This window comes from Mixophyes fleayi, chromosome 5, assembly GCF_038048845.1.
Source record: "Mixophyes fleayi isolate aMixFle1 chromosome 5, aMixFle1.hap1, whole genome shotgun sequence".
NCBI lineage: Eukaryota > Metazoa > Chordata > Amphibia > Anura > Limnodynastidae > Mixophyes > Mixophyes fleayi.
Window position 1 is genome coordinate 112,280,156 of NC_134406.1, and position 144,179 is coordinate 112,424,334.

Below are 144,179 nucleotides of genomic sequence, written 5' to 3' on the forward strand. Positions count from 1 at the left end.
AATGCTAAAAAAAAAAAATTATACAAAAATAATAAAAAAAAATTATACAAGAATTATAGAAAAACGATAAAAAAAATTCTACTGCAATATATAAATACGTTCACTGTTCCTGCAGTCCAGAAATATTAGTACTGCAATATTAAACTACGGTCACTGTTCCTGCAGTCCAGAAATATTATTACTGCAATATTTAACTACGTTCACTGTTCCTGCAGTCCAGAAATATTATTACTGCAATATATAAATACGTTCACTGTTCCTGCAGTCCAGAAATATTATTACTGCAATATTTAACTACGTTCACTGTTCCTGCAGTCCAGAAATATTATTACTGCAATATATAAATATGTTCACTGTTCCTGCAGTCCAGAAATATTAGTACTGCAAAATTAAACTACGTTCACTGTTCCTGCAGTCCAGAAATATTAGTACCAGAGATTAAACTACGTTCACTGTTCCTGCAGTCCAGAAATATTAGTACCAGAGTTTAAACTACATTCACTGTTCCTGCAGTCCAGAAATATTAGTACCAGAGATTAAACTATAATGGAGTACAAAAATTTGGAGGATAAAGTAGGGAAAGATCAAGAACCACTTTCTCCTAATGCTGAAGCTGCTGCCACTAGTCATGACATAGACGATGAAATGCCATCAACGTCGTCTGCCAAGGCCGATGCCCAATCTCCTAGTAGAGGGCATGTAAAATCCAAAAAGCCAAAGTTCACTAAAATTAGCAAAAAAAGAAAATTAAAATCATCTGAGGAGAAACGTAAACTTGCCAATATGCCATTTACGACACGGAGTGGCAAGGAACGGCTTAGGCCCTGGCCCGTGTTCATGACTAGTGGTTCAGCTTCACCCAAAGATCTAAGCCCTCCTCCTCCCCCCCCTCTAAAAAATTTAAGAGAGTTAAGCTGTCATCAACAACACAGCAAACAACTCTGCCTTCTAAAGAGATGGCATCACAAATCCGCAAGGCGAGTCCAAGGGTGTTGGTGGTTGCGAAGCCTGACCTTCCCATCACTGTACGGGAAGAGGTGGCTCCTTCCACCATTTGCAGCACGCCCTCTGCATATGCTGGAAGGATCACCCACAGTCCAGTTACAGATTTGGCTAATGAAGGTGTGAATGTTGTACACCGGTAGGAGGATATTGATGTAGCTGGTGCTGAGGAGGAACTTGACGAGGAGGTTGCTGATGTGGTTATCTTAAATAAGGCACCAGGGGAGGAAACAGTTGTTGTCCATGGGATGAAAAGGCCCATCGTCATGCCTGGGCAGAAGACCAAAAAATCCACCTCTTCGGTCTGGAGTTATTTCTATCCCAATCCGGACAACAAATGTATGGCCATATGTACCTTATGTAAAGCTAAAATAAGCAGGGGTAAGGATCTTGGCCACCTAGAGACATCCTCCCTTATACGTCACCTGAATAATCTTCATAATTCAGTGTTTAGTTCAGGAACTGTGTCAGCAGTCCAGGGACACCTAAATCCCTTGGTCCTGTTGTATACACACCAGCAACACCCTCCTCGTCAATTTCCTCCACGATCTCAATCAGAGATAGTCCTGCAGGCCATGTCACCGGCATGACTGAGTCCTCTTCAAACCGGGATTCTTCCGGAGGATCCTGCAGCGGTACGCCTACTACTGCCGCTGCTGCTGTTGCTGCTGGTAGTCGGTCATCTTCCCAGAGGGGAAGTCATACGAACGCTACCTCTTTCACTAAACAGTTGACCGTACAACAGTCGTTTTCCATGAGCACCAAGTACGACAGTAATCATCCTATGGCAAAGCGGATAACTGCGGCCGTAACAGCTATGTTGGTGTTAGACGTGCATCCGGTGTCCACCATCAGTGAAGTGGGATTTAGACGGTTGATGGAGGTATTGTCTTTCCGGTACCAAATCTCGTCGAGATTCCACGTCACTAGGCAGGCGATACCCAGGATGTACAGAGAAGTACGAAAAAGTGTCCTCAGTGCTCTGAAAATTGCGGTTGTACCCACTGTCCACTTAACCACGGACATGTGGACAAGTGGTTCAGGGCAAACTAAGGACTATATGACTGTGACAGCCCACTGGGTAGATGCATCACCTTCCGCAGCAATAGCAGCAGCAGCATCAGTAGCAGCATCTCCAAAACGCCTGCTCGTTCCAAGGCAGGCAACGTTGTGTATCACCGGTTTTAGTAAGAGGCACAACGCTGCCAACCTCTTAGAGAAACTGAGGGAAATAATCTTGCAGTGGCTTACCCCACTTACACTCTCCTGGGGATTTGTGGTGTCAGACAACGCCAGTAACATTGTACGGGCATTACATATGGGCAATTTCCAGCAGGGATGAGCGGACTCGGATTCTGGCAATCCGAACCCCCCCGAACAGTGCGGATCCGAGTCAGATCCGAGCACTGTCCAGGTATTCCCGCCGATTCCGAAACTTAAAGCGAGGCTCTGACTCATAATCCGGCTGTCGGATCTCGCGATACTCGGATCCTTTAAATTCCCTGCTAGCCGCCGCCATCTTCACTCGGGCATTGATCAGGGAAGAGGGAGGCTGTGTTAGGTGGTCCTCTGTCCTGCTATTTCTTGTGCTGTGCTGTGCTGTGCTGTGCTGTGCTGTGCTGTGCTGTGTTCTGCTCAGTCCAGTGGTGCTGTGTCCTGTGCTCTGTCCTGCTGAGTCCAGTGGTGCTTTGTCCAGTGCTGTGTCCTGCTGATTCCAGTGGTGCTGTGTCCTGTGCTCTGCTCTGCTAAGGGCATTGTTATTTCTAAATTATTCCAAAGTTATAAAAGATTTTAAACAAAATTATAAAAAAGTTATAAAAAAATAATTATAAAAAAAATAAAAAAATTCTAAAAAAAATTATCCAAAAACAATTTAAAAAAAAAAAAAAAAAAATTAGGTTGAAAAAAATAGGTAGTACTATTTCAATTCAAAGTCACATTACGTTCACTCTTGCAGCTGTCACAAAAAATAGGTAGTACTATTTCAATTCAAAGTCACACTATGTTCACTCTTGCAGCTGTCACTAAAAATAGGTAATGTTAGGGTCTCTCCATATTAACACACTCCGCTTGCTCACATCACCCAGTCAAGCAAGCGCTATATAAGTGCCAACTTTTAGACACATTAGGCAGCGTCTTTAATGAGAATACAGTCTCTATATAATTGTGAGTGCTTTAAGTTCTTACATGACCTTTAATCAGGCCACTTTAATCGCTGCTCTATTACAGATCTCTGTCCAATGATCATCATGCATATTTTTGCAGAACCAAGTTAAATATATAAACAGGGTCTCCTAGAATACGTACTATTTTATTTAAAGGAGTTTTAAGGGGCATTACACTCTAATAGAGAGACTCATCATTTCTGAATAAACAAAATTATATAATTCTTGTTAAGTTCCAAAAAAGAGGAACTGCCATTTCTATTACTACGTTCTTTGTTTTTGTAGTTCCAAAAAGGAGTAAATGCCGATTCTATTAATACTTTCTTACTTTCAGTAGTTCCAAAAAATAGTAACTTCCATTTATATTACTACGTTCTTTGTTTTTGTAGTTACAAAAAAGAGGAACTGACATTTTTATTACTACGTTCTTTCTTTCTGTAGTTCCAAAAAAGAGTAACTGTCATTTTTACTACTTCGTTCTTTCTTTCTGTAGTTCAAAAAAATAGTAACTTCCATTTATATTACTATGTTAATTGTTTGTGCAGTCCCAAAAAATAGGAACTGCAGTCTTAACATCTATGTTGGTTTTAGACGTCCATCCGGTGTCCGCCATCTGTGCAGTGGAATTCAGACCTGTTGAGGGTGATATATTGTGGCCCCGGTACCAAATTGGGTACCGGGGCCACTCCACTACGCAGTCCAGATAGATGCATATCAGATATTTAACTACATTCAGTGTTGGGGGCAAATCCAAAAATAATTAAAATGCACTGTCATGATCGAAAACAAGAGGTATTGACACGCTAGAACTCCACCCTCTATATGCTGCAGAGGATGGAGGAGCAGCCATATGTGCAGTGGAATTGAGACCAGTTGGAGGAGGTATTGTGGCCCCAGTACCAAATTGGGTACCGGGGCCACTCCACTACGCAGTCCAGAAAGCTACCGCGGTGCAACGTTTTGGACTAAAAAGAATATTGTGAGGTGTGAGGTGTTCAGAATAGACTGGAAATTAGTGGAAATGATTGTTATTGAATGTTATTGAGGTTAATAATCGCGTAGGAGTGTAAAAAAAACCAAAATAATGTATTTTAGCGCTTTTTATGCTTTTTTAAAAATAAATCAGAACCCAAAACCCTAAATCAGAACCAAAACCTTTCGTCAGGTGTTTTGGCAAAACAAATCAGAACCCAAAACCTCAAGCTAATCAGAACCCAAAACCCAAAACACTAAAAGTGCCCGTTGCACACCACTACTAACAACCAGTATTTTCTTGACCAACTTCTATGTTTTCCTCATTGTTTAGTAAAGACGGGTTAAAACGTGGGCATGTATTCATTCATACATGTAATTACAATTACATTTAAAACATCAGTACGTATATATAATATGTGGTACCCCATTTGAGGATGGTCTGCATGATTGTTTAAATCATTTCAAATTAAAATATCCTCCCTCCTCTGATTTCAATTAATTTCATTACAACAATCTAAAAAATGAAGCGTCTTGGCAGACGATGGCAGTGTAGAGCTACTGTGCTACTGTACAGTATATCAGTTCCTCAGCTGGAACACAGACTGTACGATAAAGGGAAAGACACACACAGCTACACACGCGGGGAAGGACGGAGGTAGGAGGGGGACGGTGACGTAAGCCTCCCTTGTTGTCACTATTGACGTCTCGCATTCCAGCCACTCCACGGGGAGACTACTAGGGTTCCTCTCTCATAAATGATGCTCACACAGAGTGAGGGGACACTACTAGGGAACTGTCCTTAGCTCAGCCTCAGCTGAACATTTATTATTTATACACAAATGCACATTACAGCAACTCCCACCTTCTGTTTCTCGAATACACTAAAAATATACTTCAACGTCTTATATGTGGAAATAATTTATGAACTAATTATGACTTGTTCTTCATAAACGAAGCAGGATTTTCGCTAGACAAAAGAAGAGACAACATCACATTTTTTTAAGAAGACTTTCCATATAGTATTGTAAAGACGGAATCTTCACAGCAACCAAGTAGGTATTGTGGAATTCCTTATTAACCAAGACAAAGATGTTCATCGCTAGCGTTTTGTTATCTCTTTAGTTCCTCGGAGTGATAGAAGCATGTGATGAACTTGACATTTGTATCTGTTCTACTTTTAAGCGAGACTTTTAATTCAGCGGAGAAGATGTAAGTGAAGGCAATAGCAAGTTATTCGCTGCCGTTGCTATGGTAATGATGCTGCTAGCGAGGGCTGTACAGCTCTGGTGATGGCAGTAATTTGTCTCCTCATTTAAGTATACTTGAGAACTAGAGTTTTTGTTCTTTAAGAAAATCTTCCAAAGTAAACTGATATTGTTTGCGAAATGACAGCATGCCTTGTGAGTATATTGGATCGCTGCAATGATACCTGTAGCTCCCTTCCCTTGTAGCAAAGAGAAACGTGTGCACTATGTGTGCTGCTTGTGGATGATGATCCCCAGTCATTAGGTAGAGTAACTGTGTTAAGTTTTAATTTTATTAAACTACTGTATAAATAAATATATTGGTAGTACACTGTAAGGATAACCAGCATGCTAAATGTGTAGGACAATCAACAAATGTTTCTTTTCATAATACGCAAGTGAAAGAATGAGCATCATCAATGCAAGGCGAGAAAATATACATGTTATTTTTTTCCTGTACATTGATTAATCGTCGAATACTCAAAAATAGTTTTTTTTATTATTATTTGTATGTCGTTTCAACGCACCGTTATTTTATTTTTTTTACCATTCATTATATATCTCTGTTTAAAAAGTTGTATACGCGTGAAAGTCATGGCTAAAGGCAGTTACTTTTTGCTAATTTACCACACTTGACGATCTTTTCAGCCATCTGAAGAATGCACAGCCTGGCAGACATGGGTTTAGCATGGTGGGGGTAGAATGGGGCTGTTGTTGCAGTAATTAGGTGCATGTTTGAAGTCCCAATGACTGTTCCTTTGGTAACCAAAGGATTTGATTGCTGCTTCTATGGAAGAAAAACAAGCAATAGCTTTGGTTCAGTGTGTAAGAATCAGCCTTGGAAGGGACAAGCTGGAAAGGTAAATTCACAAATCACATGAAATACAGGTTATTTGCAGCATAGAATATAATTTAATGGTATATGATTTGGCATACACCTTAAAATACAGCTTAAAATGCAAATAATTTATTCAGGTGTTTGTTTGCTTTTTTAAAACATTATTTACAATGTAGCAGCATTATACATTTTTCTATTTATGATTTTACATACAAGGTACAAAATTCCTTTAACTTGCATATTACATACTTATTACTTGTTATTGTAAAAATAACTGCTTTTAGTAAGCTTTATGAAAGTACAAATATATGTTTGTCTCTAGATATCTGTATGTATGTAAAATATGAGGATCTGTTTAACCTATATGAATACAAAAGTCCTGAAAAATAATAGAAGTGAAAACTTTAAAAAAGTGGCTATTTTATTGCAATACTATTGTTTCTGACACTACTGTTTTTCCCTTTCAGATTGCAGGTCGAAGGAACGGCCATCACAAAGCACTACCATATCCATTTCTGATCCAGATCCGGATTTAGTTTCTCCTCCAGATCATTTTCTAACCAGCCAGCCAACTATTTCCACCATTCAGCAAGAAAGATATCATCCAGGTAATAATCATTTTTGTATAATGTTCACTACTATGTGGATGCTGTATTTCATATTAATAAAATGTTTATAAAGTGTATATAAAGTATTGCTTCGGAAATTTTCAAATCAACATAGACAATGAGCCCCATGTAGCCACAGATATAAGTGGGTGTTCGTAAGCAAACATAACCAGCAAGATAAACAGTTTTAGTGATGATTTCAATCACCTTTTGTGAAGTATGACATGCAATATTGTGGTAATATCACATACATTTTGTGTTATATTTTTGAGTTAGGGTAGGTAGTCGTGATTCTGCTCAAAAAGAACTGGTGTACACCTATAAAGTTTTTACCATTTCATCAAGTGAAATATGTAGTAGACCTTGTGACCTAATTATATGAGCCATAAATGGTTTTTTTCTCATTTCTTTTTTTTTTTTTTACATTAAACATATATAGTGTTTATTCATGTATTTATTTTTCATCCCAATATGGGGAGCATAAGCCCTAGTAAATTTGGAATATACCTCTAATCTCTTGTCAAAACATTAATATTTAACACCAGCTTACATTGTAAATAACAGCTAAAGTAATATTCGATTATTTTTTAGTTAATTTAATAATGGTTGCATACTGGGAGGGCTTAAGCTAACTATTTTAGAATTAAGGCAATATTACCTGACCAGTGCAATGCTACCGTTGGCTGTTAGTTGTCCTGGACAGTAAAGCATGGCAATAGCATGTAGTGAAATCCAGGGCACATATTAACTCAATGTTACACCTCCTGGTAGAGGGACTGATGGTGTTTCCTTTTCTTTTACTGATATGAGTGCTCAACCACACTGTTTTATTGTGATCCTTTGTTCTGGCTAATTAACCTAACAAGGATCCAGACCTTGATCACATTGAAGGGTCCATAGTACTATTAAGTATATTTGTACCCCCACATTTCTAAGTATTAACTTACAACTTAAGTTTTGTATTCCATTATGCAGTGTACATTAAAGGACTATGCTGTTTTTCTATATTTTTCGCCCACCAAATGATCCCTTCAGCTTGACAGTTGCTTCAACTTTGGCTAAAGGTGAAACTCTAAGATTGAACTTATTGCTATTTCAGAGTCAGTCCCTTTTGTATTTCCACATACATAAATTATTATTATACATAGATTGTACGTTCAGTTTAAATAATAAACATAATAGGTCTTGCTATGGAAAAGTCTACACACTATACCGTGCCATGTAGAACCAGTACATGCAATTGTGCAGTGATAGAAATGGCTATCCCAACAGCTGTTCTTATTTTATTTTTTGTTCATTATGTAAGATAAGTCCACCCATACTGACTTTGCAGTGGGTGTATCTTATCATTTGATCATTAAGACAATAATGATAACAGATCCTAGAAGGGATGAATAATGAGATAATCAGAAGCTTAACACATAATATTTAAAGCAAGCCTTTTAAATTGGCTTTCTTTTGCAATAGCAGTTTCTTTCTGTCTTCACCTCTCTATTACTTGCTATGTTGCTTGGTATATTTTGGGACGGGCTTCACAACATAGTTTTAAAAGTAAAGTAGAGATTAATGAATTTTTAAAACTCATTTGCTTCATTCTGCATTTGGCCATAACATTTTGTATGCTTCTCTCGTGGAATTTAGCCTTAGATTTTCCCAGTTGTGCCACAACCACACTTCACAGCCTAATGTATTGGCCATCGTTATCCCAGCTATATTTTTAAGCTATATAATCCTACAAAATGCAAGTCTACAAATACATACAGAATTGTGAAGGAAAGACATGGAAATGGCCCATTACATTGCAAAACTGAAATATCTGTTTTACTCTTTTTGTCTTGCCTATATACAAGTCCACAGGGCCATTTGGTAATGTGGCACAAGTAGACAACTAAAAAGGACCTCACAGCAGGGATGAGCGCATACTTACTGACTCCATTAACTCTAACACTTTTTTAAATCTATACAAACCAAATTTGCAATGCCTTTGCCAATTTAACCCCTTTAGCTTCTTAATATTAATAAGGTTGGCTGACTCAGAACTATCCAGAGTTTTCCTATCTTTTCTAATAAACAGGTGCCCAAAACTTTACTCAGTCATACCTTTCAACTTTTTCATTTCTGGAATAGAGACAGCACACACACGGGATTGGGTTGTGGAAACACAAGATTGGTGCACGCCTTATCCCCCCGAAGGCATGTTCCCAGCTTAAGAAGTGCTAGGCTGCCCCCAGCCCTCTTTCCCTCCCCAAAAGTCCTGATCCAGGGTACAGCGGGACAGTCCTTCCAAATCAGGACTGTCCTGGCTAAAGTGGGACAGTGCTCAGTATTCAAGATGTGGTTAAAACATTAATTTGATATATCCCGTTTATTATGTATGTCTGTATTTAATGACCCTTGATGCAGCTGATTACCACTGAGTGCTGTCACCTAGACGGTCTGAGAGTATTCCTAAATCTTTTTCATCTCTGATTTTCCAATCATTTCCAGTTCAAGTTATAACATAATTATTACCATGGGCCTGGTAGCTTTCCTCAAATTTTTCGAAATTAAACCTCATCTGCCATTCACTGCCCAACTTGCATTTGGTCAAGGTGCTTTTGTAGTGTGAAAATGTTCTGCTTTGTGATACTAATAACAATTATAACCTGAAAAATTAATATAATTACTATTCACTAATAACCTGAATGGTGTAATCTGCCAACAGAGACCCATTTGGAAGCTTATTACCATAAGGATTGAATGGATCCATTACGAAACCCCCACTACCAACTTTTTCCCAATCTGAGCATGTTCCATTTATAATAACCATTTGCTATTTATCCATAAATCAGTGCTCTACGATTGTTCATATGTTTCCCCTTAATTTTACATACCAATATGTTATGGGGAACAGTACAAATGCTTTATTATGTATAATGGGAGACTTATTGCTGTGTAATCTTCTGTCTGCCTTTTACTAATTGGCACCACATCTGCATTCCACTAGCTTTGTTGTACATACCTGATTATTAAACAGTGCCATAAACATACAACATACAGCACACATGGATGGATGCCATCTATAGCTGTTTTTTTGTAATTTTAACCTTTTTTAGCTGCACTTAATTTTTCTCGGGCTATTGATTTACAACAAATGGAATATTTGTTTTCTCGTTTTAAACACAGATTCCAAGAATGTATTTAAAACATCAGTGATCTCAGGATCTTCATTTATCAATGTTCATAGTGTATCTTTAGTGGACCCAATGCTTATTTTCCTATTTATGTACCTGAAATACTTTTTGGTTTTAGACCACTGTATTCAGAAATATGTTGTTCGCTGTTTTTGTATCTGCTATCCTGATTGATTTTTATGTATATTTTAGGTTTCCTTGTGAAATCTTTAATAACTGGGAGTACTTTATAACTTTATGACCAGGCATTGGTTACAATTTATTTTAAATACATATTTCTTTTGGAAGCACTTTTAAAAAGAGACATCATGGTTAGGTAACTTGAGACAAAAATTGCATTTTCCACGCTTCTGTCCATGAATATTTTAACACAAATTGTGCAGTTTGAAAATCTTTGCCTAAAATAAGTTTTAATGATAAAAAATATCTGTAGCTTATTTACAGTTTGCATATAGAGGCTAGAAAAAAGGGTATGTTTTTTCAACTTTTTGTTTACATTGTAAAAGTTTTCTGAATGTTTTCTGAAATTAAATTTATGTATGTAGTGTTCAATGTATTATGCTGCTAGGAATTTAATAAGGATATTACTTGTCTTGTTCTCAGGGAATAACATTTAACATTTGTGATGTGGCTCCTATAAATTACACATGCTGTATGGGTGCACTGCATTTAGTTCACATGCATGCTGCATTTTTGCATGGTAAAAACTTGTGGCGTGAAGTATGCTTGCTAACTAATGCAGCAAGTTAACCTTCATTTAAAATCCCTTACTAATCAATGAGACTATAGCGTGCACATGCTCTTTCTACTTTCAGACTGGGAAAAAGCATGCATATACAACATTTGTCACAAAGGAGAACTGTATAGAAATTTATAGTAACAGAGATTCTTCAATGCCATTGGTCAGAGATACACTGAAGTTTCAATATGGTCAGCAACTATGTTAGTGTGCCAGAAGAAAAAAACAACATATTGCTATAATTTAGCAGTGGACGAACAAAACTCAACCTAGAAAATTCTTAGCAAAAACCAGCATTGCTCTGTTTGTCATATACATTGCTTCTAATACATTCTTATTTTGCACATTGGTTTGTTTCTGCTTGTAAAATGTTAGTTGATGTTACTATATGTATATGAATGTATGGAAAGGTGTTCTCAGTTAGTTATGATATTGAAAACGTATTTTATATTTTTGGGAAAGTTCCCCTGTGAAGTTTTTATTTTCCTTTACAATATTATTTTTTTATTACTGCATTCTGAAATACGTCAAAATAGACCTTTCTGGATAATTTAATTTAGATAGCACCATTTTGTTCTAACATGAGTTGGCATATCAGATCCCAGTAGAATGAATTCAAACAGAGCTGCACTCCTTTTTTTTTACTAGTGAAATCAAATCCTGCTCTTACCAGACCTGGTAACCTTCACTCCTACAGAGGATGATCTCAGTAGCATCATCACTGGGATTAAATCAGAAGCAGGAAGCCAGACACTGCACAGTCTGCACAACATTATACTGAACACACAGTGCAATGATTAGGGAGCCAGAAACCATTAGCAACAATACCTGGCTGTGTCTCTTGAGTTCCAGTCTATCAATGACAGCCCAGTTTGAAGTGGGTGGGAACGTGCAGCGATCATATTGAGCTACCGTAAATATACAGCAGGTCAGAATAAAACCCAGTCACAACAACAGTAAATAAATTCAGGGTGGGCATTCATGGGTCAAACGTTTCCCGTTTTACTGATATCACTTTTGATAGATTCTTATTTAGCACATTGGTTTCTTCTGTTTGTAAGATGTTAGTTGCTACTACTGTATGCCTTTTAACAAAAAAAAGTGCAGTTTGTTGGTTTAATGTGAAAAATCAGCCCTTTTTATCAATCTTGCACATTTGGCCCCTACAAAAGTCCACCAAGATAGAGTTATTCTGTAAAGGATTATTAGTGTGCTTTTGTGCATTTTATGTCTTATATACTTGTTTGTATGTTAGTGACCCAAAAGGATATTTTTTGTCAGTTATGTCACTTGGCACTTTTTTAATTTGTTACAGCAGATTCCATTTCTAACACTGCGTTTGTAACATTGCCTTAACAAAAATGCTATATCTTCTGGGAGAAAACATATGTGTTTTCCCATCCCTACTGCCCTGTCATCTTCCAATATAAGTCTTTTTCTATTCTACAGTCCAAAAGGCTATTCTATGGAATTCAACCCCCCTGATGTCAAGCAGACACATTCAATGTGCATACACTCCGGAAGAGAGTGTATGTAAGAAATTAAAAAAGATAGTCATGTGGTATAATTGTAAAAGATGTCCTTATGGATCATTAAATGTGTCCATTTAATTTGTTTGCTTTTATTTAAGAGGATTCTAACCTAGGTTTCACTAGCTTTCACTTCTCCAAGATTATTAAATGTAGCCTTTTTAAAATGTGCGTTTTTGTCACTGACTTAAAAATCTTTGATTAAAAGGCAGCCCACATATGCTTATGTTGCCCACTGCCCACGCATGATTTTATTTTCAGCAACATGCACTCCATTACCTATAAATAAATGTATAAGCACTACCCTGTGCACCTTACATTATTATTTAACCAACGGATTGTGCCCCATTTCCATCAGATAATATTTATTTAGTTCAGCAGCCCTAGGCCCTCACAAGATCACAAGATTCATTCAATGTTTCCTAGTGGTGAGTGAGTGTGGGCAACCCCAGAGGTCATGCTGTGTATTGTTGTCTCTCCCTGGAACTTGAGTGAGGAGGAGGCTGTTGCCTGCCTAAGCAAGTGGTGACCTTTGACATTGGCACAACACAAGCTTTTGCAAAGGATGTGCAAACGCAATGTCATTTCCAGCAGCTGGATCCATGACCAGAAGCTTAGCCACATTCATGGAAGGAGTCTGAACAATTAACAGGAAGTAAAATTTAGCATACAGCCTATAGAGTAAACTTGCTTTTCTTTCTGTCCTCCAGTGAATACAGTGTGTATGGTAAATCCCAGCCGTAGCTGTTTTACTTTTGTGCAGCCCAGTCCTTACACCAGCCTGGATCATGAGGACGGCACCCCTTCTTAATGAGGATCCCACTTTACATTTATGTCCTTTCTATTTCTACTTAATAATTATCAGGCAATGATTTATAACTAGCCACAATCAGTACTTAACTGTAGCATTTCTATTTGTTTATGTATATCTATTTGGACTCTACACTTTTACACATCTCTTCCTGCAAGAAAGTCTTTAAATTGGATATACAGGACCAGATGTACATCACTTGACCCTGTAGGCAAAGAATGTTTTGTTCCCTAAGCCCGACACCATTCACTATATACACTCATGTTATCCAGAACATCACTGTAGCCACATCTTTCCCCACCCTTTGTCCCTCCTGGAAATTAATATACAAATTACTTTTTTGGTTCATATTATTCTCCCTTTTCCTTTCATTGCATAATGGAAGGAAAAGTCATCTAAGCCTTAAAATCAACATAAACACAGTAGACATGCATTATTTCCCCAGACACCCCAACTTATTAAAAGCTCAGTATAAGTTGCACACAGCACCCAAAACAATAAAGTAACTTGCTGAATACATTAATACTATAGAAACATCTAGTGCATCAATGCTAAACTGACCCTCACTGATATTTGTATTAAATTGTTCTTGAGTCACAGATGTATTATTTTCTTTATATTTTTATCATTTTAAAATATCTGGATTTTGATATACCTGGGACAGTGCATTACTTTTTTGCCAAATTCACTTCCAGCCAGTTATCTTGTGATGCAGTGTAATAGCAGCACTGATCACCCCTGGCTGGAGTTGTAGCCATTTAGATTAGTGGAAGCACTGAAGGTGCACACCTAGGTGCACTCTGAAGAATGTAATACATGTAACAAAAATATTCAGAAACACAAAAGTTGATCTATGTAATAAAATCAGTTCTGCTGTCTCCTCACTCTTATAATTTATACAATCTATAAGTATTATAGGTTATATACAGGAAACTAAAACATGTAGTCAAGGTTATTCAGACCAAGTAGAGGGTAGCAAAAGCTTTAGGATTCCTGCAACCAGAAAAAGACCAACTAAGTGTAAGTGCCCTGTCCTGGCTTTAACAATGATCCAACTCCTGAAACACGTCACCTACAGTGGCAGAAATCAATTCAGCAGAACAGGGTATCAACCGCATTGGGTGAATTTTCCTGCACCCATAAGGTTGTGAATGAAGAGTAAATGACCTGTTCTGAATTCAGGAATGGAATACACTGTCCACAACCCTTGAACACTGTGCATACACAGAACAAGAAATCAACAGTGTAAGGTTGCCAGTTCCTGCATTCAGAACAAGGCAAACACAGTAAATTTATTTACAAAGTGCACTGGGTGCACATCAGAAAAAGTTTGATTTTGCACCTGTGCACCAAGATGGTCCACCAAGTGCACTTCAATGTGCCTTCTTACCCCTCTCAAGATGACCACAACTTAGAGGTATGTCTAAGCTTGCAAAGATGGTAAACATTTGTGCCAAAATGTTAACATAATATTAGAGTACAATCTTCATCCACTTTAGAATCACCTCTTTCATTCAATAAATGTTTCATTTTTTTACCTAAAATACTGTTCGGATTTATGGCCTAATCATGAGTAAGTGGAGATTGATACTTTTTTTTTGTTACATTGGACAAAGTTCGACAAGAATGTGGCTTCTCAGTGGCCAACTGCAGTTAGAAGGTGCAAAATTAGCCAATTAAATATAAAAAATGAGACACCATCTTCACCATTTCTGAGCCAAGTCTTTTTACAGAGTGGAACTAGTTGTGCATTCATCTGCACAACAAGAAACGTCTCTAAAAATTCTCACTCTCTACCCCTTTACCGCAATTTATTATTCTTGTTCCACAACATGAAAGCTCACCAGTGTGCTCACTCCGTATTTAACAAGGAACGCCTTTTACTTCACCCAACTCCTCCCATCAGCTGGTGCAAACTTCTGCTTCTCTCCAATTGCTGTCATCTTGCAAAAGCCATGCAAACTGAGGAGCCGTGTGCCACCAAACATGATTTTGCGCTGTTCCATGTGGATTGCCTGTCCTGACTAAAGGAATGGTACACAATGTGTTAGGGCTGTCTGGTATTGTCCTGAGAACTCCTGAAAAAGGTCACCAACAGTGCTCAGACTCTGTTCTGGCACCAAGAGCTGGAAAGCTCCAGTGTTAGGTTCCCATTCTTGCAACAAGGACAGGGCAAACACAGTTCTGTTCTTGTTCTCCCAATAATAGTTAAAATAAGTATTACACCCTTTAGTGCTCCAAATATGTGCACAAGGCATTGTTTCAAAGACAGCTTATGCTCACCTATGATAAGCTGTTTTGTATAGATTTTTTTTGCAAAAGAAAATTACAGTATGCTCATGCCTAGGTCTGTGCATGTATTCTCTGCCATCCTGATAAGGGTGAATTTGCATGTATAAATTAATATTAATATGTACCATATAAATATAGCCACAATTTGACTAATCCTTTTTTATACCAAGGACTACACAGTTGTGAATAGTAGAAAGAACGATTTACCATCTGTGTAATTCCTTGCTGCACGAGGTGGTGATGTCAAAGTCACTAATACAATTTAAAAACATGATGGGGTTTTTTATTTTTTTTTCCAAGAAGTGGTATATGTAGTTGTAATTAGTAAAGGAAATGATGGGGTGATTGATCCAAGGAATCGATCAAACTGGCTTTTTGGGGTCAGGAAGAATTTTTTTCCATCTGTGAGATTTAGTTGGCAAATCAATTGTTACACTAGGAGATTTGTTTTGCCTTTCTCTTGATCAATACAAATAGGATTTCTAAAAGGTTATACCTGTGTCTTTTTTAACCTTTTTAGCTATGTAACAATATAAATGTAACTGATATTGATGTTCACCATATTGGACATCACTACTATTATTCATATAACTAGCAATTCTTCCTACTGGGCATTTTATTTTGCCACTGATGGGCATCTTACTGTGCACCACTACTACTGACCACAATTAATAGCGAGCATCTTTTAGGGTATTAGTGCAGCTGATTAGCGGCTTACTCTGCTTATGACATAGAAGATTGCTATACTCTACAACATTCAGTTGCCTAATCATCAGTCTTATCCAGCCATGTTTCAGTTATCTCTCCTTTGACATTATATTTTCTAGAGCATCATGCAGTTTGGAAGACTCATAACCAAACATTTGTTATTGTTACTTTTTTATATTTAAACATCTCATTTTTGCCAACCACCACTACCACCACTAAAAATTAGGGATGAGCGCGCTCGGATTTCTGAAATCCGAGCCCACCCGAACGTTGCGGATCCGAGTCGGATCCGAGACAGATCCGGGTATTGGCGCCAAATTCAAAAGTGAAACTGAGGCTCTGACTCATAATCCCGTTGTCGGATCTCGCGATACTCGGATCCTATAAATTCCCCGCTAGTCGCCGCCATCTTCACTCGGGCATTGATCAGGGTAGAGGGAGGGTGTGTTAGGTGGTCCTCTGTGCTGTTTAGTTCTGTGCTGTTTAGTTCTGTGCTGTTTAGTTCTGTGCTGTGCTGTGCTGTTTAGTGCTGTGCTGTTTAGTGCTGTGCTGTGCTGTGCTGTGCTGTGCTGTGCTGTGCTGTGTTCTGCAGTATCAGTCCAGTGGTGCTGTGTGCTGTGCTCTGTCCTTCTGAGGTCAGTGGTGCTGCTGGGTCCTGTGCTGTGTCCTGTTCAGTCCAGTGGTGCTGTGTCCTGTGCTCTGTGCTTCTAAGGGCATAGTTATTTCCCCAATATTCCCCTGTGTTTAAAAAAATAAAAAAAAGTTTTTTTAAAAAATACCAAAAACTACTTTAATATTTTTTAATTACCACAAAATTTTCACAACCAATCCTGCAGTATAAGCCCATTGGTACTGCAATATTACCAAGTTCACACATTCAGCAGTAAAAGTCCAGTGGTACTGCAATATTACAAAGTTTACACATTCTGCAGTATCAGTCCAGTGGTGCTGTGTCCTGTGCTCTGTCCTGCTGAGTTCCGTAGTGCTGCTGGGTCCTGTGCCGTGTCCTGTTCAGTCCAGTGGTGCTGTGTCCTGTGCTCTGTGCTTCTAAGGGCATAGTTATTTCCCCATTATTCCCAAGTTTTTAAAAAATAAAAAAAAAGTAAAAAATAATAAAAAATTTAAAAAAAAAAATATATATAATAATTATAACCAAATTTGCAAAACCAATCCAGCATTATAAGTCCATTGGTACTGCAATATTACCAAGTTCACACATTCTGCAGTATCAGTCCAGTGGTGCTGTGTCCTGTGCTCTGTCCTGCTGAGTTCCGTAGTGCTGCTGGGTCCTGTGCCGTGTCCTGTTCAGTCCAGTGGTGCTGTGTCCTGTGCTCTGTGCTTCTAAGGGCATAGTTATTTCCCCACTATTCCCAAGTTTTTTAAAAATAAAAAAAAAGTAAAAAAAAATAAAAAAAAATAAAAATATATAATAATTATAACCAAATTTGCAAAACCAATCCAGCAGTATAAGTCCATTGGTACTGCAATATTACCAAGTTCACACATTCTGCAGTATCTTGTGCTACATATAATGGAGACCAAAAATTTGGAGGATAAAGTAGGGAAAGATCAAGACCCACTTCCTCCTAATGCTGAAGCTGCTGCCACTAGTCATGACATAGACGATGAAATGCCATCAACGTCGTCTTCCAAGCCCGATGCCCAATCTCGTAGTACCGGGCATGTAAAATCCAAAAAGCCCAAGTTAAGAAAAAGTAGCAAAAAGAGAAACTTAAAATCATCTGAGGAGAAACGTAAAGTTGCCAATATGCCATTTACGACACGGAGTGGCAAGGAACGGCTTAGGCCCTGGCCCGTGTTCATGACTAGTGGTTCAGCTTCACCCACGGATCTTAGCCCTCCTCCTCCTCCCCCCCCCTACAAAAAATTGAAGAGAGTTATGCTGTCAGCAACAAAACAGCAAACAACTCTGCCTTCTAAAGAGAAATTATCACAAATCCCCAAGGCGAGTCCAAGGGTGTTGGTGGTTGTCAAGCCTGACCTTCCCATCACTGTACGGGAAGAGGTGGCTCGGGAGGAGGCTATTGATGATGTAGCTGGCGCTGTGGAGGAACTTGATGATGAGGATGGTGATGTGGTTATTGTAAATGAGGCACCAGGGGGGGAAACAGCTGATGTCCATGGGATGAAAAAGCCCATCGTCATGCCTGGTCAGAAGACCAAAAAATGCACCTCTTCGGTCTGGAGTTATTTTTATCCAAATCCAGACAACCAATGTATGGCCATATGTAGCTTATGTAAAGCTCAAATAAGCAGGGGTAAGGATCTTGCCCACCTAGGAACATCCTCCCTTATACGTCACCTGAATAACCTTCATAGTTCAGTGGTTAGTTCAGGAACTGGGGCTAGGACCCTCATCGGTACAGGGACACCTAAATCCCGTGGTCCAGTTGGATACACACCAGCAACACCCTCCTCGTCAACTTCCTCCACAATCTCCATCAGATTCAGTCCTGCAGCCCAAGTCACCAGCCAGACTGAGTCCTCCTCAATACGGGATTCATCCGAGGAATCCTGCAGCGGTACGCCTACTACTGCCACTGCTGCTGTTGCTGCTGTTAGTCGGTCATCTTCCCAGAGGGGAAGTCGTAAGACCGCTAAGTCTTTCACCAAACAATTGACCGTCCAACAGTCGTTTGCCATGACCACCAAATACGATAGTAGTCACCCTATTGCAAAGCGTATAACTGCGGCTGTAACTGCAATGTTGGTGTTAGACGTGCGCCCGGTGTCCGCCATCAGTGGAGTGGGATTTAGAGGGTTGATGGAGGTATTGTGTCCCCGGTACCAAATCCCCTCGAGATTCCACTTCACTAGGCAGGCGATACCAAAAATGTACAGAGAAGTACGATCAAGTGTCCTCAGTGCTCTTAAAAATGCGGTTGTACCCACTGTCCACTTAACCACGGACATGTGGACAAGTGGTTCTGGGCAAACGAAGGACTATATGACTGTGACAGCCCACTGGGTAGATGCATCCCCTTCCGCAGCAACAGCAACAGCTGCATCAGTAGCAGCATCTACAAAATGGCTGCTCATGCAAAGGCAGGCAACATTGTGCATTACAGGCTTTAATAAGAGGCACAACGCTGACAACATATTAGAGAAAATGAGGGAAATTATCTCCCAGTGGCTTACCCCACTTAGACTCTCATGGGGATTTGTGGTGTCAGACAATGCCAGTAACATTGTGCGGGCATTAAATATGGGCAATTTCCAGCACGTCCCATGTTTTGCCCACACCATTAATTTGGTGGTGCAGCATTACCTCAAGAGTGACAGGGGTGTGCAGGAGATGCTTGCGGTGGCCCGCAAAATTGCTGGACACTTTCGGCATTCAGCCAGTGCCTACCGCAGACTAGAGGCACATCAAAAAAGCTTGAACCTGCCCTGCCATCACCTCAAACAAGAGGTTGTGACGCGCTGGAACTCCACCCTCTATATGCTGCAGAGGATGGAGGAGCAGCAAAAGGCCATTCAGGCCTACACAGCCACCTACGACATAGGCAAAGGAGTGGGGATGCGCCTGAGTCAAGCGCAGTGGAGACTGATTTCCGTGTTGTGCAAGGTTCTGCAGCCATTTGAACTTGCCACACGAGAAGTCAGTTCCGACACTGCCAGCTTGAGTCAGGTCATTCCCCTGATCAGGCTGTTGCAGAAGCAGCTGGAGAAAGTGAGGGAGGAGCTGGTAAGCCATTGCGATTACAGCAAGCATGTAGCTCTTGTGGATGTAGCCCTTCGTACGCTTTGCCAGGATCCGAGGGTGGTCACTCTTTTAAAGTCAGAGGAATACATTCTGGCCACCGTGCTTGATCCTCGGTTTAAAGCGTATGTTGTGTCTCTGTTTCCGGCGGACACAAATCTACAGCGGTGCAAAGACCTGCTGGTCAGGAGATTGTCCTCTGAAGAGGACCGTGACATGCCAACAGCTCCACCCTCATTTTCTTCCACATCTATGGCTGCGAGGAAAAAGCTCAGTTTTCCCAAAAGAGGCACTGGCGGGGATGCTGATAACATCTGGTCCGGACTGAAGGACCTGCCAACCATTGCAGACATGTCTACTCTCGCTGCATTGGATGCTGTGACCATAGAAAAAATTGTGGATGATTACTTTGCTGACACCATCCAAGTAGACATGTCAGACAGTCCATATTGTTACTGGCAGGAAAAAAAGGCAGTTTGGAAGCCCCTGTACAAACTGGCTCTATTTTACCTGAGTTGTCCCCCCTCCAGTGTGTACTCGGAAAGAGTTTTTAGTGCAGCGGGGAACCTGGTCAGTGAGCGGCGAAGGAGGTTGCTTCCTCACAACGTTGAAAAAATGATGTTTATAAAAATGAATAATCAATTCCTCAATGAAGTACAGCACTGCCCTCCAGATACTACAGAGGGACCTGTGGTTGTGGAGTCCAGCGGGGACGAATTGATGATGTGTGATGAGGAGGAAGTACACACTGTAGGGGGAGAGGAATCAGAGGTTGAGGATGAGGACGACATCTTGCCTCAGTAGAGCCTGTTTAGTCTGTACAGGGAGAGATGAATAGCTTTTTTGGTGTGGGGGCCCAAACAAACCAATCATTTCAGTCAAAGTTGTTTGGTAGGCCCTGTCGCTGAAATGATTGGTTTGTTAAAGTGTGCATGTCCTATTTCAACAACAGACCTCTCAACTGCAGCTCATCCCTCCTCTGCGGGGATAATGTCTCCTGTGCTCTGACACGTCACTCTGTGTACTCTCAGCCTCAGGATCTGACACTACAGCTACCATGCCTCTTGTAGCAGCCCTCACTCCAGGGCCTCTTCCATGTGCAGTGTCCCCCTCTCTCTTGGGTTCACTATAGTGGCATGGAGTTCTCCCCCTCATCCAGGGCACACATTCCTTGCCCTGGCTCAGTCACCACGCTCAGACTTCCAGGCAATGCTGGGGGAGCCTGGGAGCTTCCACCCCAGGTCCCCAGCTACAACTCTCCTCTCCTGTGTCTTCTCTCTCTTTCTGACACTTTAAAGATCGTGCCTTTAAATGAAAAAGTCAGTCTTCATTGCACGACTATGTGCAAGTGCAACAGGGACATTTTTTTGGGTTTACAAAGTCAAACAATAACACTACGACCCTGTCTGTCTGGGGTCTGTCAATGACGAATTGTCTGGAGCATGTTTTGAGGAGGTATTGTGGCCCCGGTATCAAATTGGGTACCGGGGCCACCCCACTATGCAGTCCAGATACTTGTTTGGTGGAATTCCGACACGTGGAGGGTTTTTTAATTATATTGTGGCCTCGGTACCAAATTGTGTACCGGGGCCACCACACTACGCAGTCAAGATACTTGTTTGGTGGAATTCAGACCAGTTGAGGGTTTTATTATTATATTGTGTGGACCACTCTATCTATACCACACTACAACTCTATACCACTCTATTTCCTACTTTAATTCTATTTAATTCTATTTCCTACTTTAATTCTATTACTAATTAATTACCATAAAGAGGAACAAAAAAAACCAATTTTACCAAAAGTATAATATGACTTAGACTTACAAACACTACACTTGAAAGATCGTGCCTTTAAATGAAAAAGTAAGTCTTCATTGCACGACTATGTGCAACAGGGACAGTTTTTTTCTTTACAAAGTCAACTAATAACACTTGGACCCTGTCTGTCTTTAACATACTTGATGGGATCTCAATGACGAATTGTCTGTAGCATGTTTGGAGGAGGTATTGTGGCCCCGGTATCAAGTTGGGTACCGGGGCCACCCCACTACGCAGTCCAGATACTTGTTTGGTGGAATTCTGACACGTGGAGGGTGTATTTATTTTATTGTGGCCCCGGTATCAAATTGGGTACCGGGGCCACCCCACTACGCAGTCCAGATACTTGTTTGGTGGAATTCTGACACGTGGAGGGTGTATTTATTTTATTGTGGCCCCGGTATCAAATTGGGTACCGGGGCCACCCCACTACGCAGTCCAGATACTTGTTTGGTGGAATTCTGACACGTGGAGGGTTTTTTAATTATATTGTGGCCTCGGTACCAAATTGTGTACCAGGGCCACCACACTACGCAGTCAAGATAGATAGATGCGTATCATAGATAAAGTACATTCAGTGGTGTGGGGCAAATTGAAAAATATTCAAAATGCACTGACATTATCAAAAACAAGAGGTTGTCACGCGCTAAAACTCCAACATGTATATGATGGAGAGGATGGAGGAGCAGCCGTATGTGTAGTGTAATGCAGACCTGTTGAAGGTTTTTTATATATTTTATTGTGGTGCCCAGTGCCCACTCCTCTAGGCAGTCCAGGTACATTTATTGGTGCGATTCATAAAAGTTCAGGGTTTTTAATATATTGTGGTGACCCACTCCTCTACGCAGTCCAGGTACATTTATTGGTGCGAATCATAAAAGTTCAGGGTTTTTAATATATCTTGTGGTGACCCACTCCTCTACGCAGTCCAGGTACATTTATTGGTGCGATTCATAAAAGTTCAGGGTTTTTAATATATTGTGGTGACCCACTCCTCTACGCAGTCCAGGTACAATTATTGGTGCGAATCATAAAAGTTCAGGGTTTTTAAGATATTGTGGTGACCCACTCCTCTACGCAGTCCAGGTACAATTATTGGTGCGAATCATAAAAGTTCAGGGTTTTTAAGATATTGTGGTGACCCACTCCTCTACGCAGTCCAGGTACAATTATTGGTGCGAATCATAAAAGTTCAGGGTTTTTAATATATTGTGGTGACCCACTCCTCTACGCAGTCCAGGTACAATTATTGGTGCGAATCATAAAAGTTCAGGGTTTTTAATATATTGTGGTGACCCACTCCTCTACGCAGTCCAGGTACAATTATTGGTGCGAATCATAAAAGTTCAGGGTTTTTAATATATATTGTGGTGACCCACTCCTCTACGCAGTCCAGAAAGATACCTTTTTGCAACGTTTTGGACTAATAACTATATTGTGAGGTGTTCAGAATACACTGTAAATTAGTGGAAATGCTTGTTATTGAATGTTATTGAGGTTAATAATAGCCTAGGAGTGAAAATAAGCCCAAAAACTTGATTTTTAAACTTTTTATGTTTTTTTCAAAAAAAATCCGAATCCAATACCTTAAATCCGAACCGAGACCTTTCGTCAAGTGTTTTGCGAGACAAATCCGAACCTCAAAAATAACGAAAATCCGGATCCAAAACACAAAACACGAGACCTCAAAAGTCGCCGGTGCACATCCCTACTAAAAATAAAGAAAGTAGTTTATCTTTCACTACTATTAAATCTCATGTAATCTAGTTTTCTAGAATCATTGGATATTTATCCATATCCCTGCTACAGTATGAATCAAGTAAAATTGTAAATCAATAAGCACTCCACATGCATTTTCATAGAGATGGGGAAATCCGTCCTGTACATTCAGAATTAGAGAGACGGCAACAGTCATTTCATATTAGTTTATTCTAATGCTAGGAATTATATATTGTTGAATTTTGTATTACATTGTTTCAGTGAAGATCTATTACAGTTTATACAAAACAATGATTAATGACTAATTAATTTACATATTTAATACATACACATACAATCAGCAATTAAAGTAAATTAAAGCTAAATATTAGAAAAAAGAGTTGAAGAGTTAAATGTTTGAACAAATAAAGAAATGTCATGCGGGAGCTACCTAATCAAATTATGTGTTTGTCATTTGTGTAGACAGCATTACATTATTAGATATTGCTTCTTATAAAATAATCAAGAAAAGTAAAAATATAACAATTTTTCACCTACTATTTGCATTGTTATAAATACTGGAGATCATTGTTGCACAATTGATCCTGCTTTTGCACTGAACACACATTTAAATTTGCAGCCCCAATGCGCATCAAAATTATCAAAATTGCCTGTTGTGTGCATCAATTTCCATGGGCGGCTCATGTAACATTCATTAAAGGGGCAGGAAACCTCCAGCTGAGATTTATCTCAATGCAGTCCTACCCCTTGAAAGTATTAATTTACTCAGGAAAGCACAAGAACAATAGGACCATCTTTATATTAAGTTTTGTGATCTTTACTTTCAATTACGTGTGAATTATTGTGTTCCAGGAGAAATTTGTGCAGATGGCACTCCATTAGAAATAGTGTTTAACATCCTTTCTGAATATATATTTAAAATAAACACCAGCATGTGAGTTAGGTTTGTCCACTCTCTACCCCATGTAACTAATTTAAATATTTGAGACACACTTACCATCTTATCTTAAAGTTATTCATATAGTAGATCATGGCCTTATCTGTATCGAGTTTGTATGTCCTCCCTGTGTTTGTGTGGGTTTCCTCCGGGCACTCCGTTTCCCTCCCACAATCGAAAAACATACAAGTAGGATAATTGGCTGCTATCAAAAATGACCCTAGTCTGTCTGTGTGTATGTTAGGGAATTTAGACTGTTAGCTCTATTGGGGCAGGGACTGATGTGAGTGAGTTCTCTGTACAACGCAAAATTAGTGGTGCTATATAATAAATAAATGATGATGATCGTTCTTTTTATTGAACAGTTATAACTGCCCCTAATAAAAAGCACTCCACAAAAGCTGTTATCTTTGCTAGTAACGCTTGTTGCAAATGACAAAATCCTGCAAATAGTCCCAAACGAGAATAAACAAAATATGTGCACTATGCTGCTCTGCACCAGCCTATTTAAAATGACCCTTAGTTTAATGTATGTGTCAAAAAAAACATAAACAATATTTAATTTAAAAAATGTGTTCTTCAAGCAGCAGAATTCTTAATGCTCCTCTCTACCTCCCAACATTTATAAAAGCGAAATCAGTACAAATTAAGGTCCACCCTTGAAATCGGGACATTTGGGAGCAGGGACTGGCTGGGTCAGGTGGAAGGGGCTGGCAGATGCCCACCTGTCCCCCAGCCAGCCCCCATCTTTATTTCTTATGGACATACTCAAGGTTTAATAATTTTATACCCTTATATACCGAAAGAAGAGAGGTGGGGAGTGAACTAAAGTGAACTGTTGCCACACGCCTGAGCCCAGGAGTGTGGCAGCAATTAGCAGGACCAGAGACAGTAATGGAAGGGAGGGGAGAGGAGGAGACATTAAATTAATAGTATTCTCATTTAATAATTAGAAATATCCCCCCTCCCTTCCCACCAGCCCTGACATTACATTTATAACATTCCCATTTAATAAAAATACCTATTTCCCCACAGGCTCCAAAATCAAATTAATAGCTTAAAACTTTCCCCCACATTTAATAGAGACTATTATTGCTATTATAGACATCACTGCCTTTTGAATATATTACCAATTTATTTTTTATAGTTTGTTTTAATTACTTATTATGTTTCCTAGTATTTAAGTACCATATATTTATGTACCACACAGAAAATCCCTCCTTCTCTCCAATCTCCAGCCTCCTGAAATGCCCCCATTGTTCTTACCAGACTCTCTCCCCCGTTATCTCCAGCCCCCTCTTTCCCAATTTTACAGCCATCTCTTCCCCCCCTGTTCTCTTTAATGTAATGTTACCCTTTCTTCTTTATCTTCTTGTTCTGCTTCTCTGCTTCTTCTTTTTTTTTGCTTTCTTTCCTTGCTCCTCTTGGCTCCTCTCTACTGACAGTGTTGTGTTGTCACAGATCTACAGCGAGCCAGAACCCGGGCCCCTTTCATCTCTTGCCGGGTGTGACAGGATGGACCGCCTATGCCACCCTGTCTGTTGTTGCTGGGAACCGGCTGGGCTTACTTTGCCACCACCCCATTTCGCTATTCAGAACACACCCCTCCTGTCGTAGTAGGAGGATCCTGCTGCCATCACTGGACTCCTTTATGGCATCCAGAACCACATTCCTTCTGGGTAACTGTTGCTGCTAGTGTACTCCCGTGCTGGTACACCTGGGCTGGTACCCCTGACCGCTTACTATGGATCAGTGTGTTTGGATGGATCTCCCCTGGCCTACCACACTGGCCAGAGCTGCTGGGTAGCGGGCAGAGTGGTGGTACAAGGAGCTGGGTCCAAACTTCAGAACAGCCGGAGGACGGATTAGATTTAGGGTCTAACCCGTAGGTCACATGAAGTGAATACAGCAATATTGAAAAAGTTGTCAAGCAGGGTCTTGAAGCAGAGTGATGTTTATTTAGCTCAAGTGTCCTGACAAGAACAGTTTCACTGATTAAAGGTATCAGTGGTCAGGTCAGATGGAACATCAGAATGATACATTTCAGTGTAAAGGGCTCTCTTTTTATACAGTTTTAGAGACTAGTCTTGGCAGGGGGTAAGCCAGTCCACTGATCAGAGAAGGCTCCGCACAGACTGCAATATTTCATTCAAACATTAACATAAGGATGTACTCTAATTCTGCATCTAACACAATTTAACTTCCATATCAAACTGATTTCCTCAGATTTCCATCAGATCTCAGGATGTTCTTAGATTTTAAATGCAATTTATACTTAACAAAACTTACACTTTATGATATTCTACATCACGGGATGTTTACAATATTCAGGCAGGTTCTAACACCCTTAACAAAAGCCAATGAAGGAACTCACAGTAACGACTTTCTGTGGTGTGGTTGGTGTGTTGGTCACTCACATTGAATATACTTAATTAGCATTAATGAGGAGATCCTCTAGAAACTAAACACAGACTGCCTCAAATAAATGCTTATCAGAAATCAAGCATATACCTCAGACATGAGTGCATTTCCTCTAGCAAATTAAAACAAACTAGTTTCTTCCCTGGTCTCATAAATAAAGATTTCCCTTACCAAAATATACACAATATCAAATATAAGTGCATTTGCAATTATATAAATAAGCGCCCTGCACTATTTCCTTTAAATAAATTTATACCATAAGTTACTTATAAGTGATCCAGTCACACCGAGCTCATAATGAAATGGGGTCTGAATGTCCAAATAGCATGCACAACACCCCTGTTGTGGCCCTGCTAATAGCATTGTGCACTAGTGATATATTTTTGTTTGTTTCATTTGTGGTGTTTTTGTTAGGTATTAATTTGGGCAATTTTATATTTTTACTAATTTCATGCAGTAGGCTTTAATAACGGCATTGATTTGTTGAATGACAGGGAGGGTAATAGGTTGAATTAGATGGCACAATAACGTTGAAACAGTTTACAATATTTAATTATTATTTATTTATTAGTTTAAATAGCAGTTGGATATTATGCAGCACTTTACAGAGAATATTTAATAACTCATATCAGTCTCTGTCCCAATGGATCATTATATAATTATAAGGTTAGTAGTTTATGTTAAGCATCAATAGGTGCAGGGACGTTGTTTTCATTGGAGGGTATTGTTTAAATTTTTGATTATATGCTACTAACCTGAACAGACTCACGACCTTTGCAGCATACTCTGTTACACTATCCTGCTCCTGGTCAACTGTCCTTGACAGGAGAGTAATTTATAATTGCTGCAAGATGAGCCAGGTTCCTTCTAAGATCTCTCAAAGATCCAAGAGTGTATCTGACTCCTGTTAATTAGCCAAGTAAGCAAATGCTGACCACATCTGTTGCTCACTGTTCTCTGTAGTTCATTAGGCACAGTGATATGTATGAAAGGAAATCTTGCTCCTTAAATTAAAGTTGTTGGTTGGCTACCATTTCATGATATGTTCTAAGTAAATGAGCTTGGGAGCTATGATTGAGTATGTTGCTGCTAAGTGAATACATGCATATATATATATCAATAAATCTCTCTCTCTCTCTCTCTCTCTCTCTCTCTCTCTATATATATATATATATATATATATATATATATATACACCAATCTGCCACAACATTAAAACCACGTGCCTAATATTGTGTAGGTCCCCCTCTTGCCACCAAATCAGCTCTGACCCATCAAGGCATAGACTCCACAAGACCTCTGAAGGTGTCCTGTGGTATCTGGCATCAAGGCATTAGTAGCAGATTTATTAAGTCCTGAAAGTTGTGAGGTGGGGCATCCATGGCTTGCACTTATTTTTCCAACACATCTCACAGATGCTTGATCGGATTGAGATCTGGGGAATCTGGAGGCCAAGTCAACACCTTGAGCTCTGTGTCATGTTCCTCAAACCATTTCTGAATAATTTTTGCAATGTGGCAGAGTACATTATCACTGCCATCTGGGAATACTGTTGCCATGAAGGGGTGTACTTGGATAGTATGTGTCAAAGTAACATCCACATGGATATCAGGATCCAAGGGTTCTCAGCAAGAACATTGCCGAGAGCATCACATTGTCTCCGCCAGCTTGTCTTCTTCCAATAGTGCATCTTGGGGCCATATCTTCCCCAGGAAAATGATCCACTCGCACCCAGCCATCCATATGATGTAAAAGAAAACAGGAATTATCAGAACAGGCCACCTTCTTCCATTGCTCCATGGTCCTGTTCTGGCACTCACATGCCCATTGTAGGCGCTTTTGGCACACTCTGACCGGTCTGCAGCTACACAGCCCCAAATGCAGCAAGCTGTGATGCACTGTGTGTTCTTACACCTATGTATCATAGCTTGTATTAAATTTTTATGAAATCTGTAGCTCTTCTGTGAGATTACATCAGATGGGTAAGTCTTCACTCCCAACGCGCATCAGTGAGACTTGAGCTGACTGTTCACTTGCTGCCTAATAGATCCCACCCCTTGAAAGATGCCATTGTGATGAGATAATCAATGTTATTCACTTCAATTGTCAGTGGTTTTAATGTTGTGGCTGATCTTTATCTTTATATATATATATATATATATATATATATATATATATATATATATATGTGTGTGTGTGTGTGTAATATGTGCGTGTGTGATTTATATTTACAGACTTTGTTTTCCTCCTACTTGTTTTAAACTTGTTTTGTAACATTTATTTTTATTTACAGATATGCCCTGTGTACAGTATAACCCCATGCCCCCTGGATCCACCTATATTACCCAAATTTATGGTCATGAATTCAGTACAGAAATGATGAACTCTGCAAATACAAAATGTAACATGGAATTAAGCAGCACAGAGATTACTGCTTCAGCAACCACATCTTTGCCAAGTTTTAGTACTTTTATTGAGGGATATTCAGGAAGCTATGAACTCAAGCCATCCTGCTTGTACCAAATGCAAACATCCGGACAGAGGCCGCTGATAAAGATGGAAAACCCTCATTTAGTCAGTTACCAAAGTTCAGTTACTCAGCAAACAGGAGATGCTATGCCAAGCACTTCAATGTATTTTAAATCATCTCCTACATCAACTTTATCTACACCTGGATTTTCCAATCAACAGTCACCACAATGGGAAGAACCTCACACCTTGTCAGGTACACATTCATGTATGACACCCAGTCACTTGATGGATGCTTCACATAGGACTGTTTCTACACGCTTTCCAATTTTTCACTTTAAGAATTCTCCTCCACATACCCCATTGCCTAACCCCCATGTGTGCTATGATTCTTCTCATAATATACCAGTAGGGCCTCAAGGAGACTCAGCACAGTTATCAATGGAATCCATGCCATTCAATCTACCAATAGCAAAAGTGTCGAATCTTGTCTATTCCCCACTTGCAACTGGCCAAGCTATTAGCATGGTAGGAGAGAGCAGAATTCCATCACCACCCAGTAGAAGCTCTTCATCTGGTGAGGGAACTTGTGCAGTGTGTGGAGATAACGCAGCATGTCAACACTATGGGGTTAGGACATGTGAGGGATGTAAAGGCTTCTTTAAGGTAAGATAATCATACATACTTTATGTATGTTTTATACTTCATACATTGTTGAAAATTGAAAGGGATTATGTAAAAGTGTTTTTTCACTTTGTCATTTTTATCAAGCAAAATAAAGTTAAAGTAAGATGATATTCTGTACTGGTTCTAGTTTCCATTCATCTATTTCACGAATCAACCCAGAATAACACTCTTATTTCCTGCAAATTAGCAGTCAAGCTTTGGTGATGGTGCCTAAACCTGACCTTAAAATGGCTACAATTAATAATAATTTTATACTTGTGTTGTAAGACTTTATTGATAACATTTAAACAAACTTTTAAAACAGGGGCCTTTTCATGTAACTGATTGTTAATGGATTTTAAGAGAGAGACTATAGAAGGGAAAAAGATAGGGAATGGAATAGAATAGGGAGGAGGGTACAGTAATGCTTATTATCAGTTTAACAGCAATACACACACACACATACTTGTTTTCATTGCATCGTGAGGACCCATGTCTGGAACATGGCATGTAAGGACACCCCTTTCCTAATGTCCTGTTGACAGAACAATCATAGGGGTATGTGTAGGAGCGGTTTGTCACCAGAGTTACCACATGAGATGTACACTTTGACTTCGTACCCGCAGGAATATCAACGCTATTGATTTTCAACAGTTTTCCACCTCTCTCCAACACCTTCTCTCCCCAATTTCTACATTCTCCTCCCTTGATCGGGCAGTACCCCATTTTCATCAAACCCTAGCAACTGCCCTGGATCAAGTGGCTCCAGCGACACTACATACTTTGCGTAGAATTCGTTGCCAACCGTGGCACACTACAAGAACACAAACTCTACAAAATCTTGCTCGTAAAGCAGAACGTCACTGGCGTAAATCTTGTGCCGCTAATGATTTCATCACATATACTGATATCTACCACTCCTACAGAAATGCTCTGGACACTGCTAAACAAGCATACTACCAATCTCTCATCTATGCTCAGGCTTCTAACCCCAAACGCCTCTTTAACACATTTAACTCTCTTCTGAATCCTCCTGCCCCAAATCCTCCAACTAACATCAGTGCACAGGATCTTGCTTACTATTTCAAGGACAAAATTGATAAGATCAGGCTTGAAATGGTATCTTCCTTGACAAGCAATCTGCTCAATTCCTTTGTAGCACCCTCTAACACTCTGTCTTCATTTCATCCCACAAATGAAGAGGAAGTTTCTACTCTCTTCTCATCTTTCTACTCTACCTCCTGTCCTCTTGATCCCATTCCCTCACAAATTGGTTTGTCCCTGTCTCCTGTGCTCATTCCCCCTCTAACTAAAATCTGTAATCTATCTCTTTCTACTGGTATTTTTCTATCACTATTCAAGCATACAGTGATTACTCCCATTTTAAAAAAACAGAATTCTGACCCTAACTCTCTCATAAATTACCGCCCCATCTCCCAGCTCCCAGGCCCCTCCAAGCTTCTAGAGAGAATTGCCTACACCCGCCTCACACACTTTCTTACAGCAAACAACCTATTGGATCATCTTCAGTCAGGCTTTCGCTCTCAACACTCCACAGAGACTGCGCTGACCAAAGTTGTCAATGATTTGATCACAGCAAAAAATAATAACCAATACTCTTCTAATTCTCCTGGATCTCTCTGCTGCATTCAACACTGTTGACCACTCTCTCCTCATACAAACGCTATAATCCCTAGGTCTTGAAGGCACTGTCCTATCCTGGTTCTCATCCTACCTATCTAATCGCTCTTTCAGTGTCAATTTCTCTGGATCCACCTCTGCTCCACTTCCATTATCAGTTGGAGTACCGCAAGGCTCAGTCCTAGGTCCTCTGCTATTCTCTATCTACACCACTTCTCTTGGAAAACTAATAAGCTCCTTTGGATTTCAGTATCATCTCTATGCGGATGATACACAAATTTATCTATCCTCTCCTGATCTTTCACCATCTGTGTTGTCTCGCGTTACTGACTGTCTTTCTGCCATTTCATTTTGGATGTCTTCTCGCCAACTCAAACTCAATCTTTCAAAAACTGAATTAATAATATTCCCACCCAAAATGAGAAGCTTCCTGCCTGACATCTCTATTTCTGTTGATAACATGACCATAAATCCCACCCTGCAAGCTTGTTGCCTAGGTGTAATCCTTGATTCACAACTGTCGTTTATTCCCCACATCAACTCTATATCTAAATCATGTTACTTACACCTAAAGAACATTTCCAGAATACGCACATATCTGACACATGATACCGCAAAAACATTAATTTATGCACTCATCATCTCCCGCATCAACTATTGCAATTCCCTCCTTACTGGTCTTCCCAAAGTCAGACTTGAACCCCTACAATCTATTTTCCATGCAGCGCCTAGATTGATTTTCCTTACAAACCGTTATTCCTCTGCTGAGCCACTCTGTCAGTCTCTACATTGGCTGCCTGTATTTTAACGAATCCAATATAAAATTCTTCTACTAACATACAATGCCATTAACAAAATTGCACCGACATACATTTCCTCACTTGTCTCGAAATATCTCCCTACTCGACACCTCCGTTCTGCACAAGATCTACATCTCTCCTCCACTCTCATCACATCCTCCCATTCTCGGTTACAGGATTTTTTCCAGGCTGCACCCACTTTATGGAATTCCCTCCCACACACAGTAAGACTTTCCTCTAGTCTTCAAACCTTCAAGCGTTCACTGAAAACCCACCTCTTCAGACAAGGTTATGATATTCCTCAACCATCATCTTAATTTCCCTAGATTACCCTATTACCATCCTCTACACTGCTAACGCAAGACAACAACCTTCTGACCAACATTGGAACACACACAGCCCACTCAGTACTTTTACCTTTGCAGTCTGGCTGGTCCATTGTGCAATATGATGTAGCACATGCCCTTGTGTTTCTAACTCCCATTGTTCTATAGATTGTAAGCTTTCGAGCAGGGTTCTCTTACCTCTCTGTCTGTATGTTTTACCCAGTATTGTTGATTAATGTTTGTTCCCAATTGTAAAGCGCTACGGAATTTGCTGGCGCTATATAAATAAATGTTGATGATGATGATGATGATGAAAGTACTGACACGGACTGCAAGATGGGAAAAGTGTCAAGTATTTTGACTGTGTGAGGACTTCCACATTCCCGCATACATAAATTAACAAATAATAACAATGGTAGGAAAAATTTTGTGTATTCTAGCCATCTGAGGACATCCGCATGCCCGCTTACACCGACACCTAGCCATGGAGGCTACAGTCCTGTTCAACCACTTTGCATCATTTCAACAAGTTTGATCCCTCTTTAAAGCTGTCATGCAGTTCTTTATGTAGAATTTCACCCCCGACCAGTTCCGATCTTTGAGTATGGATGGTTTAGCCATGAGTCACACAACACAGTCTCACTTTCCGGGCACCCGGCATGTCTGTCTAAACCTCATCAGGTGTTTCTCCACAGTCTGGACCTTCTCTCTGTCCCAGGATTTCCTCTGCACTTCTTTGCAACCTGAAAGGAAGTAGAGTGGTCCATTATGGCTCCGCAAAATACAGAGAAGGCAAATTCTTCTGCCTAGCAAAACTGTGTGCTACACCTACCTGTGGAAGCCATGGCTGGGCACTGGTCCTGTGTTGCCAGGTCCATACACCGCCTCTCTTCTGATGTGGAAGTGTCGATTAAATGCTTGGCCACTTGTCCCTCTGTCACGGGGGATTGCTCATGTTCCGACATGTCGCTCTGTAGCTGGACCGATTCTGAAAAGAAACAGATATGTAAATGACCGAGGTAAAAGTCAAAAGCATATACCAGACACCAGATTTTCCACTTACCATCCGGATCAATGTGCACCTTGTACAAATTCTTGCCTTTGAACTTGGCCAGTCTGCCACTGTCGAGAGCCATTAACAGTTTGCTGATCTTGGCGAGTTGGGGGGTACCTTCTGGGAATGCTGCTGGTGCACCCTGATGTCGTGCCCAAGGAAGTCTGCCAACTGAACCAGTTCTGTGTCATTTAGGTTGAGGACCTTGGAGAGAGTGGCAATGTGCTTTTGAAGCTTTGTGGAAGACAGCGTGTGGGGATGCTTAGCCCCACACTCTCGGGCAAACAGTCGTATGCAATCGGAGCGTTTAAAGTGTGACAAGGCAGCTGGTCTGGCGGACATGTAGACATTTTGGCTATCCACTCCATATTTGTCACGATTTTCTGCGAGAAGTTCCATTGCAGCTTGCATGGCTGGTGTCACCAGGATGAGGACTTTTCTCCCTCGTCTTCCTCGGATTTCAATATGAGTGAAGTGCCGGCAGAGTTTCCTCTTAACCTCGGAAAGCGCTAGGGTCACATCTACCTGGAGATCTAAAGTATCTTTTGAAGAGAAGGTAGTCAGCAACATTTTTGAAACTTCCCCTTCCCTTCTTCGATTAAACAAGATCACCTGTGCCAGGGTGACTTTTACAATTAGTGCCTAGTGGTTAACCATAGGCTCGGTGGATAGCCCACTTCGGTAGGCTTGCTGCTTCTCATCGAGGTACGAATGCATCTTTTTCACATCTTCAGTGAAAGGTAAAAGCTGAGGAATGTTCCACTTGGACTCCGTAAGAGTTTTCAAGGCAGCCAATGAGATAAACTCGTTCTATCTCGCCTCATATAGCTTCTGAAATTTCGTGTGTTTTCAACCGCAGCAGTGCAGCCCTCCATCATGGCTCTGCTCACTATCTTTTGCAGGCCGTGCCCAATCTTGAGTGCCAGTGAGGGCATCTTAAATGTACCTGTCTCCTCATCATAGCCAGCTACCAGCTTCCCAGTGTCTACGATGTGCAGAAAGTTCGATGGGGCGGTAAAGTCTTCCATCCTCTCCAAAGGGGTAGCTCTTCTGGCCTGTAGCAGTAGCCTGCCCATTTCTCTAAGCTTCTGATGGATATACTCGTGCCTGCCAACATCTGATCAACCCGGTTGAACAGATGCTGTCCCTTATGCATGATGCATCGGTCATTTTTGACTGCGAGTAAGACTTCATCCTCGATTATGTCACTCAAGAGCTTCCAAAATCCATCACTGATGTCAGATAGAACAGGCTAAGCAAAGGTGCACAGTGACTGGATTCTGTTCTTGCCAGGTGTGAGCTTGTTGCCCCTTCGGTTTAGCTTACATCTCTTCATGTGTCTCCACAGGTATTTCCTTGCAAACAAGCTGTAACGATACTGGTGGTACTATCTGAAGCCCAATAGCCGAGTAGATATCCAGAGAGTAGTCAGACATTTGCTGGGTCGGTACACAAGCGGGTAGTCAGACGTTTGCCAGGTCGGTACACAAACGGGTAGTCAGACATTTGCCGGGTCGGTACACAAGAGGGTAGTCAGACGTTTGCCGTGTCGGTACACAAGCGGGTAGTCACAGATGCAAGGTAGAGTAGCAGGTAGCAGGAGCTGAGCAAGCAGAATACTCAAGCACATATCTGAACCAGGAAGTGCCATTTCTAGGCCCAAACAGGAAACAGGATCCAAGATGGTTTCTCTTCGATGCCAAACTGGCCATCTTGGGTAAGGGCAAATCTAAGGGCAAATTTGCAAATACAGAGACCTCTAGTGGTCGGAGGTGCAAATGTCAAAGTAATTCCTTACACAAGCCCTGGCAGGTTACACAGTGCATGAAGCCTTCAGCATCCATATCTTTGTGTCACGGGCACTAGGAGTCTTTACCCAGGGATCACCAGGTGATGGACTTACCAGAGCAATATAGGTGGTAATATGGTACTCTGGTAGCGGGATGATCACGGAACAGGAGACAGCAGATGGTAGAGAATGCTCGAGGAAAGTCTATGACTAGCAGCACTGGTAATATATAGGTAATAGTACACGAGGAACTGAATGGACAAAGGAAACGTGTGGGTAGTTAGTGGTCTGCGGATAGCAAGTTGTACCACTGCTATAGTGAGGAGGAATGTCCAGAAATAACGAGGAGGTGATGAGAGTCAGCGGTCTGCGTTAAGCAAGTTGTACCGCTGTCTAGGTGAAGGAATGGAATCCTAGGTGGAGATATCCGGAGAGTCAGTGGTCTGCGTTAGCAAGTTGTACCACTGCTATGTGGAGGGATACTGGAAACAGGTGGCACAGGGAACAGGAATCAGTGGTCTGCCTCTAGCAAGTTGTACCACTGAAATATATGTGAGGAGGAGCACGGGGAGATAAATGTAATACAGAGTATACACTGGCACACTGAACTTGATCCCACGATGATATGCACAAAGTATTAATAACTGAGCAGCACTGCACAAATATACAAAGTCACGGGAACTATCCAGACTACTATGTAACACAGTCAAATGATGGCAATAGTCTCAGTGGATAGGCAACTCCAGAGAAGAATAGCTCAGTCCAGCAAGGTATGCAATACACGAGCACAGTCAATGATAAGTATGCATACCGTGGTTCAGAAGAGCAGGCTGTCAGAAAGGAGTGCAGGGATACCTGAGCGGCAGGAGGCCGGCAGGATGCGAAGTCCCAGGGAAATGGAAGCGGAATCCAAGTAGGTGCAGCGCACAGGTAGGTAGACCAGCAACGATGGAAACAATACTCAGGAAGCAGTAGTATATAGAACTGGTCGTCTGGAGATCACTGAAGCGTAGAAGTGGTATGGCAGAGAAGACAGCAGCGAAGCGTTGATCCAATGCAGACAGGCGAGTTGACACAGGCAGGAACACTGTAGAAGCACGGAGAGCGGATCAGCTGGCTGCAGACACGAGGAGTACTGGAGAGTAGCGATAAGCAGGACACTGCAGATACATGGAGGTAGCGGATAGGAATCAGCAGGTGCAGTCACGATGAAACACGAGAGAGTTGAGGTAAGCTGGAACTGTTGAAAGCGGATAGGAATCAGCTGGTGCAGTCTCGATGAAACACAGGAGAGTTGAAGTGAGTTGACAACTGTAGTGCACGGAGGCAGCGGATAGGAATCAGCTAGAGCAGTCACGATGAAACACGGGAGAATTGAAGTGAGCTGATAACTGTAGTGCACGGAGGCAGCGGATAGGAATCAGCTGGAGTAGACACGAAGAAACACAGGAGAGTAGACGTGGTCTGGAAACCACAGGGAGTTGAAGTGGTCTGGAAACCACAAGGGAGTTGAAGTGGTCTGGAAACCACAGGAATCAGCTGGGCTGAATACACGAGGAAACACAGGAATACCTTCAGAGGCTCATGGGGAATGAGACTCCAAGATCAGGCAACGAGGTATAGACAGCAGGTGCTTTAAATAGGGAGTGTTGCCTGATCAGCCAATTAACTCAAAGGAACAGATACTGAAGGTTTGAAAGGGCTGCACATGCGCAGACCCTCAGGATGGTGGACGGCCACGGTTCCTAAACATACGGGAAGAAGCACTCACAGTCTGGTGAGTGACACTTTGTCTGGAAGTTTGCACGGGACCAGAACGCCATGGCCTGCCCTCATTGCCTCAGCATTGTGTGCAAAGTTGCCCCTATTGCGAAGATGTGCCAATTGCATACACCTTTCTTTCGAGTGCTTAGGGAATTTCAGGGCCCAGGCTAATTCAGTCTCATTGCGGTGAACACGATCCATGTGCCAGGAAAATTATAAGAGGAGCTTCTCACAGTACAGGCAAGTACTGCTTTTTGTTATACGCCCTGGAGCCATCACTGTTTCTGGATAGTGTTTGGACAGACACTGCATCGTCTCTCCGACCCTCTGTGTTTAAAACACGGCTAGCAGAAGGTCGAGAATGGTCGTACATAGAACTCATCTGGGTACCTGCACTCTGCTGCGCTGGTGGGCAACGAGGCATCACCGTTGGTGTCTGAACCGCTCTCCTCCAAAGTGTCAGGGGCATACTCGTCTTCACTGCTCTCTGGGCTATAGTCGGAGCTACCAGTGGGCTCTGTCATGCTTCACTGTCCCAGGTTTACCTTCAGCAGCAGACGCACTCGACTGTGTCTTTACCCGTTTGGTGTACAAAGTGCCGCAGGATGCAGTCACTTCCGTAACCTGCTCCTGCTATACATTAGGATGGAATACTGGCCTATAGTGGTGGGAGGCACACACACTTTCTCCCCTCCCCATTGGATACACGCAAACTTTTGTTCCAACAAATGTGACTCGTAGGGACATACCAGATTTTTATGCTGAGCATATTAGCAAAGTCCCCTGCATTGATTAGCCTTGAAAAGCTTTGTGGGGACCTCAAATTTTGTCCCCAATACAACCCACAGTGTTGGTGTGTAAACAGGTCAATGTCCCGTCCCCCGTCCCCACACACACACACACACACACACATACATATGAGGAAGTACATTTATACCAGAGGCTATGACATAATTACAAACAGTAAGGAAAACATTACCATCACTGAAAAAAGTCATTAGGAGCATTTGATAGAAAACGAGTCTTGTCTTAATGGTATAATGTAGGGAAAAATTGCAATGTAGCTTGGTGAGTTATGGGAGTTTCTGAACAAAACAAAATGTTTTGAAGTATTTAAATTTTGGCACCATCATAGCTTACCTCATGTCCTCTTTATACTGCATTTCATTTTTTACTTTAGCTTGTCCATGGATATTATTTTCCCGCTACACAACCTACACATAATCACAACACGCAGTTCCCATCCAGGCACACTTCCACTGTACTGTACACATACTTTCTACTGAAGCTCAGACCTTGCTAAACCTTATACTGTTATACCTCCTTTCCTCCAACACAGTATTCTTGCAGCACTATGCTCTGTGCCTGTTCAGACACTGTGAAGGGAGATAATCTGTTCTGAATTTAATGCACTTTGAGGTTAGTAGATACATTTACTCCAGTTCATTTAGTAAAGATAGTAGTTCAGCGCTCCCTATATAATGAGGTCTATAGATTGCAGCCAATTGGAGTTCGGAAAAGGAAGGGATAGCTCAACCCTTATTAAGATGTATAGTGAGTAAACTCCCTAGGCGCATTGAATAGAGTAAGCAGATAAATATTTGAACATTTAATAAGAAATCACAGTGATAAATGGGTTGCAACCCTAATATATATACGATGCAATATTCAAGTATACATGTGTCACTCAGGTATAGGTAAAATAGAAAAATAAGTGCGTATATTAGCGCTAGTAAATGAAAAGGTCAAAGTTCATAGAAACTCCATGTGTTGCCACAATACGGTAGGATTAAGAGAATTTCGATACTGAACAAATAAATTGATGATGCTGGAGCTGGTATAAAGTCCATTATTTCATATGGCGGCAGCAAGAGAGCCGAGTCCAATAAGAGTCATACAGGCTTCACAAATGTGTCCTTAATTGTAGGCTATCGGCAGTGAATGTTCACAGAGTAATACCAGTAGCAGGAAATCGCGAGGTTGAGGACTTACCCTTGTTCTGATAAGGCTGGAAGCGTTCTCCGTTTTCTCCTATGTACATTCACTGCCGATAGCCTACAATTAAGGACACATTTGCGAAGCCTGTATGACTCTTATTGGACTCGGCTCTCTCGCTGCCTCCATATGAAATAGTGGACTTTATACCAGCTCCAGCAGCATCGATTTATTTGTTCAGTATCAAAATTCTCTTTATCCTACCGTATTGTGGCCACACATGGACTTTCTATGAACTTTGACCTCTTCATTTACTAGCACTAATATACGCACTTATATTGATTTATTTTTCTATTTTACCTATACCTGAGTGACACATGTTTACTTGAATATTGCATTGTATATATATTAGGGTTGCAACCCATTTATCACTGTGATTTCTTATTAAATGTTCAAATATTTATCTGCTCACTCTGTTCAATGCGCCCAGAGAGTTTACTCACTATGCTCCAGTTAATTTAACCTTCCCACTGCATTTTCTCCTGCTTGCAGAAACCAGTCATTCAACCAAAAACAGATTTTTAATTTTGGTTAGAATATGTTAAAACTGGAACCATTAATATTACTTGCTTGGAAACTAAGTTGACATCTTTTAACCGTCTGGCCCTGCGAAGGTTGGCCCTGATAACTCCAGCTGGCAGTGTGTTGTCAGAAAAGGCAGGGTTGGCAGCAAGGAGAGTGTAGCAGACATTTCTAGACTCTTCTCCTTTCTACTCAGCTGGTCTATATTTAGACAGGTAACATGTGTCCACCAACAACAAATTTCCAGTGGGAGCTAGCAGAGAACCAGGGCTTTGACTATGATATTCCACCCAAAACTGAATTTAGACATCTTTGAACTGCAGAACTGAGAGCAGCACACTCTGAGTTCTAGCATCCTGAAATGTAACCTCCTTGCACGTAAACAATCACAAACCTGATCCAAATACTGTACTATTATGTTCAACCCCTTATCATCAACTTCCTAAAACACTATGGCCATGATTCATTAAGGAAAGTAAAGCAAAAACATTAGTAACTTTGCACCTTAGCAAACCATGATGCATTGAAGGGGGAGCTACATTTAAAATGTAATGACAGATTTATAGTTGGGTTAGAGCATGTCCTAGATCAACTTTTAATTTCAGTGTACAAATGAAGCTATCAAGTATTTGTGTGCTACATGAAAAAAACAGCCAGTATTTATCTTATGTGCAAAATAATAAACTAATTTGTACCCTTTGTATTGCAACATGGTTTTGTCCAGGAGAAAAATGTACTTATTTTTTTGCCTTACTTTCCTTAATGAATCAGGCCCTATGTGTCATTTTCAATAAATGACCTGTGGCTCTACCTACCTAGGAGCTCTGTTTGATATTGTCCATTGTTTATGATCATACATGATTTTGTTCAGTATTTATGTAAGTGCGCAAATCAATGCTATTGGCATACACAGCCTGGTGTAGTCTGTACAAACAGACACAAACACACTTTCATGCACACTCACTCACACAGTATGAAACAAATGCTTGCACACAAATACACTGGTTTTTAAGCAGTTCTTTACATTGCTATTTTAACTCTTTAAATTACAATTTCACACCATTTAAGTCAATTTTGCTTGTACTGTATAGATATATAGTTTTTGTTACTTATGAAATGTAAAATGGTTGGTTTTCATGGTGTTGTTCCAGGTTAGCTTTTAACAAATTGACCATTAAGACACTTAGCAGATTTTACAGAAATAAAGTAATAAGTGCTTATAAGCAACATAAAAAAACTCTGTAAATATTATCTCATATCTCATTATCCAATAAGTTACTTTACATCTGTTTATTTGTTTTTCACCCAAAATTTTGTTTTTGCAAAATTAACACATCTAGTTAATCAGCTAAGAACGTGGTTTTACTATGTAAAATATGCTAAATACAGTAAATTTATACTAGTCTAAATCGAACTATTGTAATTCAATAAAAAAATAACATGCATTTAAATCGTAAAATAAAAAGAAAAAAACTCTCACACATAGACATACCACTCACCAAATGAAACCCCTTGGGAAAGGTTTGTAAGATTAGAATTCCAAATGGTATAATGTAATGATTGGTAATTTCAGATGCAATTTTATAATTTAAATTTGTTGTTCCAATGACTTTTCTCAAACTCATTGTTGATAATTTCAATGACAGCAGCTAGCTCTAATACATTGTATCTTCCTGCAGGCTACTGTGTTAGGAAATTAATTTTATCTAATAATACAAATTGCATTGTTTGCTTATTGAATGGTAAATTGCATGCCTTGTTTTATCAGCTTCTTTTGCTTTTGCTTCAATTAGTATTCTTTTCTATATATTTCTTAGAGAACAGTACAGAAACATGCAAAATATGTGTGTTTGGCAAATAAAACCTGTCCCGTGGACAAAAGACGAAGGAATCGTTGTCAATACTGCAGATTTCAAAAATGTCTTAGTGTTGGCATGGTTAAAGAAGGTAAGAGTTTTGGGAATGCAATAGTTAGCTAATTGAGTAGAATTATAACACTGTGTAGTATGCATATAATATTATCATCTTACTATCATCTGTAATACTCAAATTGCATTTGCATTTTGAAGGGATGGGGGTTTGCTTTACTACATACATGTCTCAGCATTTATCTGAAATGAAAACATCTTAGCCAAACATATTTTATATTAAAACGTACAAGTTATGTTTTTATTACAGCAAATATGTTTGATTGTGGTATATTTTATTAATTCATTTAGTGGTAAGAACAGATAGTCTTAAAGGAAGAAGAGGAAGACTGCCTTCAAAACCAAAGAGCCCCTCTCAACAAGAATCATCTCATTCGACTCTGCCATCTCCTCCAGTCAGTATGTTGGATGCGTTGGTTCATGCGATTGTTGACTCTACACCCAGGGACCTTGACTACTCTACAGTATGTATCAGTAATTCCCTAACAGAAGTAAAAAGTGCATTCAGATAAAATGTTAAACTCATTGAAGAGTGAGGGAAAGCTTAATAAATGGATACTAATTAAAGGAGCCAAATATCTAACAATACATTTATTACCTCTCACTTTTCCTGTGATTAATCTTATATTAAACAACTGGGTTAAATGTAACCCTTCAGATTTTCTTTTTTGTCTCTGCAGACAATGCAAACATTTGATCAAATATAAATTATATCCTATAAATCAGGAATCCATTGATAATAAATTATTTTCAATATGATTAAAAAAAAAAGTTTACATTTGGGAGCAACACATAATCTAAACAACTGCTGTTGTGTCATGAGACAATCCCCTTTCAAAATTTACAATGAATAATAAAACTGGAATTCCAATTTTCAATAGCTGCAGAGATCCTATTAAAAACGTGAATGCTAGTAAGGGGAAGATGGGTTTATGCTAAACGTGTCAAAGGTAGACATACACTTTAAACCATTGCAGTATTGAATCAGTGAATGACTATAGATACAATTTGCATGTCTTCTGTGAACTGGCAAAGAGACCTGACAATTGCGCGGTGCAAGATTGAAAGTTAAACATATGTAAAGAACTGTGTCTGTGCCTATTGGCTTGTGTGCAAGTGAAAATGTGCACCAAGTGTGTCTGCTTATCTGTTTTATTTCAGAGGTGGGAAATTTCCTACAAAGAAGGAAGGGTAAATCAAAAAGTCTGTTTTTCTAAAACATTTTATTATTTAAAAACATTAAAAACTACTACGTAATTTTATTTTTTTTACTTCACAATACCTCAATATAATTTTCCTTCTTTGACAGTACACCAAAAAAATTTTTTGTCTCAGTCAACCTACGTTATGCTACATATACTGTGCCCTATATTTCTTGTTTTGGTACAGTTTTAAAATCTTGTGACCACCTGACACAGCAATTTGTACCAAATCAAAATTAAACAAATGTGTTTTGATTTTAAATGTTTATGCAGTTTCTCATTGATTACTATTGTCAGCCACATTATACCGACCCCACTTCTGAGCCACATTGATGCTATTGATGCAAATAATAACATGTTTCCCTCTTTTCCTCAGAGCAGTAGAGAAAGATTTTTTTAAGCAAAGAAAAGCAGAGGTGCCCTTCTATATGTTTACTGTACCAGAGCTGACTGCATATGCCTGCACTGCAGCTTCCTGGTTTGGCCCCAGTTTAGTACAAAGAGTTCTGAGATACTTACAGTATGAGAAGGTCTTGGCAAATATGTCCAAAATCTATGAGCCAAATCCAAAACTTGAGCCATATCTGGTGCCAGGTACAATACAAGTCTGATATGCTAAGCAACTTCTGGTGGCAAGTATAATATACAGACTTTGTCAGGGACACACAAGAATTGCAGACTCAAACAGTCAGTCTAGTGTGATGCTACCTTTAGTGAAAGTGTTGAGTCTAATGTGAGCAAGGTGTTCACCAGTTTCTTCTGCAAGGAGGTATGGTCTTTGCTGCTATCCCCATGCAAATCGCTGGTCTCTGTACAGGTACCAGACGCGACCAGCAAGGGAAGTGAATATAAGATACATTGGCTAGATGAGGATGCCAGGAATATATTGGATGGATGAAGATACCAGCAGTACATGGGATTGGTGATGATACCAGCAATACATCGTATTGGTGACAAAACCAGGAATATACCAGACTGTTTATGATAGCAGGGATACATCAAAGTAGATTATATTACCAGGAACACACTGGAACATATGATATTACCAGAAACTTCAGAGCCAAACCGTCAGCAAGCAGAGCAGGCATATACTTAATAATCTGGCACCATATAAGTCTCAGGTGCTTTAAATAGTTTAGGATTTATTAGAAGGAAGGATGGCAGCAGCTAGTAGGAACGGGTGAAATGGCTTATAAGGAACGGGTGTGAGTGTGCATGCCTGAAAACCAAGATGGTTGCCGCCATTACCAAATTACATCAGCAGTGCCCTGGAAGGAGCCATCCTGTGGTGCCGCCTTGAAGAAAGGGTGGAGATCACCAGACACCGGAAAATATACTGCAAGGTCTGGCTTGTGACAGAGTTATATCTAGAACATCTATTATTATCTTGCCTGAATACATGCTTATTATATAGTTACTACCATTTAGTCGTTCCATGTGAAGAGTGACTGCACATTTGGATAAAAGCCCGTGATGCCAGATTCTTTCTATTTAAACTCGCTTAGACCGTTATCTGGTGCCAAACAATAGGTTCTGTTTGCATTTGTTATGTTTAAGCATTATGCTATCTGATTGTTCTTGACGCTAAACATTTGCTTGTCAGCTTTACCCAGCTTCTTATATCTGTACAATGCTATCTATTCCATCCATGGTCTATAAATCAACTACAATTACAGGCTTATGCCTACGTAATGTCGCTGCTGCCTAACTATGTTAGTTTTGGGGATCACAAGCAAGTAAAGCCCATCACTCTCTTGCAGGGGTCCCTTGTGAAAAATCCCATTAGACTTTGCGCCTCAGCTCTAGCCAGAACTGCGTGTTCCCATTTAAGACAACTCGTTACAGCTTGTTCAGGTCATTGACCTTGCTGATACTCCACTACTGGCCTCTACTCTAGAATACTGACTGTGTAAAGAAGCATCAAAGAAACAGGACCAAACAACACATTTCTTGCAAAGCCTCTCTAGTCTGGAGAAAGATGTTCACAATTCGCCTCTGCCTATGGCATTTATAAAAATTCTCTTGGCTCTTCGCACTTATTAATCCCAGTGCTATGATGTATTTTCTAAATGCAATGTGAGAGCTTGGCAGCGTTCATCCATTTGTGCCTTTGACCTCATGCCTGGCACCTCTCCACTTGGGGGTTGAGTATATCTGTAATTAATACCTGAAACCAAGGGGATCTCTGAATACATTAAGGAAAACCAAGACAGAAGTTTCATTCTCCTCTCCTGCTGCTGCAGGCTTTTTCTTTGTTGAGAAGAACCATACTCTAAGACTCTGCATTGGCTACCAATGATTCAACTAAATAACTAACAAATACCATTACCATTATCCATTTATTGCATCTGTGGATATTCTATTTACTAATCTTGAGTCATAGGGATGTTATAATTTAATCTGGGTTAAGAGATGAGTAGAGGACAGCTTTTAATACCCAGTATGGACATTATCATCATCATCACCATTTATTTATATAGCGCCACTAAAAGAAGATTGTGTTTCCTGATTGCTTCTAATAACGCTCTTATGGAGAAAAGAACAAACTAAGATAAGTGGCCGCCTGAAGCCACCTTTGCTTTTCTCTCCTTAAAATTAGCTTTCTCTATGCTCTATTACACTATCTGGATCACCTTTTGCCCTTCCAACTTAAACCCTTCTTCTTTGAAGATGGAACAATGTTCTCTAAGCACCAAGTCTTGTGGCTTCTTTTCTAAAACATTTCTTCCTGCAGAGAAAAACATAGTAGACCAGTACACTTAGGCTGTGAATCTCGCATTAGATGAGTGAAAGCATATTGTAGAATGAGCAACATTTTATGTCACTTTCCTGCATGCTGCACACTCTTCTTTTTGCACTTATTTTTTTTTTACTTTTCGTCTTGAGTCTAAAACACATGTTCATTTTACAATGAATCTGAGTCATAGAAATAACGCCCCCACGTAGTTAACCAATTCCAGATCCTTGCCTTCTGATTAGACAACACTCATGGGGCAACAATTTCAAATGTGCTAGACATCCTGGGATAAAGAAAACCTTAGAAATGATTAATTGGAATTAATAGTGACCAGCATTTTGGAAATATTAAACAAGGTCCTGCAAGACTTCTAATGTCTCTTTGACATTCCAGGATAACCCTAGAACCACATCTTGATGGCTCTCTCTATTGATCTACCCATTTCTAGTGGCTTTTTCTAGTTTTTTGGTTGTAGCAGATCATGTCCCATTTAATCCTAATGGTAGGTCTTTCTTCCTCCTTTTTGCCTACAACACATCGGTGTGTGGATGTCTGTATAGTGTATGTGGGCACACATGCGCTGCCCATGCTCAAAGACCACTCTTGAGACCAGGGCCGGACTGGGACTAAAAATCAGCCATGGCATTTCAAGCATACAGGCCCATCTCTGTTGATGAGCATGAAAAAACTGGGTGCCGCTAAGGGCGTGGCCACATTGTGCAGGGGGCGTGGTCAACATGGGGCATTGATACATACATTACATACATTATAATAAAACATTACATTTATCAGGCCCTCCCTATCATGCCACCCCTCCACCCTAGAAGCACATTACAACACCCCCAGTCCACTGTACTTATCTATGCTTCTGATGCTGCTGACATCCATCAGAGTGGGAACGTCCTGTAGAGTGAGCAGGGAAACTCTTAGTCTCACAAGATTAATAAATCTCATGAGACTTAGAGCTCCTCGGCTTGCTCTGCAGGCTGTGTCCTGTCCGGGAACTGGGAGTAGCTATCCACTCCCTCCGGCTAACCAGAGCTGGACTTAGTCTCAGGGGGCCCTAGGCACTTAAGACAGGGGGCTCCTATTATGTAATATGGTTATTAGACACATTTTCAACAAATACATAGGCAATACTGTGAGCACTACTGTTAGGTGCACACAGTTCTGCCTTCACAAGCAGTACAATGTGAAGTAGGACATACCTCCCAATTGTCCTTGCAGTCAGACCAAATCCTGACTAAGCAGGACAGTCACCCACCAAATTCAGGACAGTTGGCAGACTGTCCTGCTCTCTCTTACCTGTCTTGTCATTGTCACCACTTGTGGCTCCTAGTGTCTTTAGATCAGTTGCTGCTTGTCTGGATCCTGGAATGTTGGGGGCCCTATTTGGAAAAAAATGGGTACATGAAAGTTAGAAAACTCCAAACAGCACCGGTGTTAACTCAATATAGCACCCACGTTATAAAATTAGTCCTCACTTCAGCCCCAACATTAAAATAATAGTATTCCAATTTAATAAATAAATCTATTTCCCTCCCTCCAAACAACCTCAGCAAGAAATTAAATAGCATTTATGTTTAATAAAAATAACCATTTCCCACAAACATCCCAGGCATTAAATAATTCATAATCACATTTAATAATTAGACCTCATTTTACCCAAAGAGTTCCACATTCACTTAATAGCACACATTATAGTCATAAACTGTCCCCCACACACACTATAGTCATATACTGTCCCCCACACACATTGGCAATTTTTATTTTCCCCCTTCTACAGCCATTGCCCCCCCCCCTGCAGACATTTTCAATCACCCCCTTTCCGCCCTCGCAGACATTTATTGCCCCTCTCCCCCCCCGCAGACATTTATTGCCCCTCTCCCTCCCCCTGCACACATATACCGTTTCTCTCCCCCCCTGCACACATATTCCGTTTCTCTCCCCTTCCTGCACACATATTGCGTTTGTCTCCCCCCCCTCCCTGCACACATACTGCATTTGTCTCCCCCCCTCCCTGCACACATACTGCGTTTGTCTCCCCCCCATCCCTGCACACATATTCCGTTTGTCTCCCCCCCTCCCTGCACACATACTGCGTTTGTCCCCCCCTCCCTGCACACATACTGCGTTTGTCTCCCCCCCTCCACACATATTCCGTTTATCTCCCCCCCTCCCTGCACACATACTGCGTTTGTCTCCCCCCCCTCCCTGCACACATACTGCGTTTGTCTCCCCCCCTCCCTGCACACACATTCTGTTTGTCTCCCCCCCCTCCCTGCACACATACTGCGTTTGTCTCCCCCCTCCACACATATTCCGTTTGTCTCCCCCCCCCTCCCTGCACACATACTGCATTTGTCTCCCCCCCACACATATTCTGTTTGTCTACCCCCCCTCCCTGCACACATACTGCGTTTGTCTCCCCACCCCTCCCTTCACACATATTCCATTTGTCTCCCCCCCCTCCCTGCACACATACTGCGTTTGTCTCCCCCCTCTCCACACATATTCCGTTTGTCTCCCCCCTCCCTGTACACATACTGCCTTTGTCTCCAACCCCGTCCCTGCACACATACTGCGTTTGTCTCCACCCCCCTCCCTGCACACATACTTCTTTTGTCTCCCAACCCCTCCACACATATTCCGTTTGTCCCCCCCCCTCCCTGCACACATACTGCGTTTGTCTCCCCCCCCCTCCCTGCACACATACTGCATTTGTCTCCACCCCCCTCCCTGCACACATACTTCTTTTGTCTCCCCCCTCCACACATATTCCGTTTGTCTCCCCCCCTCCCTGCACACATACTGCGTTTGTCTCCCCCCCCCTCCCTGCACACATACTGCATTTGTCTCCCCCCCACACATATTCTGTTTGTCTACCCCCCCTCCCTGCACACATACTGCGTTTGTCTCCCCACCCCTCCCTTCACACATATTCCATTTGTCTCCCCCCCTCCCTGCACACATACTGCGTTTGTCTCCCCCCTCTCCACACATATTCCGTTTGTCTCCCCCCTCCCTGTACACATACTGCCTTTGTCTCCAACCCCGTCCCTGCACACATACTGCGTTTGTCTCCACCCCCCTCCCTGCACACATACTTCTTTTGTCTCCCAACCCCTCCACACATATTCCGTTTGTCCCCCCCCCTCCCTGCACACATACTGCGTTTGTCTCCCCCCCCCTCCCTGCACACATACTGCGTTTGTCTCCACCCCCCTCCCTGCACACATACTTCTTTTGTCTCCCCCCCTCCACACATATTCCGTTTGTCTCCCCCCCCTCCCTGCACACATATTCCGTTTGTCTCCCCCCCTCCCTGCACACATACTGCGTATGTCTCCCCCCTCTCCCTGCACACATACTGCGTTTGTCTCCCCCCCCTCCCTGCACACATATTCCGTTTGTCTCCCCCCCTCCTTGCATACATATTCCGTTTGTCTCCCCCACCTCCCTGCACACATACTGCGTTTGTCTCCCCCCCCTCCCTGCACACATATTCCGTTTGTCTCCCCCCCTCCCTGCACACATACTGCGTATGTCTCCCCCCCTCCCTTCACACATATTCCATTTGTCTCCCCCCCCTCCCTGCACACATACTGCGTTTGTCTCCCCCCTCTCCACACATATTCCGTTTGTCTCCCCCCTCCCTGTACACATACTGCCTTTGTCTCCAACCCCGTCCCTGCACACATACTGCGTTTGTCTCCACCCCCCTCCCTGCACACATACTTCTTTTGTCTCCCAACCCCTCCACACATATTCCGTTTGTCCCCCCCCCTCCCTGCACACATACTGCGTTTGTCTCCCCCCCCCTCCCTGCACACATACTGCGTTTGTCTCCACCCCCCTCCCTGCACACATACTTCTTTTGTCTCCCCCCCTCCACACATATTCCGTTTGTCTCCCCCCCCTCCCTGCACACATATTCCGTTTGTCTCCCCCCCTCCCTGCACACATACTGCGTATGTCTCCCCCCTCTCCCTGCACACATACTGCGTTTGTCTCCACCCCCTCCCTGCACACATATTCCGTTTGTCTCCCCCCCTCCTTCCATACATATTCCGTTTGTCTCCCCCACCTCCCTGCACACATACTGCGTTTGTCTCCCCCCCCTCCCTGCACACATATTCCGTTTGTCTCCCCCCCCTCCCTGCACACATACTGCGTATGTCTCCCCCCCTCCCTGCACACATATTCCGTTTGTCTCCTCCCCCTCCCTGCACACATATTCTCTACACTTACCAAAGCACTGACAGCTGCCTCCATTGCAGCTAGTCCTACGCGGGAGCCGGGCCAGCGCACAGAGCCGTCATGACGTCACACGTCATGACGGCTACACACAAATAAAAAAAATAAAAAAAATAATTTAATCTGGGTATCACAGGGACCGGACCGGCCCACACTGCCATCGGCCCTTCTGGCATTTACCAGAAGTGCCAGATGGCCAGTCCGGCCTTGCTTGAGACAAATCATTCAATGGTCCAAAATGTAATGCTATCCACTGTCTCAAGCATAACAGAAAGTATATTGCTGCCACCCATAAGAGAGTGGGATATATAACAAATTTGTCCTGGAGACCAATTGCTAGTAGCACAGTGGGTTCACATTAAGTCTTCAAATCTGTGCAGTTTGGATGGGGATTGTGTATTGTGCATATGGGAGTGTCTGTGAAATAAATGATTTGGGATAGTAGGAGCAGGCAACCCAAAACTGCTGTCCTGTCTATCACTGCTTTATTATGATTTAACTTCACAAATATAAATAATGGTAATAATAAAATAAATATACAATACACATGTGACACTAATATATGTAGAAACATCTGTAACATATATCCTTGTATTCAAGAAGTAATGATGTCATCACCTATAGTTGTTGCTTAGTGATGTCACTTAACTCATTTTGAAAGTGTTTCATGATGGACAGCATTGTCTGGAATGGAAAACACACCTACATACATATGAGAGTTACTAACTTGTCTTCTTCCAAATTGAGAATTGTATATTATAAGAAATAATTGACCTCTACTGTAATAAAACCTGTAGTAAAAGTGATCTTAGCGTTCCATAACCTTTATATGGTCAAAAAACTCCTTGGTAACCTATAATTCCATTACATTATACAGTAAGGGGGTACAATATTCCCCTTATAATACATTTTAATGGATCTGAAGTCAGAACGCACCAGTTATACAGTTTACTAATCTCTCTCAGCATCTGCTATACAACAGTAAAAGCTGAGAAGTTTGAGAAAGATGCAGCTAAGATTGCAAAGTCCATATCAATAACCTTTTTCAGCATATTGTACAAATTACTGAATTATCCTTATGGATTGAGCGTCAAAATAAGTGCTTTCATTTCAAAGCCATCCAGCATGCACAGCTCTATACACTTCCTGAAAGCTGCTATCTTTTCAAGGCTACTTAGAAGGGCAGTGCAAATGCCCTAAAGTTGAAGAGCCATTAAGTAAACAATGAGAAATATGAGTTTTGCAGTTTGGGTGGAGCAGGGAATAAATATTCCTCTGCATTTTACTTTTTAACAAATCTGTAGTGGAAAGTCATGGTTAAACTGAATAGTGCATTTTATCCTAAATTTTCAAATGTAGTTGTCTAGTTGTAATATTTTTATTTCAATAATTTTCTTTTCTTTTAAAAGATTTGCATTACCGCAAAATCATAGTTCTGAAATTTGTATACACCTGTAACTTTCTCAGTAATGTTTGCATAAGTTTTAAAAAATAAATCCATATTTTAGGAAACCCACATTGTAAAATCCTACTTATATAAGAATACTAATACACTTAAAATAACTTATCTAGCTGTCTCGTGACGTCTCTAGTCACAACAAGTATTGAATCCCTCTAATGTTAGCAGGCAACGTGAGTGCCGATCATTGATTTTCTTAAAACTGATCTTATTCTAAAATGTGAATGAGGCTTATTTCATAGTCTGGTTAGAACAAAACAATGTTTGGTCTATTTGAACTAAACCTAGTAAAGCTAAATTTGTAAATTTGCATTATGAATTCAAGTTTAAAAACAAATGTTTTTTTCTAAAAACAATTGTTTTAGAACTTCTTGTATTTGAATTTAAAACTGACATTGGTCAAGCTGAAATTGCTCATATGTTACAATTTAGGAGCTTAAATTACTTAGGGAGTGAAAATCCCTATGACCGGCAAAAAGGGTGTTTTCATCAGCTATAGGGCTTTCCTATATTATTATTATTATTATTATTATTATTATTATTACCATTTATTTATATGCAACAAGGGCAAAATAGTTATTATTATCGCCGCTTGTGCATAAATAGATCGCTTTGTTTTATTTTCAAATGCTATATTAATTTTTCCAGTTCTGAGTGTTAGGACCAGTCAGAATAATTCTTTACCAAAAATTGTAGTCCTTCTCAGTTACTTAATCACTTCAGATTTTTTTACTTGCTGGTTTTAACCCTGCGGTTGACCTCCCTGATGTTCACAATACAATGAACAGAAAGCAAAGAGAGTATACAATAATTAACACTGGTTCCTATTGTCAGGGGTCGAATTATTAAAGGACTGTGAAAATTAATAAAGCATGGAAAGAGTAAGATTCCTGTTGCGTCCACGCTGCATATACTCTTTCAGTAAAGTTTGTGTGCTGCATATTGACTATCAATTTAGCCTAGGGACCAATTGCTGTGTTATGTAATTTATCAATGGAATTGAGATTAAATTACACCTGTCACCCACTAAAGTCTTTATGATATTAAATAAGAATTTGTCTGAAAGCAGCTGTTGCTAGGCAATATTTTAAAAGCACATTTTGAGGTATTTTACATTTTATTTTGCTATTACTCTAATATATGAAATAAAGTTAAATTAAACAGGTTATAGATCAATACGGTTTTTTTTGCAAATAACTTATTTCTATTTGTTTATTTGGTTGTCTGCATAGTACTCTGCTGATACTGACCAGGCTGCTGCAGGCACAGATACAGAATGTATTCAACAATTCTACAGTCTTCTTACTATCTCCATTGAAATCTCTAAAAAATGGGCTGAAAAACTTCCTGGATTTGCAGAACTTCCAAAAGACGATCAGGCGTTATTGATTGAAACAACATTTCTGGACCTTTTTGTATTAAGGCTTTCAATTAGGTAATCACCTTCTTCATCAGTCTTTTCTTCCTAATAAAAAAGGGCTAAAAATAGATTTGAATTTATTTAAAAATATACATACTATTGAATTACAATAATTCTTTGTTTTCAGAAATATGTGATGGTGGTAGCCCCTTTCATATGTTGGGTGATGATAATGAGACGTTATAACTGACAATAGAGCTCTTCGTCTGTTTATAAATATGCCCCTTCTGCCTGTTACTCTCCTGAGTCTAAGCTACCAGGATCACTTCACTTGCCTTGCTTTCACATCACTCCAGGGGCTCTAGTGTGCTTCCAGTCTCAGTACTATGATGGATGGACAGTCTCCACATACTCACCTGATAGGATGCCTCTCAAAGTAGACATTCACGTTCTTAGCACTCATCTTTGTAGTAAGTCAGGCTGACAGCACCCAGCTTGGCTGCATCTCCTAGGCCCTCAACACAACTCATAGCAATGCTTCCAACTCCTCTCACACTCCCCTCAACACTCAACTGCTGGCTCTCTCGCTTTAATGTCACTTGGAAAAGCATCAGAAGAGAGTTGGGTTCAAAGGACACCTTTGCCGACAGGAAGTGCTTTTCCTTTTCTTACCATGAGTTTTTTTTTTAAACAATGCAGCACGCTCTATTTTTCATGTGCTAATATTTACTACCAGTACACTAGATGGTATTGCTAAAAAAACAAAAGTATTTGAAAAATGCATTTTTAATAATTTTCCCAACTTTTATATTGAAATAAGCCCTTAATGTTCTGTGTGTTAGCATAATAAAAATTAGAGTGTCAAACTGTGAAACAGTTTATCTTTTAGTTAATTTTTATTTAAATTGTATTTTCCAATGTTAGAATTTTATTTGTAAACATTTGCAACCAAAAGCAAAATGACAAATATTGTAATATATTAAAAATACATTTAAAGTAGTCTTTAAAATGTGTTTCTATATTAGTGTTGCGAGTGTGCTTTTTTATTTAGAGGTGATAATCAGATAAGTCAATTTATTCATATAGTCTATTTTTTTTATGATAAAGGGGCATATTTATGGAAAAAACAAAAAGCCATGTTATGGGTGAAAACTGGAATTCTGCCGACTATAGTGCTTTTTTTTCACCCAATACTTAAAAGAAGTCACTTCTGGCAAAACACTGCTAGCGAAGGCCTGTTTAACAAGTATTGTGACTATACTTGTTACATGAAACCTAGAGGATATTTTTTTTTAATTATTAGAAAGAATGGTTTACCTTTTATTTATCATGAATTTGTGGTTTAAAATATTGCTTGAAATTATACTTGTAATTTTTTTTAGATATATTAGGTTTTATCTTATTGTGATCATTGGTATAGATGGGGTCACTTATATTTAAATTCTAGTTTTATTTGGATTTTGGAAAATACTAAAATATACTGCAGCACAATCTGGACAGATGTTTTTTAATTATTAAGTGAAAATGTATTTCTTTTTTTACTGTTTTACTTACTATTTTATTTATATATAGGTCAAATGTTGCTGCAGATGAATATGTGTTTTGTAATGGACTTGTGCTGCATAGACTTCAGTGCCTTCGTGGATTTGGAGAATGGTTGGATTCAATTAGAAATTTTTCATCACATTTACAGAGCCTTGACCTTGATGTTTCAACATTAGCTTGCCTTTCAGCTGTGTGTCTTCTTACTGGTAAGTAGCATACATAAATAAAAGTGTTTGCCACAAAAATGTAATTCACTTGGTAGTTCATCCCTCTTAGACTCATTTGCTGGAGGACTGTGAATTAGGATATTCCAGTAGGAGATTATGTACGTAGGGATAATGAAATTCCCTCCACTTCAATTGAATACTTATAAGGACTCATTTTGAGTTAGGAGAACATCCATCTAGAATGTAGAATTTTGCCAAGGTGGGGCAAATTTAAACTATGCAGACATATAGTATTTAGAGTTGGCATTGGGCATGTCCAAGCTCACCTCTAAAATGCAGAGTAAAAGTTAAGCTATCCAGTTTTTGTGTGTGCAACATGCAGGTACGGACAGTTTTTTTCCTAGCATGTAAAAAAGCCATTTGCACCATGTGCATCGCAACAGGGTTTGACCAGGAGCAAATGTTCACCCTTTAACTAGATTTGTTCCTAACTGCAGCCTCATGGTTGAAGCATGTAGAATGAGCTCTGACCATGTGTCTTGTGTCACATATTTGTAGAGCCAGACAATGCTACAAACTTGTGTGGTTTTATGTGAGTGAAAGTAGTCACTAAGACAAAACAGTAAATAATAAACCAGATATTCAGATAAACCTTCCTTGGACATAACATTTTTTACCATACAAATAGCTTCCTTCCCCATTTTTTTCTTCTTTCTCTGTCCATCTTTTTGATATAGCTTAAGTTGTGATTAACTCTTGATATAAGTCATAAAGTCCCTTTGAAAGATTTTCTTCTAGCTTTTTGGGGTGATGGAGGGGGTACATAACTTACAACTGTTTTTATTGAAGTAGTACACCATTTGCATAATAAATGAAGGGGCATGTATAGGATTAAAACAAGTAGAGGAGATGTTAGAATGGCACAACATATAATTTACTACCATTTATGTATTAAAATTTATTTAAATAGCGCCAGCATACTCCAAAGTGCTTTACGATTGTGAACATATACAGTAATAAAACTGGGTATTGACAAACAAAAAGTTATGAGAGTCCTGCACGTAAGCTTACAAATCTATATATTTAAATATATTTAAAACACAAAGACATAATGTTTCACTCTAAAGAGCTTTATCATGTCAATGTGATCGGTACAAAGTAACAAGATTAAATACACGTCCAATGCCCTGTGACCCTGGAAGGAGTACATCAAGCAGGATAATTACATCTGTCAATCAAAGTCCCAGGGGAACTACTCTCTGTCTACTCCTGATTGTAGAAGAAAACAATACTGCACATAATTCCTATTCCTGTAATCCTGACAACTGACATGTTGTATGAAATAGGTAAATTTTTCATCAAACAGCATCTTGAATGTAGCATTACTTTAGAGCTACAATAAATCATTGTGAGGCAGTTGCAAACAGTTCACAGTGTAAAAAAATTATAACATCAATTTTAAAGAGCTTATGGCAAAAACAATTTACCATGAAAACATATTAGTTTGACTGGTACGTATGCAAAATGTGTGTATTAGTCACCTAATCTGAACACAAAATGTCAGTTTTGATTATGAAACACCGTTTTTTTGGTTTTTTTTAAATCCACAGCTTCATTTAAACCATTTGGAAAAATTGAATTAAACAACGTAGTCTATATTTGTAACGGAAATGTATTCTTATCACCTCTATGTTGCAGTGTTCGTATATCATTTACCACTTGCCATCATAACTGAGACACAGTTGGTGTAAGCCTAACTCTACATGGGGCTCATTATTCTTATGATCCTTAATTCTTACTATCATAGATCACTTTCTTTTGCACATATAAAGGAGCCCACATTGGTATTGGTTTACATAAACTACATTTTTTTACAGAAATGAAGTATTAAATTAAGTATTAATTAACTCTTGTTGGAATGTTTCTAGATATCCTTTTTTGATAAATGTATAACAAGAGTTTCATGACATATAGGGATAAGATCCTGCTATGTTCATATTGACATATATGCTTTGTGGGTGGTTGTGATGGGTTTACTCCAAAAATGACTTTTCCACCATGATGTCCTCAGGTTTCAAATGTTCAGTGATAGAACAACCTGAATCAAATGAATTCATAAGAATATTCACAGCAGCTGCATATGAGTGTAATATGAGTGTCTTATAGAGATAGCAGTGATCTGATTGTGACAGTGAGGACAGAACTGCATGGGCAGTGTCATGATGTATGTGAGGAGAGGAATGGAAGGCTCCTATGAAACTGATATCAAACACACCTGTCAAGCTTTGAGGAGCGCTGTACTGACAAACTTCAAGGAGAGCTGTGAACTACAGATGCTCAGAAACCACTAACTGGTATTATCGCCACTGAACCAGGAGGTGCGGAGTCCAACATACGCCTGGTGTTCACCAGGGACCCCCGCAAGGAGGTTTGGGCTTCGCTGCACAGCATACGCAGGTCGCGGTCCTCCTAGAAAGTTACCAGAGTAGTGACTGAGAGTAGTCAGAACGGTCCGGGTCAGAAACCAAACAGGAACAGGCAGTACCGAAGGGAGATCCACAGAGAAGTCAGACAGGCCAAGGTCACAAGGATAAGACTAGTAGCAGAATCCAGAAGAATGGTCGACAAGCCAAGGTCACAACACAGGCAAACAGGCACAATCCAGAAGAGAAGTCAGGGAAGCCGGGTCAGAACCAAAACAGGAGCAGGAACATACAATAACACTGGAGAATAGGAGACCTGATACTCTGGTACCCTAATTTTGTCAGAGCCAGGTTTAAATAGAGGCAGCCAAGCTGTGATAGGAGAAGCTTACCGCAGAGACAGACAAGGAAGCATCCCGTTGCCTAGCAACAGGACGTGTCAGTGCACCTGCGCCCAAAGGCGCGAGGACGGCCGGGGACGCTGCGTGCCTGTTGCTTAGCAGCAGGACCCCCCCGGGCGGAACTATCAGGCGGCCGTCCCTGCTTCACAGGGGAACAGTGGGGACAGCGCCAGACAACACCATTCTATGAAACAAAGTTTACATATCCAACTTTTTATATCAGAGGCACAGTCCATGTATTTTATACTTTATTCTTTTATACCCCTTTTGTGTTACAATAAAGGGGAGGGATATTTGTCTGTATGTTTTGTCTTCTTCAGCAATATTCAAATTGCAAGAAATATTAAGACCAGTGCATTTACCTCTGTTGTGTTTTCACTTGCTGGTGAATACTTGTCCATCTTCAAAGGTTTCTCTTGGTCCCCTGCTTATTGGCCTCATACAGTATCCATAATTGAAATATATAGTTAAGTTGTCTACTTTTCAATACTGACTGTTTTGTATTCCCTTCAGGTGACTAACACACAGATTGTGCATACTGTATGTGACTACCAGTCCAGTTGATATTACTGTTATAGCAAATTGTTTTAGCCATAAGTTCTTTCAATTTAATATTTATAAAATGCATTACTCTTTTATTTGTTTTTAACTATCTTGCTACAATTTGTTGTAGCTTTATAGTACTTCTACCCAGTGTCGGACTGGGGCATGAAGGGCCCACCGGGGGACTGCAAAGCTAGGGGCCCACCAGAGGGGGTGTGGCCAGCATCATAGAGGCGTGGCCTGACACTAGAGGGGGGAGTGGTCAGCCCATGAAGGACAGCTAGCATCATAGTGTAGTATATAAAGAATGCAGTGTGTATATAAAGAGTACACAGTCTTGACCTCCCCCTTAGATTGGGTAGAACAGTCACCAAAAATCTGGATTGTCCCACTAGAATCAGAACATTTGACAGACTGTCCTACCTGTTCTTGTCACCACCTGTGGCTGCTGGTTTCTTAAGTTGCGACTTGTCTGGATCCCGGAATGTTGGGTGCCCTATTTTGAAAAAAAAATGGGTACATTTAGAAAATTCCAACCAGCCCCGGCGTAAAATCTATAGCACCCACAATTAATACTTAGGCCTTCCTCCAGCCCCAACATTAAAGATAGAGTATTCTCACTTAATAAATAAACCTATTTCCCTCCCTCCAAACAGCCCCAGCAATAAATGAATATCATTTACATATAATACATATACCTATTTCCCACAACAGGCACTGCCATTAAATAATTCATATTCACATTTAATAAATAGACCTCGTGCTCCTCAAACTCAGCCCCACATTCAATCAATAGCACCTAAACCACCCCAGGATTAAATTAAAGGTCTGTCACCCCATCTTAATTTAATAGGCCCCACTCTTAAATTAAATAGCCCACCAAAATAAATTAAATTGCCCCACCATCACCCCACAAATAAAATAGCTCCCATTAAATAATTAGCCCCCACCTAAACTCCACCATTAAATTAATAGCCTATCTCCTACCCATGTACTATTAAGGCAACCCCACTCCTTTCCCTCATATCACACATTATATTAAAAAAAACATTCCCTCATTATAGCAGCCCACACTCCTTTCATTCACACCATATTGTGGCCCCCCCCTCCCATTTCATTCACACAGTATAGCAGGCCCCCCCTCCCCTGTCACTCACACAAATAGCAGGCCCCCCCTCCCCTGTCTCTCACACAGTATAGCAGGGCCCCCCTCCCCTGTCACTCACACAAATAGCAGGCCCCCCCTCCCCTGTCTCTCACACAGTATAGCAGGCCCCCCCTCCCCTGTCTCTCACACAGTATAGCAGGCCCCCCTCCCCTGTCTCTCACACAAATAGCAGGGCACCCCCGTCCCCTGTCTCTCACACAGTATAGCAGGCCCCCCCTCCCCTGTCTCTCACACAGTATAGCAGGGCCCCCCTCCCCTGTCTCTCACACAGTATAGCAGGCCCCCCTCCCCTGTCTCCCACACAAATAGCAGGCCCCCCTCCCCTGTCTCTCACACAAATAGCAGGGCACCCCCGTCCCCTGTCTCTCACACAGTATAGCAGGGCCCCCCTCCCCTGTCTCTCACACAAATAGCAGGCCCCCCTCCCCTGTCTCTCACACAAATAGCAGGCCCCCCTCCCCTGTCTCTCACACAAATAGCAGGGCCATCTTTCATTCACACTTACCTTATTGCTGCATCTCACATGCTTGCTGTGCGATCAAAAGCAAAACAGGAAGTAACGTGCGTTCCACGGTGGAACGCACGCTACTTCCTGTTTCCTGTTTAGCGAAAGTGACTGGTCCCTGAGGAGGGGCCAGCCACCCACTGCCACGCTGACCCGGCCGCGCGGCACCTGGCTCCCGGCCCCCACCGACACAAGAATCATTTTTTTAGCCCCGCCCCACCACGGAGGAGGGCGGAGCTATCTGCCATCAGGGCCTACCGGTGGATTTCCCGGTCCACCGGCGGCCCAGTCCGACGCTGCTTCTACCTTGTAATGTTGTTTGCACAATGTACTTTTTTCATACACATGTAAATTATCAGCATATCAAGAATAAGAACTATGTGCAGTACTGTTTTCTTTTAGGGGTAGTCAAAAAGCAGGAAGCAAACTGCATTGACTGACAGCTTTAATTATGTTGCCTGATGGATGTCTTCCAGGGTTAAACATTAAACTTGCATTAATCTTGTTACTTTTTACTGACCACATTGGCGTGATGAAACTCTTCGAAGCAATATATGTAGTCTTTGTGATTTTAAGCAATATATTGTGTGTTGTGCCTTTATAATGTCTCTTTTGTTAATATTGTTATATTGAATACTGCTTCTGGTTTGTAGCACCAGCAGGAGTGAGATGTCAGCATTCTCTACCATAATGGTGGCATGGTGGTAGTACTTTGAAAGGCAAACATTTCACTTGGCTGCTTGAATTTGTTGGAAGTACTAGCAGCAATGTTAATGTCAGCAATAATAGCAGCACGCATACCAGCCACTGCTACAACTGTACATGACCCATTGTAGGATCCTGGGCAAGTAATGCTGTAAGTGATGGGGTTACATTTTGTGGTGGACATGGAGTTGCATTATATTGTGGAACTTAATTTATATTCTGTTCTGGTCATCTTAAGTATGATGTGCTGCCCATTTCTTACTTGTCATTATTGGGGAATCATATGGTGGTAATTGTTGGGTATAATGCATATATCCTGAGCCCCAACTGTTTTGTTCCCATGCTCCTGTTTTATCTCTTCTCAACCTGACATCTGTAGACTATGATATAAAATACAACGCTCAATTTTCTTGCTCCAAAAAGTCTCTATTTCCTTAGTTGTGCGTAATAACAATCATTTAGTACATTGATGGGATTTTTGCTCTTTTGCTTTATTATTTGAAATGCCTTTTGTAATAAAAACAGTCTCAATGGCTCCAGCTCTCATGATTAATGCAAGCTATAGTTTATGCTAACAAAACTCAGTGTTCTAGGATAAAAATAGGAACCTTTTCTGAAAGGTATGGTTCTAGTGGAAGGTGATTGATGTGACATTTACACATTCACAAAGTGCAGGTCTGAAGATTTTCCCACTTCCAAGCAAGTCAAGGGATACTTCTAGTTTGCGGTTGTTCCGAGAGACGAGAATAGACAACGTACACAGTCCAATAGCACCATCTCTCCACCATATTTAAAAAATTTTCCAATAATAATTGATTTTGATAGCATCTTTTTTGGATATCATGATCATTGTTGAGCCACACATGCTGTTGTTTTCAAACTGTTGGCCAATATCATATGCAATGTAGCGTCATGTGGACAATATTAGTGTTCACAGAGCAAGACAGGCGGTATTAGATTTCAAATAACATTTAACTAAATATTCTTGGTAGCTTAGTTCTGATAACTTGAAGGAATTGCTGAACATTGGGCTGACCTGGCCAAGTAAAATGTATAGACTCCATGTGAAAAGAATAGCATGTGTGTCTGCTGGTAATAACACAATAAACATCTTTGCAGTTTATCATTTCCCTTTAATTCATACAATAATGCCCTTCCCCTTCATTATTATTTTATTTGTTTTTAACAAACTGCATTAATTGGAGAACATTAGAAAGCAGGGTTAGAAAGATTATTGCATGAATGATAGAGGGTATGAGAGATTAATATACTCCTGTGGGATTGGACAAAAAATCCTTTGCACAGCAGATAAAATAACTGTGTCAACACTCGTTGCCTAGCTGTTTTAATTTGACTCACCCACTACATTTTTAACACTATTGAATATCAATGTCTCCAATGCCTTTCCTGATTTGGAGAAACCTACCCATATTGCACAGCACAGAAAAGCAATTCTCTTTATTGTATACAAAACGTGTACAAATTTGTATTCCCCATAACCTCTGGAATTCATGGGATTATCCAAATCCATCTGGTTCTACTGGATTACCTTTCAATGGGACAGGTGCATTTGTTCAGGGTACACCTGTTTATAAGATATCTTACAAATAATAATATAATAAAACGTAAAAAAAAATGACCAAAGACATAAAAATGGCACATATAATAAAGACAGACACAAAGTCTGTTTGCTTTCATGATTGATTTAAGGTATAATAAGCAGTCATTTTGGAGAAAACTCAAGCATTTTAATATAATTAATGGAGGGGGTCCTAAAGTGGTAGTAGGAAGGACTTTAAAGCAATTATTTTACTATTTTCATCATTCTCATCTATTTTGCAGCTACCTATACTGCCCAGAAATATGTCTCAATTTATTGTTTCTAGTGAATCAAATATTATATAAGTATATTATAACAAAATAAATATTATATTTTCTTATACAGTTATAAATACTATGAATGTTATATATATGATTTTAAAAACTAGTTCAAGAGAAAAATGAATATCAATGCTTTATTAAGTAGGAAACTTTGATATGAAATATGTAATGCATCATATAATGTAGCCTACAATGTAAGCTTTATGTTCTAGCATTTAATTGCATAATATAAAAAAAATAGCTTTAATTAATATATAGAGTATATTACTTGATGTCCATGAACTCTTAGGGCTAGATTTACTAAGCTACGGGTTTGAAAAAGTGGGGATGTTGCCTATAGCAACCAATCAGATTCTAGCTGTCATTTTGTAGAAAGCACTAAATAAATGAAAGATAGAATCTGATTGGTTGCTATAGGCCCCACTTTTTCAAACACGCAGCTTAGTAAATCTAGTCCTTAGTATTTCTATTTTTGAGCAATGAAAATATTTACATTGTATATAAAGCTTCCCATTTATTTTACCTTATTATTTTACCACATTAGCTAGTACTGAAGTGGATTTTATATTAATTTTGTGTTTGGGTCTGCCACTGATTAATGACTTGTTATAAGAGATACCCTGTTGATAATAATATTAATGTTGGACTATATATGTAATGGGGCTGTATAATGTGCTGATCTTTGTGCGCTGTTTAAAGTGATCCTTCCTGAAATATGAGGCTCAGGGATCATGCAGAGTTTGAATCAGGGCCCATGGACTTTAAAGCTGGCCACACATGCTGAAATATTGACAACAATATTACCTGATATCAAAGCTTTGTGGCCCTAAAACTAGCCCAATCAGTCTGATTATTATTAGCTGTGTCAAAAAAGGTAGTTGGAAGGGTTGTGTATGAATTTCCAATGGTGGATATACCAGCACTTATCCTGTCAACTCCGAAATGATAACAGTAAATGTCGACGCATCCATGCTGTCTGCACGTTAAAAATGTAGACATTATATTTGTCAAGAGTAGTAATGTCAACAGTCACAATGTCTCCATTAATCAAGCAAAAACAAATAATAAAGCAATCCCTCCTCCAAAAAAAGACACCTAAAAATTTGTGCTGGCAATACAGCCCCCTGACCCGGCATGCAAGGGGTTAAAAAAACACCACAAGTGTGCTCCTCCCCTCCCTAATCAGATAAACCCTAGTGCTGCCTGCCTACCGAAATCGTGGGGTTCCCACGATCTTACTAAAATCAGCACTAGTCTATGCCAGCCAGGGCTGGTGGCACTATAGCAAGGGAACCCGCAGAGTGGGTTCCCCCTGCCATAATGACAACCAGCCCCAGGCCCAGAATTTTAGATATGATCAAAACTTAACAGGCTAATTTCTTGATTGTCCCACTAAGACAAACTGTAGTGAGGAAAGTCTCTGCTCATATTAAGAGCTTGCACCTACAGAAGAATTCCTGTGTTCTGTGTGAGTGGGACAGGTTTAATATCCATCAAAGTGTTCTTTACCAGGTTGTTCTATATCTTAATCATCCAGGAAACTAGTGATATCTCTGAGGTATTGGAGGCAAGCACTTCATAGTTCTGATCTAATAATTCTACTTCTGGCCTTCTTCACTGACCAACTCTTCCAATGTCTGCAGGGTAAGACATTTCCTACTCAGTCTGACCCTCAAAAGTGCCAGACCCAGGTATCTTGTTTGTATGGACTTTATCTGCATCAACAATAACTCTAGTGGAATAGGAAATATGGCCAATATTAAACCACTGTCACATGTCGGACTCTCAGGTTCTCCGCCCGAGGTCGGCGCGATTACATGCATGCAAATGATCCACTCGGTTGCAGCTCTGGCCGCAGCCATGTTCCTCTTAGGTCTGCGCATGCACAGACCCAATCTTATCTCCTCTCCTGTTCAGTCCATTGGTCAGCTAATCTCAGGCAGTACTATATTAAGCACCTCCTTCCTCAGCACTGTGCCTGTTCTTCAAGTCAGCTACCTGCTAAGTGCAAGATGTGGCTCCCTTGTGCTCCATTGCCCTGCATTGTCTCTTCGCAGACTATCACTCCAGAGGAGCAGTTACCATTTTCATTGCTCTGCATTGTCTTTCCACAGACTATCACTCCAGAGGCACAGTTACCATCTTCATTGCCCTGCATTGTCTCTTCGCAGATTGTCACTATAGAGGCACAGTTACCATCTCCATGGTAACAGTGGTCCTGCCGTACAGACCTTTTTCTCCTAGTGTACTCCCTCCACTATATGTGGTACTGCTTTGCTGATTAACCGCGTATCTTTTCCACGTTCTCAGTGAATTAGGTCAGCAGTCCATGGCATCTCTTACACTGCCTTTACTTTCTTAGAGGTTTGTGCGTGCAAACTATCACTACTAGGAAACTACACCTCAGAGGCTGTGTCCCTACTAACCACTCTCACAGCCCCCTACTGGTCTCGCCAGGTACTTTATTGGACGGCAGCAACCTGCAGTCCAAACCTACATGCGGGGGTCCCTTGTGAAAACCCCTGCATTGTTAGACTTCATACCTCTGAGAAGAGTAGCACCAAACCTGGCAGATCGAAAGGATTCCTCATTCGTGATCCGGTCCAAACGTGACACCCACAAAGGATCAAAGAGCTGCCACTATGGTCAGTAAACAAGTTCATCATGCATTACAAGCTCTCTAATTATATACATTCTGATCAAGGCATAGTCTTTGAAAGTTACATCATGAAATAGTTTCTAGACCTACTGATTAAGAATATAGCATACTAGATAACCCAGAAAATAGAAGTTTTGGAGTTGACATGATTGGACCACGGTTAATATTTATGGCTGCGCGCTACACGAATGTAGTGGTGTCTTCCCCTACAATCTCATATATGGTAGATAAGCAGACCTATCTATAGGTTTGCATTTGGGAGCTTCAATAGACAAAGTGCGACTTAGAAGACATTATCAGTATGTGGCTGGGTTTGGTTTGCTTTGATGCCAGAGTACACTTCAAAGGTCTTGTCCCTGGGAATAAAGTATTGCTTTAGAATTTAGGTCTTTCGGCCAAACACAAGCTAGAAAATTACTTTTTTAAGTAGTAGAGAAGTTACTGGGAGTTCCAATATATACGATAAAAGGACCAGATAGAATAACTAAAGTCTGGTTTAGGAATCACCTCTTCAACACCAACCAGGTGAGAAAGCTTTTCTCTAAAGATGATTTAGAGACCAAGCCATTATTAGGTGACAAATCTGGTGACAAAGAAGCTCCTGAGGATTATAAGACTCAAATTGACTGGTATATCCCTCCAGCTGACAGTAGCATACATTGTAATACCCAAGATGAACTGAACAATGGGGGATGAATGATCAACTATTAAACTTCCACACAGAGAGTTACGGAGGGTTAGCTGAGTGATGTAGCTTTCCTCATTGCGCATATATAATTTTCCTACTTTTTACATATTACTCACTAGTTCATCCTTGCTTTCTTACCCAACCTTGTGGTTTAAGTGAGTTAGTTAATGCTCATTCAAAGTTGGTTGATTTGATATCAGTTTATGCTTCACTTTTTTCTTTTACAGCTATGCCTTTGTAACCTATCACAAGACATAGATGTACATTTTTACTTTGCTTTATCGGTTGTTGTAGTTTTCTCATTAAAGTATCAGAAGGGTTTTTGGGGGAGAATATAGGGACATTCCTTTCACCCACTGGCAGCTCCTGTACTGATCTGAAGCCCCCCAGTTAATCCTCTGTCACTCATTGTTTTAAAAGATGGATTGCAGCAGTGTACTTTTTCTGAAAACATGTGATTCCCAACACATACAATCAATGTCAGCAGCTTTCAGCATATGTCTGATTATGGAGAACTGGCATTTTCATAAAAGGTAGACCGCTGGAAACATATTGGCATATATGGGACCATTCACTTCAGCAGTATTTCCGTTTATGTAATTATATACAGGATGGATAGATTTTTTGAGACATTTAATATTTATATGACATTGCAGATATATAGAATATATCCAAAATATTGCAGTACAAAGATGAACAGAGGGTTCTTGGTTTAAAAAGTGGTACTGTCCCTCTAGGGGAGGGGAGAGTTGAAGAGTTGGAAGGTATGATTTGTGTTTGCAAGTAGGTAAGTATTTAGATAGATAGTTTTGTATGCAGACAGAAAGATAGATAGACAGATAGACGGATATACAGATAGTTTTCCTTTTTTCCCATACTATGTATTTTCTACTATAATTAAAGTAACATTTTATTTCAAAAGAAATAAATGAAGGTGACCAAGTGAAGTTTTTGTAAATTCCTTGTGAAATCTGAGTTACAGCTCTGACATGGCTGGCAGGCTATATTGATCTTTACTTGAATTCACTGAATAAATAATGGTTGCCATAGTAATTAAGCATTCATGACAAGTAGAGAGGCAGAAAGAAATCCAGAGCACCTTGTGTGTCATTTTTGTCACAAAGCAACTACCTCGATATTGTCTAATTTCCTTAAAATAGAAAGAGATCTGAAAATATTACAACAAACAGACAGCATTAGATACTTGTCACTTTACCATGATTTATGTTCTGATCCATGGGGAAACACTGCACAATGTGTAAGGGCAGGAACACATAAGCAGTAATTATAGTTAACGCTACAGAAAACATCAATCAAGTGTTTCTAGTAAATATTTAAAAAATATAAATAAAATAAATCTTGTGACTCTGATTTGCAGATTTTCACAGAAATGCATACTCAAACGTTCAACTCCCTTAGTCAGGCAGAAGCAAATTTAATGAAGACCAGTAACATTGGTGTATTGAGTTTATAATAAAGTACTACATGTTTTATTTTGGGCCATTAAATATGCACTTTTATTCTGGCAATAATTAACTATGTATTTGCAACTGTATGCCATTCAGTTGTTTTGAGCATGTTGTGCTAACATTAATAATTTCCGTAGCCTGCCTAGCAGCTATAAAGGGCAACAGTAATACTTAGAGGCTACTGTAGCTTTAAATTTGATGGTGAGGAAATTCTAGAGATGCATCTAATGGGAATGTCTTTCAGGCTGATTTTTAACCCTCTAAATCAGCGCAGTGAGACTGGCAGCCCAACAGATGGTTATGTCCATGTTTATGGTGCTTTCAACCTCCATAACTTGATACAGTCCCTTCATTTCTCAACCAAAAATAGGAGTCTCCTGAAATTTCACAAAAGCCGCACTTAAAAATGAAAATGTCATCATCTATTATAGTATGTGCAAGAAACCAGAATACCGGAAATCGTTGCACAGAGCATTTTGGCAAGGTCGGTTCTCACAGAGAAAAGCGGAAGTGCTCCTTGTTAAATAGACACATTTGTACAAAACAAATGCACTGTGCACCCACTTTTTTACACTTTAGTAAACAATCCTAGCTGGTAATTTGACGAGGCTGTCTGCATGACAACAGTATCCTTTATTTCAATACTGCCAATTTGACCTGTCTTTGATTTCTACAATAACATTCCACCTGTCACTATTTACAGCATATATTATATTTATACAACGTTTCTTTGTAATGAGCTGAAAATTGTTCTTTTGAAAAACTATGCCCATACAAAACTGCTGCATGTAATAAAGAGACTCATATTCTTGAATGGGTTTGTTGAATCAACATAAAAATGCGAACATTTACTCACATTTATCAAATTGTAGCTAAAATAAAAAAAAAACTTCAATTTTGAAAAGGTTTGACCATTTTCTACCCAGTTCGCACACGATCAAGTCGATTCACATATTTAGGTGCTGAGAATGCCTTCTGGCGCCTTATAAGTAAAAGATAATAATAATGCAAACAAGCCTGCATACATTCAAGTTTAAATTGATACATCTTAATTTTTTTTATTGCGAACATCAAACCGGTGGTACTTACTATAAATGAAATACCGGAGATCTCCGACATGCCTGCCATTAATTCCGAATAGAGAAAATGCCGGCGCTTCACATTGATGTCATATAATATAGCGACATAGGGATTTCTGTATTTAAAGCTGCAATGCCAGGACTCATAGTTTCATAGAAATAATGTAGTCGCATAGAAGTAATGTAGTCGCTGGCAATTAACTAAGCGCAGAGCTGGTCAGCAGCAAGGATTATGTTGGTCAGGGGAGGGCTGGAATACCTTGGACTGGGCCACTGGGCTACCTGCATTTTTTTCCTTTAAAAAAGGCTGATCGTCATTACATTTCAGTTTCATTTAAGGCAGTTACCACCAGGTTTCACTGGACCTTTCCACATTATAAAGTCCTTATGCCATAGCCAGTCTTGATAAAGGGAATGGAGACTTTATAATTTGGAAAAGTGAGTGCCTTTCTTGTGATGTATGTCTATATATATATATATAAATATATATATATATATATATATATATATATATATATATATATATATAAATATATACAAGTTAACCCGTGCATGATACTCATGCATTCTAGTCAAATCAAGCTACTTAAGGTGTTAAAAACTCCCCACTGTCACCCCCGGCAACCACCAACCACTCCCAACTGTCACTTCTCCTTCAAGAAATATATAGGTCAGTGTATAACTCTGCCCAGTAGGTGGCACTGCAGCTTGTTTGTTTTTTTTTTCACACACGCCACTAGGCATTTATATAGTAGATATATATATATATATATATATTATATTTTCACATTTTAAGATATTGTATATATATATATATATATATATATATATATATATATATATATATATATATATATATATACATACATTTTTCTTGCTTCCAACACATCACCTTCAACTTCAAGAACTGACTGTGCACTTGCTGCCCCCAATATATTCCACCCCTTGCCAGGTGGGATTGTAACAAGATAATGCTATTCTCTTGTCAGTGATACTAATTTTGTGGCTGATCGATATATATACATATAGTTATACTTTATTTTTCAACACCTGATTCAGAATTTTTTCTTCTACCACGTCCACCGTATGTTCCAATTTGTTGGCATGATCCCCAATCACTGTTATAGCTTATCTGAGGCTAGTAATCAGTTTCTGTAGTTCCTGTTGTATGGATGGTTTTATCTCTTTCATCTCTTTTAAATCTCTTCTAAATTGCCCAGACACCTTGACTAGTGGCTGGTGCGCGATCTTCATCCCTGACTCAGAGACAGCCTGGCTACTCAAGTATTCCTTTTTCCCTAGCTATATGTCAGGTACAGCCATTGTCACAACTATATTGCGTACCTGCTATTGTTGACGCAACTCAGAGGAAGGTGCGGAATCTAACGTGCCCCTGGTATTCACCAGGAACCCCCGCAAGGAAGTATGGAATCCGCTGCAGGGACACGCAGGTCGCGGTCCTCCCACGAGTCAACAGCGAGATACAAAGAGGTGTCAGACAGGTCGGGTCGGTAACGTTCTGGTAGTACGAGGTACACAAGGATATCCAGAAGAATGGTGAGACAAGCCGGGTCGATAACGTTCAGGCAGAGCAGTACAAAAGGAGAATCCAAATGGGGTGGTCAAACGGTCCAGGTCAAAAGGTCACAGGCAGCACAAGGATAGTCAGGAACAAATACAGGAGACTGGTACACACAAATGCTGGAGGCAGAAAGACCTGATAATCTGGCACTGGTAGGAGTGCCAGAGGATGTTTAAATAGTGAGGTGCCCCAATCAGAATCAGCGCTGCAGCGCTGTCATTCCCGGCGCCAGGGAGATTCATTCATAGCGTCCCGTTGCCTAGCAACGGGGCGCACTGTACTGAGATCGGCAGCCGAAGCCGGAAGTGAAGCGTCTGGTTGCTAAGCAACTAGACGCGCTGGGCGGAGACCAAGCGACCGTCCCGGAAGGATCGCGGGACGGCGCATGACAGCCATTTTCTTTTAAAACATGTTTAAGATTACCTGGGTTTTTTCTCCTCTTTGACATATTGTTTAGATTTCCACCCTGTGTTATATATCTCTTGGACTTGTGTAGTCACAGTGGTACCCGTAGAATTATTAGAAAAGTTGACTTGGAAGTAGAAACTGATAGATTAGGATGCTATCAGCATGGGTAGCTAACTCATTGTGGGTTATTGTACAAATGTACTTTTCCAAAAATTGGTATCCTTTAATTTAAATTTCAATGGGGCTGATTCATCTTCAGACCTAAATCCCGTTGCATGCCGTATCTTGCGTGAAATTGTTCTGCGCATACTCAGAAACAGAACTTACATCAGTAAATGCAATTGCATGTCTAAACACAAATGACACTTCTGACTGTCTGTGATTTTAAGGACAGAATGGGGGATGGAAGGGGTAAGCGCAGGTAGGCAATGTACAGTAAGGGTGTGTCGAGGTTGAACGCAAGCGCATTCGCCCAATTCAAGCTCTGGGCATCTCTGAGGTACATGTTTTTTAGCCATATCACTTGCACTAGCTACAGTGCAGATGTAAGTGCAAGTGATAGTGATGACTGACACATATTCATGCCAGAACATGTGTTTTCAAGTAAGAAAAATTATAAAAAATGCATTTTCTGTACAGTACATATTAAGAACATCCTGATTTATTTATTTAATGTATAAAATAAATAAATAAAATTATAAGATATTTGTATTAATGATTATAGTATTAAGAGTTGTAAAATTAAATGAATAGATTTTTCTTATTGCATGTGTTCTGATTAGAGATATTCGGGCTCGGTTCTCCGAGAACCTAGCCCACCTGAACTTCGCTGATCCGAGTGCCAAGCCAAGTCGGCTTGGTACTTTCGTGCACCCTCAGAAATGAAAATGAGGCAAAATGTAAATGTTGCGTCATCGGATATTGCAAGTTTTGGATTCTATAAGTACCGCCCTCCACGGAGGTCCAGTGCCATTTCACAGAGAGACACAGAAGGGCTAGCAGGGTTGTTGGCAGTCTTCAGTGTAGTTGGGCAGCGTCATTAATGAAAGAGAAAGAGGTGGGATGGCAGTGCTCTTGGCAGTCTCCAGTGACATTGTACTGTCACATTGCTCACACAGAAACAGAGGAGGTGGCAGTTATCAGTGCTGAAAGACAAATTATAGGGCTGGCAGTGTTCTTCAAAGGCTCCAGTGACGATGTACTGTGCCATAGTTCACCCAGGAACAGGAGAGGTGGCAGTTTTCAGTGCTAAAAGACACATTATAGGTCTGGCAGTGTAATTAAAAGTCTCCAGTGACATTCTACTGTGCCATAGCTCACCCAGAAACAGGAGGTGGCAATGTTCAGTGCTGAAAGCAAATTTGTAATAATATGGCTGGCAGTGTTTTTAAAAGTCTCCAGTGACATTCTACTGTACCATAGCTCACGCAGAAACAGGAGAGGTGGCAGTGTTCAGTGATGAAAGCAAAATTGTAATAATAGGGCTGGTAGTGTAATTAATATGTTCAAGTGCATAGTGGGTTTTAAGTCAGGGAAACAAAATTGTAAAAAAAACCTTGTACCTCTAAAAGAAAAAACACCTCTTTAATAAAGGTGAAAGTTTACTGTCGAAAAACATAAAATTGCCAACATGCCATTCTACTCGAAATATTAACAAGCATATCAGCATCAGCTAGCTCTCTTCTCTCAGCTATATCCCAGCACCTGCAATCTATACTATCATCCTCACCCTCACCAGTGTGTACATAATCTTCACACAATACTAATTCATGCCCGCTGGAATCCACCATTGCAGAAGTCTCTGTACTTTGATGTAATTGCCAGTAATGGCCTTCCCCGTGTAATTTGTAGTTAATTTTACGACAGAGCTGTCTTGAGATCTGGGTCAGCTGGAAAGAAAGGGAAGACATAGCTCTTAACCAAGGATCATGCACAGTTGCCAAAATAGTGATCTGATTTCAAGATGTTGATAACTCTTGGACCCTGGCGAAGCCAATAAAGTACTTGATTTACAAGTCCTACATAGTTAGCAGAATTGCTTAGTTTCATCTACTCCTTCAATTTCTCTAGCTGCTTTTCCAAAAGTCTAATTAGGGGAATCACTTGATTCAAGCTACCAGTGTCTGAACTCACTTCACAGATGACTACTTAGAGTGGTTTCAGCACCTTGCACAACGCGGAAAGTACTCTCCACTGTGCTGGACTAAAGTACATTCCCCCTCAAATTCGATTCTTCATGCAGCAGTTTCAATATCCTACATGCTATTGCAGAATACTGAAAATGACCCGAATTATTTCTGGACACAGACAGCATCTCCTGCATGTCACTGTATTTTTTAAAAAGCTCAGTACCACCAAGTTGATTGTGTGAGCAAAACAGGGAATGTGATGGAATTCTCCCTGCTGTAATGTTGTCACATATTGGTGGCATTATCACAAATGACATATCGTCAGGAGAGTCCAAGCAGGATAAGCCATGTTGCAATGGCATCCCATAGTCTTTCAAACAGGTTGTCATCGTTATGCCATTTAGTTTAGTAAGTGATACACAAATGTAGGATACCACTTTGTATTTGCAACAGGATGAGGGGGATATTTGTATAGCTGACAACGGCACTAATGAGGATGTTGATGAGGATGATGTTGTTTGTGTAAGTCCTGCACCGCTGGAAGCAGTTCTTGCTAGTGTTAAGAAGAAGGCCATTGTCATGCCTGGGGATAAGACCAAAAAATTCACCTCTTATGTGTGGAATTATTTTTACCCAATCCTGAGAACAGTTGTCTAGCCATTTGTAGCCTTTGTAAAGCCACACCGACAACCCCTTCCTCATCGATAGCATCAGTAGTGATCGGAGTTAGTCTTGCATCCAAGTTGCTAAGGTTAGATAACTTTTCCCCTATCCAGGATTTCTCTGAAGAATTATTGAGTGTTAGTCCCGCTGCTGCTGCTGGTGGCTCTTCATCCCAGAAGTAGACCAAGAAGAAGACTACTAGTAGTTTACAACAATTGACTTGAATATACTTGGTGGTACAGAGCTTTTTTAAAAATGACAGGGACGTGCAGTAGATGCTGTCTGTGGCCCGAAAAATTTTGGGACATTTTCGGCATTCTGCAACAGCATGTAGGAAATTGCAGCAGCTGCAAGAACAATTTATTTTGCCCTACGGCCAACTGAATCAAGAGGTGGTAACAAGGTGGAATTCCGCACTTTATGTGCTTGTGAGAATGGAGGACCAGCGAAAAGCCCTCCACGCTTACTCCACAAGCCATCACATTGGGAAAGGAGGCCAAATGTATTTTAGTCCAGCGAAATGGACTAAAATACAAAAAGCAATACTTTCTGTGTGGTGCAAGGTGCTGAAACGATTCAAAGTAGTCACCTGTGAACTAAGTTCAGACACTGGTAGCTTAAGCAAAGTGATTCCCTTAATTAGACTTTTGGAAAAGCACCTTGAAAAATTGAAGGAGGATATGAAACAAAGAAATTACACTAAGTATGTCACACTTGTAGATGAATTACTCTAATCGCTTTGCCAGGATCGAAGAGTTATCAACTTCTGGAATTCGTATCACTACATTTTGGCAACTATGCTTGATCCTAGGTTTAAGAGCTATGTCTTCTCTGTATTTCCTACTGTCCCAGATCACAAGAGATGCAATGAGCTCCTGGTGAGCAAGATGACAGCTGTGGTTCCTGACACGACGTCGTCCCCTACTTCAGTTTCTCAGGCTAAGAGAACAAATGATGATGCAGATGATTCAGCAGAACATTTTGACATTTGGTTTGATCTAAAAGAATTGCCCAAAAATCGTGACAGCTCTGTCGCAAAATGAACTACAAATTCCACGAGGAAGGCCTTTACTGGCATTTAGATCAAAGTACAGAGACTTCTGTAAAGGTGGATTCCAGCCGGGATTAATTAGTATTGAGTGATGATGATGTACACACTGATGAGGGTGAGGCTGATGGCAATGTAGATTGCAAGTGCTGGGATCTAGCAGAGAGAAGGAAGCTAGCTGATGCTGGAATGCTTATTAATAAATGGGTAAAATTACATGTTTTTCTACAGCAAAGTTTCACCTTTATTAAATGTTTTTTTCTTAAAAAGGTAAAAGCTTTTTTTTTTACATTTTTTTGGGCATTTATGTTACAGAGACGTTTGTAATGGTGGTTTCCTGTGGGGTTGAATTAATATTGTGTTAGAATTAAGTTTGTTTTCAATCATCCTTTCAATTGTTTCTCTCTTGTATGTGTGACCACATACTTTCTTTTTCACTGGGTTCACCATCTCCAACCCGCCGGGGCACACCGGATTGGTCTTCATCTGATAAATACACGCATCCTGGGGGGTCAGCGCTTGTCGCCATGTATTAGCTGTAGAATTACCACAGTTATCCAAGTAACGGGTGGAGCGATCAAAGGAACCAAACTGATTTAATGAGCCATTCACTGTACCGGCCGTGTGCTCTGGGTGATGGCGATCTCCTCGTCTTCATCTTTCAAATCTTCGTCTGCAGGGGCCGACAACACACCTATTTCTTTTCTCAGGTGTCTTAGCAATTCTTTAAACCGGACATATTTATCATCCTGCCTCTGTTGGGCTTAAGGCAGCTAAGCTACTGGTAGCTTGTTTTGTGCGGGACTGAACAAACCAAGCACTTCAGCCATAAAAGTGGCACTCCTTGTCACTGGAGTGCTTGGTTTGTTAGACCGTACATGTCCTTTTCAATATCTTACATAAGGGTGGATGGGAGGACCTAAGGACAATTCCATCTTGCTCCACTTTTCTTTTTTTTCTGCCACTGCTGTGTGGCAATGTTTCCTAGATGTCCTGTGAACTGCCAGGTGTTCGTGCTTGCTGCAGTCTTTGTCCAAAAGTGTATGAAAATAATATTGTGTCTGTGAGGTGGTCAAAATTGTCTGGAAATGACTGGAAGTTAGTGTTATTGAGGTTAATAATAATGTAGGAACAAAAAAAGAGCAAAATTATGTGAATTTAGCATATTTTAGCAATTTTTCAAACAAACACAGATCCAAAACCAAAACCAAAACACGCAAGGGCGGTTTTGCCAAAACCAAAAACATGAGGTTAATCCAGATCCAAAACCAAAACCAAAACACAAGGGTCAGTGAGCATCTTTAGTTCTGATGGGACTTGGGACCTGCAGTTTGTTTAGTCTTTCTGCAAACGGCAAATGACATATAGCCAGACCGTACCCATATTCAAATGGAGATGTTTCTTGAGATCATCTTGTAGTTGAATACAGGCGAACATGCATGCAAGTTACATCCGATTTCTTAAAATGCATGATGCGTTCACATTGTGTTCAAAGATGAATCAGGCCCATTGTGAATAAATGGCTTTCACAGGTGAAAATTGTGCTAAAATTTTTTTTTTTTTCTGACAAAAAAAAGGTTTAGAAAAAGAATAAGATGTACACTGTACTAAATATATGTTTGGCAGGATAACACTTAAAAAACATTTTTAATGGTAACTTTTTGAACAGCTATCTCTAGATAACTCATTGTAGATTTACTTCTATAAAACATATTTTTAATTATGAAAACTATTTTTTAAGTACTCTATGTAAGTCACCCTAGCATTAATTGTATATAAAACACTTTTGCACAATTTTAATAACATATGTTGTAATTTTTCATTGCATAACCAAACAAGCATTTAACCAGTCTGATAATGAAAAAGATAATTAATTATTTTAATAACCCTCACCCTTGCCATAGTGGTGCTTGAAAGATTGTGAACCCTTTAGAATTTTTTGAATTTCTGCATAAATGTGGCCTTAAGTGTTTGGATCGTCATCTAAATTATACAAATAAATACAGAGAACCCATTACATCAAATAACACACAAAAATATATACTTTCTGTATATTTATTAATTCAAATCACATACTAAATAATATATTACATTTCTTTGTCAGAAAAAGTATGTGAACCTATGGTCTTCAGTTCATGTAAGCTTTTAGTAACTGGTGTGACCCCTTTGAGCAGCAATGGCTTCAATCCCAATTTTATGTTAATTGTTGATCAGTCCTGCACATCGCCTTGGATGAATTTTGGCCCATCCTCCTTACAGAACTGTTGGTGGGCTTTCTTGTATGAACGTCGCACTTCAGGTCCTGCCATTCCAAAACATGACCATTTTATTGTTAGGGTGCATGTGTTGCTGTTGAGCAACATTTTGTATGCCTGTATGTTAAGACTTTTTTGCACTTTTTGTTAATATGTCTTATTTCTGGCACAATTTAAAATGACATTTAATTGTGGTTTATTTTACACTTCAGAATACTATATGTACCTTAAGCATCCAACGGGTCACTGCTTGAAAAGTCTAATATTTTCTATCATTTTGATTTTGTTCCACTTATTCATAAGATAATCAGAAGCTAGTGAGTTTCTTTCAGATCTAAGATTTAGTTGCATGAGAACATGAATTACTAGTCTGTGGTATTAATAAAATATATCATTTAATTCCCAATATAAATGTAATTGGGTTTGGGATGATGTGTCATGATAATGACCTTTAGAGGATGCCACTGCCTGATATTGACGCATCTTAATCTGGGAGGCGCGGAGTCTTACGTACTCCCGGTATTCAGGGACCCCTGCAAGGAGGTATAGGCTTGGTTGCGTGAGGTGCGCAGTTTAGGTTCTCCCAGTTAGTAATCAGGGCAGCGGGAGAGACAGGACATTGGTGCAGTACAAAAGGGGTGATTCAAAGCAAATGTCAGAGGCAAGCCAAGGGTCAAATACCGGGTATCAACAGAGCCAAATCGCAGGGCAGAGAGTAGTCAGGAACAAAGCCAAGGAGTCAGGAACCGAAGAACAATATACAGGAGGAAGCAGGGAACAGAACGCTGGAGCTGGTGAAACCAATACTCTGCACCAGACTTATGGAGGGAGGATCCAGAAATACCTACTAGTGGCCCCTGAGTGGTGGCAGTGGATTTTGGCGGTCAGATGCACCTGACCGCCGATAAACAGGGGGAAGAAGCGTCCTGTTGCCTAGGCGCAGTGAAAGACCCGCAAGTCTATCCCATTGCTAGGCAACAGAACGTGAGCCGGGCAGAGAGACAGGCGTCCGTCCCCGACACGTAGGAGCAGTGCGGGGATGGCGCCTAACAGAATGGAGGTGTTGAGCAGAGAGCATTACCTCACCGTTGTCCAGAATCTGTCAACCACAGGCAAATGTGATCAAATCCCTTATTCCTTTAACTCCAAAAACAGGACAAACCTAGTATCACAAAAGTGGTACTAGGTTTGTACTTTCAAGTGACAGTTTTAGATTTACTGACATTTTCAATCTAATCTTTGATGTTAACGCCACAAATTATACAAAGTGCATAAAGGAATAGTGGAGTTATGCACCTGTATATGTGTACTAAAACAAGTAGACACACAGAACTTAAGCTCTTTGCATAGCCATTTTTCCAATTTGTAAATGGCACTTGTTATGTTTATGTTATGCTGTCCTTTTAAATAACAATGCAAAAACAACTTGAACGTTATTTACTTAGATTTTAATTGTCTTTTTTTGTTTGTTCTAGAACGACATGGCCTAAAAGAACTAAAGAAGGTGAATGACTTACGGAACAAAATCATCTGTTGTTTAAAAGAACATTTAGCCTTAGATGGCCAAAACAAAGGACACAAACTAGATACTGCAACAATATTAGGCCTTCTTACAGATCTACGTGCTCTTTGTACATTGGGACTGCAACGTATATTTTACCTGAAGCTCGAAGACTTGGTGCCACCACCTCCTGTGATTGACAAACTCTTTCTAGACACATTACCCTACTGAAGCTAATGAACCACAACCTGTCAAATAAAATAATGTTCTTGTGAAAAACATCGCCACCAAGAAGAGAAAAAGAGAACCTGTTGTCTTAAAATGCAATTGTGTGCTAAAACCATTGGTTTAAGTATTTCTGTTTAAATTATTTCATCTCATAAGGTTTGTAATAAATGTTTTTGTCCATGTTGAAAAAAAAAGTCCTGCATTTTGAGGAATAGACATATGGGCTCATCTAGAAGCGGACGCATATATACGCTCAGAACTTATGTAGGAAAAGTCGCACTTCAAAAAAACATATCTGTGCAAATATTGAGCCAGACACATCTCAAAATGTATCCAGCTGAAACACAGTTGCATCTGCAGCAAGTGTGTGTCAGGCAGGGCCGTAACTAGGGCTGTGCGATAGGGGCGACCGCCCAGGGAGCAAGGTTGAAGGGGGGAGCAGTTTACGAATATTTTAGGTTCGTTTGGTTAAAATTGAGGGCTAGGGGGGGGCGCCATTTTTGTTTCTCGCCCCAGGCGCTACCATTTTAAGTTACGGCTCTGATGTCAGGCATTACAAGTTTATATACTTATGATACTCACGATAGAGAGGTGGCTTGATAGTGTCAGTTGTAAAGGCTATAGTTATTACCTTTTTTTGCACACAATATAATAATATAATAAAGTGTCAAGAGAGAATATTGTCTTGACAGGGTTATTAATAAATGTGAAAGTTGCATTTTCAATATAATGTAATTAAATGAAACAAAAATGCAAATGTACATTAAATTACGTTAAATGAAATACAAACATCTCTTACTTTCCCCTTTTGAAATCCAATGGGAATCTTCTTTCCTGCAGTAGTCCAAATGGAGATGTCAATTAAGTAGACAGCTGCGACTTCATATAATTTATCCGCTATTGATTTAAGTACTAACTACTGGAGGGGTCAACAAGTAGCCAACCAGAGAAGTCTAGATAGTGCAACTCTAAATGAGCCTCACAAAAAATATTAATGATTTAAATTAAATGTAGTTCAAAAGAAAACCATGTTGCAGAAGTTGTGTGTATTAATGAAACACACATTACACAGGACTCAATCAAATAATAACATTTGACTACACTGCCTTACAGTATACTTTATTTTCTCAAAACCATCTAAATAAAAAACTAAATAAAAATATGATATTGTATCACTATTGAACTGTAAATTGCTACAGATATAGAGAGCACCATTTAAATAACCTGTGAGTGTATTTGATTTTTTTTTATGTTTCCACTGTTATAAGAGAAATGCATATTTTTAATCATGTTTATACACGTGAAACAACAATCTGATAATAATCATAGTTTTATAACTGCTAACTCATAAAAGTAGTGATAAAGAGTTTTAAAAAAAAAGGTTCATGAAGATAAGATAAGATTCAAAGTACTACGTACCTTCGGTTTAGCATTATTCTGAAGCAATGGGTCCACTAATGTAATCTTTCTCTTACAACCGCGTGCCTGATTCAAAGAGACAGCAGTATTGTTGATGTTACTTCTCCAGTGAAGTTCCTATTCATGCTAATGGGATGTTCAGTGAAGAGTAGCACAGACAACACTACAATTAGTTTAAAAATTGTTTGCCGTAGAAGAAGAGAGGATCTCAGAGCTGGGCCATTGGGGCATTTGTGAGTACCCCTGGACCTAAGGTAATAAATTAGCATTTTCTCTTATCATAGTGAATTCCACCCAAAACTGTTTTGAATAAGGTTAGCTTTTAAATTTGACTAGATTTACCGGTTTAATTCTGGGATCTGGAGTATTGCAGCACATGACATCTGCAGTGATATCTAATGAGTCTCCGTATGCTTGAATACATAATAATACAAATAGCTGATATGCACAATACATATTAGAGATAAAAATTGCAAATATCACAAGTAAAACACTTACATATTTGCTAACCATGTAATAAATACATTGGTTGTTTATTATTATTAATAATAATAATAATAATAATAATAATGGCATTTTGAAACCAGATTAATTATAGTAAGTTGTAGAGCACGTCTTTTTGGTACTTTATCATATCTGTCATGTTTTGCTAGTCATTTGATACTTGGGAATTTAGAAGAAATTGTTTTTCTATGTGCACTAAATGTTTGTTGGTTCATTTTGCAAAGGAACTTTGATTGTCAATCCAATGTTTGTGTTTTATGTTAAATTTGTAATGTTTTTCTTTTTGATATTTTTTTAATACAACTCTGCTTCTTTGATAATTAAATTATATGCAATTTGCAAATGTCATGTGTAGTGTGTAATGAATGCAAAACGAATGTTTTGCAAACATGATTAAAATTTGATAAATAGTAATTAAAGTATTTTTATAGCTTTGATGGATTTTTCTTTGTATGTGTTTTGTTTTTTTAAACATTTCTTGCAGTTCTAAAATGTGAAGTTAATCATAATACTAAAAAAATGCTGATCACCAAGACATGGTAGGTTGTGGGCACATTCCTTTCCATGGACACACTCCTTCCCCAAGCCACACTTCCAAATTCATTACACCATTAACACACCATGCATATACTCGCTTATCTATTATATAAAATTGCACACATTCTACGTTAGCACAAAACTTTTACAATGACTTACCAGGTATGCTTTCAATTCTCTATTCCTCTTCCAACATCATATTTTTCCCCTGAGCTTACTGTTTCCTTTGTCTAAGTGCTCACTCCACACTACTAGGCACCCATCAATCAGCGTAACCTGCCTTCTCTCTTTCACTGCTGTCTGTGCTTTACCCACCTCCATACTGTGAGTTTCAGAGCTGTTGTTTCTCTCAGTCCACTTCCCAGTTTTCCACACAACCAGCATGTAGTAGACGGATTGATAGACTGATCAAATTAATATGTATCCTGCTCTGAAACGGTTTTCAACTGAATGGAGCACATATATCACTATATTCACCTCAAATCATCTTCTGAGAAGGATACAAATTATGTTGTGGTAATAATATGAATGTATCAATCATCTTTCTGTCCCATACTTTCAAGTACTATGAACTTGCTACAGTTAAGATTGTAACATACACCGATCATCTTCAATATTAAAACCACTGACAACGGAAGTGAAAAACATTTATTATATTGTTGCAGTGGCACCTGTCAGGGGGTGGGATATATTTGGCAGAAGGTGAACAGTCAGTTCTTGAAGTCGATGTATTGGAAGCAGGGAAATGGGCAAGCGTAAGGATCTGAACGACTTTGACAAGGGCGAAATTGTGATGACTAAACGACTGGGTCAGAGCATTTTCAAACCACCAGGTCTTGTGGGGGTGTTCCCGGTGTGCAGTGGTTAGTGCATACTAAAAGTGGTCCAAAGAAGGACAACCAGCAATAGGATCATGGGCGCTCAAGGCTCATTGATGCACATGGAGCAATGCTAGCCCGTCTGGTCCAATTCCACAGAAGAGCTATCATAGCACAATTTGCTGGAAAAAAATAATGCTGGCTATGACTGAAAGGTATACAAGAAAAGGAAAGCAAATGAAGTGTATAAATTGGAGCACTATGGGATGTTGATCATAAAATATTTAAAAATTTGTCAGAGGTTAGATTCAAATCCTCTATATATGATCCATTATTATTTATGGCGAAAAAGTGATCTCATTATTATAATTTATTGAGCAGCAATAAATAGTGATGATATTAGCTGATACACAAATATAAATGTCTACATATATATAATCATATAAGGCAACTAGGTTATTGCAGGTCATATTGCAATTCTTAAATCATATTATTTCACTGTATGTCTTAATCACATCACATTTTTCACTATGTTTTTAATATATTTTGCTAGCTTTCAGTGATCAGTATATGTATGTTAGCATATTATCAATAAAGAATAAAATATTTTATAATCAACATTCCAGAGTGCCACAATCTATACACTTCATTTGCTTTTCTTTTCTTGTGCGCGAGTCTGCGTAAGGGTGCACCTCACAGTTTACAATTTATATAAATATCCTGAGCATGAGGATCCACATGGGCAAATTTATTGAGATGTGCTAATAAGGAACCTAGTGCGATTGAATTAGTATCTATGATAGAAAGGTGTCAGAAAACACAGTGCATCACAGCTTGCTGCGTATGTGATTGCGTAGCCACAGACAGGTCAGAGTGCCCATGCTGACCCCTGTCCAACGCTGAAAGCACCTACAATTGGTTCATGAGTGCCAGAATTGGACCATGGATCAATGGATGAAAGTAGCTTGGTCTGATGAATCAGTACCGTGGATTGACTTCGCGGCCCGTTCCCGCGGACTGGAAACCTAACTGAATATGCCCCTATGTATTTTCTACAATTTGTATATCTTATACATGAAGAGAGATATTGTAATTTATTTCCAAGGCAGTTACGTAACATAATAAGCCTAGATGATAAACTAGCGCTGATTTTTTACCAGGTATATTGTTGATATAACTAAGGAGTTTGCAGTTTTCTAAAGGTTTTTAAAACATCCCTGAAGGAATCATATTTTTAGGAACTGGAAATTACTAAAAATCCCATGAATTTGAATGATGAAATAATAAAATGAAAGAAAATCACTTTTTTCACAAATTAAAAAGACTTGGGGCACTAAAGTCCTAGGGGAGTTTTTTTATTCTTTATTTTATTGTTTCAACAAAATTTACAAGCTATTGCAATACAAAACGCATGAAGAGACTACATTTTCCAGTTATGAGAAATAGCATACAGAATATTATAGCATACATATATTTAAAATGTCAACATGCTAATATTTGGCAAACCTTAGATATTAAGGGGTGAGGGTGGGAGGTGTGCGAGAAAATAAAGAAAAAGTGGGGGTGAGAAAAAGAGGAAGAAATTACAGGAGTCTAAATTGATGAAACTCAGTCAGTCAACCTATTAGTCTTAGGTAGAGAGATGGAGCAATTTTCACAATTGCGTGTGTATGCACAGTTCTCCCATGACCACCAGTTAGTGTATTGGAAGATGCTAAAGGATTAGTGACTGGGCATCAGTGAGTACAGTATGCATATGCTCACATAACTGTGACTGTGGTAGACCTGGAAGCAGATTAATATACACCTGTCAAAGAGTATATCTCTTACAGGTGCTAGAGGGCTGGTTCAATGAGATTTTCTGATGGTGATCTTCAGCAGCACTTCCTAGCTACTTCTGATTGGCTGATTGTGGACTGACCTCTTTAGTTAATAGTATTGTCAAATATTTTTTATTTTGGATGAAGACAATTTATTAATATGAAAATATTTATATTGTTTTATCTTATTTTAGTATATCATTAATATTTGATATGGTATTATTATGTCAATTGGATCCTTGTGTTTGAGCTGATGAGAGGGATATGAACAGGAATGAAGGAGTTAATTCAAAGAACAGATGTTTCTAATCAGAGTTGATGAACAAAGACTTACACAAACTTCTCCAAAGTCTCCATTGAATCCAGGGGAGCCAAAAGGATCAAGATACGCCTATATACCTTCTCAGCCAAATGTAATATGACATTTGTAAATTGTAGTACAACCTACTTTTGCTGGTACTAAAAGTAACTGTCTGGTGTGGAAGACCAGAGCTTTCAGAGGCTGAAAATGAGAGTGATATTATCACAGCGCAAGCTTTTTTTTTGTAAATAAACAATGATATAATTTTATTCTTAAAATTTCTTTTGCTGAAAAAATTAAATTATTGCTTTAACAAAATTGGAGGCACTGCTGCGATTTCTCAAACATGATTTGATTTTGAAAAGGGACATTTGGATTTCTAGTTTTGAAATGTATGGTCGAAGATTTTCTCTTTTATAAAGGAAGGTAAGTTATTGCCGATCCTTTTGAAAGAGAAAAAGAATGTACACCATGGATTGCAAACTGGTTATCTTGTGTTTTTTTTCCAATGAAATTTGTGTTGCAGAAATGAGAACTTTTAGCTTATTATTTTTGTTTATATTAACTGTTTTAGAATTTAAAAGTAGGAGTTTAAAGTGTAACATTTTTCTGTTTGCTACTTTGCTAAACAGTACATCATATGTATTTATTGGAATGTAGGCAATATAAATAATATTTGCCTGAGATCAGGGGAAGCTGCTTTGTGAACTGCTTATCTGAGTATGAGTGTGTGTTAATGAGTGTTGAGAAGTTAAGAGATAAAATATAGAGTTAATAAATCTACGTAGTCACTGAATACAGTGTTGAGATTGAGGCTATCTCTCAGACATGAGGCCTAATGGACTTTCTGGATAGTGGAACTGCAAGGCCACGATTGATTGATTGCGCACTGCGGGATGCATTCAACTTGGACTTGCGTACTGCAGGGTCCAGTTCTTAAAATAAAATAAAAATAAAATAAAGATGAATATAAAATATAATGAGCGATTTATGTACTGCGGGGGATAAATTCTCAGTGAAGTATGAGAAAGGTTGTCTATAGGTTTAGATAGAAAAAGAAGTTATATGTTTGTAGAACGGCGGGGCTACAAACCAAAAAATTAGTTTTTTTGAGTGATTTGTGTAAGGTTGTATGAATATGACTAATAATTGTGATAAGCAGTTTCCAAGTGCAGGGTCCTTTGATAAAAATAATTTGGATAATGTGCAAACAGAAATTGAGAAATTGAAAAATCAGAAAACAAAGTTATTGGCATATTGAAGTATTGTTTGACAGAGTGAAAGGGCTAAGAACTGATTAAAAAAAAAGTGTTTTACAGTCACCTGAATCTGATCTAGGTGATTCTGAAACAGTTATGTCTGAAAAGACACATGATAACAATAAAATAGTTGTAGAATTATCCCAATACAAATAGTTTAATAGGGAGTGGCTGCAATACCAGAAGTAACCAATAGATGGTGCAGGGGCTACGTTAGTATATCAGAAATAGTTAATTGTAAATTTAATTATTATTTTTTTTTTAAAAAAAACATATTTGTTAGGTTGTCAGAAATTTATTATGGGTTTTGGAAATTTCCATGCCTGTGGGACATTGTTCAATTTTGTGATCATTCTAAATGCTGTGCATGAATGACATTTTTAAGCTAAAGAATAGTAAATCTTTTAAGGATTATTATGCATAAGATGTGCTAAAATGTCACATTAGATGGGTATATGTATATATATATATATATATATATATATATATATATATATATATGTATATGTGGACATAGCAGAGCATAGATAAATGGCTGTTAAAATTTGGAGCTGAAGTGTTAGCAGAAACTTTGAGAAGCTTTCTTCAAATTGCGACCCTAGAGTGTAGGATTTGTGGAAATTAGAGTTGATCATTAATTGTGATATATTAATATTAGTAAGAAAAAGGAAGATTTGAAGTATTTGTATGGTCCGGCCGTGAGATGCTTGCCTGCAGATCTGAGAAAAAGTGACGGGACTCATACAGGAAGGGTCTGGAAGAGATAGAGAATCCTTGGCAGAATATTCATCTTAATTGAGGCCACTCTACCAATCCAAGAAATATACTTCAGGGACCAGGATTTGAGATCTCGCTTCAGGGCGGCTACTAGTGGTGGGAAATTGGCAGCAAAAAGGCGATTGTAGGTTTTGGTGAGATTGACACCTAAGTATTTAATGTAATGTGGCTGCCAGTGAAATTTGTAGGTGTCCTGTAAGTGAGTTTGAGTGTTCGAAGAGAAATTAAGGGCAAGGGCTTCGGTTTTGTAATTGTTGATTTTAAAGTTCGAAAGGAGGCCGTACTCGTTAATTTCTGCTTAAACAGATGGGATAGAGACATGAGGGTTTGTAAGGGTGAGGAGGACGTCGTCTGTGTACAAGGCTAGTTAAGCCGACCTTAGACCTGTGGATATACCAGAGATGTTAGGATTGAGGCGAATTCTGGAGGCAAGAGGTTCCATCATTAGGGCAAAGAGGAGGGGAGAGAGGGGGCATTCCAAATCGGGAAAGCCGCTGAAGCACATTCATTTGCCTGAACCGTAGCTGAGGGTTTGAAATAGAGGGAGGCAATTCCATTAAGAAAGGGGCCTTGTATGTTTGCTGTTTTGAGGACCTTGCGCATGAAGGGCCATGAGACCCGGTCAAAGGCTTTTTCAGCGTCAAGCGCGAGCTCCAGAGCCGGAGTTTTAAGTCTATTTGAAGCATGGATCAAGTTGATGACTTTCCTAGTATTATCGGCTGCTTGACGATTGGGAATGAACCCCACCTGGTCAGGGTGGACCAAGGAGGGGATCACATCGGCCAAGCGATTTGCTAAAATCTTAGCAAAAAGTTTTAGATCTATATTTAGTAATGATATTGGACGATAACTTGTACACAGACTAGGATCTTTTCCTTCCTTCGGGATGACCACTATGTTAGCTCTGGTGGTGGCGCTGTCAAACTTTAGACCCTTCAGAATAGGCATGAATTATTTTTATTGTTATACCTTATATTATTTTTTTTAATGACATTTGGTTATGAGGACCTGATGGTAAGATCCGGTAGTGGTTGTGAGGAAATGGGGGCATATAGTCGTAAAAATAGAGAATCAGAACTTTCTTCATCATTCATTCTACTCATAACTAATAACACATACAATAATGACACACATAAGATAGAATTAAAAGATAAGTAATTAGAGATGAACCTGAAGATTGTAATGAGAGACTGTCAAATGAAATATGTATATGTCAATATTGTAATAACCTCCTGAAAATGTGTACAATAGTATGATAGGACGAGCAATTAAACTAATTGTTGGATATGTACACATACACTACATGGACACCAATATGTTGAATTGTTGCCAATACCTTTAAATCTTACAGAGTTGCTTAATTTGCCAGAGGGAAGACCAGTTGCTGGGGAATATAATGAAACATGGCCTCTTTACTTAAAATTGTTGCCACATGTATTGACTGAAAGTGTTATATGTATAAATTTTACTAATAGACCTATAGATGAGATAAATGAACATCTAGGTAAAATTGGAAAAAGTCCTGCATTTAAAAATAAATCTAAAATTTAGATATGTTGGATCAAAGAGATCTTGATCCAACATATACAATATTATAATGTTACAAGATGTAAAGAGCAGTTAGAGAAAAACAAGTACAGAAAGTTTATAGATATTGTATACATAGATATATTACATGTAGCAATACCATGTATTTTATTAGATAATATATTACAAATGTGGAAGTAAGGCATATAAGTGTATACCATTGAATTAAGGTAGAATATGTTATTTAGGTGAGGTGATTCCAGTTGTTAATGTATTTACACAAAATGATTTAAAGGAAATTGTGTCGAAAAAGTATTTAATAGATATTTGACTATAAAAAGACTATAAAAAGAAAGGAAAGAAGTGATGAAAAGAGTGAACAACAACCAGTATCACAACTTATTAGTGAATCATCTGGTGTACAAGTATGGATTACATTAAAAGTTATAGGCATTGCACATAGAAATATGAATTGGTTTTATATCCTAAAGAAGTTCAAATTTTCAAAATATAGTTAATAGAACATAGATTGGTCTTAAATTATTTTACTGCACAAACAAGAGGTTATTGGGTAACATTACAGATGAAGTATGAAACATAAAGTTGTATTTTTTTTTGACAAATAAAACATAATCTAGAGAAGATAATTATATGGATGAAGTAGTAAAAGTAAAGAGAGATTTTGCAAAGATATATAACATGACATTATCTGCAGTAGATACAAGGTTTTCGTTGTTAGATTAGAAACAATATATAATAATAATTTTTCAGGTTTTGGTACATGGTTTCAATCGTTGATGCATTCATTAGGAAGATTTCTTCTCTTTATATTAGGAATATTGTTAGTTATGTATTTTGTATTAAAGTGTATACCAGTACTGTTGAAATTTTGTAGGAAAACATTGAGTAGAGAAATTAAGAGAGTGAAAAATACAGGGGAAGAAATTCTAGAACTGTATGAACAAATTAAACCTCATAATCATAATATTGTGTGATAGTTTAGAGAACTATCAAACCGGGGACTGTCAAAGATTTTTTATTTTGGATGAAGACAATTTATTAATATGAAAATATTTATATTGTTTTATCTTATTTTAGTATATTTTAGTATATCATTAATATTTGATATGGTATTATTATGTCAATTGGATCCTTGCGTGTGAGCTGATGAGATGGATATGAACAGGAATGAAGGAGTTAATTCAAAGAACAGATGTTTCTAATCAGAGTTGATGAACAAAGAATTTCACGAACTTCTCCAAAGTCTCCATTGAATCCAGGGGAGCCAAAAGGATCAAGATACGCCTATATACCTTCTCAGCCAATTGTAATATGACATTTGTAAATTGTAGTACAACCTACTTTTGCTGGTACTAAAAGTAACTGTCTGGTGTGGAAGACCAGAGTTTCAAGAGACTGAAAATGAGAGTGATATTATCACAGCGCAAGCTTTTCTTTTGTAAATAAACAATTATATAATTTTATTCTTAACATTTCTTTTGCTCAAGAAATTAAATTATTACTTTAACAGTATATAATTAATCAGTGCGGTGGTGATGTTTTATGACTTTGCGGCCATCTATTCACATTACTTGATTTACATTTACATTTGGACTACTGCAGGAAAGAAAATACCAATTTCATTTTAAAGAAGTAAAGAATATTTGTATTTAAATTCACTTAATTTAATTTATATTTATATTTAATTATATTTTATTTTCACATTTACTTCATCTTTTGCACTTTTTAACAACATTATCAAGACATAACTTTCTGTGTATATGACATTTTATACATTATTACATTGTGTACAAATAGGGTAATGCGACTTACCCATTTACCACAAACACTTTCAAACTATATCTCTATGCTTTCCTGTGTAAACCATGTGCACATGCTAGTGTTGCAGAGTTGGACGCCTTGTGATGTGTCCAATAAAATATATACACATAAATGCGTTTTTTAATGCGTGCAACTTTTCTTGCTAACGTTCAGGCGCAAATGTGTCCAACTCTACATGAGCCCTTTTGTCTATACTCACAGAATGTTTGATGGACCCTGAAAGCAACTTGTTTTAAATATATTTGAGTATAGTAAAAGTATTCTTTATAGAGATCAAGAAATCACTTTTTTGAGGTTGCAGCCAAGAGTGGTTGTATAACTGCCTATGAGTAAAAGCCCATAGTGATGCTAAGAGGGAGGGGAGTTATTTTTGCTCAATGACATATACATATAAGTATATTAAGATTATGAATATGACTTCTTTCTGCTCATAGCTCATTATAATAAATATAGTTTGATAGTGGTGAAGTAAATGATGATTGTATTTCCAGGTCAGACATTACCTTGACCTGAATGAATGGACCTCATGCACTGCATCATGCTAGATTTACTATGAGAGCAAAGCAGGGAGATTGTTGAATTTAATTAAAAATTGTTAAATTTAATGAAAAATACCAAAAAGTAAATAGGCAAGAATGAATACTTCTTCATGTGAATTGGAAAAATATATGGTACACTTTATTAAATCCATACATATAATTTGTTGATATAAAACAATTGCATTAAAACAATATAATATCATCTTACTCATCAGCAGGTGAGCAGTACACAAAAAGAGACTAAGCCTGAGGTGGGGGGTGTGGCTTGGCTGCCATACTGGAAGGACAGGAACTTCCAGAGCTCTCCCTTGGCCTCACAATCCGCTGGCTTAGCAGCAGCTTTGGGCCCCCAAAAATACACTGGGCAGTACCACCGAACCCCAGAGGCTCACTGGAGCCCAACTGCCACCACAGATTCTCCCCTATCTGACTCCCGCTGCCCAGCGCGGCGAGCGGGGATTTGGCGCGATCATCCGCGCCTGGCTGGATCCTGCACGAGCTGTTGCCTGCATCTGGAGACCCTCCCCAGCCGCCTGGCACCCCCCTACACTTACCAGAGCCACCAGAGCCTCCAGATCGAGGACCCGCGAAAACCGGAAGTGCCCGTGCCTCCGCACTTCCGGTATCGGCAGCGGCAGCGGAGACAGGCTGTTCCTGTCCAACTTGGCCAGAGTTATCAAGCGGTGAGTGGGGGCGGGCTGCGGCAGACTCGGGGAGCCTTCCCCAACCCTGGGGGCCACTGTCAGCTCTCCAGAGCTCCGGGACCCTAACTTCCGGTCGGCGGAGGGGTGTACTTCCGGTCAGCGGCTGCAGAGGGCTAAAGTACTTACCAGATAACTGTCTCCCCACCTCCTTCTCTCCTTCACCACCAACGAGTGCCTGGCAAAGCCTGAGGCAAGAGACTAAGCCTGAGGGATATATTTACTAAACTGCAGGTTTGTAAATGTGGAGATGCTGCCTATAGCAACCAATCAGATTCTAGCTGTCATTTTGTAGAATGTATTAAATCAACTAAAACTAGTATCTGATTGGTTGCTATAGGCAACATCTCCTCTTTTTCAAAGCCGCAGTTTAGTAAATATATCCGAGTCTCAATGGCTTCAGCAGAGGAACATCTTAGATAGTAATTTGATGACTTTATGGTATACTTTACATATACTTTTTAATATATATACTTTTCAGAAAAAATAAATGCAAATACACGTTGATGTGTGCATATTTCCGATTATTCAAAATTACAAATATTGTCTAGGCGCATTACATGTACAACAGAGGGCAATTAATAAGAATATAAATAAACACCATAGATCCAAGATTAAAAGGCCAGGAAATTATGCAATATACATTGGCTGTATGATTATGGTACAAAACATGACAATAGTACTGCAAACTGGTAGCTACAAAAATATTAAATGGAAAGCAGAATATTATGTTGGCACTATGTAAATAAAGGATAGTAATAATAATGTGGTTAATTTAGAGGTGGATGTACATAATTGTAAGATACGCATTTCAGCAATGCGCATGTGCACCAAAAATGAGTACATATACGTCCATAGTTTCTTGCATATCATTCACTTATGCTTGGAGAGATGCAACCGTTTCAGTCAGCGCCAGGCAAGTATTAGCTCATTACAGTAAGGGCATGCTAACGTAATTGCAACACTATTAGATGTGGTTTAAGCTGCAGTTATGCCTATTAGGAAGCATATTTTTGCAGGTGCTGGAAGACCTTTTGCATATACTACTAACAGTGTCAAGCCACTTCTCCATGCTATACCTACACTACCATGAAGTGTAATTAAACACATTTGTATGTCTGGCAAAATGCTATTGTTTTTGAACTGGATGCATCTTAACATGACAATAGTCACTCAAGGGAAACCATAGGATTTATAGAGGAGAGTTTCCATGCAACACCGCCAGAGTGGAAGGGGCATGGCGATCATTTGAGATAGTGCTAAACTGCTCTTCAACTCTTCCCATTCCCTTCACATACACTGGTAATGGTAGCCAACTGTCCTGATTCTGGTCGGGCAGTTACAATTTTATGTGACTGTCCCGCTCAGTCAGGACTTTGTTCCAACTGCAAGGATAGTTAGGATGCATTTCTTGTTTCACACTGTACTGCTTATTAAGGGTGAGCTGCTTGCATCTAACTGTAGTGCATGCAGCTTGCCCTTAATGAGCAGTACAGTGTGAAGCGTGACATACAACACAACTATCATTCCATTTTGAAAAAGTCTTCACTGAGCAAATTCTTTTTTCTCCCTAAACTCATCCCCATATTAAATTAATAATCACCACACCCCCTTAGCATTAATTACATAATGCCATCATGCCATCTTAAATTAATACTCATTACTATGACTCACTATTAAATTACATAGTTACCACCATCAAATAAATTGACCCCAATAAATTAATATTTCTTACCCACTATTAAATGAGTATCACCCACACTCACTATTAAATTAATACCTAGCCTCCACCCCTAATACAATTAGAGCCCTCCCCCCTCACTTACCTTCTACCCTCCAAGTATGTCGATTTCAGAGGCAGACTCTCCTGTCTGCCTCTTATTTCCTGCACGCTCCATGAAAGAGGCGGATGCAACGTATAGCAAATTTGTTTGGGGGGCAGAATTGATTTGTAGATCCGAGGCAATAAAGTGGCGGGACCAGTTTTCAATGAGTTCTGGATGGAGAAGGGGCTTCTGGGCAACTGTAAAACCCCCTTATGTGCACACCAGTCATTGAACATATTGTGGAAAATGAGTAACTTACCATGGGTGTCTTGGCCTTACAGACAGGCAAACCAGTGCACCTGTCATAAACAACTTGATCGAAAGGAAGTTGGTGATGTCATACTCAGGGGAGGAAAGACATGGGTTTGACATCTATCTATCAGTATATAGCTGGGAAGGAGCATATGGTTTAAAAATGTTGTGGTTCCTGTGGTAAAAGCAGGCTGACCTAATTGAAAGATGGTCTGTTACATTAGTGCTAGAAGTCGCCATGAGGAAATTGGATATGTATGTGAATCTTTTTTGCCATGCTAGCAACCTGAAAACAGAAGGCTGTGATACCTCAAAATACTTTGGGAACATCATCTTGGAGATGCAAGTGTCACATGTGGTGTCATCGTGGGATGTTTAGGGAAGTCAGATTCCGCTTTCCACCCAGTCAAAGACAAAGAATGGAGGAAATGTTAAAGGGCCTGTTGCAAGTTACTGCTACACAACAAGCACAGGTGTTACAAGTAGCAATTGCTCAGGAGATTACTCTACCGTGAAAGCACAGCTGAATCTTTTAAAACTGGTACAGCAGAACAATGTAATACAATTCATTTCCTGAAAATTACACCTGCAGACAATGTTGAGGCATACCTGAAAGCATTTGAACAAAATGCTAAGAGTGCAATATGACTGGAGGAGAGGTGGTCTGAGATTCAAGAGTCTTGTTTGCGTGGCAAGGCCGGGAATCGTCCATGGATTTAAGTGAAAGAGAGGCCCGGGACTGTGAGCACTTGAAGAAGGAGATTCTAGCTCGGATTGAAGTTACAGCTGCTAGTAGAGCTCAGCAGTTCCATGACTGGTGGTTTGAGAGGGAGAAACCAGTTAGGCTGCAGTTGTATGGCTTAACTAAACTCCTTAAGAAAAGGCTTCAGTCTGAAACAAATTCCCCAATGCAAATTACAAAGCTTCTAATGATAGATTGCTTCTCCCAAAGTCTTGACAGAGCTCTGCAGAGGTAAATTTATGCAAAGCAACACACAAAAGTTTTATGAAGTCAAGATGGTTGTGGAGAGATTTGGGGGTATGCTGCAGATGACAAAACCATTAGTATTCCTGACTAAGCCCATACCACATCCAAAAAGGGGTGCAGATGGCCATAACATCCCTGCAAATTAGAGTATCTATAGATGGAGGACATCAGGACACAAAATAAGTGGTTCGGTTTGCATTGAATGCAGAAACGTGAGTCACCTACGGGCCTAATGTCCAACACTGTAGCCTCTCTCACTCTGCTCCAGCTTACCCATGCTACTGTACCATGAACTAGGCTACAGGTAAGCCTCAATTTTTAAGAGTTACTGTAATGGTGGACTGTAAAATAGTATTGACTTAGTAAAGTGAGAAGTGAACTTACTGTATTACCAAAGGCTGTGACCAAACAAATGCAAGATGCAGGTCCTCTGCATACATGGAACCACTGAAACCTACGATAGAACTATGCTGCTAATTACAGTCAATGATCAAACCTTTACTGTAGTAGCCAGCATAATGTCAAAACTGCCATACCCCCATATTTTAGGGCAGGACTTTCCATACATGGAGGAGTTTCTACAAGAGAAAGTAATAAAAGAAGAGGCTGTTCTAGTGGAACTGCCCTGTTGAGAAGCTAACTAGGGAGATGGGCCTCCTAAATCACGGGAAATCCAACAGGAGAAGCGACATGAGAATTGGTTTTAGCAGAGAGTGAACAGCGCCATATCGCTGGCAAATGATATGTCCCCACCAGAGGCAAAAGATGAGGACTATAACCTGGTGCCAGGACAGTTTTCCCTGCAGGACTTTGCATAAGGGCAGCTCAATGACGCTACTCTTGCTAATGAATTTAAAGCTGTGGTTGATGTTAATAGTGTAGAGAAGATTCTCGACCTACTGGAGGTGCAGCTTAATTTATCTGCTATGCAGTGTGTGTACCCACCAAGGGGAAAGTATATTGATCCCACAAGTACATGTCCCAATGGTGTTGAAAATGGCACAATTATATATATGTGAGGACCATCTTGGGGTTAATAAAACACATGAGCAGGTGTTGGATAGGTTCTTCTGGCCAGAAATATATGAGGTAGCTAAGAGGTATTACTATTCATGCCTGGTCTGCAAGATAACCTGTCCTAAAACTACTTATAGGGACCAATACTGACAACTATGCATGCCAACACTACCTTCAAATAAACAGTCTAGCCACAGAGTTTACCCTGCAGCTGATCAGGTTGGTACTAAATCACAATTACTTTGGACCCCCCTGTTGGTAAACACTTCTCTGGACCAGGACACAGTATGACAGATTTAAAAATCTTAATACTGAAGTTTTTTTTTTATAAAATGAAAGGGAGAGGAAAGTCTGGGAATTCAAGCTGATAAGAACATTCCATTCATTGACTCAAGGACTCAACCTAACACCTGGATTTATGGCCCACTACATGGACATACTTCACACCCCACAGCAAAGTGACTCCAGGGGGTAAATGTATCAATATGTGGGTTCTTCAACACCCGCGTGTTCAGCCTCTTCCGCGATTAAATTTCAAGCGGCGCTGCATTGTAAAGGGTTAACTTCCCTTTACAATGCAGCGCCGCTTGAAATTTAATCACGGAAGAGGCTGAACACGCGGGTGTTGAAGAACCCGCATATTGATACATTTACCCCCAGATCTTTGAACTCTTAGGATTTTCACTCTTCCATCCATAAGGAGAACCTCCATTTTATTACTTTAACTTATCTTTATGATGTATTCCTCCCCCCTTGTACAAATTGTAAATGTTGTGCCCTTTTCTCAGTCATTCATTTGTAAACTCCCCTGATGAAGGGGCCTCTGTGCTCTGAAAGCTAGCAAATATAAACATTTCTTTTGGTTAGCCAATAAAGGTATCACTCTTATAATACTTTTGTCTTTTTTGACACAAAAGTATTCAACATCACACAACTTGTAGCCAAAGTCATACAGTTACTGGCATTAGGCCAATACCCTCTGTGCGTTTCGTCAAACACACTTCGTCAGGAGGGATGTGTTCCATAGAAAAAACAAACAGGTTTTTATAGTGCATTTGATTGTTCTCACATGTGTACAAACAATCTCATTCATTAACTCCATAGCATATTATTATCTTTTGTATAAACCTAATTTCATTACCCTAATAACAGTTGAAATCTCCTCTCAAAGTGTACCACTTCATACAATTGATTATCCAAATATAATTAAATATTCTATCTGATTTTCAACCATCATCTTTTACAAATATACATCTTCACCAGCATATAGCTTTCATCCCAATCATTTGTAACAAAATGCATATTTAAGGTTGTTTCTATTCAGTTCTCTATGCAGTAACCGCCGATCATTTACAAAAATCTTTCCCTTCTTAGTCTTAAATCTTTCTAGTCTGTACAAGCACCTCTATATCATTATGACATCACTCATAGTACCTGTCAGATATCAAAAGCCAGCCGGCAGTTATGATCCACAGTATACACCACTCACTGAGATGTAGCACACACTATAACCCCCTGCTCAGGTGGATCTGTTTAGCTACACACTTGACTCTGCAGGATTTTAACTCCACATATACTCGTACCAATATACAGTGTTTTTCAACATCAAAACTCAAAACATTCTGTACAGGTTGGCCCACAAAGAAAGATCATAAATATAAGTTTCTCTATATACAGATTTCTTCAATTTATTAATCCTATAGATTTAACATAAAAATACCATTGAATAAACACTCAATGCTGTCAGACACTAACTATATAATCCCATTATGATTAGAGAAGACATGAGATGACACAAAATAAATTCCTACAATGAAGGGTAAACCTAATTTTATATCCATTGGATTCACATAATTCCCTACCATACTCATTACAAAAAACGGTTGATTTCATACCCCTCCTTTAGTCCTATAGGAAAAATGGTGTTCAAAGTGTATATCCAAATAGTTTCTCGTTCAGATAATCGTAGTAAGCGATCGTCTCCTCTTTGATCGATTACAATTTGTTCAATAGCCTTAAATCGTAACGAACAAGGATCTAAATTAAGAATGTTAGTAAAATGTCTAGGGATCCTATGATCGTCAATTCTATGAGTAATATTTCTTACATGTTCAAATATCTGTACTTTCAAGACTCTTTGGGGGGTATTCAATTAGGTTTCCGGTCTGCGGTAACGCGCGTTACCGTGAAAGTGCGCATTATTGATGGTAATACGGTACCGCAATAACGCGGATTTTCCTTCGCAACACTATGGGGTGCGCACGAAAATCCACATTATTGCGGTACCATAGATTGCCTTCGAGGAACGTTTTGGCGCTTTACCGAGGCCCGGAAACCTAATTGAATACCCCTCTTTTAGTTTTACCCACATATTTTTACCACAACCACATTCTATTAAATAAATTACATATGTGGTATTACAGGTCATGAATGAGTTAATATTTCTAATTTTAAAGATGAATTAGAAAATACTTTATGATCTTTATGGACATATTTGTATGCCTTGCATTGTCCACAAGGAAAGAACCCTTTTATACAAGTTAACTAATTATTCAAATTATTAGTTACATCTCTAAGAAAAGAGGATGCTAAATGATTTTTTAACGTTTTAGGTCTCTTATAGATAATTTTCCATTTAGCAGGAAACAATTATGACAAAAAGGGATCCAATTTTAATACTAATGTATGTTTCGCCAAAATTGTATTAATTCTACTACTTGCTATCTTATAAGTACTACTAAAAGGACACATGATGCTTTCCTTAACTTGATTCTGATCTCTATTTTTATACATAAATAAATCCGTTCTATTTAATCCCCTTACTTTTTCTAAACTAGTAGCCAATAATTCCTCAGAATACCCCCATTCTTAAAATCATTTATAAGGAACTATTGCTTATGTTTCAAATTTGTCGATATTCTCACAACTGCGTTGAATTCTCATAAATTGGGAAGTGGGAATATGTTCATTAATTTATTATAATGGCAGCTGGTATAATCAATATAACTATTGCTGTCTACCTCCATAATATAAGTATTGATAACCTCATTAGTCCTTAAATGTTTCTATCCAAAACTAAACCAGGGAATTCAATTTTCTCTTTATCTGTATTCGATGTAAATTTTAATTCATATTCATTTTCATTAATTTCTTCACACATGAATTTCTGGAACTCCAATTTTGTCCCATTCAAAACTATCAATATGTCATCTATGTACCTCTTAAATAAAACTATCTTACCCATATATCTGATTCGCAAATATCACTTGTTTCTCCCAATTATCCAAATATATATTCGCATAACTCGGTGTGAAGGGGCTGCCCATAGCAGTCCCCTGCACCTGATAAAATTGTTTAAGGAAAACAAAATAATTGTGATCAAGAATGAACTGCATACACTCCACTATAAATGCCTGAAGGGACTCATCTAAGTTCAGATCTTCTCTCAAACATAATTTAACTGCATCAATACATTTTAAATGCGGAATCGCTTTGTATAAGATTGTACATCTATTGTACAAAAAAAATAGGTCAAATCCCATTTCATCTCCCCAATGTTATGCACGTCTAGTTGCTATCCAATAACGATTGTCCAATTGCTGTGATGTGGTTCCAAAGCACAATGTGATTTAATAGCCAAAAGTAGCAGAATAACAAGTCAGAATAAAATAAGCCGTTACTTTTAGCAGGCGCTCTGGATCCAGTGTACAGTCATTCAGGTCTGAAGGCTGTGGTCAAGCATACTGAACACTGGTCCCAGAGCCCCCACTTATATACAGTCAGTGATACAGTGAAAACAATACAGATGATGTGGCTTGTTTCCATAGGTTCAGGCTTCAGGAAGGTCCAGTGTAATGCAGATCATTGGCCAGTTCAACCGATGCCATCCAGGGGTGGGCTTAGCTCTCCAGAAGATGCATTACCAAATTTTCCCGCCAAGAACTGGTTCAAACTGGTCTATTAGCATTACACAGACAATACCATTTTAATAATTTATTCCCTATCATCCATAACTAGCATACGCAATGTGCAATCCTTTCGAAGAATGAACCGGACGTCTGCGGATAAATAGGGGATTAGAATGATACAAAACAAAACATGACATGTTTCCTGTGACCTGAACCTTTGATCTCACTAACGTGTATATAACATTATAATATTTCACCATAAACTCTGCTACATTTCAGTACAAATAACTATGTGTTGCAACTACCTTTAATATAAGCTATTTGCAAGTGTATGTGTCCGTGTAAATGTGTAAAAGTGTTTGCACGTGTTGCGGTTGATTATGCTCCTCCACGCCGTAGCATGCTATACGCATAATTTCAGACAAAGACTATGAAGTTGTTAGACATTAATTGAAATTACCATATCCAATTATCTGACTTCGACACCAATAATTTGCCACACATGAGTGGAATTTTTTAGATAGGATCCAATCCCTGAGACAATGGGATGTCCCAGAGGATACACCAATTTTTTATTTATTTTGGGGAGTTGGTAGAATGTTGCTACACTCGGATGAAAAAATACAAACATAATCAAATTCATTATTTGTTAACCATCCAGCTCTCAGGTCTTTCAACAGTAAAATTTCGAATTCCCCCACTAATGTATTAGTGGAATCTGACACAAGTTTTTCATAAAATACAGTGTCACTCACCAATGCTTCATTCACATAGTCACTTCTATTTAACACCACCAACACTCCCGCTGCCAACACACCTGGCTGCACTTTTTCAAATGATTTTATCCACTTGTACACATCTCATTAATTTAAAGAAACATGCCTTGGTTTCACTAATCTCTGTCCCACTACCTTACAGGATGCCATGTTTTGAGATAAGCAACACAAGTTTAGAGTACATAATACACCAGGGGAAAAGGAATGGGTTCAATTGGAGAAGCGACAATCTATTTTAAAAGACTGCATAGTGCATATCCTTTTCAAGAATCTGAAACCACTAAGTGGGACTCAATACACAAGTCATACCTCCAAACTGTCCCGTTTCCAGAGGGACAGTCCCAATTTCAGGTGGACTGCCCCGCTGAAATCGAGACAGTTGAGAGGTATTCACACGGGCCATACATCCAGCACCCGCCCCCCACACACCCCGCTCTCGTGGTAACTGTTACCAGCTGAACTCACCTTAAAACCCGCTCCTCTCCCCCCCTTTATTGGTTGGCTCTGCTTCTCTGCCTTAAATCTACCAGTTTCCCAACCTGCTCGTCATCCTGGACCAGCAAATCAGGGTCCGGCGAACAGGGATCTGCCTTTTGTTTAGGTGAGGTAATGCCAGGATGACGCATCAGTTGTGCTTACAGCATGATGGGAAATGTAGTCCAAACATTGATGGAAAGGGAAGTGACATGCTGCATGCTTTGTGACAGTTGCCAGGTGACTGGCGGCTGGAAACGCGGGAGGTTCGAGTCCTGGAGTGGAGGTAATAATTGCAGCTGCTTCTATTATATTGCAAAATGCCAGTATTAATGTCCAGTATTATGCAATTTGTCAGTATCAATGCCCAGTAATATGCAATATGCCAGTATTAATGCCCATGTTAAATGCAATACGCCATTATTAATACCCAGTAATATGCAATTATATTCAGAAGTCAAAATGTGCAGTGTGTAACCATGGCAACTCACATGCAACACAAGGGAGTGGCATTATTAAATTGCTCATTTGTGGGTGGAGATTGGGCGTAACAGGGGTGTAGCTTGTTTTGTCACGCTTTCGGTATTCTAAATGATGGGAGGTATGCCCAAGGTTGATGCTTCCGTAGTTTGTCTTTCGGCAAAAAGTGCTATTTTATTAGAAGATGAAGATTCATTAAGAGACCAAATGGATAGAAATATGGAGACAATTTTTTTTAAAGGCTTCATATCTTTTCAGGGATGGTAATTAAATCTGGAGTAGCCATGGGCTCTATCCTGCGGGCACACGTAATATGGATTAATTAATAAGTATAAAGACATTCAAGTAAAAGTAAGTAGACAACATTTGTTGAAGAGTATGTGAATAGTGAAAATAGGAATTGATTTCCTGTGTGAGGCATCACTGGATACAATCTCACTTCCTGCCAGAAGTGTAGCTCCAAAAGTGGTGGCCAGCAGAGCCCTTTGGCTGTGTTCCTGGGCGTGGATGCTTACTATGCAGGATTGATGATTTTGGAACATTATAAATAAAGGGTACAAAATAGATTTTTGAAAGTATCCAGAATTTTTTTTTTGGGGAAATCAAAGAGTGTACCATGAAGCAGTTTATAGAATCTCATGGAGGAACAGGTCATTTCTCTGATACCTACTATTTAGGGAGCCACCGGCTTCTACTCCAGACTCTTTCTTTTGGACAGTTCTGGGTCTAAGAAAACTCAACTTGTGCATGCAAGATATTTCCGCATGAAATCTGTAAATTCTATTGTCAATGCAATAAAAGAAAGAGATTTCCTTACATCAACAGATCTGCAGGATACATATTTGCACCACAACACCATCGCTTTCCCAGCCTGGCACACCATTTCCAGTTTAACTGTATGCCATTTGGCTTCTTAACATCTCCCAGAAAGTTTACTAAAGTACTAGTCTTATTCCTGCTCTCAAGAAGCAGGGCAGGGGCGCACACAGGATTTTAAAGGGGGGGGGGAAATAGAGAGCTGCTCCATTTCGGCGGCGCTATATTGTACAGCAGCCGCGGCGCTGTCAAAGAAGCGTCCGCAGCAGTGCTGTATTGTAGGGGCACTGTTTAGCCCCCGATCTTCACGGAGGGGAGGGGTTTCTGAAGAACCAGAAACCCCCCCTACGTGCACCACTGCAGGGAATAGCAGTATGGACTTATTTGGATGATATATTCTGGTAATAGGGAAATCAGAGAACAGCGAAACAAAACATTCAAATCTCAGAGCATCAGGCAGTCTCTGAACTGGTGTCAGGATCTATATTAAAACAAAGGGGAGTATCCCTCTCAGAATCAGAATGAACTTTGCTAACAACAGATTTGAGCTGGAAAGGTTGGGGTGCTCCTCTGCACACAGAAGTAGTAAAAGGTTCATGTGTGCATGCAGTGTCTTCTCCTCCTGCAAACATTCATGAAGAAAATGCAACAAAAGCAGGTCAAGATTAGACAACCGTTCAGAATTGGCATTCATAAACCAAAAGGAGGCACCAACAGCAAAACCATGATGTTGCTATGGTAATATCTGTTAGATAATAAGACCCTTATAACCACTTCATGGGGTCTTCACCTATAGCAAACCCCTTTCTTGAAAAATGCTATAAGTTCGCAAGTACTCGGTTGCACCAGAACTTAATCCATACTTTTTTAACTTCAGTATTTTTGAGGTAATGGACAGGACACAGGGTTATCCGGCGAAGGACACCAAGGGTTAAACCTATCAAGCTGTTATTTACCCTTTTCATTGATTTTCCGGGGCAATGCACCAACATACCCAAACTCTTAATGTCAGCCTGGGCTTGCTGGGACCTGCAGTGCTCCAACACAAAATGGTTTACTAACCAAATCTATTTGATTACCCCACACCCATTGCCCAGGGGTATATATAGAAAGATCCCTAGTGCTTTCCTGGTTCTGGGAGGTGGGTGAGTAAAGGCACTTTGCCAGTTGTTAGCTCTGGTTAGTTGGTGACTACAGGCACCATGCCAGTTGCCAGCACAGGAGTCATTAAATCCTGTATCTGCTGATTTTGAGTGTATTGTATGCAAAATCACTCTGCGCATGCCCAAAACTGGGACACAGTCCTGGCTGTTGGGTATGCGGATGCTACAGACATTTACTACAGCCTACAATTTCGGGAAGTGAACAGACGGGTAAGGGGCATTTGGCCATATTCAATTTACAGTGAGGGCGTACCAAGCCCAGGCGCCCGCAGTCAAGTCCGAATCAACCACTGGTCGTCTCAATGTTACTTTTTTTTCTGCCATATCTCTTGCACCAGCTATAGGGCTAGTCTAAGTCCTGGGTCCTTCAGATGGCAGTATGGTGTGCATGCTATAACTAGAGATGCTCAGGCTCTGTTCCCTGAGAACCAAATACACCCGATCTTAGCAGATCCGAGTACCGAGCCAAGCCGGTTCAGTACTATAGCGCGCCCTCGGAATTGAAAACGAGGCAAAACGTCATTATTACGTCGTCGGATCTCGGAACTCGCGAGTTTTGGATTCTATAAGTACCGCCCTCCACAGCGATCCAGCGCCATTTAACATTGGGACACAGAAGGGGTAGCACAGTTCTTGGCAGTCTCTAGTGCAGTTGGGCAGCATCATAGGTAGAAAAGAAAGAGGAGGGTGTAACGAATTAACTGGATCTGATACTAATCTTGATTCGCACTGGCTTACCAGAGACACAGAGTCTAACGAACTCCCTGGTGTTCACCAAGAACAGTTAATATCTGTTAGATAATAAGACCCTTATAACCACTTCATGGGGTCTTCACGTATAGCAGACCCCTTTCTTGAAAAATGCCTTGCGGCTGGATGGGCTTAGCTGATGGGAGTCGCAGGTCGCTGTCCTCTGGTTCGCATCAAGATGTAATATAGCGGGAGGGGGAGCAAGTAGAGAGAGCCTAGTCAGACAGCCGGGACTGGTGCACAATGAAGCAAAGAAGTACAGAATCAGCGGGCAAGCTCAGCGTGAGAAGTATCCAGGTTCGGTACACGGGCTGGCGGCAGAGGTACAGGACAGAGGCAATGCAACGTCAGACAAGCTAGTTCATGGTCACCGGAAATCAATAAGAGGAGTCAGCAAGCCAGGTCGGTACACAGGGACAGGAGAGGTAGAAAAGTCACATAGGCAGGCAATGGTACACAGGGTTGGAAAGCACAGAGATCCACAGAGAGGTCTGGAGCCAGGAAGCAGACAAGTTGCTCTGACACTCACTGAGTATCTGAGTAAAGTTTAAATACCCAGGTAAGATTCAAATTCCCCCCCCCGAGTTGCATTCATGTGACCACCGAACCCGGAAGCGGGGCTTCCAACAGGGGACGGAGCGGCGCTGGAACGGAGGAGAGGTAAGTCCGTAACAGAGGGGTAGTAGTGTTCTTCAAAGTCTCCTGTGACATTCAGGAGAGCTCCATTGCTCTATTTCTACTTGTCATTGCTGAAATAGAAATAATAGGTCTGGCAGGCTCTTCTAAATCTGCAGTCACATTGTACTGTGTTATATAGGTAAAACACAAACATGTGACATTCAGGAGAGCTCCATTGCTCCATTGTTAATTGACATTGCTGAAAGAGTATAGGGCTGGCAGTGTTGTTCTTAATCTGCAGTCACATTGTACTGTGTTATCAAAATGGATTCACAGCAGTACACAGAAGACCAGGAGCATCAAGCAGCTGCTGGCACCAGTCATGGTGATAGTAATCCCTCTACGTCATCTGATAAAGCCTATGTGCATAGTGTTTTTAAATCAGGGAAACAAAAATGTAAAAAAAACACCTTTTACCTTGGTCAAGTAAAAAAGGCATGTAATCCAGGCAAAGTTATCTGCAGAAAAAAATAAAATTGCCAACTACACACTCAGTGGCAAGGAAAGAAAGAGGCCTTCACCTTTCTCTATGAGTGCTAGTTCTGCAACTGTCACTGAGGCATATTCTTGTAAGGTCAGTCATGACCAAGCACGACCTTGTCATTCGGACACCAAAAGTGGTGTCCAAATACTTTTACATGTAAAAGCCGAGCTGGAAGAAAACAGTAAGGCATTAGAGGAAAATGTATGTTCAGCTTCAGAAATTACAATAATTCCTGAGGAGAGTCTATCCATGAGTGCTATGTGTAATCCTGACCTGTCTGATAGTGTACCCATAAAGAAGGCCCCTTTCAGCATTTCTGCAGATGTGTGCATGAACATCCCAAGTGTAGCTGGTGATACACAAATTGAGGATGTCACTTTGAAAATACAATGAGGGGGGTATTTGTTTAGCTGACGAGGGCGCTAATGAGGATGTTGATGAGGATGATGTTGTTTGTGTAAGTCCTGCACCAGTGGAAGCAGTTCTTGCACATAAGAAGAAAGCCATTGTCATGCCTGGGCATAAGACCAAAAAATCCACCTCTTATGTGTGGAATTATTTTTACCCAAATCCTGACAACAGTTGTCTAGCTATTTCTAGCGTTTATACAGTCAGTAGAGGTAGGGACCTTAACCATATATGGACTGCATCCATGTTACTCCATTTGAAGCGAGTTCATGGCAAGCTGTTGGGAAAATCAGAAAGTTATGCTAAAAAAATAACAACAAGCAGTCCAGCACCAGCTAACTCCCTTCATTCAGCTAGATCCCGACACCTGCAATCTACACCCAGAACACCATCTTCGTCAATATCCTCAGTAGCGATTGGAGTTAGTCCTGCATCCAAGTTGCTAAGGCTAGATGACTCCTCCACTATCCTGGATCCCTCAGAAGAATTTTTGAGCGTTAGTCCCACTGCTGCTGCTGCTGGAGGTGAATCTTCATCCCAGAAGCAGACCAAGAAGAATACTAGTAGTCTACAACAATTGACGGTTAAACATTTCTTTGCAAAAGGAAGCAAGTATGAAAGCTGTCACCCAGTCGCAAAGCGGATCACAGACGCCATGGCGACTATGCTAATATTAGATCTGCATCCAATAACCACTATTCATGCAGCTGGTTTTAGACAGTTACCTGAGGTCTTGTGTCCCCGTTACCAAATTCCATCATGACACCATTTTACTAGAAAAGCTATTACTCACCTCTACCAGAAGGTTCGTAAAAATGTAATTATTGGGCTACAAAATGCCATTCAACCCACTGTACACTTAACCACAGATATGTGGACAAGCGGAACTGGGCAAACTAAAGATTATATGACTGTCACAGCCCACTGGGTTGGTGATTCGCCTTCACCAGCAGTAACAGCAGCAGCATATACCCAAGTACATCACATTTTTCAGAGGCAGTAACACAGGCTTCACTAAGAGGCATACAACTGACAATCTGTTACAAAAACTAAGGGATGTCATTGCAACATGGCTTATCCCGCTTGAGCTCTCCTCAGGATATGTCATTTCTGATAACGCAACAAATATTGTGAGAGCATTACAGCTTGGTGAATTTCATGACATTCCCTGTTTTGCTCACACAATAAATTGGTGGTGCAAAGCTTTTTAAAAAATGACAGGGACGTGCAGGAAATGCTGTCTGTGGCCCGCAAAATATCTGGACATTTCCAGCATGTAGGAGATTGCAATAGCTACAAGAGCATTTTAATTTTCCCTGCCACCAACTGAAGCAAGAGGTGGTGACAAGGTGGAATTCCACCCTTCATATGCTTCTGCGTGATGGAGGAACAGCGAAAAAACCATCCACGCTTACTCCACAAGCCATGACATTGGAAAAGGAGGGGGGATGTATTTTTTTTTCAAATCAGAAAATGTTTTTACTATATTTTTTTTCTTTTTTCACTCAACATAAAAGCCCATAACATTAGACTATAACAATCAAACCTAAACCCACGCAGGGGTATTAGCAGTGTCATAAGTTCATGCATACATTGTCAAAACAACTCATACATCAGCAAATATAAGTTCAGATATATTTAAAGAATGTACAAACATATCAGTAGTTGGCATGCAACACAGGAATAATCTCCCCTTGCGACCTGCCCACAACTAGCTTACAATGAGGTATCGAAACAGCAATATTAATAACAGTGGCTGGGTGCCTGCCCCGGACATAATGCTCTCAAGAGAGGTCCACCTCCCTCAATCCCTCTGTAACATAAGGAGATATTCTCCATCTATACCAGATCTTCTCATACTTGTCAAGCAAATTTCTGCTAGTGTACATGAATCTCTCATGGCCTACTGTGTCATTTACCAGATCAATCCAATCCTTAAAGGCCGGACCCTCCGGGGCCATCCACTTCCTTGCAATGACCTCCTTTGCCAACAGAAGTAATGAGTAATGAGTATTCTAATAAGCTGATGAGCATCCTTGGACCGAATATGCATAGTCTTGGTGTGATGGTGTATACTCCCACTCCCAATCGTATTATACAGGCACCCACCTCCCTCCAAAAGGAAGACACCAATGGGCAATTCCAGAGCATGTGCCAAAAGTTCCCCCTCACATCTCCACACTTTGGACACAGAACCAATTGTCCCCCACAAAATTTAGAGAGTTGAAGGGGAGTAAAATACGCTCTATGTAGAATGAAAATCGGGACCTGATGAAATCTAGCAGGTTTAATCGTTAATTTCCCCCATATCAACTTCCCATAGGCATCGCAGGCCCGGCAGGCTGCCAACACCAGCCCCTTCCAACAGAAATTAATATATTGACACAATTTGGTGCCTTGAGCCCAACCGCGACAGTTGCACCCTTAGTTGCAAATACCGGAAGAAATGACTCCTAGGCAATATCCCATCCACATACAACTGCCTAATATACATGCGTCCGTGAATGTCTAGACCCTGTCATAGAAACTATCAGGTCATGAAGGTCCGATCCCATCCGAGACCGCAGCCATACTCCAAAATGTTACAACTGGGAGGCAAAATAATAGAGCCACAGATTCGGAAGAGCCAGACCCCCCAACCTCCGAGAGCGGCACAGAGTAGTGAACTTGACACAGGATCTCCTGTCCGCCTACACCAATGAGAACATGAGACGATCAATAGAGCGGAATATACTATGTGAAATGTAGATTTGCGAATGCTGCAGCACATACAAAAATTTTGGCTGAAGGATCATTTTAACTAAGTTAATTCTATCTGTGACCATCAACGGCAACTGTTTCCACGCCTGAACCCTGCCTTTATGATAATCGATCTGAGGTTGGAGATTGCACTGAATATATTGACTCATGTCATTAGAAATCCAAATACCCAGGTATTTGACTATAGGGGTCCATCTCAGAGGGGTCTGTAGGACTTGGCCCGTCGGGCAAGGTCCCCTCACCAGAGTCACACTAGACTTGTCCCAACTGATCAAATGTCCTGAATAAAAGCCAAAAACCGTGACCACCCGAAGAAGTGCAGGTAAGGATCTACTGGGGCGAGACATAAACAGTAACATATCATCTGCATAAAGGGCAATCGTGTCCGTCCTGCAGCCCACCGTCAGTCCATTAATATCTGACAACACAAGCCAGTGCTTCTATGGCCAAGGCAAAGAGGGCAGGAGACAGAGGGCAACCCTGTCTTGTGCCTCCGCCCAGGGCAAACTTGCGAGACACGAAACCATTTACACAGACTTTGTCTGTGGGGCAAGAATACAACAGTCACACCCACTGAACAAAAACCATCCCGAAACCAAATTTTAATAATACCGACAACAAGTACCTCTACTCCACGGAATCAAAGGCCCGAGCAGCATCTAATGACACCACCACCGCCTTCTCCTCCGCTGGGTGGGGCAACTGCAGATGGCAAAAAAGTCTGCGCAAATTTATAGCCGTAGATTTTCCCGGCATAAAACCAGTCTGGTCAGAATGCACAATCTCGCCGATTACCTGATTTAGACGCAACGCCAACATTTTCGCCAATACTTTATTATCCATTGCCAACAGGGATATAGGTCTGTATGAGTCCAGGTACAGGGGGTCCTTCCCCGTTTTTGGAAAAAGAACTATAAGAGCCTCCGACATGGACAAGGACAGAGAGCCCAAATCCCTAAAAGCTCGTAAATATTTCTTGCAAGCAAGGAACAGAAGAACCCCATATATTTTTTATATAATTCGATAGGAAGGAAGAGATCGCAGCAGCAATCTCCTCATCAGTGATTGATAAGTCCAAACGCTCCCTGCCAGCCGTACTCAGTTCAGGCAAGGAAACAGTCGCCAAGTACAAGTCTAGGTCAGAATCAGAATATTCGGCCCTAGAGGCATATGCATCTTTAAAATAAGCATAAAAAACCTCATTAATCTCCTCAGTCACAGTGTGCACAACACCCGAAATATCCGTGATCCCTGCCACTAGTCCCCGCCCTCTCAGATCTAGCCAAATATGCCAGGAACCTACCAAATTTTTCTGCTTCAAAATATTGAGTGTGTCTAGTGAACAGCAATTTATGTCTTGATTTGCCTAGCAGGTAATCTGCCCACTCCCACTGCATCACCAGCCAGGCCTGCCTATCAGTTGCCATACGAGAAGATACAACTCCTCCAAATGTGAGACCTCCTTTTATAGTCTATCCCCCCTCAATCTGGACTCCCTTTTAAAATAGTTAATACTAGTGATCAGGAATCCCCTCAGAAAGGCATTAAAGGCATCCCAGATGAGGGGTGGGACAGCCGTATGTACATTTGTGGCAAAATAACCCTCCACTGAGACTCCAAAGTGTCACCATCCCTCAACAAAGTCAACCAAAAGGGGTTAAGTTCCAAAATATTTGGTCCTGAGGAGCATTAAATTTCAGAATTTCAGAGTAAAGGAGAGGGATCTGAGATCCCCCTAGGGAGATATGTAGCATCCACAGCAGCCGGCAATAACCTCTTAGAAATAAGTCCCAAGTCAATTCGGGAAAACGCGTAATAAGAGAAAGAAAAACAGGAGAAACAAACTTCTGCCGGGTGCTTCAGACGCCACACATCCACCAAGCCCATCTCATCTACCAGGCCAGCAAATTTTGACTTCCCAACATGTGAAGAAACTCCCGACTCCCTCCACCTATCAATAGCGGGATCCAGCACAGCATTAAAGTCTTAACAGCAAATCACAGGAGTATTGGGGGACAAGGAGATGAAATCACTACATTTCCTCAAGACTTCACTATTATAGGGGGGCGGGAAATATACAGTCATCAGATTTATACGAGTAGAATCAAAAATGCCCCTCAAAAAAACAAATCTACCCAGTGGGTCAGGTTCCATCGCCTCCAAAACAAAATGAACTCTTTTACGTATAAGGAGAGACACCCCCCTGGAGTGACAGGTATGAGTAGCATGATAAGCCCATCCAACCCATGGTTTCTTAAGGGCCAACAGTCTGCCCTCCACTAGATGGGTCTCAGTTTGGCAAATAACATCTGATTCATATTTCTTTAATTGAGACATAACAAGAGAACGTTTCATTTTATCATTTAGGCCAGGAACATTCCAGGTCAGACACTTTATAGAACCCTTACTCAGCTTCCCAGTCGCCATAACACTAGGAAATACACATGACATAACACAACATAAGAACCACCCCTCCAGACCCAGACAGACATCCAGCCACCAGACAGCCACAATAATACATACATAATCAACATATCTCGACATTTGACAGTACTTGTGTTATGGCAACCAGTGCGGCATAAACTTGTAGAACTATAGCAGCCGCCTTTCCCGTAGAGACTAGTCAAGCTCACAGGTACTCGGATGCCCCCAGGACTTACACTCAGCGTAGTACAAGTTTATGTTCACACAGCAGCGCACAGGTACAGGAGGTAATACATGGGGTAGAGACAGGCCAGAGATCTACGGACTGAACAGAGCACCGGTGGAGACATCGGGCACAAGCAGGGCCAGGATCACAGGCAATGGTTCAGAGTCTGGGTTCAGGCAGAAGGTCAGGGTCACAGGCAAAGGTTCAGAGTCCAGGAAACAGGCAGAGGTCATACACTGAGAAAGCAATACAAGGTTTCAACACCAAAATAGCACAGGAGCCAGCAGCAGTATTGAGACAGAACGCTATAACCGACAGTGAGGCTCAGTCCTCACTGCCTTAAATAGTGCCAAGGACCAATCAGAGCAAGGCCCTGCAAGTGCTCCCAGGTTTTTGCATAATAAATTTCTGACACAGTTGCCAAATGAGAAAGCAGAGTGCCCAGCTGCAAAACTAAACAGCCATGATTTGGCTGAACCTAACTAGTTGTCACGGGCACTAGGAGTCTTTGCCCAGGATATCTCCAGATGATGGACTTACCAGAGTAATATAGTTGGTACTATGGTTCTCTGGTAGCAGGGTGACAACGGAACAGGAGAAACAGCAGATGGTGAGAGAATGCTCGAGGAAAGTCTATGACTAGCAGCAACTGGTAATGAGTAGATGAATGTACACGAGGAACCAGATGGACAAGGAAACGTGAGGAAAGTCAGTGGTCTGCGTATAGCAAGTTGTACCACTGCTATAGTGAGGAGGAATGTCCAGGAGTAGCGAGGAGGTAGTGAGAGTCAGCGGTCTGCGTATAGCAAGCTGTACCGCTGTCTATAGTGAAGGAATGGAATCCAGGTGAAAGTAGGTAACGGGGAAGTCAGTGGTCTGCGTATAGCAAGTTTTACTACTGCTTATGTGAGAGGATACTTGAAACTGGTGTCACAGGGAACAGGAGTCAGTGGTCTGCGTCAGCAAGTTGTACCACTGCTATATATATGTGAGGAGATGAATGTAAAGCAGAGTATACATGGGGCACACAGAACTTGATCCCAGGATGATATCCACAATACAACGATAACTGACAAGCACTGCTTGAAGTATACAAAGTCACAATAGCTATCCAGGCAATAGGAAACAAAGTCAATGGTAACAATAACTTCAGTGGATAGGAGGCTCCGGAGGAGAACACAACTCAGTCCAGATGGATATGCAATAGAAAAGCAAAGTCAATGGAAAGTATGCATACCGCGGTTCAGGAGAGCAGGCTATCAGAGAGACGTGCAGGGATACCTGAACGGCTGAAGGCCAGCAGGAGGAGAGACCACTGGAGGGTGGAAGCGGTAATCAGGTTGGTGCAGCGCACGGCAGGTAATCCAGAATCAACGAAGCAAAACTCAGGAAGCAGTAGTAAGTGGAACTGGAAACATGAAGAACACGGGAGAGTTGAGGCTGTCTGGTATCCAGTAGTAGTGGTGGAGGCAGCGGAGAGAAGGCACGCTGAACACGGGAGAGTAGAGGCGGTCTGGAACCCTGTAGTAGTAACAGAGGCAGCGGAGAGCTGACACGATAAACACAGGAGCGTTGAGACGATCAGGAACTCTGTAGTAGTAACGGAGGCAGCGGAGAGCTGACACGATAAACCCAGGAGAGTTGAGACGATCAGGAACTCTGTAGTAGTAACGGAGGCAGCGGATAGGAATCAGCTGAGTGCAGGCACGATGAACACAGGAGAGTTGAAACGAACAGGAGTCCGGTAGTAATAGCAGATAGGAATCAGCTGAGTGCAGGCACGATGAACACAGGAGAGTTGAAGTGGTCTGGAAACCACAATAGCAGTAAACAGGAATAAGCAGGAGCTGAATACACGAGGAACACAGGAACACCTTCAGAGGCTCATGGGGAATGAGACTCCAAGATCAGGCAACCAGGTAATGATCACAGGTGGTTTAAATAGGGAGGGTTGCCTGATCATCCAATCAATTAAAAGCAACAGGTACTGAAGGTTTGATAAGGGCTGCACATGCGCAGACCCTCAGAATGGCGGACGGCCACGGTTCCTGAACACAGGAGAAATGGCACTCACAGTCCAGTGAGTGACAGTACCCCCCCCCCTTTTAAAGGTGGGCACAGAACACCTGGAACTGGGTTTGTCCGGAAACTTGGAATAAAACTTCTTAAGAAGAGCTGGAGCGTTGAGATCTTCTGCTTTAATCCATGACCGCTCTTCAGGACCAAAGCCCTTCCAATGAACGAGGAAACGAAGAACTCCTCGCGAAATTTTTGCATCCAATATGTGAGTAATCTCAAAGTCCTCCTCTTGATGAATTTGAACTGGCCGAGGTGCTGAAGGAGGGACCGAGAAACGGTTGATGATAAGAGGTTTGAGCAAAGACACATGGAAGGCATTGGAAATACGAAGGTTCTTAGGTAGTAGAAGTTTGAAACAAACTGGATTTATCACTTGAAGGATCCTATATGGACCAATAAAACGAGGAGCGAACTTCATAGATGGGACCTTCAAACGAATATTTTTGGTTGATAACCAAACACGATCTCCGATTTTCAGTGGTGGAATAGCCCGTCTCTTTTTATCTGCAAAAGACTTATATCTGGCAGATGTCTTCTTTAAACAGGTTTTGACCTGAGACCAAATATTTTTGAAAGTCTGACAAACAGTCTCTACAGCAGGAACTTGGGTGGGAGGGAGGGCAGGAAATTCCGGAAAAGACGAATGGTGACCGTAAACCACAAAGAATGGAGTTTTAGCAGATGATTCATGATACATGTTGTTATGAGCGAATTCAGCCCATGGAAGCAAATCTACCCAGTTGTCTTGGTTGGCTGAAGAGAACATCCTTATAAAAGTCTCAAGATCTTGATTGACCCTTTCGGTTTGTCCGTTAGATTGAGGATGGTAGGAGGATGAGAGTGATAATCGGATACCCAAGGTCTCACAGAGGGCCCGCCAGAATCTGGAAACGAATTGTACTCCTCTATCTGAAACAATCTCGGAAGGACATCCATGAATACGGAAGATTTCTTTGATGAAATAATCAGCCAGAGTAGATGAAGAAGGTAAACCGGTCAAAGGAACGAAATGTGCCATCTTCGAAAATCTGTCCACCACTACCCAAATAGTATTGCAGTTTTTACTAGGAGGAAGATCAGTAACAAAGTCCATACTAATATGGGTCCACGGCTTGGAAGGAATGGGTAGTGGTTGAAGCAAACCCGCTGGAGTTCTGCGGGGAGTCTTAAACTGGGAACACAATTCACACGCAGCCACAAAATCTTTGACATCTTTCCTCATAAAAGGCCACCAGTAACTTCGAGAAAGAATTTCAAAGGTCTTGCGTTCACCAGAGTGTCCAGAAAAACGAGAAGAGTGAAACCACGAAAGGATTTTCTTCCTAAGAGCAGGAGGCACGAGGGTTCTCCCAAATGGTAGCACCTTAGTGGAAGAAGCAGCCAGAGAAACACATTTGGGGTCTAATATAGAGTGGTTGGGACCATCTTCAACGTCTGAGGACGTCACAAATGCTTGAGATAGGGCGTCTGCTTTTTTATTTTTTGCAGCTGGTTTGAAGGTTATGATTAGTTCAAAACGAGAAAAGAAAAGAGACCATCTTGCTTGACGAGGATTCAAACATTGAGCAGACTGTAAATATGACAAATTTTTATGATCAGTAAAAATTGTCACAGGATGACGAGCTCCCTCCAACAAATATCTCCATTCCTCTAATGCTACTTTTATAGCCAGCAACTCCTTGTCCCCGATGGTATAATTCTTCTCCGCAGGCAAAAGACCCCGAGAGTAAAAGGCACAAGGGTGGAATTTTTGTTGCTCCGATCTTTGGGAGAGAATGGCTCCTAAACCCACATTAGAGGCATCTACCTCTAGGAGGAAGGGAAGCGTCACATCAGGCTGTCGAAGAACAGGAGCAGAGGAGAAGGACTCTTTGAGAAACTGGAAGGCTTGAAGAGCCTCAGAGGACCATTGTTTAGTATTGGCCCCTTTACGAGTTAGGGCCACAATAGGAGATGTAATCGAGGAAAAATCTTGAATGAAGCGTCTATAGTAATTGGCAAAACCTAAAAAACGCTGAATTGCACGAAGAGTAGTTGGCTGAGGCCAATGTAACACAGCATTCACCTTTTCTGGATCCATCTGAAGACCAACTCCGGAGACAATATATCCCAGAAATGGAATCTGGGGCAACTCGAATGAACATTTTTCTAACTTGCAGAATAATGAATTTTTCCGGAGTCTGGAAAGGACCTCTGCCACATGTTGATGATGAGAAGGCAGGTCCTGCGAAAAGATCAATATGTCGTCCAGATAGACGACGACACAAACATATAACAAGTCCCGGAAGATCTCATTAATGAAACCCTGGAAAACAGCGGGGGCGTTACATAACCCGAAGGGCATTACTAAATATTCATAATGCCCGTCTCTGGTGTTGAAAGCTGTCTTCCATTCGTCACCGGACCTGATTCGAATTAAATTGTAGGCACCACGAAGATCCAACTTGGTAAAGATCCGGGCTTCCTTGATACGATCAAATAACTCAGTAATTAATGGAATGGGATACCGATTTTTGATAGTTATGGCGTTAAGTCCACGGAAATCTATGCAGTGGCGTAATGACCCACCCTTCTTTTTTACGAAGAAAAACCCTGCTCCAGCGGGAGAGGTAGAAGGTCGAATAAATCCTCGCTGGAGATTCTCTTGGATGTATTCAGATGTAGCTTGAGTTTCAGGTAACGAAAGTGGATACACACGTCCCCTGGGAGGAGTCTTGCCAGGTTGAAGATCAATCGGACAGTTCCACGAACGATGAGGAGGAAGACGTTCAGATTGAGTTTTATCAAATACATCGGCAAATGAAGCATACTGAGGAGGAAGTCCTGGTGAACAAGGTGAAATGGAGGATTGCTGTATTTTGAGAGGAACGACTTGAAAGAGGCAACGATGATGACATTCAGGCCCCCAAGACGTAACTTGAGGAGTGTGCCAGTCAATCTGAGGAGAGTGACGTTGAAGCCATGGAAGGCCTAATACAATCGGACTGGTAGTAACAGGAAGAATTAAAAATGAAATTTCTTCCTGGTGTAATACACCAATTTGAAGGGTTACTGGAGGAGTACTCTGGGTGATGAGACCATTAATAATGCGTGATCCATCGATAGCAGTCACAGTAATAGGTATTTTCAAAGTAATCACTGGTAGGGACCATTGATTCACGAGGGATTTAGAAATAAAATTTCCTGCAGCTCCAGAGTCAATAAGTGCTTGGGACTTAAAGGATTTGGTAGCAAAGGAAACTGTAACATCAAAAGCACAAACTTTTAATTTCGTAGAACATGGAGAGGACTCCAGGGACCCTAACTTCACCTCTCCAGAACTGGTTAAGGCCTGGCATTTCCCGATTTTTTAGGGCATGAATTGAGCATATGAGTAGAATCAGCACAATAGATACAAAGTCTATTTTTTACTCTTCGGTCCCTCTCCTCTGAAGTTAATTTGGAGCGACCTATCTCCATGGGTATCACCGGAGATGAAACTGGGCGAACTTGAGGGCTTGAGCGAAGAGGTGCTTTAAATTAAGTTGTTTTTTCAGACTCTCTTTCACGAAATCTCATGTCTACACGGTGGCAAAGAGAAATCAAATCTTCTAGAGAAGTAGGTAATTCTTGAGTAGTCAGTGCATCTTTAATTTTATCAGAAAGCCCCTGCCAGAAGGCGGCAATTAACGCTTCAGTGTTCCACTGAAGTTCAGAGGCTAATATCCGAAATTGAATGACGTACTGGCCTACAGTACGAGAACCCTGACGTAGACGGAGGATGCTGGATGCAGCGGAAATAACACGACCAGGTTCATCAAATACACTTCGAAACGTGGAAATAAATTTGGCACTATCCTGTAATAATGGATCATTTCTTTCCCACAGAGGGGAAGCCCATGCGAGAGCGTGTCCGGAAAACAAGGAAATGAGATAGGCCACTCTGGAATGATGAGTAGAGAAATTGTGAGGTTGAAGCTCAAAATGAACTGAGCATTGATTTAGAAAACCCCTGCATGTTTTGGGGTCTCCATCATATTTTGAGGGAGTAGGCAGGTGTAGCGTGGAAGCAGTAGACACCTGGGATGGCACTGGGGAAACGGAAGGAGGCACAGGAGCATCAACAGTAGCTGTGATATTTTGCACAGATGTTCTTTGGGAGGCTAACGCCTGGCAACATTGCAGCAAATGTTGTTGGCGAACATCCTGTTGTTCAATACGGGTAACCAGATACTGCAGCATCTCTTTAGCTGTAGGTTCCGCACCTGGGTCTGTCATGGCCTGATCTTACTGTCACAGGCACTAGGAGTCTTTGCCCAGGATATCTCCAGATGATGGACTTACCAGAGTAATATAGTTGGTACTATGGTTCTCTGGTAGCAGGGTGACAACGGAACAGGAGAAACAGCAGATGGTGAGAGAATGCTCGAGGAAAGTCTATGGCTAGCAGCAACTGGTAATGAGTAGATGAATGTACACGAGGAACCAGATGGACAAGGAAACGTGAGGAAAGTCAGTGGTCTGCGTATAGCAAGTTGTACCACTGCTATAGTGAGGAGGAATGTCCAGGAGTAGCGAGGAGGTAGTGAGAGTCAGCGGTCTGCGTATAGCAAGTTGTACCGCTGTCTATAGTGAAGGAATGGAATCCAGGTGAAAGTAGGTAACGGGGAAGTCAGTGGTCTGCGTATAGCAAGTTGTACCACTGCTTATGTGAGAGGATACTTGAAACTGGTGTCACAGGGAACAGGAGTCAGTGGTCTGCGTCAGCAAATTGTACCACGGCTATATATATGTGAGGAGGGGCATGAGGAGATGAATGTAAAGCAGAGTATACACGGGGCACACAGAACTTGATCCCAGGATGATATCCACAATACAACGATAACTGACAAGCACTGCTTGAAGTATACAAAGTCACAATAGCTATCCAGGCAATAGGAAACAAAGTCAATGGTAACAATAACTTCAGTGGATAGGAGGCTCCGGAGGAGAACACAACTCAGTCCAGATGGATATGCAATACAAAAGCAAAGTCAATGGAAAGTATTCATACCGCGGTTCAGGAGAGCAGGCTGTCAGAGAGACGTGCAGGGATACCTGAACGGCTGAAGGCCGGCAGGAGGAGAGACCACTGGAGGGTGGAAGCGGTAATCAGGTTGGTGCAGCGCACGGCAGGTAATCCAGAATCAACGAAGCAAAACTCAGGAAGCAGTAGTAAGTGGAACTGGAAACATGAAGAACACGGGAGAGTTGAGGCTGTCTGGTATCCAGTAGTAGTGGTGGAGGCAGCGGAGAGAAGGCACGCTGAACACGGGAGAGTAGAGGCGGTCTGGAACCCTGTAGTAGTAACAGAGGCAGCGGAGAGCTGACACGATAAACACAGGAGCGTTGAGACGATTAGGAACTCTGTAGTAGTAACGGAGGCAGCGGAGAGCTGACACGATAAACCCAGGAGAGTTGAGACGATCAGGAACTCTGTAGTAGTAACGGAGGCAGCGGATAGGAATCAGCTGAGTGCAGGCACGATGAACACAGGAGAGTTGAAACAAACAGGAGTCCGGTAGTAATAGCAGATAGGAATCAGCTGAGTGCAGGCACGATGAACACAGGAGAGTTGAAGTGGTCTGGAAACCACAATAGCAGTAAACAGGAATAAGCAGGAGCTGAATACACGAGGAACACAGGAACACCTTCAGAGGCTCATGGGGAATGAGACTCCAAGATCAGGCAACCAGGTAATGATCACAGGTGGTTTAAATAGGGAGGGTTGCCTGATCATCCAATCAATTAAAAGCAACAGGTACTGAAGGTTTGATAAGGGCTGCACATGCACAGACCCTCAGGATGGCGGACGGCCACGGTTCCTGAACACAGGAGAAATGGCACTCACAGTCCGGTGAGTGACACTAGTCCTGCACGCGCGCCCGGCTGTTTGACAGCTGGCTAGGCGCGGCGACAGGGAGATACAGCTGCCCCGGTTGTTGCCTAGGCAACGGGGATGTGAAGACCCGGTCATAGCGTCGGCCGGGATGCCAGAGACCAGTGGCTCCTGACAACTTTCATATAAAAACAACATGACACTGCATTGAACAATAGTGACCCTAACCCTCCCTATCCTATCCGAACCGCCTCCCTCCCCGTATATCCACCAACTTAGACATACCTGGAACCCACTACATCTAAAACCCATTCCCTAAAACAACCTATGCAGCTATCCCTACGTATGTATGGAAGCGCTAATATATGCTATAAGAGGAGAGGAGACCATGACCCTTTAAGCAAGGGGTCCCCAGCCAATATATCCACAATACTACTCCTCCAACACCCCATAACCATCCATCCGGTCAGTAAATACAAAATATCGGGGAATATTAGACATACCACCGTAGGATTTTTACCACTCTTGAATAGTAAAATAGTGGCTGTGTGGTTAGAAAAAACAACTTGTGTAATCAAGAAACATTATGATATATACTAGAGAGAGTCATCTTAAACATTCTGACTGCAAGAATCACTCAGTGGTCAAAAAAACGAAAACAAAAAAGGAAAACATTTAAGATAGTTCATTCCAAAAAGGCAATACATCACCAGGAGCATCTTCAATGTGGGCAAAGGCATCTAGGTGTTCTCCTATCCAGCCAGGAACTTGCCTCATTCTCTGATTCAAAGAAATAGGTAGTTCCATCAGCAATCACCCACAATCTGGCTGGGAAAAGCATAGCATATGGCAGCTGCATCTCACGGAGGCACCGCTTTACCTGTATGAACCGAGCATTGCTCTTCTCTGAATCCACCGAAAAATCTGGAAACACCGCCACTCTTTGGATTTGATACATTAAGGGGCCCATAAGCCGAGCCAGACGAAGAATAGCATCCTGATCTTTATAATGAAGCACTTTGTGATGAATGTGCGTGGCGGAGCACCAGGAGGCGTCCTCTGCATTGAAATACGATGTGCCCTCTCCACCGCAAACTGGTGGTCAACACTACACGTATCTTCAGAACCGTTCCTTGTTGACTTTGGGAGTACGGAGAGCCGATTTATGTATGGTTTATAACAAACGCACAATGCGCTTAGTATGTGTTTCTTAATGACTCATAACTCATAAGAAATGTGTATTGAGATTGCAAATATGTGTTTCAAATTACAAGTTTTTCATTCTCTAACAAATCAGCCCATCTTATATTTCATTTTTGATATATAGTTTAAAAACATACTGTGATGTTATTGCATTAGATATGCTTAATGTTTGTAGACGCTCCCTTATATGTTTAAGCTTGAATCTTTAGTGATGGTCCCTAAGACCATGGGGAATGCTGGGAAGTGGGTGTGGCCAGTGTGCAATGTACCCAGAGTCTGCAATTGGCTGAATAAAGAGCTCAGCAGTGCCCACCCATGCTTCAGTGTCCTGATGAACTGATTTACAAGTATATTAACAAAACATGGTGTCAGAAGAAGTTTTAACTGGACTGCTAGAGCTCAGAGTGTGAAAGGATCCTGCAGAAGTCTGTAAAGCTGTGACACGCAGTGTCTGAATATCTGTCTTGTGCTCTGGTCACATCAAACAGTGAGTAACTATGGATAGGCTGTCTCCTCCAGCAGGCATGCTCATGTCTGGCAACTTGTCTGAAAACTGGAAAAGATTTAAACAAAGGTTTAATATATATCTTGCTGCATGTGGAGCTGATGCAATGGAGGATAAAACAAAGTCATCCATCTTCCTCCATGTGATAGGAGAGGATGTGCTGGACATTTATAACAGTTTTCAGTTTGCTGAAGGGCAGAATATGGTGCTATCTTCTATAATGCAAAAGTTTGAAGATTACTTTGTGCCAAGGAAAAATGTGACATATGAAAGATATAAGTTTTTCAGCTGTGATCAGAAGTCTGGAGAAGGATTTGATCAGTATGTTACAGAATTGCAATCACTCAGCAAAACCTGTGAGTTTGGTGATTTAAAGGACTCACTGATTAGAGATCGTATTGTCTGTGGAATACCTGATAATGGACTCAGAGAAAGATTGCTGAGAGAGCAAGACCTAGAACTTGACAAGGCAATGACTATGTGCAGATCTGCAGAAATGACCAGACTGCAAGCCAGTTACACAAGGAATCTGATACTACTGTACATGTGGTGAAGAAAACAGAGCCAAGCAAACCACCATTCTCTAAAATGAAGCAGTCTAAAATGCAATCTAATAGGAAAATCTGCAGTAGATGTGGAAATACTCACAATCCTAAAATGTGCCCTGCTTATGGTAAAACCTGCATGAAATGTGGTGGACTTAATCACTTTGCCAAATGCTGTAGAACCAATAGTGAAACAAACAAAGTGCATGCCGTTGAACAAGCTACGTCTGAAGATTTTTTTGTGAATTGTATTGAACTTTGCAGTACAGACAAGAAAGAATGGATTGTTCCTTTAACAGTGAACGAGATTGTCATTCCCTTTAAGCTTGATACTGGTGCGCAGGTGAATTTGATATCGTTTCAAGACTATAAGACTTTTAGAGTAAAACCTAAAATTCATCCAGCCAATGTGAAAGTTACAGGCTACACTGGGGAGGAAATTCCTGTGAAAGGTACATGCCTAGTGACCCTTAGGCTACAAAGGACAAAAGTTCAAAACATCGCTACTGATTGTGGATAAAGATGTACAACCGATTCTAGGATTAAGTTCATGTGAGAAGCTTAACTTGATAAAGAAAGTTTTCATGGTGACATCACAAGTAGAAGATGAATGCAAATCAGTGTTTACAGAATACAGAGACATGTTTGAAGGTTTAGGTTGTCTGCCTGGCGAGCATAAGATAAATCTAGACACGCAAGTTCCTCCAGTGATACACCCCTGTAGAAAAGTGCCATTTGCGCTGAGAGAAAAACTAAAACAGGAGTTAAACCGCATGGAAGCTTTGGGTGTGATACAGAAAGTTGATGAGCCTACTGAATGGGTGAGCTCCTTAGTAATTGTTGAAAAGAAAAATGGACAACTCAGAATATGTCTGGATCCAAGAGATTTAAATAAGGCTATTAAAAGAGAACATTTCAAACTACCAACCAGAGATGAAATCATGTCACAGTTTGCGGGAGCAAAATGGTTCAGTAAATTGGATGCATCTTCAGGATTCTGGCAAATGAAGCTAGATGAAGCCAGCTCAATGCTGTGTACATTTAATACCCCAGAAGGTCGATACAGATTCCTTCGACTACCATATGGGATATTGTCTGCTCCAGAAGTATATCACAAAAGGATACACATGATTTTTGAACACATTCCAGGTGTTGAAACAATGATGGATGACATTATTGTCTGGTGATCTACAAAAGAAGAACATGATTCTAGACTGAGACAAGTAATGGAACTTATCAAGAAGGTGAATCTAAAGCTGAACAAGGACAAATGTGAATTTGGTGTGAAAACACTTACCTTTATGGGTGACGTGGTCTCGGAGGAAGGTGTGAAGCCTGACCCGAGGAAAATATCAGCCATAATAAACATGGAACGTCCTAACAACAAAGACGACGTGAGAAGATTCCTAGGAATGATTACTTACTTAGGAAAGTTTATTTCTCAACTCTCCGAACAAACAGCACCTCTAAGATGGTTGTTGGATAAAAATAATGAGTGGATGTGGTCACATGAACAAGAAGAAAGTTGGCAAAACTTGAAATGGACCATCACAGAGCAACCGGTACTAAGATTCTTTGATCCTACAAAAAGTATAAGAATTTCAGCAGATGCCTCGCAATTTGGCCTAGGCTCAGTGTTGTTACAAGAACATGAGGATACATGGCAACCGGTAATCTATGCATCAAGAGCATTGACAAGTGTTGAAACAAGATATGCTCAGATAGAAAAAGAACTTCTAGCAATCACATATGCATGTGAGCGATTTCATCAATTTGTGTATGGTCAAGCATTTACAGTGGAAACTGACCACAAGCCATTGGTAGCTATCATGGCTAAATCGTTACATGACTGTCCCATGAGAATTCAACGAATGCTTATAAGACTACAGAAATATGATGTCCAATTGCTGTACTGTCCTGGTAAATACATGTACATTGCTGACACACTTTCCTGTGCTGTGAACAAAAGTGAAGGTTCTGAAAGTCTGATGGATAAAGAGATAGACGCATATGTTAATTTGATTGTAGCTTCTCTACCTGTGTCTCTTGCAAGACAAGAACAGATAAGAAAAGAAACAGAGACAGACATCACAATGAAAGTGTTACAAGACATCATTCTGAAAGGATGGCCAGCAGAAAAAAATGCGTGCCCACTGTCTATTCATGATTATTGGATGTACCGCACTGACCTTACGGTTGTCAATGGTATTATTTACAAAGGCAATAGAATTATTATACCTGCACGACTAAGAAAAATTATGCTGTGCAAGATACATGAAGGCCACTTAGGAGAAGAGAAATGTAAACGGAGGGCGCGTGAAGTGATGTATTGGCCAAGAATGAACCAGGACATAGCACAGACAACAGCTACATGTGAACTGTGTCTTACGTACAGACCAAAGCAACAAGTCGAGCCGCTGAGTCCTCATGCAGTGCCAGAGAGACCATACCAGAAGGTAGGCGCAGATTTGTTTGATTGTATTGGAAAAACGCACATTGTCGTGACTGATTATTATTCTAATTACCCTGAGGTGCAGACTCTACCTACAACTACTAGTAAAGCCGTAATCAGTTGCATGAAGTCAATCTTTGCAAGGCATGGTGTTCCTATGGAAGTGTTCACTGACAATGGACCTCAGTTTTCCAGCGCTGAATTTAGACAGTTTGCTGAAGAGTGGGAATTTGTCCATGCAACATCGAGTCCCCACTATCCACAGTCAAATGGGTTGGTGGAAAGTTCAGTAAAAACTGTAAAGAGTCTAATGAAAAAGCACAAGACGGCAAAGAAGATTTCTACAAAAGTCTTTTAATCTACCGCAGTACACCTTTACAGAATGGACTCTCTCCTGCACAAATACTGATGGGAAGGAGGATTAGAGCAAATCTTCCGATAAGTGACGAACTGCTTAATACGCATAACTCAGCATTGGTGAGACTGAGTAAGGTACGTCAACAGGAGAAACAGAAACTGTACCATGATAGGCGAGCAAAAAGCTTATCTGATCTAAGATCAGGTGACCAAGTCCGTCTCCGAGATCATGAGAAAGGCATTTGGATGCAGAAAGGTATTGTGCAAGCACAAGTAGCACCAAGATCTTATATTGTACGTACAGATCGTGGAACAGAAGTAAGAAGAAATCGGGTCGATTTAAGATCTCAACCCAACCATAGTGATGGCAACATGACTGAAGAATACCCTTCATCTGACATGTATGATGGACTTGATAATGGTGAACAAACCATGATGGAAGAAAGGTCCAACATGGTTGACGATACACAGACTTTGTAGAGAAGAAAAGATATCCACACTAGGTATATTTCATAACAAAGTCTAATAATAGGCTCTAATTATTATGGCCTATCAATCAGGATGATTGAATTATGGTACAAAACATCCTGAGCGGTGCACCCTATACACCAAAGTTATAATGAAATGTCAAAGAGAGGAAAAGTAGGTGACTGAGGGGCACTCAGAGACGATGTATGAATATGTATATGAAATAAAATAAAAATCAATTTTTAATGATATGCCTTAAAACTTGTGTATTAACATTCCATCCTAAACCCCAAAGCTAGCGAAATATTTAAAAACAAAAAACAAAACAATAATTGTTAAAATTGCAGATCCACTGCAAACTTAGCTCAGTGAATTGATATAGATGAGTTCACAATAGAAATTACACTATTAAGGGAGAATTCCCTATTGACAATATTGACCTCTAGGTATCTTAAACGATATATAGGATCAAAAGGATGCCATTGTAGATCAAAATAAACCCCTTGATAAGGGTTATAGTGGTGGCTAACTAATATATCATAGCCTTGATAAAGCTGTTCAGCGAAACGCGTGTTGGCGTTTCTTAGCTCAGTGTTCATAATATGTAATATCAACTACTCACGCTCTCACTATTCTCTCCTACCCTTGAGTGACCAATTAGCGGCTTTAGAATACATAGGGCATTTAGGGAGAAATAGTGTAGGATATTTAGCGTTACCACCATCAGGGTTCTCACGCTGTTCCCTGAGTCTATTCAACAAACACACCTTGTTTTCATATACAGACCTCTAGGAGACTTACTATCAGAGTTAGTAGATACAGGACAAACCTGAGATTCTCTATACCAGCGACCACTAGGGGGACTGCTTCTAAAGGTTCACTGGCATTTCTCCCAAGTTACCCTTTACTATTTAATAACTAACTATACAAATAGGGGCTTACTCTGAAATGTTATTCAATCTCCTAATAATTTTGACTATGATATATTAGTTAGCCACCACTATAACCCTTATCAAGGGGTTTATTTTGATCTACAATGGCATCCTTTTGATCCTATATATCGTTTAAGATACCTAGAGGTCAATATTGTCAATAGGGAATTCTCCCTTAATAGTGTAATTTCTATTGTGAACTCATCTATATCAATTCACTGAGCTAAGTTTGCAGTGGATCTGCAATTTTAACAATTATTGTTTTGTTTTTTGTTTTTAAATATTTCGCTAGCTTTGGGGTTTAGGATGGAATGGTAATACACAAGTTTTAAGGCATATCATTAAAAATTGATTTTTATTTTATTTCATATACATATTCATACATCGTCTCTGAGTGCCCCTCAGTCACCTACTTTTCCTCTCTTTGACATTTCGATACACAGACTTTGTGTGAAAGACCCATAAGAGAAATACGCAGACCTGAGAGACTCATTGAAACGTGTTAGATGATGTTCTTAATGTTATATTGTTAAATTGTTATACTGAAGGATACAGGGCTTATCTTTAAAGAAAAGAAGATGTGATGTTATTGCATTAGATATGCTTAATGTTTGTAGACACTCCCTTATATGTTTAAGCTTGAATCTTTAGTGATGGTCCCTAAGACCATGGGGAATGCTGGGAAGTGGGTGTGGCCAGTGTGCAATGTACCCAGAGTCTGCAAATGGCTGAATAAAGAGCTCAGCAGTGCCCACCCATGCTTCAGTGTCCTGATGAACTGATTTACAAGTATATTAACAAAACACATACTGTACGTGTTCTTTTCATTTACTTTATTTTCATGAGTTCACTGTGCAAAGTAAAAAATAAAAATAAAAGTTATTCTAAATCTGAGCTAATCTAAAACTAAGTCAGTTTTACTGATTGTTCTTTTTTTTCCTCCTCTCTTTTTTCCCATCTTTTTTTAATCTTATTCCTCTATATTCAAATGCTCTCTATTTAATTCTGCTAAGAATACATCTTAAAATGTTCGTATCTCCTTTGTTTATTTAATCTTGTTTCTGAAATGAAAATGGTGTTCTCCCGTTTCTGAACATGACCAGTGTGACATGTGACACAGTTCAGAGACTTTGTCATCAATGTAAGCATCCCTGGAAACAATAGAGCTATATTGGAAGATCTAGAAACCAAAACAGGTTATTCATATATGCATACATTTTATGCAGTGTAAGGCTGGATAAACACTACCGTGTTTTCAGCCGATTATCAGGCCAATCAAACGCTAAATGATCAATCGGCCCGATACCGAATTAATATGTATGCCGCAATGATCAACAATTATTGTTCCAAAGCACGTCGTATCATTTGATATGATTTTTAAACCAAACTAAAAATGTCGTTCAGCGATGGAACAATGTTCCAAATCTGTAGTGTGTATGCACTCTCTATCAGCAGTGTCCACAAATCTCTATGGAACGTGCAGAGTCCCAATCTTTTCAGTCGATGGTTATGACAGAAGAAGAGCACAGATCTGATGGTAAATCATACAAAACTTCAATAGTTTCTACACAGGAATCGTTTATTTTTCAGTCATCTGGAAAATTGTTAAAGATGTTGCATCGGTAGAAATTTTCTGTAGTGTGTACCCAACCTCAGTCCCCTTACAATTAAGTTGTATTTCAATCACTCTGGATATATCAGTAGCTGTAATACAGCAGTACAGAATATATGAGTATGCTAACTTTATCTTTTATTATATCCAATTTTCATTAAGGAACTGAGTTAAATAATATGACAAGTTAGGGGTGTTACAAGGGGCAGCAGGGTGGGAATTAAGTCCACACCCCCAAATTTGTCAACTGTATGCAAGACAGGGGGGAAATTTTAGCCTGGGAAGCCTATTAGGAACATTTTAAAGGAAATAAAATGCAGCTATCCTAGTGACCCAGCCCAAGGTAGCCTACTATGGGACCAGCCTAGGGGGGCAGATGTCCCCTTGCCCCCCAGTCGAGCCAGCCCCTGATGCTAGAGAACATATAAACACTAAAGATTCATAAATACTAATTACAATAAATACTAAACAATTGTATATTAGAAAAAGTGATTATAGCAGTACTCTCCGCAAATGTAGATATGTAAAGCTGACAATTGGAGAGAGATAAGAGGAGATCCTAAGGTAATCTCTTAAGCATTACTCCAAAAACATACTAGTGAGTTAATTGGCTGCTATCAAAAATTTACCCTAGTTTCTCTCTTTGTCTTGGTCTGTGTGTGTGTATGGGAATTTAGACTGTAAGCTTCAATGGGGCAGGGACTGATATAAGTTCTCTGTACAGTGCTGCAGAATTAGTGGCGCCATATAAATAGCTGCTGCTGCTGCTGATGAGTCCCCGGAGATACAGTCCTGTCTTAGGCTTCTTAAGCTTACTGGACACTCCACTGCTTCATGGTAATGTAGAGCATTGAACTACCATCCTATGTTGCCATCACTGAGATGTGCTGTGGACAGGTTTCCTCAGGGATGGCAAGTCAAGCAAAGCACGGGCAAAACGTGTTGGTTCCATTGCACATTATTTATCTGTACTCGTTCTAAAAGCACACCGTTATAAGTGGGATACACTCGCCTATTATTTACATCAGCAGGCTGCCTCGCATGCGCAGAAAAACCCAGAAGTGGTCGTAGCTACGGGAGACACGCAGGTGCACGGTGCCAGCAGCATAGGACGGGAGTCCTAAGCTCTACATTACCATGAAGTAGTGGAGTGTCCAGTAAGCTTAAGGAGCCTAAGACAGGACTGGCTCTTCAGGGAATAATACCTAAGGGATTTCTTAAGAATATATGGCTTGGACCAAAAAGAGTCATTATCATCCTATATACAGAATGCATATGTGAATGGGAGAGTAAACTCGTGTATAACGAAGACTGCTTTTTACAAAATTTATATTGGCAACATTTTGGATTTTCACAAGAGTGGTGCTTTCATCTTTTCCCTTTGAACTATTAGTGTTATTGGAACTTGATGTTTGAACAGTGGTTGGTGCCAATTATAGCCTATTGAGGCCATTGTTAGCCATAAATAGCACAGACACTATGATTATTGATGGACCTTAGAGAGATGCACAAGAGTGTCATATTGTTACACTTAACATTCAGATGCTCTTATTGCTTATGGTTAGGATTGGTTTATGAACTGTTTTAATTTTTACTGTATTAGTGCACTGATTTATTAATGTGTGTTTATGCTTTTATATTTCACTATTTGATTAAACATTGATTTATCAATGTATTGTTATTCACATACTCATCTGAGACAGATTGTACATGTTTATATATATATATATATATATATATATATATATATATATATATATAGTAAGGGTGTGCTCCGGCCACTTTTGGTGTTTTGGGTTTTGGGTTCTGATTAGCTTGAGGTTTTGGGTTCTGATTTGTTTTGCCAAAACACCCCACGAAAGGTTTTGGTTCTGATTTTGCGTTTTGGGTTCTGATTTATTTTTAAAAAAGCATAAAAAGTGCTACAATCCATATTTTGTTTTTTTTTTCACTCCTACACTATTATTAACGTCAATAACATTCATTTCCACTAATTTCCAGTCTATTCTGAACACCTCACATCTCACAATATTGTTTTTAGTCCAAAAGGTTGCACCGAGGTAGCTGGATGTCTAAGCTAAGCGACAAAAGTGGGCGGCACAAACACGTGGCCCATCGTAGGTGGCTGTGTAGGCTTGAATGGCCTTTTGCTGCTCCTCCATCCTCTGCAGCATATAGAGGGTGGAGTTCAAGCGCGTCACTACCTCTTGTTTTAGTTGATGGCAGGGCAGGTTCATGCTTTTTTGATGTAGTAGGAACAGTGAACGTAGTTTAATATCTGATACTAATATTTCTGCACTGCAGGAACAGTGAACGTAGTTTAATATCTGATACTAATATTTCTGATACTAACAACAGGACCAAGGGATTTAGGTGTCCCTGGACTGGTGACGGTCCTAGCCACAGGTCCTGAACTAAACACTGAATTATGAAGGTTCTTCAGGTGACGTATAAGGAAGGATGTCCCTAGGTGGCCAAGATCCTTACCCCTGCTTATTTGAGCTTTACATAAGCTACATATGGCCATACATTTGTTGTCCGGATTGGGATAAAAATAACTCCAGACCGAAGAGGTGGATTTTTTGGTCTTCTGGCCAGGCATGACAATGGGCTTTTTCATCCCATGGACAACAACTGTTTCTTCCCCTGGTGCCTCATTTAAGATAACCACATCAGCATCCTCCTCGTCAAGTTCCTCCTCAGCGTCAGCTACATCAATATCCTCCTCCCGGTGTACAACATTAACACCTTCATTAGCCAAATCTGTAACTGAACTGTGGGTGATCCTTCCAGCATATGCAGAGGGCGTGCTGCAAATGGTGGAAGGAGCCACCTCTTCCCATGATGGGAAGGTCAGGCTTCGCAACCACCAACATCCTTGGTCTCGCCTTGGCGATTTGTGATGCCATCTCTTTAGATTGCAGAGTTGTTTGCTGTGTTGTTGATGACAGCTTAAGTCTCTTAAATTTTTTAGAGGGGTGGGGAGGAGGAGGACTTAGATCCTTGGGTGAAGCTGAACCACTAGTCATGAACTCGGGCCAGGGCCTAAGCCGTTCCTTGCCACTCCGTGTCGTAAATGGCATATTGGCAAGTTTACGTTTCTCCTCAGATGATTTGAATTTTCTTTTTGTACTAATTTTAGTGAACTTTGGCTTTTTGGATTTTATATGCCCTCTACTAGGAGATTGGGCATCGCCCTTGGCAGACGACGTTGATGGCATTTCATCGCCATGACTAGTGGCAGCAGCTTTAGCATTAGGAGGAAGTGGGTCTTGATCTTTCCCTACGTTATCCTCCAAATTTTTGTACTCCATTATATGCAGCACAAGAGAGCGTACCCCTAAACCACACACACTTTGGGACTGCGGAAACAGTGAACGAAGTAATATAGATTGCAGTACCTATCTTTTTGGGACTGCAGAAACAGTGAATGTAGTAATATAGATTGCAGTACCTATTTTTTGGGACTGCAGAAACAGTGAACGTAGTAATTTAGATTGCAGTACCTATTTTTTGGGACTACAGAAACAGTGAACGTAGTAATATAGATTGCAGTACCTATTTTTTGGGACTGCAGAAACAGTGAACGTAGGTAAATATAGCAGTACTAATATTTCTGGACTGCAAGAACAGTGAACGTATTTTAATTTAGCAGTACTAATATTTCTGGACTGCAAGAACAGTGAACGTAGGTAAATATACCAGTACTAATATTTCTGGACTGCAAGAACAGTGAACGTAGGTAAATATAGCAGTACTAATATTTCTGGACTGCAAGAACAGTGAACGTCTTTTAAATTTAGCAGTACTAGTATTTCTGGACTGCAAGAACAGTGAACGTAGGTAAATATAGCAGTACTAATATTTCTGGACTGCAAGAACAGTTAACGTAGGTAAATATAGCAGTACTAATATTTCTGGACTGCAAGAACAGTGAACGTAGGTAAATATTGCAGTACTAATATTTCTGGACTGCAAGAACAGTGAACGTAGGTAAATATTGCAGTACTAATATTTCTGGACTGCAAGAACAGTGAACGTAGGTATTGCAGTACTAATATTTCTGGATTGCAAGAATATATTGCTCTAGAATTTTTTTTATACTTTTAAATAATTTTTTTTTTTTTTTTTTTTATGATTTGTTAATAATTATAAAATTACTATGGACTTATCAGAACAAAGCAAAGGACAAAAGCACCACTGGACTCAGCAGGACAGACACTGGCCAAAGCACCACTGGACTCAGCAGGACAGAGCACAGGACAAAAGCACCACTGGACTCAGCAGGACAGAGCACAGGACAAAAGCACCACTGGACTCAGCAGGACAGAGCACTGGCCAAAGCACCACTGGACTCAGCAGGACAGGGCACAGGACAAAAGAATAAAGTATCAATGGACTGACCACACAGGAGCAGGAGCACCACTACCCTACAACCTCCCTCTTCCCAGATCACAGCCCAAATGATGATGGCGGCCGCAAGCGGCAAATTTATGACATTCGAGTCTCGCGAGATCCGACGCGAGACTTGGATGTCATAGCCTCGGTTCGGATTTTTTTCCCGGGCGGAAGTACCAAAACAGTGCTCGGATCCCGTCAGATCCGCACTGTTCGGGTGGGCTCGGATTAGCGGAATCCGAGCCCGCTCATCCTTAATATATAGCGCATATACTTCTTTTAATTGCGTATTAGATCCTCTATTATTGCTATATAATACTGTATCAGAAATGAAAATAATGTTCTTAGTGTTGACAAATGCAACAGAGAGAGGTACATATCCTATTATAGAAATTGTTAGTGCATGTATCCATCTGAATTACATCACCTTGCTATGGTATATGGGCATTCACAATTTGATAACACAAACCTTCTGCTACACCTTACCTCACTTTTTGCCAACCCTGGTCACACTTATTCTATATGACAGACTGTTTTATAATTTTTATGATTTTAAAAGATTATATTTACTTTTATAAGGTTACTTGACTATAATGGTTAATGAAATTAATAACAAAAGGTATCTTTGGAAGGAATTAAATGTAAGTGAATTGAACTTATAAATGTAGATATGTAATTATTTATGCACAAAATGAGGGATTAAGAGAGTAAATTATATATTTGCTTACACTTGCATCCTTATCGTATAATTGAAAGAAAAGACGTATCTTTAAAATAATTAGTATTAAATCATCTAAATTACTCTATTGCAGGCTATTGTAAATTGTGTTTCCATCCAATTTTAGATAATGCATTTGCTATAACATTTAGTTGAACTTGGATGAATTCAAATAATAAAACTGTACATATGCTTTAAGAGTTAATATGAGTTTATAGTATGCAGAAGGAATCATCTGCACAAAAAGGGAGAAAAGACACATTCTTGTGCCTGACTGTACCAAGTTATGAGAGAACCAGAAGAAATCAGATGTATTGTGGACCCCTTCAAAGTCAAACTCTGTATATGGGGAGTTCTAAAACAGTGCGTGTTACTAAAATGTGCCCAGTAACAAGAAAGTTATATAAGACTGTGTAAATGCATTATTTGGTGTTCAAATTCTTGTTAGAATGAATGTACCCATGCTTGCATGCCTGAATAAAGGAGCTTACATTTGGATCTTATGATTTTTGACTTTATAAAGCTTGGTAAAATCCTAGCTATAACACATTGCTTATCCTAGTCCAGACCTACTGACACCAGTATGGAGAGTGGGCTGCATTACCCCCCACCAACATGCATGTATAAACTGTATATAAAGGGCAATAGAGCTCCATGTAAAGAGTGTCCCATATTGTATTTCTGGACTGGATCAGTATCACAGACTAATGTGTAACAGTCTTTGTATGGGCTATGCAAGAGCAATAAACACCATGCTCCTTACAAGATCCTGCATGGTGCTGTCGAAGTTGAATAACTGGATAAAGTAATTTTAAATTAATAAATATCGGTTATTATAGAATCCTGTGCGATTGCGATGCGTAAACACCGGCATACGAATGTAAAATATGCAATCACATAGGAAAAAACAGCAAATACACTTACATTCACACGTACATTTGTAAATAGTTCATTTTTAATAAAGTACCAACTCACATTATTTAATTAGTAAGACTTAAAGGTTATTTATAAAAAGACAAATTTACATTAAAGGTATTTATGGTCCTAAGAAATGTATAGTGTTTGGTCTTATATTAATCCACCTTTTACAAGCAGGAATCCGGTACCTTCGAAGAAGCAATCGCTAGTTATGATTAGTATAAAATTCAAACTCAAAAATGCTTTGTAAAAAGGGTTAGTTCATACCAGCTTTAGTCCGTTCCCTCAGTCAAGACATATGCCCAGCTGTTGGAATGACTTGCCCCCACCTTTGGAGAGGAATCCTTTGAACTGACCTATGGTCAGCATTGTACAGGACTATCTTACACCCTGAACCAATGACAAAAGAACTTAGTTGATTTTTGTGGACATTGTGACATCATCATTTTTTTTTGTTAATGCAAACTGCATAAAAAGCCACTGGACAGTATCATTCAGTCTCTTTGCCAACAGACTTCAGCTTTGATGACCGTTCCTGGGTCCAGGGTACGCTGCGTAATGTATTGGTTATACTTTCTTGTATTTTGTTATACTTGCTTATACTTTATTATAGTTTGCTATTATTCTGCTATATTGTGCTATTAAATATCTTTGTGCATTGGAACCACATTAATTGCATCAGACAATCTTTATTGGTGAGATAGTAACAGACATAACAATGCCTAGTGTTGGCATTTATAAAAAGGGGCATAGATGCAAGGGAAGATAGTGTAATTTTGCAACTGTATAAATCGTTGGTAAGACCTCATCTTGAATATGCAGTACTGTTCTGGGCACCACTCTATAAAAAAGATATTCTGGAACTAGAAAGGGTTCAGAAAAGGGCGATAAAATTGATAAAGGGTATGGAGTCATTAAGTTATGAGGAAAGGTTAGCCAGTTTAGGCATGTTTACTTTAGAAAAGAGGTGTCTAAGGGGAGATATGATTACTATGTACAAATACATTAAGGGTCAATACAGAGAACTTTCATGGTAACTTTTTACCCCAAGGACTATACACAGGACACGCGGTCACCCCCTAAGATTAGAGGAGAGGAAATTTCACAACCAGCAAAGGTGTCACAGACGTGACCTTAGTACCTGCAAGTATTGGCACTACTACACCAGGAGGCGCGGAGTCTAACACGCCGCTGGTGTTCACCAGGGACCCCCGCAAGGAAGTTTGGACTTAGCGGCAACGACGTGCAGGTCGCGGCCCTCCCAGATAGCTACTTGCGAAATATAGAGAACACGTAGTCAAACAGGCAGAGTCAGGAACCAACCGGGCAGATGAGGTACCGAATCAGAAGACAGAGAATGGTCAGCAAGCCGAGGTCAAACCAGAATATCAGGATGGAACAAATGGAGAATCCGAAAGCGAGGTCAGGAAGCCGGGTCAAACACAGGAAACCAGATATGACTATACAGGAACGCTGGAGACTAAGTAAACCAGTTGCTCTGGCACCCTAATAGTGTCAGAGCAGACTTTAAATAGGAAGTGAAGCTTCCTCATTGGTGGGCAGGGAGTCGGCGGTCAGCTGTTCTGACCGCCGACAGGAACTAGAAAGACGCGTCCCGTTGTTATGGCGACGGGCGCGCCTGCGCACCTCGTCGACGGAAGAGGCGTCCCCGTTGCTTGGCAACGGGGCGCTCTGCAGACAGACGTCCGTCCCTGCTCGAGGAGGAGGCGCAGGGACGGCGTCTGACAGTACCCCTTTCCTTACAACTGGGGGAATCACTGGGTACAGAACGATGTTTCAGGAAGTCTGCCAGTAGTCTAGGGGCATGCAAATGTTCTTTAAAGACCCAAGATATCTCCTCTAGGCCCAAGCCTTTCCAGTGTACTAGATATTGGAACCGACCTCGAACTTTGCGTTCAGCAAGAATTTGGCTAATCTCATATTCATTGCCCATAGTAGTGGAAATGGCCTGAGGAACAGTAGAGGTATGAACAAATTTGTTTAGGACCAGCGGTTTGAGGAGGGAAATATGGAAGGTGTTATGAATCTTCATCTGTGGAGGGAGTTGGAGTCGAACCGTAACTGGATTAATTACTTGAGTTACTGGGAAAGGACCAATGAAACGAGGTGCAAGTTTCATGGAAGGAACCCGTAATTTTAGATTCCTGGTGGACAGCCACACTTTGTCCCCCACTTGGAGAGCTGGCACAACTCTTCTATGATGATCGGCAGAAGATTTATAATGCCGTCCGGATTTCAGGAGGTTCTCTTTGGTGGTAGCCCATAACTTAGCCATATCTTGAGTCATGGCATGGGCGGCAGGAACCGTGGAGGAGGTGGAGGAGAACGTGGGGAGGGTAGGATGAGTCCCATACGCAGTGAAGAAGGGCGAAAACCCAGAAGAACAATGGACATGATTGTTGTGTGTGAACTCGGCCCAAGGTAGCAGAAGACTCCAATTAGATTGGTTAAGAGAAGAGAAACAACGAAGGAACGCCTCCAGGTCTTGGTTTACTCGCTCCGTCTGGCCGTTCGTCTGGGGATGATATCCAGAGGAGAACTTGAGAGTAATACCTATATCTTTGCAGAAGGCTCTCCAGAAGCGAGACACGAACTGGACACCTCGGTCAGAGATTATTTCCAGAGGACACCCGTGGAGACGAAAGATTTCTTTGATGAAGACTTGTGCCAATCTGGATGCAGATGGAAGGCCTTTTAGAGGAACGAAATGAGCCATTTTAGAGAACCGGTCTACTGTGACCCAAATGGTGTCAAAGCCGCTGCTGGGTGGCAAATCAGTAATAAAATCCATCGAGATGCTGGACCATGGGCGATCAGGAATCGGAAGAGGTTGTAACAATCCAGCGGGGGATTGTCTAGGCACTTTGTTCTGGGCACAAATAGAGCATGAGGCTACAAACTCTTGGACATCCGTACGGGCAGTTGGCCACCAGTAATGTCGTGATAACAGCGAGAGAGTCTTCTCAGTACCAGCATGACCGGCAAATCTAGAGGCATGAGCCCAACATAACGCCTTTAAACGTAGATGTGGTACTAGGAAAGAACAACCCACAGGAGGAGTACGGGTGATGGCTACAATACAGGAGGGTTCAAACACTGGTGGGGATACAGTAGTGGGTGAAGAATCGGAGACATCGAAAGAGCGAGAGAGGGCATCAGCTTTGGAATTGAGATAACCAGCACGATAAGTAAGAATGAGATTAAAGCGGGCGAAGAACGAGGACCATCTGGCTTGCCGGGGGTTGAGACACCGAGCATCCCGGAGATAGATGAGGTTCTTGTGGTCGGTGAATACAGTAACAGGATGACGTGCCCCTTCTAGAAGATGACGCCATTCTTCAAGCGCAGACTTCACCGCCAATAACTCTTTATCCCCTATACCGTAGTTAAATTCAGAGGAAGTGAATCTCCTCGAAAAGAACCCACATGGCAGTAGTCCCCCTGAAATGGATTCTTGTGAAAGAACTGCCCCGACTCCTACTGCAGATGCGTCCACTTCTACCAGGAATGGTTTATCTTGATCCGGTTGAACAAGCACAGAGGCGGAAGAAAAGGCTTTCTTGAGTGCTTCAAAGGCGTCGATGGCCTCCGTGGGCCAAACATGAGGATTAGCAGTTTTCTTAGTCAGAGCGGTAATTGGTGCGATGATAGAAGAAAACCGTGGAATGAACTGCCGGTAATAGTTGGCGAAGCCAATGAATCTCTGGGTAGCTTTCAGACCCATAGGTCTAGGCCATTTGAGGATGGCAGATAGCTTGACTGGATCCATCTGTAGACCGGAGCCTGACATGATGTAGCCCAGGAAGGGAATCTGTGGCTTCTCAAATACACATTTCTTCAGCTTACAATACAACTTATTGGCTCATAGACGAGACATGACCTCTCTTACATGAACACGATGGCTGGTCAAGTCTGAAGAAAAGATTAAGATGTCATCCAGATAAGCTACTACGGAGATGTAGAGAAGGTCTTGGAAAATCTCATTAATAAAAGATTGGAAAACAGCGGGGGCATTGCACAACCCGAAGGGCATGACTAGGTATTCGAAGTGGCCTTCTTTAGTGCAGAATGCAGTCTTCCACTCGTCTCCTGAGCGTATACGGATGAGGTTATACGCCCCCCGCAGGTCTAGCTTAGTAAAGACCTTGGATCCCTCGATTCTATCAAAGAGCTCAGAGATGAGAGGTAACGGGTATCTGTTCTTTATAGTGATGGCGTTCAATCGCCGGTAGTCAATACACGGCCGTAGGGAACCGTCTTTCTTCTTGACGAAGAAAAATCCCGCGCCCGCGGGAGAGGAAGATTTCCTGATAAAACCACGTTGAAGATTCTCAGAGATATAGGTGGTCATAGCAGTATTCTCAAGTAGAGATAGGGGATAGATTCTGCCCTTAGGAAGAGGTTTATCCGGTAGTAATTCGATGGAGCAGTCCCAGGGCCGATGGGGGGGCAGGATCTCGGCTGCAGCTTTGCAAAACACATCCTGGTAAGCAATATATGGACGTGGCAGTTCAACGTGTGGAGATATCAGAAGACACGGAAGAGAGGTCTGGCTGGGTTTTAGACCAGACAAACAGGACTTAAAACATTGTGGGCCCCAAGAAGTAACCATCGCACGATTCCAATCAAATTGGGGTGAATGAAGCTTGAGCCAAGGTAATCCTAGAATGACGGTGTTGACAGAACGAGGAAGAACCAGGAACTCGATGACTTCAGAATGTAGCACCCCTACCGTCAGCCGGACTGGAGCGCAGGCGTGAGAAACAGACCCGTTGGAGATCCGATTCCCATCTACCGCGGTGAGGAATAACGGCTGAGGCAATTTGATAGTAGTTAATTGGAGTTGCGATGCCAGAGTGGCAGAGATGAAATTTCCGGCAGAGCCAGAATCCACAAAGGCTAAGGTCTCAAAGGGGCCGACAGAGGTATGCAAGGAGATGGGCATGAGGCAGTCGTTGCTAGCAATGGTGTAGGGAGTAATAACTCCAACTCCTAAATCGGCCTCCCTTCCACCGATTAGGAGGGGGCGTTTCCCGGTCTCTTGGTACAAGATGAGATGGTATGACCAGGATCTCCACAATACAAACATAGATTTTGCTTGAAGCGGCGTTGACATTCCTCGGCGGACAGCCGGGAACGGCCGATTTGCATCGGTTCTTCAGGAAGGACCGGGTTTTGAAACATGGGAGCAAGGCGAGTAGAGGACCGTCTGGAAGTGGCACGTTCCAGAGTCCGCTCACGGAAACGTAGATCAATGCGATTGCATAACGAAATCAGGGAATCCAAATCAGCGGGAAGCTCATGGGAAGTTAACTCATCCTTAACTCGGTCTGAGAGTCCTTGCCAAAAGGTTGCTACCAAAGCTTCGTTATTCCAACTGAGCTCAGAGGACAGCGTGCGGAATTGTATAGCATACTGCCCGACGGTCAGGGATCCCTGGCGGAGGTTAAGGAGACTGGAGGCAGCCGAGGAGATGCGTCCGGGCTCATCAAAAACCTTGCGGAAGGTTTCAATGAAGGTGGTGACGTTGGACAGCATAGGGTCATCTCGCTCCCACAGGGGGGAGGCCCAAGCAAGGGGCTGTCCGGATAATAAGGACATAATAAATGCCACCTTAATGCGTTCAGAGGGAAAAGATGCAGGACTACACTCAAAGTGGATCAGACACTGATTAAGGAATCCTCTGCATCTTTTAGGCTCGCCATCAAACTTGTCCGGTGGAGAGAGTCTCAGGGCTGTAGAGGAAACCACTGCAGGAGAGGAGGAGGTGGCGGCGACTACCGCGGTAGTCACGGGAACATTTTGAGCAGAAGCCATGGAGACCTGGAGGGTCTCAAGACGAGTTGCGACTCCTTGGATACAGTGAAGTAACTGTGCCTGCTCTGCTTCTTGCTTCTCCACCCTATGAGCCAAGTGGAGTAGGAGGTCACGTGCAGAGGGTCCATTAGCTGAGTCGGTTGACATGGCCAGAGCAAACTGTCACAGACGTGACCTTAGTACCTGCAAGTATTGGCACTACTACACCAGGAGGCGCGGAGTCTAACACGCCGCTGGTGTTCACCAGGGACCCCCGCAAGGAAGTTTGGACTTAGCAGCAACAACGTGCAGGTCGCGGCCCTCCCAGGTAGCTACTTGCGAGATATAGAGAACACGTAGTCAAACAGGCAGAGTCAGGAACCAACCGGGCAGATGAGGTACCGAATCAGAAGACAGAGAATGGTCAGCAAGCCGAGGTCAAACCAGAATATCAGGATGGAACAAATGGAGAATCCGAAAGCGAGGTCAGGAAGCCGGGTCAAACACAGGAAACCAGATATAACTATACAGGAACGCTGGAGACTAAGTAAACCAGTTGCTCTGGCACCCTAATGGTGTCAGAGCAGACTTTAAATAGGAAGTGAAGCTTCCTCATTGGTGGGCAGGGAGTCGGCGGTCAGCTGTTCTGACCGCCGACAGGAACTAGAAAGACGCGTCCCGTTGCTATGGCGACGGGCGCGCCTGCGCACCTCGTCGCCGGAAGAGGCGTCCCCGTTGCTTGGCAACGGGGCGCTCTGCAGACAGACGTCCGTCCCTGCTCGAGGAGGAGGCGCAGGGACGGCGTCTGACAAAAGGAAGGGGTTCTTTACAGTAAGGGCAGTCAAGATATGGAATTCGTTGCCAGGGAAGGTTGTGATGGCAGATTCAATAGATATGTTTAAGAAAGGGTTAGACAAATTTTTAGCGGAAAAGTGTATCCAGGGATACGACTGTTAATTAAAATGAAGGATAGTAGTGGATATAGGGTAAAAATAGGACTGCAATATTGAGTCTGGGGGGATTTTAACAATTGAAACAGATTGGCGGTTTCTTACTCTGGATCAATTTCAAATATAAGTGAAGGATCGCAGGAGATCCAAAATAGTTTGAACTTGATGGACTGGTGTCTTTTTTCAACCTCATCAACTATGTTACTATGTTACTATTTTAGTTTCTACTGTAATCCTATAGCCTACAGAAGTGCTAATCTCTAATCCATTCCCTGGCTGTCCAGTGTTAAACCAGGCCTCCAGAGTAAATGCTCTGATTGCTATCCTGTAGTTCTAATCCAAAGTAAGCAGTCAGGGGGTACCAGCCACAGTCAGCAGCAAAGATGTTCTGTAGCAGCTATATATAAAACCCAGAAGTCAAGTGAAGTTGCCAGTGAAGAATGGTGGCAGCTGCTACTCTACTACAAATTGTGCACAGTATTGAGTATTTGGTGTCTGAGTAACACCTGTAAGAGTGGTCAGTAATGGCAGATTACTGATGGTAACAGGGATTCCCATGACAAGCGGTAAAACCACAAATCAACTGTTAAGAGAAAAGTCAGGGTGGGGGCGGGGGGCGGGTGTCGCGAGCGGGGGAGGGGGGGTGAAAAAGAAAGATAATAAAAACGTGAAGCAGCTTCCTTGGCGGCGGGGGGCCCTTAGAGAGAGGGGGGCCCGGGGCACGTGCCCCCTGTGCCCCCCCTTAATCCGGCTCTGGCCCATAGAGACTGTTCCCATTCCAGTCATCCAAATGGAGTGTGACCAAAAGGCCACCCCAAAATATGTGGAGAAACCTGCTGATGGTCCAAGTGAGACCCCTGAAGGGAGAAGGTCTAAGAGACTTGAGGGGGTCAATCAGTGTGGTTAGTCCCCACCTTGCTGATCCTGCTGTAGAATTGCAAGGTCAAAAAACCAAAGTTACATTTTTTGATGGGCTCCAAAGTGAAGTAGCTATGGTGAGGGTAGGTCTTGATTGGGGAGTTGTCAATGAGACATGGTAGTCATGTTCCAACAGATTCTGGGTAATGATCTTGGCCAAGAAATGTGGACAGAGTCTGTTAATCCTATCACCTGGTGCCAAGCTGCCAGACTACAGTCATCAGGAGCGAGAAACAAATCCAACCAACTAGACAACCATAAACCAATGTACCCATGTCAGAATAAGCTCCAGGCTACCTGGGCTAGTTGTTTTCATAAGCGCATAAACTGCTGGTTATTAATACTGGAGAACATAATAACTGTTCGGTGGCTCCAAAATAAATATATTTATTAAGCTATATTTTTATAAAATAATTTTTTAAAGGAAAAGGATCACTGATCACTTACACAATTGACTACTGGTGTGTTTCCACCAGAGTCAAGTAGTGCATCAATAAATATTGGAAACTCCAAAATGTAAATGTGTTAGAGCTACGGAAAATATCATAAATTCGCAGAACAGGTAACAGAGGTCTTCACCTATAGCAGCCGCCTTTCCGTAGAGCTGAACGCGTTCACAGTACTCGGATGCCCCCAGGACTTAAACTCAGGGTAGTACAAGTTTATAATCTTACCGTAGCGCAGGTGAGGGCCAGGTGGTAGAAACAGCGAAGTCCAAAACGGGCCGTGGTCAAAGGGTAAAGCAGGCAGCGGTAGTGAGGTCCAGGCAGAGGTCAGTGCTGGCGGCAAACAGCGTATACAAGTAACAGGCAGAGATCAAGCTCATGAGCAATCCAACAGAGTCCAGTAAGCGAGCCAAGGGTCATACATGAAAGAATCAATCCAAATCACAAGAGCAGAGGAGTAGATTAGCAGCCAGAGACTGAAGCTATAACCGGCAGGGAGGCTAAGCCCTGCCTGCCTTAAATACTTGCAAGGACCAAAACTTGCAAGGACGCAGGAGGCAATCAGACCCAGCAGGAGGCTAATTATTCCCACGTTGCGCACGCGCCCGGGTGGTAGCTGGCCGGGTCTCGGCAGTGCTGTTCAGAGCGTCCCGGCTGTCGCCATGGCGACGGAAACCGTAAGTGACGCCCCGGTCGTCATGACGACGGCAAGGAGTCGCGGCGGTGACGAGCCGCTGCAGCTCGTAACAGTACACCCCCTTGGGGAGGGGTCAAAGAACCCCGACATCCTGGTTTCCCAGGAAACTGTTTGAAAAAGTCCTTGAGCAGCTTGTTAGCATGAAGATGTCTTTGTGGCACCCAAGAATGTTCTCCTGGGCCATAGTCTGTCATATGCTGGGGACCCGCTAGCCGAGACCCGGCTCATTTACCTCTCAGGCGCTCCGACCGATCTCCGCTGGCGGCCGCCATCTTGGACGGGCATGCACAGACCCACTTTCTGTATTAAAGGCTTTCTCAGCCTCATATTGGATGAAGGATCTCCCTCCACTATTTAAACCTGCCTCTTCCTCTCATCTGAGCCTATTCTTAGGTTCAGTTTGAATTCTCCTAGTGGATGTCTCCTCCAATCTAAGCTTCCCTACAATCCGCAGATCTCCAGGCTTCACAGCTGCTCTGCTATCCCAGCGGTCATCCTGCAATCCGCAGACCTCTACAGGCTTCACAGCTGCTCCGCTATCCCAGCGGTCATCCCTTCAGTCATCCCGCAATCCGCAGACCTCTCCAGGCTTCACAGCTGCTCCGCTATCCCAGTGGTCATCCCTGCGGTCATTCTGCAATCCGCAGACCTCTCCAGGCTTCACAGCTGCTCTGCTATCCCAGCGGTCATTCCTGCGGTCATTCTGCAATCCGCAGACCTCTCCAGGCTTCACAGCTGCTCCGCTATCCCAGCGGTCATTCCTGTGGTCATTCTGCAATCCGCAGACCTCTCCAGGTTTCACAGCTATCCGCTATTCCTGCGGTCATTCCTGGAACCCACAGATGTGTAACTTATTAGCTTCGTGGATCCTGCCCCACTCCCAGAGGACCGCGACCTGTGTGGCGGTTGCCGCGAAGTCCATACCACCTTGCGGGGGTTCTTGGTGAAGGCCAGCCGCTGCGTTAGACTCCGCACCTCTGGTGAGTGTTAGTATTGGCAGGTCGGGGTCTGTATCCCAGCTAACCGTGACATAGCCCCTCCAGTGAACCAGAAAGTGAACTTGTCCTTGGACCTTTTTGGAGTCAAGGATTTTTTCGATTAGGAATTCTTGGCGTCCCTTGACTTTGACAGAATGAGGCTTGTGAACCTGAGGCGGCCTGAATCTATGAGACCATGTAACAGGTTTGAGTAACGAGCAATGAAAGGTATTCGGGATCCTGAGTGAAGAAATGAGAGTCTGAAAGCCACTGGGTTGATTTGCCTAGAAATGACAAAGGGTCCAATGAATCTGGGACCTCACTTCTTTCAGGGCTGTTTGAGTCTGATGTTGTGATTTAGACAGCCAGACCTTATCAACAACCTTAAAAGAACATGGTCCGCGATACAGATCAGCATAATGTTTAGATTTGAACGAGGCTTGTTTGAGGGCAATATGAACTTTCTTCCATATCCGTGAGAGACGGGCAGCGGAGTGATGAAAATCCGGGAGGTTAGAGGGCACCAGAGCGGACAAAGAATTGGACCGGGGTTGGAACCCAAGGTTACAGAAGAACAGAGACACATTAGTAGAAGAGTGGCATGCGTTGTCGGTGAATTCTGCCCATGGAAGCAGAGTGGCCCAGTCGTTATGACATTTGGACACATACAAGCGAAGAAACTGTTCGAGGGATTGGTTCACCCTCTCTGTCCGTTGGACTGTGGGTGATAGCCAGAAGACAAACAGAGTTTGATTCCCAGCCGGGTACAAAAAGCTCTCCAGAAGGTGGCGACAAATTGGAAGCCGTGATCCGAAACAATGTTGATGGGGAGTCCATGTAGCCGTAAGACATGTTGGATGAACAAGGAAGCCAGCGTTCTGGCACATGGCAACCTTGTAAGTGGAATGAAGTGGGGCATCTTACTAAACCGGTCCACAATTACCCAGATGGTGTTAAGGCCGGATGAGCGAGGCAATTCCACAATGAAGTCCATAGATATATGTGTCCATGGTTTTACTGGGACGGATAAAGGCATGAGAGGGCCAGCTGGAAGACTACGAGAGGACTTATTCCTAGCACAAATCTCGCAGGAAAGTACAAACTCTCTGGCATCAGCAGGTAAAGAAGGCGCCCACACAGAATGGGATAGCTGTTCAATAGTCTTGGATACTGCAGGATGACCGTCTTCCTCAGATGATCTGGTACAAATAACCTGTTTGTAGGGGTCGCTGGAGGTGCCAAATGCTGGAGGTCCTGAAGGATCGTGCCCAGATCCTGGGTCAGGCCTAGAACAAGGAGGCAGGGTTAATAGAAGAAGGTTCGGCAAGGGGTAAATGAGTGGAGATAAAGCTGCAGGACAAGGCATCTGCTTTGGTGTTTTTGGATCCTGGTTGGAACGTAATAATAAACTTAAAACGAGTGAAGAACAGGGCCCACCGGACTTGTCCGGAATTTATGGTTTTAGCATTTAGCAGATTAGATAAATTGGAGATTATTGTTGTCAGTGTATACAATAATCACATGAGCTGCTCCCTCAAGCCAGTGGTGCATTCTTCAAACGCCCACTTGACTGCTAATAACTCCCGATTACCAACATCGTAGTGGACTTCTGCGGAAGAAAACTTTCGAGAGAAGAATGCACAGGGGTGCAGTTTGTGGTTGTAGGGATCTTTTTGCAAAAGAATTGCGCCAGCTCCAACATCAGAGTCGTCTACTTCGACTATTAACGGCAGTTCTGGATTCGGATGTCGAAGGACCGGTGCAGAGATGAATGCATTCTTGAGCGCCTTGAAGGAAGCCAAAGCTGAGGGAGACCACTTAGTGGTATCGGCCCCTTTGCGAGTGAGGACTGTAATGGGAGCCACCAATAGAGAGAAGGAACGGATGAATCACCTGTAGTAATTAGGAAACCCTAAAAATCTCTGAATGGCTTTCAGATTAGTAGGCTGTACCCAGTCAAGGATTGCCTGGACCTTACTGGGGTCCATCGAGAAGCCATTAGGGGAGATGATATATCCCAGGAACGTGACTTGGGTAACGTCAAACTCACATTTCTCTAACTTAGCGAAAAGATGGTATTGACGTGTAGTCAGTGAAGTTCCAGTGATTTGGAGTAAATTAAAATGTCATCGAGGTAGACCACAATGATTTTGCCCAGAAAATCTCGCAGCACACCGTTGATAAAATCTTGGAACACAGCAGGGGCATTACATAGGCCGAAAGGCATGACCAGGTACTCATAATGACCCGAGTGGGTGTTGAAGGCCATCTTCCACTCGTCCCCGTTTGATCCGTACCAGGTTGTATGCTCCTCGCAAATCAATTTTGTAGAAAATGGTGGCCTGCTTAAGCTGGTCGAAAAGAACAGAGATGAGAGGTAGTGGGTAAGTATTTTTTACCGTAATTCTATTTAAGCCATGGTAATCTATGCATGGCCTAAGACTTCCGTCCTTTTTTGATACAAAGAAGAAACCAGCTCCCACCGATGATTAAGAAGGTCTGATGAATCCCTTCCGAAGGTTCTCTTTCACGTATTCCTCCATAACTTTGGTCTCTGGAACTAATAAGGCATATAATTTACCCTAGAACTGGGGATAACTTAAATAGAACAATCATAGTCCCAATGAGGAGGAAGAGAGTCTGCTTTCTTCTTGGAGAACACATCCTCGAACTCCCGGTAGGGTGAAGGAAGCTTTTCGGAACAAGGCTGAACTACCCGGAGAGGAAGGGTCAGGCAGGTTGAAGAGCAGGCTATACCCCAATGTAAGATCTCCCCCTTACTCCAATCAATATGAGGGCTGTGGTGTTGGATTAAGGCACGGAGGAACAAGAAATCAGGAAAATGGAAAGAACTTCGGAATGAAGGGCTCTCACCATAAGTTGCAACGGCGGGGTTCTGGAGTGGATCCTGCCTCCAGTCAGAGGTCTACCGTCCAATTCGCAGACCATAAGACCAGATTCCAGTTTCACTACGGGAATGCCAAGGAACTTGGCAAACTCCACGTCAAGAAAATTACCCACAACACCACTATCCAGAAAAGCTGAAACTGAAACGGAATTATTCACATAGACAATACGGGCAGGAATCAGGATCAAATTTTTAGAAGAAACCATTTGGAGACCTAGGCACACCCC

At 41.0% G+C, this 144,179-nt stretch overlaps 1 protein-coding gene across 1 annotated transcript; it reads left to right on the forward strand.

The window, feature by feature from the left end:
• Positions 1–4,796: 4,796 nt before the first annotated feature.
• NR4A3 (nuclear receptor subfamily 4 group A member 3) lies at positions 4,797–79,986 on the forward strand. The gene is made up of 8 exons (XM_075212702.1): positions 4,797–5,194; positions 6,692–6,832; positions 28,999–29,840; positions 41,549–41,678; positions 41,951–42,123; positions 52,547–52,749; positions 54,247–54,425; positions 77,468–79,986. Exons 3-8 carry the CDS (start codon positions 29,001–29,003, stop codon positions 77,722–77,724), a joined length of 1,782 nt encoding a protein of 593 aa, XP_075068803.1. The 5' UTR covers positions 4,797–5,194; positions 6,692–6,832; positions 28,999–29,000; the 3' UTR covers positions 77,725–79,986.
• Positions 79,987–144,179: the final 64,193 nt, after the last annotated feature.

What these genes read in the sequence shown, in the direction of transcription:
- NR4A3 (XM_075212702.1), top strand. Translation starts at nt 29,001, where the DNA reads ATGCCCTGTGTACAGTATAACCCCATGCCCCCTGGATCCACCTATATT. An exon ending in GTATTAAGGCTTTCAATTAG is followed by an intron (nt 52,750 to 54,246) that starts GTAATCACCTTC and finishes ATTTATATATAG; the next exon opens with GTCAAATGTTGCTGCAGATG. An exon ending in AGCTGTGTGTCTTCTTACTG is followed by an intron (nt 54,426 to 77,467) that starts GTAAGTAGCATA and finishes TGTTTGTTCTAG; the next exon opens with AACGACATGGCCTAAAAGAA.